General features: G+C 42.9%; 1 protein-coding gene across 3 annotated transcripts; it reads right to left on the bottom strand.

The window, feature by feature from the left end:
- Positions 1-35,971: 35,971 nt before the first annotated feature.
- FUBP3 (far upstream element binding protein 3) lies at positions 35,972-142,251 on the bottom strand. Of its 3 annotated transcripts, XM_040324654.1 has the most exons (19): positions 142,055-142,250; positions 125,708-125,813; positions 108,602-108,643; positions 101,772-101,805; positions 100,481-100,530; positions 100,149-100,220; positions 97,236-97,293; positions 93,243-93,405; positions 89,457-89,555; positions 86,549-86,653; positions 83,460-83,562; positions 81,363-81,463; positions 78,177-78,315; positions 61,499-61,659; positions 60,091-60,164; positions 53,837-53,913; positions 38,690-38,761; positions 38,392-38,519; positions 35,972-37,259 (listed from the first exon to the last, which is right to left on the bottom strand). In XM_040324654.1, exons 1-19 carry the CDS (start codon positions 142,142-142,144, stop codon positions 37,251-37,253), a joined length of 1,683 nt encoding a protein of 560 aa, XP_040180588.1. In that variant the 5' UTR covers positions 142,145-142,250; the 3' UTR covers positions 35,972-37,250. The 3 variants fall into 3 exon arrangements, with proteins under 3 accessions (XP_040180588.1, XP_040180590.1, XP_040180589.1); XM_040324656.1 differs by lacking the exon at positions 100,149-100,220 and having other exon boundaries at positions 142,055-142,251; XM_040324655.1 differs by lacking the exon at positions 108,602-108,643.
- Positions 142,252-144,179: the final 1,928 nt, after the last annotated feature.

Raw genomic sequence — 144,179 nt, 5'->3', positions numbered from 1 at the left:
CGATACTGAAGGTGCTAAGGTTCTATATTTACACAGGAGCCATACAATAGCCGATAGATCAGTTTCTGACATAGTGGGGCAGATCCACAGAGATCTGCATGGGCGCAGCGTATTGGGAGATACGCTACGCCGCTGTAACTTACATTTTTGAACTTCGAATCCTCAAAGAATTTGCGCCGTAAGTTACGGCGGCGTAGTGTATCTCAAGCGGCGTAATGGCGCGGAATTCAAATCGGCGATTAGGGGGCGTGTTTCATTTAAATGAAGTGCGCTCCGCGCGAATGAACTGCGCATGCGCCGTCCCTAAATTTCCAGCCGTGCATTGCGCTAAATGACGTCGCAAGGACGTAATTTTTTTTAACATAGACGTGACTTACGTACATTCCGATTCACGGACGACTTACGCAAAAAAAAAAAAAATTCAAATTAAACGCGGGAACGACGGCCATACTTAACATGGCAAGTCTAACTATACGCGACGAAATAGCAGCTTTAACTATACGCCGGAAAAAGCCGACTACAGACGCCGTAAAGAAATGTGCCGGCCACTCGTACGTTCGTGGATCGTCGGAAATAGCTAATTTGCATACCCGTGAACGCCACCCAGCGGAAGCCGAAGAATTGCATCTTAGATCCGAAGGCGTACGAAGACGTACACCTGTCGGATCTAACCCAGAAGCCGTCGTATCTTGTTTTGAGGATTCAAAACAACGATACGACGTGGGAAATTTGAAAGTACGCCGGCGTATCAGTAGATACACCGGCGTACTGGCTCTGTGGATCTACCCCAATATGTTCAATTTGTATCCACAACCTGGAATCCCCTGCATATTTCCAATCTGATATTCGGGTTAAGACTATTGCTTGGTAATATATCTTATATATTTATAAATGCTTATAAATGCTGCACGTTTGAGTCATGCAGCGTTTCAAGCTTGGCGATTTTTTTGGAGCATCTTTGCCTTTACACAATATTAGATTGGATTGCAGTGTCGTGGAGTGGTGAGAACCCCTGGCTGATCGTAGGTCCGCCGTGACCATCTTTCATACCAGTTGAGGAAATTTAAAGAAGTACTTGTGTTGCTGTGATTCAATGCTGGAATTTCAAGTTTGTTTGTGAGTGCAACCATTGTAGTTTGTGCATGGTGTTTTTATTAAAACTGGTTATACAGTATCACACTATTGTGCACTTTTTTTCCTTTTTTTCTTATCGCTTATATTGAACCATTTGGATCGCACTACCTGATATTGAATCCTATCCAACACTTTGGAGTGATTTTGATTTAAGCTTGTTTGCCAAAGCACGCGAGTGTGAGGCATATAGTTGTGGTGAGTGTCCATTTTGATGGGTGAAGGGATCACTGAACACTTGTGGTGTGGTGGAAGACTCTGAAGACCATTGGATTGCTTATTTATGAACTAATTTTTTTCTCACATTACTTAGTTTGCACGGGTTCGACTAGGAATTTAGGGCCAGATTCATAGAGCAGATACGACGGCGTATCTCCTGATACGCCATCGTATCTGTTGTTCTATCTATGCGACTGATTCATAGAATCAGTTACGCATAGATAGCCATAAGATCCGACAGGTGTAATTGTTTTACACTGTCGGATCTTAAGATGCAATACCGCGGCCGCCGCTGGGGGGAGTTCGCGTCGTAAACCAGCGTCGGGTATGCAAATTAGGAGTTACGGCGATCCACGGCGGTTTTTCGCGTTCGCTACGTCGCCGCTAGTCTAGTTTCCCGTCGCAAAGTTAGTCGTTTTTTTGATGCCTTAACTTTACACAGCAATCGTATTGCTGTATAAAGTATGGCCGTCGTTCCCGCGTCGAAATTTAAAAAATAACGTTGTTTGCGTAAGCCGCCTGGGAATACGGAATTACGCTACGCGCGTCGTCGTTCGAAAAAATGACGTCACTTTGCGCAAAGCACGGCGGGAGTTCGGAAACAGAGCATGCATGGTAGGTCAGGCGCGGGAACGCGCCTAATTTAAATGGCACACGCCCATTTGAATTGGCCCGCCTTGCGCCGGAGGCCGCCGGCGTAGGTTTTCATCGCAAGTGCTTGGTGAATCAGGCACTTGCGATGAAAAATTGCTGCGGTGTAACGTATCTACGATACATTACGCAGCCGCTCATCTACGTGAATCTGGCCCTTAGTCATCAATTTGTATTTTTGTGATCATTTATTTTTATTTCACTTATATTTATTGATTCACATTTAGAAGAATATTCACTTATTCTTTAAGCGCTGTTAATATTGCTTTGACACACTTTAGAGGGTGGTGTCATCATATTTATTTGTTCACAATATATCTTAAAATTTGGAAGAGCTAAGCCTCTAGCTCTTTTAGAACGGTACAGTACACCCTGGGAGATTCTAGAACGTTGTCCTTTCCATATAAAATGTGAAACCAAGGATTGAAGGGTGGGGAAAAAAAACAAAGCTGACTCCAAAGGGAATCATTTGAAACATGAATAAAATACGTGGTAGGATATTCATTTTAACTACCGTATGTTTCTTTTCCCCAACCAAGCATGAAAAATATAAGTCCATTTACGTAAATCAGATTTAATTTCATTCAGTAGAGGAAGATAATTATATTGAAACAAATATAATATAATATGTCTGACAAATGGGCTGTTAATTTAACTCCTAAATATTTTAAGGTTCTAGGCTGCCAAGTAAATGCGAATAATGGACATAACTTCCTGGCTTCACTTGAAGGAATAGAGATATTAAGTACCTCAGATTTTAACATATTAATTTTAAAATTAGAAAAGGATTGAAGTATTCGTAAGGAAGCCATTATGTTTGGAAGAGTAATCCTAGGTTGCTGGATGTAAAACAAAATATCATCTGCATACACGGCAAATTTATGCCCTACCTCTTTAATTTTCACTCCATGAATATTATGATTATGCCTTATTGTTGAAAGAAAAGGTTCTAATGAAATGGCAAACAACAGGGGTGAAATAAGACATCCCTGTCGTGTGCCATTACTAAGTGTAAATGATTCGCTAAGTGAGCCATTTACCCTTATCCTAGCGGACGAAGTTGCATAAAGAGCAAAAATGTGATAAAGCATCATTGGGCCAAAACTCATAAACTTCAGAGTTGTCCTTAAGTAATCCCAGTCAACCCTATCGAATGCTTTTTCAGCATCGGTAGAGAGTAAGAGGGTGGGCTAGGAACACCTCCTGACATAAGAAATAATGGACATATAGGTAGATTCAGTAAGAGTTAGGCCGACTTATCAGTAGATAAGTCGACCTAACTCAGAATCTACGCCGACTTATGTTTAATGAATGAATGAATGAATGAAAAACTTATAAAGCGCGGCGCATGCGAACTGAATCGCTTCTGGGCGCTAGTTGTTCGTGTCTCATGTCATCAAAAGAGCAGAGTTTTGATTCGTCTTCTGAAAGTCAGGTGGTTTTCCTCCAACCGAATGCTGGTTGGTAAAGCGTTCCATAGTCTAGGACCCTGAAAAGCAAACCTTCTTTCTCCTTTGGACTTGTATTTGGTTTTTGGTACCCTGACCAGATTTTGGTCGGTGGATCGCAGAACGCGATTCGAATTGTGAGGTTCTATCTTGTCGCAAAGATATTGCGGAGCCTTCCCATGGATGCACTTATGTGTCAGGCAGAGTGCTTTAAATGCAATTCTGTCTTTTACTGGCAGCCAGTGAAGGGTTCTCAACGAAGGTGAGATTGATTCCCATTTTTTTTTCCCAGTCACAAGTCTGGCGGCCGTATTCTGTACGACTTGCAGACGAGAGATTTGGTACTTTGGGAGTCCGAGGTAAAGGGCATTTGCATAGTCCAGTCTGGAATTCACGATTGTTCCCACCACGACTGCTACGTCTTCTTTGGGGATAAATGGAATAAGTCTGCGTAGTAGGCGCAACAGATGGTGCGCTCCGCTGACTACTGACCCTATTTGTGCGTCCATTGTCATGAAGGTGTCGAAGATGACCCCGAGACTTTTGACTTTGGAGCTAGGGGTGATGATTTGGCCCAGAATGGGCGGGGGTGTCCAGGTTGTTGCCAGTTGACTCTTTCGGCTGGCGTGAAACATAAGGAGTTCTGTTTTTGAACTGTTGAGTTTAAGATAACTCTTAGTCATCCAGTTTTCTATCAAAGAGAGACATTTCTCTAAACTGAGATGATGATCCTTTTTGTTGCAGATGCGAAAATACAGTTGCGTATCGTCTGCATAAGAGTGATAGAGTAGTTCTTGGCTACTGATAATATCAAAGAGAGGGCGAAGATAGATGTTGAAAAGCACCGGTGACAGGGGGGATCCTTGGGGGACTCCACATGACACCGTGCGCTTTTCCGACGTGAAACAACCCAATTTAACTGTTTGTGATCGGTTTTCAAGAAAGGAAGAAAACCATGGTAAATCACCTTCTGCGACTTCTGCTACCTTGGCTAGTCGCATCAGTAACAGTTTGTGGTCTACCGTGTCAAAGGCTGCGCTTAGGTCCAGCAGAACCAGGAGACAAGATTCTCCTTCGTCTGCGGCCTCGAGGGCATCGTCCCATATTTTGAGTAAGGCCGTTTCTGTCCCGTGTCCGGGACGGAAGCCTGATTGTAATGGATCCAGTAGATTGTGGGTATCTAGATGCTGTTGCAGCTGTTGTACCACTACTTTCTCCATTATCTTGGAGAGAACATTAAGGCCTGTTATGGGACGGCGGTGAGTTGGGTCCTTGGGATCCAGGTTAGGTTTTTTCAAGATGGGCTGGATTGTGCCCTCTTTCAACAGGGATGGCACTGTGCCTTCCTTAAATGACTGGTTTATAAGCTGTGTGATGGGTGGTGCCAGGATGTCGGCACATTCCTTCAGCAGTTTGGTGGGGATGATATCATTGGGCGATGTGCTGTTCCGCAAAGCACCAATGATATTTTTTGTGGTATCGATGGAGATCGGTTCCAGAGTGAACTTTGTTGATTGTAGAGCGTTTCTGTGGGTGTTTTGTGGTTGATTGACGGTGGGGTTGAGGGGGGTATTGTTTTGCATGATGCTTTCCCGGATTCTTTCAATTTTGTTGATGAAGAAATCCGATAGTTCATTGCAGAACTCTTGGGTGTCTGAGTTGGGGACTTCAAGACATCCTGGGTTCATGGTCTGGGTGACCATCTTGAAGAGTTCGCGGGGGCGGTTTAGGGCGCTGTTAATCGCCAAAGAAAAATGATGTTTCTTGGCTTTGAAGATTTCTTTATGATATCGTGTTGTTATTGCCTTGTAGATGATGAGGTTATCCTCTGCAGGACTTCTTTTCCAGGCGGCTTCCGCCCTTCTGCGCTCTTGCTTCAGAAGCGACAGCTGGTTGTTGAACCAGCCGGACTTTCTTTTTCGAATGCAGGCTTTGCGTTTCGGTGCTACTAAATCGGCTGACTGTAGCAGGGCTGCGTTTATGGCGTCCAGTGTATCTGCGGCTGTTTGATGTGGATGGATTGTTTTGATTCTGTTTCCCAAGGTAGATTTGAAGAGTTCCGAATGGAGCTTCTTCTGAGATCTAGCCCAGTGTATTGTCACCGGCTTGGGTGCTTTTATCACTGGGGGAATTTTGGAGATTATGAAATTAATTGCATGGTGGTCTGTCCATGGCAATGGTTCATTTTCTAAAATGCTTATTTTCAGATTTTGTCTGAAAATTAGGTCGAGTGTGTGACCTGAAGCATGTGTTGGCCCGCATATAAGTTGCTGTAGCCCTAATCCCTCCAGGTGATCAATGCAGGCGTCCGCAATGGGATCCTGTGCGGAGTTGGCCCACAGATTAAAGTCCCCGAGCAGCAAAAGGTGTTTGCTGTTAAGGGTATAAGTGGATATAAACTCCGTTAATGATGGCAAAAACTGCGATTTTGGCCCAGGTGGCCTATAGCAAAGGAGAATGTGAACAGTCTCCTGGGGGGAAGTTTGAAGTTGAAGAGTAAGGGTTTCCATGAATGGAAGAGGATTTTGAAGGGCTGGCTTAGTGATTGTAATGCGATTCTTGTGGATCACCGCCAGGCCTCCTCCTCTTTGCCCTATTCTGTTTTCCGTTATAATGCGATAGTTTTCTGGCACCAATTCTCCGAGAATGGTGTTGCAGTCGTCTGAGAGCCAGCTTTCTGTAATAAAGAGGCAGTCTAGATCGTTTTGTAGTAAGAAATCGTGGATTTCTAATCGGTGTTTTACTGCCGATCTTGTGTTGATCAAAGCAAGTATATTGAGAATCATTACTAGCCTAGCTAATTTACGGCGGCGTAGCCTAAACACGCTAAGCTACGCCGCCGTAACTTTAATCCAATGTACCTGAATCTACCTAAAAGTCCGTAACAAATTATCTTTTGCTTCTCGTCGGGGGATAAAACCTGTTGGATCTGGGTGAATCTAACGCGGGAGCAGCAGAAGTAGTCTATTAGACAATATCTTAGAATAAAGTTTTATATCTACATTGAGTAAAGAAATAGGTTGATAACTCCCGCAACATGTCCTTGTTTTATTGCACATACACACCACGGTCCTATTCATTCCTATTCTGCTAGACCACTGGCGGTCACCATAAGAACATCTCATTATAGGCATAAATAAGATTGCAGTGTGCATGCACAGGATAAAGCTGAACCTGTGGGGGCACTTCTGGAAGAAAGTCTATGTGGCTCATGGCAGGGCCATACAGGATATTTTTCTTAAATGGAGACGTAGGTAAGTATTGGACCATGTAGGCTGCACTCAGGGTGGTGGAGTGATATTGTGTATGGTATGTCATATTCTCATCTTCTGTATGTTCTGTGAGCAATAAAAACCTTTTTGATAAAAAAAAAAAGCCTATAGTTCTACTTTAAGCACAAATTTCTGATCATTTTATGGAGAGGAAAAAGAAGATATAACCATGCCAGTGGTGCAGCAGAAAACATATAGAACAGTAATGAAGGTTTGTGGTCCAGAACGCCCCCCCACAGTTGTGGAATGCCGGCCGCCTGCATTCCGGAAGCAGTGCGACCTCTTTATGGGGGCGCTAGACTAATTTGCCTCTCAGCCTGGTTTGCTCCATAAGACTGGCACTACACTAACAGTGTAGCGCAAGCCGGCAGGGACTCTTTTCGTGCTGCCCCCCTGCAAAGTGCTGCCCTAGGCCTTGGCCAGGATACAGCATTGAGTATCATGCATGAGATTTCTGGGGATTGGACACAATCAGACTCCAAATGTTTATTGTCCCATTCTGCAGTACATGGAGCGTCTGGTTCTTACTACATTAGAAATTACTAGTTACCTGTTCAACTGAAACTGATGCCCATCGGTCATCATTAGTCTGCTGGGAGATTTATGTTCACAAATGCTCAGATTGTTTCTGGTCTTCTTCAAAATAATTTTCACTTTGCCACAATTCAAATCAATGACCAGGAACCTTAAAGTCTAACCCAAGCCAAAGTTTGGTTGTGGTTTTAGATAGGGTAGAGAACGGTTAGAGAGTCATTTTTATTGTGTCTTTGTTCCCATTTGGGAAATTCCCTCCTTATGTTCTGCCTATGTTACAGAACGGGAACAGCTTTTAAAACCTGACAGAGAACGTAATCCCTAGCCGCTCTATCCAAGGCTGAAAAAGAAACCTTTTTGTCTAGAGTTGGGTAACCCTAATGCTGTAGTCAATGACCCATGACTGCTTCATGATAAATGTGGCCTGATTGCTGTTCCTCCCTTTTGAAACCTGAAGTATTGGCCAAGGATCATCTAATATCTCTGGCAACCTTTAAATTGACAAACAAATCAAAAGCAGCCTTAATAAATGGCATATGATCCCAACTTGATGGGTTTTGCAGCTGCTTGGCTTATAATGAGCACCTAAATGTGGAGCCCCTCAGGATCCCCTCCTCACTTCTGTTCAAATACAATGGAGACAGGCTCAGCAAGCAGAACCCCTGCCCGTTCTCCCCATTCAGCACTGGCAGTGCACACGTGAACACACAACTAAGTAGGGACACAAGAACTCCTTTAGGTACCATTTGTGCAGATTCCCATAACCAGCCCATGGCCTGTTGTCAGCCTCCCACCCCAAACATCTCCTTAATGGCTCCTGTTTGCTTTGTAGCCTGAAGATTGTCTTCTCTTAAGCCTCTTCATGCTTTGTCTCTGGGCTGCTTTAAAGAGGTAAGACCTGAGGAAAACTCCATTTGTTTCCATTCTCTTTCAATTGCGCCTTGTGCCAAAAAAACAAAAAAGGAAAAAAGGGGGCCCCTTGTTTTTTACGCGTGCCAGTCACCTGCAAACCCCAGAGTCCCTTTTTAAGCCTTCCCTTTCTCTTTTGACTTCTGCTAAAGCCCCGCTTCGGAAACGAGATTTAGATTGGCTACAGATTGAGACGCCTTTGTCTCTGAAGGGTTGTACTAAGCTAATTAAATTTGATTCCCAACAAATAAATTCACAAGTCCCCCATTAAATTCAGTTCTGCTTTTCAACCAAATACTTCACATTCACTCCATTTTTTCTCTGTCTCTTTTTAAACTTTGGGAAATGTACTCCTTATTGAGTAAATCTATTGAAAACATTTGCAGATCTCTTTTGTCTGGGGGGACTCTAAGCCCTTTCTTTCCATCATAAAAGCACCCCCCCCCCCCACACCCCATCCAACATCACCTTCCCTCTTTTGTGCTAGTGAACCAATGCTTGAGCTCCAAGTGACACATTTAGGCAGTTGTCGGGTAAACATTTTTTATTTCAAGATGTTTGCCTTTACCATTCTCTTCTGATTGAAAGTGATCTAGGAAAAGTGTATCCTAAACACTATTATTATTATATTTTATAGACTATATTATACTAATATTGTTCATAATAATACTAAGATTAAAAAAAAATTAAAACATTATTCGACTTTGTAATAAAATCCTTCATTCAAAATGTCCCATTCAAGCCTTGAAGAAAACAAATGAATAAACCTTTTGTAGGAAAACTATTCAGGTTTTAGTTTTGTTCTGAAAGTTTATAAGGCTAAAAAAAATAAAGTTTTATTTATATTTTAGTTATTTGTAATCAGGGCTGGACTGGGACAAAAATGTGACCCTGGACTTCGTCCAGACCGGCCCAGAGCACAACACATCAGGGTACAGTACAGAGCTCAGCACATCAGGGCACAGCACATTAGGGTACAGGGCACAACACATCAGGGCACGGGGCACATCAGGGCACATGGCACATCAGGACACGGGGCACAGGGCACATCAGGTAGCGCAAGAAGCGTGTGTAATATGTTTTCTCTCCTGTCACGGCACTCACTCGGCTCCCCGGCGGCCCCTCCTCTCTTCTCGTCCATCCCAGATGATGTCACAAGCAAATGGGAATGGACGAGAAGAGAGGAGCGGCCGCCGGGGAGCAGTGTGAGTGCCGTGACAGGAGAGAGAACATATTACACATGCTTCCTGCTCTACTCTGCATGCTCGTTAAATCTCGATCTACCCGCTGTCGGCAATTGACGGGTAGATCGCCGCGGACCCCCGACCGGCCCACTGAGCCATCGGCCCACTAGAAATTTCCCGGTAGTGCCGATGGCCAGTCCATCACTGTTTGTAATAAGTATTAGCTTTTACAGATTGCAAATTTTTATATCAAACATTAAAATTTATTACAGAGTGCTTCCATGACACTGTGGGGTCAATTTAGTAAAATTACAGAGTGCAAAATCTGGTGCAACTCTGCATGATAACAATCAGCTTCGAAACTTCAGCTTGTTCAATCAAAGTGATTATAAACGACCACCTTGTAAAACCTCCCATTAAGTTGCAAATAGAAATGAAAGGCAAACAATTTGTGTATAGGTATAAAAAAACACTATAAATACCTTTTTAATCCCTTTTTTTTTATAAGTGAGTACCTTTCTTCTGTTCTCAGCTGCTTAAGAGCCAGGGGGAGGGTCTAGACCCCCCCTCCTAATTTGTTGGATAAGACGGCTTTGCTAGCTAATGCTTTATTATATTATAATTTTACAACTCTATGTAGATTTCTGCTATACGTTGTGTTGAAATTTCTACTCTTGGCAGTTAGCCTCTAGTAGGGTTAATAATATTAATAAGAATTGTTGATGTTATAACATTGCATTTTCCAACAATTTTTTTTTTTTCTAATGAAATATGCCTAATGAAATATTTGGTTTTGGGTTTATTACCACTTTAAAGCAGAAGTAAACCCATCGATTTAACAGTTACATTCCCAGTTACATTCCCGGTTGTGCTCTCAACCAAGCTGTCAAACCATCCAATGGCTGTGGTCATAACTGATCACATGTGCAGCTCCATGGCAGTTGAAGATTAAACAGAGGCCAAGATGGCGGCTTTCTTGGCTGAAAACGAAATGAGGGTTTACTTCCACTCTCAGGAGACACTTACAGCATCTGCCAGTGAGGCTGTTTTCCCTAATATTCAGCCTAGACTTTGTTTTGTCACAGAAAAGCAGAGGATCTTGGGACACATAGTCAAATCTGCAACAGTGTCCCTTCCAGTTTATCTCCAGTAGCAGAAATTGCAGATTTCGACGACTTGGCTGTTTTCACAGAACACCTGCAGCTTATACACTACGATACACGATATAATGAGTGGATAATGTTAGTCCGTCCACTAGTAACAAACATCATGGCCGCCTCCAAGGCGGCGACAACTTTTTTTACTCCTCAGCCGGTGTTCTGTAAAAACAGCCAAGTCCTGAAAATCTATTATTGCTGCTGCTGGAGAGTAACTGAAAGTGACGTAATTGGAGATTTTGACTAGTGGGCTCTTTTGACAGAAAACCGGTCTCTTGGGACCACGGTCTTCATCTGGAAGCAGTGACCCAGACGGTCAGAGGAGAGCGAGACAATGCTGTGGCCTAGGCAGCAAAAGAAAAGCCTCCAGCAGGCGAGTGTGGACGCATCCATCATCGGCAGTTTTGGACAGTCTGGTGACAATCAGGAAGTCATCCTCACCCACAGCATCCGCAGGAGTCTGCTTCAGGACCTTCCTCTGAGCCTAGTATCACCCAGATTGGTGAGCGGGGGGAAGCCCACCCTCTTGACACCCAAAGAGAAACTGCACGCCGACACCTTTACTCTGCCTTTCTCTTTAAAGCCATATGAGTAGACACTTACATCCACTATTGCAATATTTGGGTATTATTATGCAGAAATTATATTGGGCCCCTTTGCTTGAGCTAGCTAAAGACCCAGGACTTCTGCAACACAACCCAGATAGCAAGCAATTGTGCTGCAAGTTTGAAAGTGACTTATTAAACTATTGCTAGACTTGCCAGGCTTCAAAAGTTTGTTGCACAATTGCAACAAATCCACATTGCATGACTCCAGATGAACTTTCTTTGCAAACATTCTGCAAGTCTGCTTCAAGTGTGGGTTCCGTTACATTGTACAATAGTCATCCCACCACAGGGGCCACTGTGGCTGATTTTTCATGCTGTAGACTTGCAGAGCTTTTGCTGTAGACTCACCACTGCAACTTTGCTCTTGCTAAAGACTTGCCACGCAAATTTTCTACAAATTGGAAAAGTGTCAACTAGAACTTGTGCTTCCAGTGCTCTGCAAGTGTACAACTTGCAAGTAAAAATGTGCAGTAAGTTAACAGACTTAGACACCTTTCATACTGAAGGCGTTTTATAGGTGCTTTAGCACTAAAAATATCGCATGTAAAGTGCCTGAAAAATTCCTCCTCTCCAGTATGAAAACCAGAATGCTTTCACACTGGGGCGGTGCGCTTGCAGGACGTTAGAAAAAGTCCTGCAAGCAGCATCTTTGTGGCGGTTTGTGAGCCATGTGTACACTGCTCCTCCACCGCCCCGGCCCATTGAAATGCGTGGGCAGCGCTGCCAAAGCTACACAGGCACTTTTAACTCTTTTTAAACACCCTGCTCCTGCCCGAATAGCGGTGCCAAAGTGCCGCCATAACAGCAGTAAAGCACCACTAAAACTAGTGGCGCTTTACCGCTACCGCCCCCTGCCCCAGTGTGAAAGGGCTCTAGTGTCTCGTACACACGACCGGGTTTCCTATTGGAAAAACTGCAATGCGAGCTTTTGGCTGGAAATTTCAACCGTGTGTATGCTCCATCGCAGTTTTTCCGACCGAAAAACTGGCAGAAAAAAAAGAGAGCTTGATCTCTTTTTTCCCGTCAGGAAAAATCCTAGCAGGAAAACTGTTTATCTGTATGCTTTTTCCGACGGAAAAGGTATGAGACAGGAGCGCTCATTCTGGTAAAACTAGCTTTCGTAATGGAGATAGCACATTCGTCATGCTGTAACGGACTGAAAAGCACAAGGCTGAAAAGCGCGAATCGTCTCTCACCAAACCTTTACTAACACGGGGATCAGCAAAAGCAGCCCCCAAGGGTGGCGCCATTGGAATTAAACTTCCCCTTTTTAGTGCCGTCATACGTGTTGTACGTCATCACGCTTTGGACTTGTGGAATTTGGTCTGACCGTGTGTACGCAAGACAAGCTTGGCCGGAATTCCGTCGGGAAAACTATCGTTTTTTTTTATCCGACAAGAAAACCGGTTGTGTGTACATGGCATTACAATTCAACACTGTCACAAATTTGTATCCTTGCTATCTGGGAAGAACTCTTCTGTCCCCCCCCCCCACTAGAAGAAATGTTGGGTACCTTACCGGCCTATATTACCAAAGAACTCTCTTCCTAGAGACCAGGGCCCTATATAGTGTGTACAACCTGTTGAATATTATTGAGTATCTGTGTTTATGGGGGTTGTGGCGGCAGGAGGCAAAAAAGAGTATAGTCTGACATAAAACTGGCCATTCTCCTTTTCTGACCTGTGGCCATAGGTCTTAATCAGGTTAATGGTTGCTGTTCTGTATTCTACTAAAGTTTTATATCCTCAATCTTCTTGTTTATTTGTGCCAAGCGTCTGACAAAAGAATTATATTTGCTTAAGTCACATTCTGTTGCGAACTGCCAAACTCTAAGTAAAGACTTATTTGATTACTATGTCCTAATTTGGTGTCTGTGTATTGCATTTACTATTGTTGAAATGTCCGAACCCAAGGTGTCAGAGGTGTCGAGGGATTTGCAAGGTCAGGGCAATCATTGGGGTCAAGTATCATTAAGCGGCCCTCACAGGGGGAAGTGCCACATATATTATAATGATAATTATAATTAATATAATGAGCAGACCCCAGCAGTCAGTACTCGGAGTAAAATAATTGATTTGTAAAGGGCTGATTTCTAATGTCCCCAGTCTCTGACAATCTCCTGCAGCACACCTCCAGACTCCAACCGCATCTGTAGCATGTCTGCAGTTATAAACCATCATACAATGGCAGGCTAAAAGCCACTTGAGACACTCGTATTGTACAGTGACAGCAATCCAAGGACTGAACAGGTTGGGCCTACAATAACTGATATGTTCTCCAAGGGCTGTCAGCTTACTGAACAGAGCATCTCAGTATTGGCTAGCTTGTATAGCCTGGAATGTAGGCTTACTGGCTTCATGAGCGGGGTTACCTTTGTTGATGTGATGGAGCAGATGCACGGCAAGCTGCTGTTTGTGCCACTCCCTACAGATCATGTGTATTGTGCAGAGTAGGGCACTGCAGTCTACTCCTCAGCATGTAACAAGGTTTGTGTAAAGAAGCTTACTATCCCCACGTCAAAGGCTGAGACAAGGAACCCTGTAGATCTCGGTGTGTCCGGTGGGGCCTATGACAGGTGACTGACGCTCCACACAATGGAAAGGGACAAGATCATCTTTCTAATAGGAGACACCTGCAAAAGATTAAATGTTCCTAATTAAAATTCCATTACTTCTCTATTGGGCTTATTTCAAAAGGTGAAAAGTTATCTTTGGCTGGTTGACATGCAGTCACTAACCAACCGCCAAAAGCCTTCTGATGGATATTGGTATTTTACATACATGAACCATCAAACTGGCTGAGTAAGATTCGTCCTATGGAAGGGGGGGGGGGGGCATGTATACATGGAGAAAAGGGGTCATGGTGACACTCCTGATGCTGGCATCACTCAATACCAACTGACCAAAATAATTCAGCTCCACCAGTTAATGTGACTTGTCAGCCAGGGGATTTCTGGAGAGGTTGGGGTGTGCAAACAGATATGTCATCATTATCCAAGTCCTAATGCAATGTGAAAAGTGCTGCAACCTACGGCAGCCAATCAGAAATCACCTTTTATTGTTTACATTGTCTTTGATAGACTAATGGCCCAAAACAGGTTTTTCTTTTAATTTCCTAATCAACAGCAGAAAAAATAGGACTGAGGCCTGGTACACACGACCGAACATGTCTGCTGAAACTGGTCCGCGGACATGTTCGGTCGTCTGTACGTCCGACCGGACAATTTTCCGGCGGATCGGACAGGTTTCCAGCGGACAAATGTTTCTTAGCATGCTAAGAAACATGTCCGCCGGACATGTCCGATGGTCAGTATGACTCATCGGACATGTCCGCTCGCCCGAGAACCCGCGCATGACGTCGAAGTGATTCGACGCATGCGCGGAAGCATTGAACTTCCGCGTCAGAGAACGTCGGTGTCGTATACGTCACCGCGTTCTCTGTCCGCGGGGATTTTGGTTTGATGGTGTGTACAACCATCAGACCAAAATCTGCTAGCGGACATGTCCGATGAAAACGGTCCGCGGACCTTTTTCATCGGACAGATCCGCTCGTGTGTACAAGGCCTTAAAGCATCTTCTGCATATACACTATGGCCCAGATTCTCGTAGCACTTACGCCGACGTATCTACAGATACGCCGCGTAAGTGTAAATGTGCGCCGTCGTATCTATGCGCCGTGCCCATAGAACTAGATACGCCTGAAAATAGGCTTCCTCCGACCGACGTAACCTTCCTACGCTGGCGTATCTTGGGAGCATATTTACGCTGGCCGCAAGGGGCGCTCCCATTGATTTAGGCGTCGAATGTGCAAATGACTGAGATACGCCGATTCACGAACGTACTTGCGCCCCTCGCAGTATTCTACGCCATTTACGTAAGGCGTACGTCCGGCGAAAAGTTATTCCACATATTGGAGGCGCATCCCATGCAAAGGTATGGACGACGGAACAGCAGTCTTTATTTTACGTTGTTTATGTAGTACTACATGAATAGGGCTGGGCGTAGGTTACGTTCAGTGATTCGACGTATCTTCGGTGTTCGTTCCGACGTGATTTTGAGCATGCGCACTGGGAAGTGTCCACGGGACGGCGCATGCCGTTCGTTCGGCCCATCATTTGCATGGGGTCACGGTTCATTTAAATGGATCACGCCCACCTTCCACCTACTTTGAATTAGGCGGGCTTACGCCAACGATTTTACGTTACGCCGGCGCAACGTTAGGAGCATTTGCATTGTGAATTGGGTGCTTACCTCTCTGCTTTACGTCAGCGTAGCGCATATGAGATGCCTAAAAATGCACCGATCTACCTGAATCCGGCCCATAATCTCTATGTGTCCTGTTTACCATTATAATTGAAGTAAAAGTAAAAGAAAATCCCAAATTTTGGGGTGTCCACTGAAAAATAATAGAGGGGAGATCTTCCAATGGGGATGCTAATTCTGATGGTTGGGGGGTTGCGCTATACACTATTTGTCACCTAATATCACTTCTTTTATTGCTGTTTATTCCAGCAATATTTAGTTTGCAGCACCTACTCAGAGTTTTCCTCTGTCCCAATACTTACCAAGTTTTCTTTATACACACACACTTATGTTTTTATACATAAATTCACGTCCTCTGTACTGAATAAGTTGAAGCTAATTAGCAGGTGTTGCCCTGCCCAACCCAATTATATTCATTTATTATCACCATTTCTTGTTCTTTGTTTTATCATAGCACATTTTTCTAGGGAAGCGCAAATTCACCATTGCTTTAATTTTGATGGCCTGGTGGTCCCAAAGGAACTCCATTCATTTTCAGGAATTTCCCCTCACTTCCTGTTTGGCTATGGGAACGGAAGTGAAATCTCTGCAATAGGGCACAGATGGCATTAAAAAAAAAAGACAGGGGTTATAACCTTCCCTTACTCTATCCAAAATGAAAAAAAAAAGTTTTGCCTATAGTTTTACTTTAAGGTTCAGTTCAAGGTTTTCTGCCCTCCAAGGAGCCCTCCACCACCTTGATCTTTTACAACATGAGTGTATACGTAAATTTTTTGCATTGGTCCTTGCTTCCTAAACATGTTGCCATGGGTTCGCCATGGTTTCTCTTTGTAATCTTCTTCATCTGATGGTGTAGTGCCCTGAATGCTGCAGAGAGCACCACCAAATAATGATGTGGTGCTGTTTTCTGTAGAATCCTCCTGTAAGCCTGGTTTGATGACATACTTTACTCGGAGGGGGCATGTCCGTGATGCCCCGAGCAGGAAGTGGGCTGAGTGACTTTGGGTAGTATTGTGGAAAGAGCTGTTTTTTTTTATTTTAACAATGCCTGGGTGACATATTTCTCCATTTTCATTTAACGTTGAGATGGGCTTCAACCTGTTTACCCTGTTTCTAAGTATAAGGCAGCTCACTCACCCAATTACAATCTTTATGAAAGAACAATATTGTCTTCATAGGCAATGATATGACAATGATATTGTTGAGGAGAAACGAAGTACAGAGGGATCTAGAAGACATTTCCAGACCTTTCTGCTCTAAGCTGCTTCTGCCCGCTGCCACTTAAACACTGGGTAATGGACATGAGCCATCTATGCTCCTAGTTTTTTTAGTTACCCGGCGCATTCCCACATTCTGCCTCGCTGCACCTTTTGGGTCCAATTTATGCATCATATCAGGCAACCAGGACTGCACTATATGGAGTGGGCAGCTCTATAAACACGTTTAAAGCAGGATCAAAATATTTTGGTGAGCGTTTCACATTATAATGTTTATGGTTTGACTTTGTTTAAAATCAAACTAATGTTGTTGTATCCGTTAATTTAACTGAAACTTGTTTTTTTCTCTATATAATTTAGAGTCTCCTGATGAAGCGATAATATATCGCGAAACATGTAGAGCACAAGTCTTCCATTGTGGATCCTGTGGACCTCCTATCGAGGAGACATTTATACTCAATATAGACAATTACTATATAGACATCTCTGTAGCCAATTACTTACATTATTATTGAGTTACTCCTGTTAGAGGGTCACCTGTTGTTCCCAATACTGTATTGTATTGTTTTTATCAATAATTTTCTTTTTCTATTTTATATGTATTTAGATGTTATTTCTTTGTGTAACATTACATTTTGTATTTTTATATGAAGGTGCCTAGAAAGTCCATTTGTCCATCAATTCCTCTTGAATTGTTTTCTATTCACATCTATGTTCATAAACCTGATCCAGGAATGACAGACTGCTGCACACCGGTATAGGTCACTGAATTCTGCATTTATTGTATAAAAAGATCCCAAAAGGCAGTGCAATGATAGTCCCCTCTAACGTGTTTTACCCAATAGTCAAACTTTGAGGAGAATATATGGACAGCCGCACACCAAAGAAACCCTAAAAAAATGGCCTTTAATGGTAAAAGGAAAACAGGCACTACAAAGCACAGCAAGCAGTGGGGTATATAGCTGTTCAGTGCTTAGTCATAGCTAAGTCGTAGAGATCTCCATATGAGGGACAGTGGCGAGCTATGTCTTTCCATGTAATTATATACTGAGAAAGGAACAGTTCCCAACTGTCCTTTATTTTGAGGGACTGTCCATCTTTTGGAACGTAATCCCTCTGTATTTCGTACCTCCTCAGTTTTCCCTATTTTTTGTGTGATGTATAGCTCTACAAAAATGTACTCTTTGACTACCAAAAGTGTCAAGCCCAGTACACACGGTCGGACTTTCGTCTGACCAAAATCACATCGGAATTCCGACAGAATTCCATCAGAGTAAAAGAGAACATGTTCTCCATCTAAACTCCGACGGAATTCCTCGGAATTCCGGATGGAAATAATTCGATGGGGGAAACACGCGGTCGGAATTTACGATGGAAAAAGTCCGTCTGACTTTTTCATCGGAAATTTCCGATGGTGTGTACAGGGCATTAGACTACACTATAGGTTATATTCAACCTTTACATTTTTGCATTCGTTTTTTTTTTAAACCAGGATAAAGAAAAACATAGTGGTAAAACAAAAATACTTTAAGGTTTAACAAATCATTTTTAAATAAATTCTCCATGGTCCACATAAGAGATGTGTCCTTTGCCTACATATTTTGTGTTGAAAAGGTGTCCCTTATTCCATCTCAACAATTTTTAAGTAATGAGAAAGCTAACATGGTCTAACCAAGATAATATATCACTATCCCATTATGGGATGGGGTGTCCCATACCAAACGTAAAGAGAAGTGTGGTCAAAACAACAGAGATCTCCCTTTGGTGTCTATGTTTAAAAACAGATCAAAGTCTTTAACATGTAATTACAGACTAGTTAGTTTGGGAAGATACTGGAGAGTTTAATAAAAGACCACATAGAGTTATTGCTAGAAGATAAGTTAGACAGCATGGATTTATTTTATGAGGAGGTACACAAAAACTTAGACAAAGGAGTGGCTGTGGATATAGTATACTTGGATTTTGCCAAAGCATTAGATCCAGTTCCCCACACACGGCTAATATGTCAATTAAAATCTGCAGGCTAAGAAAATTACGTTTTTAAATTGATAGAAAACTGGCTAAAAAGACAGAATTCAGAGAGTAGCGATTAATGATTCTTACTCTAAATGGTCTAAGGTTATCAGTGGTGTACCCCAAGGTTCAGTGTTGGGACCCTTATTTTTTAATATATGTATAAAATTATATTGGGTCTGGGATTAAAAGTACCATTTCAGTGTTTGCAGATGACAATAAGCTATGCAGTGGAATAACTTCCTTACAGGATGTCCCAACTTACAAGCCGACCTCAATGCTCTGTTTAATTGGGCTTCTAATGAGGTTTAATGTTGATAAATGTAAAGTTATGCACTTGGGGGCTAAGAATATGCATGCATCATACATACTAGGGGGAGTACAACTGGGGAAAAAAATGATGGAGAAGAATCTGGGTGTTCTGGTAGATCATAAGCTTAATAATAGCATGCAATGCCAAGCTGCGGTTTCCAAAGTGAGAAAGGTTCTTTCTTGTATTAAGAGAGGTATGGACTCTAGGGAGAGAGATATCAATTTGCCCCTGTTCAAATCATTAGTAAAATCTCATCTGAAATATGCTGTTCAGTTTTGGGCACCTGTTCTCAAAAAGGATATTAGGGAACTGGAGAAAGTGCAGAGAAGGGCAACCAAACTGATAAGAGGCATGGAGAAGCTCAGCTATGAGGAAAGTATAGAGGAACTTAATTTATTCACTTTTGAGAAGAGGAAATTAAGGGGGGATATGATCAACATGTATAATACATAAGGGGGCAAGTGAACCTGGTGTTGAGTTATGTGGAAATGTGAAAATGTGGAATATACTCCCTCAAAAGCTGGTTCTGGCCAGCTCAGTAGATTGCTTTACAAAAAGAACTGGATGTATTCCTAGTTGCTTTCCTCTGAGGCCCCGTACACACGACCGAGTTTCTCGTCAGAATTCAGCCAGAAACTCGATCGGAGCTGAATTCTGCCGAGAAACCCGGCCGTGTGTACACTTTCGGCCGAGGAAGCCGACGAGTTCCTCGTCGAGCCAAATAGAGAACATGTTCTCTATTTCCTCGTTGTTCAATGAGGAAAGTTGGCTCGCCGAGATCCTCGGCGGCTTCACACAGAACTCGACGAGCAAAACGATGAGTTTTGCCCGTCGAGTTCCTCGGAGGTGTGTACAGGGCCTGAAAGAGCTGTAGGTTCTGTGGAGGTTTTATATTGGCATGTGTGTGTTTTTTCTTTTTTTTTATAAGTGGAACTAAATGGACTAGTGTCTTTTTTCAACCGGACTAACATCTACCCACAGCCCCGTCTCTACCACATTCGAGAAACAGAGAGAGCAGTTCCAATAGCTCTCTATTTATGAGTGATAAATCCTATTTACTATGTGTTCTCTCCAGCCATAGTACACAACCCACCTAAAATCAGGAATGATCTCATCAGTGAATGGGGTGGGGTGTCCCTGACCAAGCTTTATTGCTTAGCTGCCATAAAGAATATTGTGGTCAGGGACCCAGCTATGCTTTCTAACAGAGGTGCCTGGATCACAAGGCTTTCTAAATGGAATTATATATTGTTTGGCAGGCAAATGAGTTCACCCATATGTACTCCAAATGTCAATTCAGTTGCTTGCCTACACATCTGATCTTTAGCTTTTAGATTTGACATACAGACTGATTTAACGTGCCCCAGAAATATAGCCATTCCTCCCTCTCTCTTTATAGACAATACTTTACAAGCAAGACCAATCTATCATTTTGCATTAACGAAGAACACAAGGCCGCAAGGGTGATTTAAAAGAAAAAAAAAACCTCTTTGCTGCTAAAAGGATAAGCGACACTTTGCAGAAACGATAGTGTGAGCCTTTTTTCGATTGGCCACCTCCCCTCCTCGACTATAAAAATGGCAACGGATAGCAGGTAATGGACGCGCCACTACGGCGCCCAAGTGCCATCCTAATGGCTGCATGCATATGGAAGTCAGCCATAGTGGGTCGTAGTAATATCTGGCCCCCTGCCCCACCCTTGATAAAAGCTTAAGAGTCCTAATGATGGATTTCTATAATTCATTACAGTATGGGTATACCACAGGGGAACATTGCTAAGCTGTACTTACAGATAGAGTTAAGAGATTGCATCCGCCCGCAAATTCTTAGGCATTTATGGTTTTGGCACAGCTCACAATGCTCAGTCCTCAATTATAGGACACCTCAGAGTTCATTATTGCTCAATTACTCCCTCTCAACCATGCCAAATGTGATTCTGGCACAGAGCTCCAAAGATAAATTAGAAGGAAATGTTTGCTGTAATTCTCCACTCTCAATTCCCATCCCAGTACTCAGCGTTAAAGCCTGTCTCAGCATCTCGCGGGCTGTCACTCTGACTATAGGCTGCTCTTCCCATCTTCCACCTGTGCATCTCGTCTGTGGCCGGAGGGCCCATGTGTGTGTATCATTATCCCCACCAGATAGGGAACAGATGGGCGCATTTTGGCTTCATCTGTATAGGGAATTTGTCCCAAAAACTGCAATTTAACATGCAAAAGTTAACTCATTAAATAAAAGAACCTGTTACTGTAGACTTGGGATCATGTTAGTCTCAATTTATAGGGGGTGTAGAAAATTGGAAGAGATATCTCTGGTGTCCATGTCTCTGACTCAATGTAGTCCTCTGAGTTAAAAAATAGAGACAAGTCCAAAAAGAAAAGTTGACTCCATCCAGCCTCTAAATCAAGGATGATCTCCCTGGATCTGCTTGTTAAAAAAGGAGCCAAAACGTGCTTCTTCTGCTGTTGAACACTTAGTAAGGCTTCTTTTACATTAGAGGTACTACCATACGCCCTCTGAGAAGTGATGCGTAGCGATGATTGGCATTCAGGAGGCATATTGCTATCTTCTGATCACCTGTTTTTTTTTACTTTTATTTTTTAACTGCGTAAAAGTCAATTGTACATTGCAGGACTTTGCCACAACTTCAAGCTTAGCATTCGGCTTGTGGATGCCATGCAGCCACATTAAACTCAATGGGCAAGTTGGACAGGTGGCCAAATTCTGTACCTTGAGTTAAAAATGCTGTGGTCAAGAAGCAAAGCATAGAAGCGCTAACATGTGTACAACACTGTCTGGATGTAATATTACAATGTGGGTGGGTGGCTGGGGAAGCAGGCAGTAAAACTGCAGCTTGGCAACCTGTTTTTATATCTTTTTTTCTCATCGAATAGGTGCAAGAAAAAAACCACATCCCCCACCGAACCACATTGAATGATGGGTGTGGCCAAATTGTACTAACAGTGGGAGGATCTTAAGGGGGCAAAAAATATTGGGAGTGTGATGTGTGTGGAGTTCAGGGGTGTGCTACATACAGAGTGCAGAGTTCAGTGGGGTGCTACGTACGGAATGCAGAGTTCAGAGGTGCTCTATATACAGAGTGCAAAGTTCAGGGGTGCTTTACGTACAGAATGCAGAGTTTAGGAGTGAGCTACATACAGAGTGCAGAGTTCATTGGAGCGCTACTTACAGAGTTCAGGGGTGCGCCACATAGACAGTGCACTGTTCATAGGTGCACTACCTACAGAGTGCAGAGTTCAGGAGTGCGCTACCTACAGAATCCAGAGTTCAGGAGTGCACTACCTACAGAGTGCAAGGTTTAGGGGGTTTGCTTTGCATAATGTGCAGCAATCATATTTCACAGGCTGATCACATCTCACTTCCATTCCTCCGCCTGGGTGCGAGGGCCACATGAAATTTGGCACGTGGGCCTTGTGTTTGACACATGTGCCCTACGGCATGCTGAATACAAAAAGTAATTTAACCGATTCACAAACTTATATAGCACATACACATTATGCAGAACACTGGCATTGTCCCCTGTCCCTGTACGAACATAGGCCAGCCATAGACGATTCAAACCTCAGCTGGTTCAGCCGGGAATGGTCGAGATTTGAACAATGTATGGGCAGGCTGAATGTGCCCAAGTTGATCGATCACTCTATCAACTTGGGTACAACCAGCCTGCCAGATATTACATCCGATTATCGCTACAGGCTGGTAAAGCTGCTAGCAATAACCACTGGCGGGATGGCTTCCTTCGTCAGGAGAATACAATGGCTCAGCAGGAGGGGATCCCCTGTCAACACTGACTGTGTTGATGGGGAATTCGAGCTAATTTCTTTCCTGCAACTCCATGTATGGCCTGCATTAAGCCTAGTACACACGGGCCGAATGCCAGGCGACATTGCCCGGTTCAATAAAAATCGTCTGATATTAGCCCTGTGTGTATGGCAGCCAGTCTGACAGGACTTGGCCATATGGTTGGCTTCTGTCAGATAAGCATGCTGGAAAACCAGCAGCCGACTCGCTCCCGATCAGCGCTCTCAGCCAATGGCAGAGAGCACTGCCCGGAGTGTTCTGGCGGGGGAGCTCCTGGGTTGAACAAAAAAAACAGTGTGTACTAGGCTCTACACGCCATTATCCTCACCCACTGTACTCTTAATTTTGTCCCATTAACCTACCTAATCTAATCAGTGATGACTACTGATATTTTTGCATCCATTCAATGCACAGGAAGAACATTTAACGTTGCTAACCCAAATACTAAAATCTCATATCATCTTTAATATGATAAAGCGCTATTAACTGCTTGCCGACCAGCATTTATACGGCGGCAGATCGGCTCTGCTGGGCGAGATCACGTAGCTATACGTCATCACCGCCGGGCACCCGCGATCGCTCGTTACAGAGCGAGGACCGGGAGCTGTGTGTGTAAACACACAGCTACCGGTCCTGTCAGGGGAGAAATGCCTTATCTTCTGTTCATACAATGTATGAACAGCAATCAGACATTTCCCCTAGTGAGTCCACCCCCCCTACAGTTAAAACACACCCAGGGAACATACTTAACCCCTTCCCCGCCCCCTAATGTTAACCCCTTTCCTGACAGTGGCATTTTTATAGTAATCAATGCATTTTTATAGCACTGATCGCTATAAAAATGCCAATGGTCCCAAAAATGTCTCAAAAGTGTCCGAAGTGTCCGCCATAATGTCGCAGTACCGAAAAAAATCGCTAATCGCCGCTTTTACTAGTAAAACAAGTATATTTATAAAAATGCCATAAAACTATGCCCTATTTTGTAGACGCTACAACTTTTGCGCAAACCAATCAATAAACGCTTATTGCGATTTTTGTTTATGAAAAATATGTCAAAGAATACGTATTAGCCTAAACTGAGGAAAACATTTTTTTTTATATATTTTTGGGTATATTTATTATAGCAAAAAGTAAAAAATATTCATTTTTTTTTCCAAAATTTCGTTCTATTTTTGTATATAGCGCAAAAAATAAAAACCGCAGAAGTGATCAAATACCACCAAAAGAAAGCTCTATTTGTGGGAAAAAAAGGACGCCAATTGACCGCGCAATTGTCAGTTAAAGCGACGCAGTGCCGAATCGCAAAAAGGGGCCCGGTCATTGAGTAGCAATATGGTTCGGGGCTGAAGTGGTTAAATAATGTATTATAATAATAAAAATTCTTTAACCACTTAAGACCCGGACCATTATGCAGGTAAAGGACCTGGCCCCTTTTTGCGATTCGGCACTGTGTCGCTTTAACTGACAATTGCGCAGTTGTGGCTCCCAAACAATTTTTTTTCCCACAAATAGAGCTTTCTTTTGGTGGTATTTGATCACCTCTACGGTTTTCATTTTTTGCGCTATAAACAAAAATAGAGCGACAATTTGGAAAAAAATTCAATATTTTTAACTTTTTTCTATAATAAATATCCCCCAAAAATATATAAAAAAACGTTTTTTTCCCTCAGTTTAGGCCGATACGTGATCTTCTACATATTTATGGTAAAAGAAATCGCAATAAGCGTTTATTGATTGGTTTGCGCAAAAGTTATAGCGTTTACAACATAGGGGATAGTTTTATGGCATTTTTATTAATAATTTTTTTTTTACTAGTAATGGCGGCGATCAGTGATTTTTTTCGTGACTGCGACATTATGGCGGACACATCGGACACTTTTGACACATTTTTGGGACCATTGACATTTTCACAGCGAAAAGTGCTATAAAAATGCACTGATTACTGTAAAAATGATACTGGCAGTGAAGGGGTTAACCAGGAGGGGGCGCTGAAGGGGTTAAGTGTGCCCTAAGGGAGTGTTCTTATTGTGGGGGGCATGGCTGTGCGCGTGACGTCACTGATCGTCGTTCCCTAACACAGGCGATCAGGTCCGCAGGCGGCGCGCTCACGACCCACGGCTGGGCTCTTAAAGGCGACGTACAGGTACGTGCCTGTGCCTAGCCGTGCCCTTCTGCCGAAGTATATCAGGGTGAAGGGGTCCTTAAGTGGTTAAAAGAAAAATGCACTGTGTGGCCTTAACTACGGCCAGATGGCTTAGAAGGGGTAATAAAGGGAGCTTTTGCGTACTCTTTTTTTTTTAAAGACTTCCCCTAAGAAAGGAGCAGGCTTTTGTTTCAGTGTGGTATTTAGGGGTTTTTATTTCTTTTGCTTTTTTTTTTTTTATATTGATAAGGATTTTTGGGGTGCTCAAAGAGTGGCATTCACTTGGTACTGACCATCTGCTCCTAAAGCTACATTTTGTTTGCAGGAAGCTACTGCATTGTTTGAAAGAAAAAAATGTGCAAGAATAATGTGCTCCAAAATCCCCTCCCATTTTATCACATTAACTGCATTTTCCTCAGCGAAAACGAGAGGGAATGCAGTTCTAAAACCTCTGGCGCTGAATGTGTGCAATGTCAAGGGGTGCACTGGAGGGCTCCTAGCTGCTGGGGCTATCTATTATCTCTAGAGAAAATCTATTGTTGCAGAGGGACTATTGTTGCTGGGAGGGATCTACTATTGAGGGAGGAGTCTATTGATGCTGGCTGCTAGGAGATCTATTGTTGCTGAGGTGGGTCTATTTGGTAGGGGAGGTATTGTTTTTTGGGGGGTCTATTGTTTCTGGGAGATCTATTTTTGCTGGGGGATCTATTACTGCTGGCTACAGGTAATCTACTATTTTACTGCTTTCCCTTATTATCATTAAGAAATTCCATACAAATTATGTAGCACCACAAAATTATACTTGGTTCTGTATTTTCCCAAAGGGGGTTTTACTAAAAGGTGGGTAGGATTGGAACTAAGGGATGATACTGAAAGGTGGGTAGGGGGCAGGTAAAAGGGGGGAGTACCTGCATCTATTCTCTGAGGAAAAAAGCCCTGCCTATTCCCATAGATTAATTAAAAGGTAGACCTATTAATCATAAAGAAAACTGTTCCGCTGGTGGCCAATTTAAAACTGTTGAATATCCTGCAGTATCTTAATTCGTATAGTAAAACCCCAGACTGTGTTTTGTTTCTTGTAAATTTAGGCCTAGTCTTGCTCAGTAAATTTATCCTGCTGCTGTCTAAATTTATACTAATGTAGCAAATCATCTGTCTGCTGTCTTTGTCAAATATTTTGGCCTATTATTCCTGATAAAACCTGTGCCGTTTATGTCCAGTTTTGCACGGTTGTATGCTCTGCAGTATTTCTTGTTATAAAACAAACCCCAGCCTGTGCTCTTTGGGCCAGATTCACAGACAAATACGTTGCGCAGCGGCGGCGTAACGTATCCCATTTACGTTACACTGCCGCAAGTTTACAGCGTAAGTGCCTGATTCACAAAGCACTTACCTGTAAACTTGTGGCGGTGTAACGTAAATCCGCTCGCCTAATTCAAATGGGGCGGGCACCATTTAAATTAGGCGCGTTCCCGTGCCGGACGTACTGCACATGCTCGGTCCGTCAAATTACCCGACGTGCATTGCGCTAAATGACGTCGCAAGGACGTCATTGGTTTTGACGTTAACGTAAATGGCGTCCAGCGCCATTCACGGACGACTTACGCAAACGACGTGAAATTTAAAATTTCGACGCGGGAACGACGCCCATACTTAACATTGCTTAGACCACCTAGAGGGCATGCTTAGTTTTACGCGACGCATCTCTACGGAAACTACGTAAATTTAGATCGACGGGCAAAGCAGACGTTTGTGAATCGCCGTAACTAGTCATTTGCATATTCTACGCCGGCCGCAATGGAATCGCCACCTAGCGGCCGGCCTAGAAATGCAGCCTAAGATCCGACGGTGTAACATAGTTACACCTGTCGGATCTTAGGGCTATCTATGCGTAACCTGATTCTATGAATCAGGCGCATAGATACGACAATCGTATCTCAGAGATACGACGGCGTATCAGGAGATACGCCGTCGTATCTCTTTTGTGAATCTGGCCCTTTGTCTCTAGTAAATTTGGGCCTAGATTTACTAATTTAAATTGTCCAGTTTCTGGCTAATTTTACACTGTGAAGTGTATTGCGCTAACTTATATAAACATTTTACCACCACTGATCCTGTGAACTTGAATTAATGTGCAAACAATCAATAAATAGTGTGAAATAAATACCAATACAGTGCCCTGTGCCAAACTATAACATATGAATTTCTCAATCCATCAAAAAAATGTGAAATAAATCCAAAAAGATTTCAAATATGCTACTGTTACAATCCACAGGCTAAATGTGCCCCAAGAAAGCAAAAAAAAATGTATTTTATACAAAAAAATATAAAAATAAAAAATAAAATAAAAAAATATATATGTATATGTGCTAAGAAAGTCCTTAATAGATAATTTCTTGCAGTGATGCCCAGCTATGTTTCCACCTTCACCGCAAATAGTGCCTACACCGTCACCGGATAAAATGGCAACTCACCAGATGGACCCAGAAATCTGCCTTTGGTTCATATGGATAACCACTCCCTCTCTCAGGTTTATCAGCAATCACTCCCAATGCTTTGGCTGTAGTCTCGTTCTATATCCACTCATGTAACATATAAAAGACTATCATGGTGTAGTATATCAAAGAATTTATTATGATTAAAACATATAGAGTTATTCCACTCACATGTAAAAGTGCCTGGGAGCCGTCACTGAGCTAATCCAGCCGTAAATAGGAGTATACAAGTGTACGAGTATGTCCTGGTCCACACGTGTGATGCCTCACTTTGTCGCCTGCGTTCCCAGCCTCGTTATACTCAGGCTGGACATGACAAGCTGGCAATGGTCCCGCAGCCTCTATGCATTTCGCAACTTAATGCGTCGCCAGGAAGCAATACATGCTTTAAATTCTGCAGGGTGCACAAACTTATGCAGACGCCATTTTTTTGTTTTCTGTAATTTTGAAAGTCTAAATGATGGAAAATAAAATCTAACTTTTTTTTTTACATATTATAAGAATGTCTAATCTGTAATTTGATGCCTTTTGGAGATTTTTCCATCTTTCCTTGGCTTCGTTATGCACATTAATACAAATTTTTACCTGGGGTGCCCAAACTTTCGATCCCCACTGTACGTAAGCAACCAATATCAAACAGCTTTGTATGTACTGTAACCTGTAATATTGATCGCTTACGTATATCTGTAGGTTTTATTTTTAGACGTGATTGTGTTCTACTATCATGCACCCCTGAAGAAAGAAACCAATTCTGAAACACAGTCACAATGTATTGGTCGTGACATCAACAAAAAATGTAGAACATTGTGGATTTTGTTGTAATCCTCTTTGGCATCAAACTATTACACTAGCCTAAAATAGATTTTTTTTTAATGAATGTTTTCCTAATAGAAATTGTATTTGTGATTTTACTTTTTAGCACTTTCTATGATCTGTGAATAAGTAGTTATCTGGGCCTTTAAAATCCTGCTAGGGGTTCCGTTCTTGTCTATTTCAATATTTGGGGACGGGGGCCTAAATTTTCTCCCTTTCCAACTATACCTTTTTCCCTTTTTTGTAAAGAACAGAAAGAACGACTATTGATAGATTGCACAATTCTGAAAATGGTTCACAGATCTGACCGGATGTGCTATTGATATGGTACAGTGCATCCAGAAAGTATTCACAGCGCTTCACCTTTTCCACATTTTGTTATGTTGGGTACAGCCTTATTCCAAAATGGATTAAATTCTTAATTTTCCTCCAATTTCTACAAACAATACCCCATAATGACAACACAAAAGAAGTTTGGCTGAAAACTTTGTAAATATATAATAAAAAGGAAAAAATCCCATGTACACAAGTATTTACAGCCTTTGCCATGACGCTCAAAATTGCGCTCAGGTGCATCCTGTTTCCACTGATCATACTTGAGATGTTTATACTTGATTGGTGTCCATCTGTGGTTAATTCAGTTGATTGGACATGATTTGGAAAGGCACACACCTGTCTATAGATGGTACCACAGTTAACAGTGCATGTCAAAGCAAAAACCAAGCCATGACGTCCAAGAAATTGTCTGTAGACCCCCTGAGACCGGATTGTATTGAGGCACAAATCTGGGGTAGGATACAGAAACATTTCAGCAGCATTGAAGGTTCCAATAAGCACAGTGGCCTCCATCTTCCATAAATGTTAGAGGTTTGGAACCACCAAGCCTCTTCCTAGAGCAGGCCGGCTGGCGAAAAAGAACAATCAGGGAAAAAGGGCATTAGTCAGGACCCGATGGTCACTCTGACGGAGCTCCAGCATTTCTCTGTGGAGAGAGGAGAACCTTCCAGAAGAACAACCATCTCTGCAGCACTCCACCAATCGGGCCTGTATGGTAGAGTAGCCAGACAGAAGCCACTTCTCAGTAAAAGGCACATGACAGCCCACCTGGAGTTTGCCAATAGACACCTGAAGGACTCTCAAACCATGAGAAACAAAATTCTCTGGTCTGATGAAACAAATATTCAACTCTTTGGCCTTAATGACAAGCGTCATGTCTGGAGAAAACCAGGCCCCGCTCATCACCTGGCCAATACCATCCCTACAGTGAAGCATGGTGCTGGCATCATCATGCCAATGTTTCCCAGTGGCAGGAACTGAGAGACTAGTCAGAATTGAGTGAAAGATGAATGCAGCAATGTACAGAGACATCCTTTATGAAAACCTGCTCTAGAGCACTCTGGACCTCAGATTGGGGCAAAGGTTCATCTTCCAACAGGACAATGACCCTAAACACACAGCCCAAAAAAAAGGAGCGGCTACGAGACAACTCTGTGAATGTCCTTGAGTGGCCCAGCCAGAGCCCAGACTTGAACCGACACTCCCCATCCAATCTGATGGCGCTTGAGAGGTCCTGCAAAGAAGAATGGGAGACACTGCCCAAAAATAGGGGTGTCAAGCTTGTAGCATCATACTCAAAAATACTTCAGGCTGTAATTGGTGCTTCAACAAAGTATTGAGCAAAGGTTGTGAATACTTATTTACATGTAATTTTTGATTTTAAATTTGCAAAGAATTCAAACTTCTTTAATGGTGTCATTATTGGGTATGGTTTGTAGAATTTTGAGGAAAATAATGAATTTAATCCATTTTAAAATAAGACTAACATAACAAAATGTTGAAAAAGTGAAACACTGTAAATATTTTCCGGATGCACTGTATAGGATTCAACTGATGTCTCAGTGTTACTCCAGTTCAAAATTATTGCTCATTTCTTTCTCATTAATGTTTATAATCTATGATACTTTTGCTTCACAGATTGAACCAATTATGTAACAATTTAATTAAAGCATCTCCAGACTGGAAGACAGATTGCCCCCTCTAAAGCTTGGCATTGAGCTAGAGCTTTGTAAATAGTTGCCGGGATTGGAATTCAAGGTAGACTAGGAAAACAAGAGCTAAAATCTGATTGGATGCTACAGGGAACACAGACACTTTCCCCTTCCCAAGTGTTTATCCATGATGCCCATTACTGGTTGACAGAAAGCTGACGAACACTGACAACCTGCATTAGAAGCTGGGTAAGTGCAGAACAGGGGAGTCTTTAGATCTCCTGTAATATTGATAAGAACTGTAAATGGCTGGAATGGCCCCCCACCACCACCTAATGCTCTTATAATGGAAGTTATTATAGGCAGCAGACCAGACTCATGCTCTCTCCCCATAGCCCATTTATTAGTGACAGCTAGCATCATGTCAAGTTGCAAAGAGAGATATACAGAATGTAAGTAAGGTTTTAAAAGGTAGCATATAGCTGAGCTGGCCTCTTGTGGTCTATGATGTCACCTTAGGCACACATACCCCCGCTAAAGTGTATTTCTTACAGCAAGCCAAGTTTTAGTGCCCCCCCCCCCCTATATGTTTTTCATATGGTCCTGTTCACACGGCATACCTTAAAATAATATGGTCCTGTTCACACGGCATACCTTAAAATAATAACTAAATATTCTTACTTTTCCCGTTATTTTCCTTTGGAGTAGGTTTATATAGAGGTATCAATTGTAATATTCAGAGTAAGGCCAGCCATACGAGGTTCGAATCTTGGGCGGTTCAGCAGGAATCGGCCAAAATTCAAAGTTAACAGGCAGGCTGAATGTACCAAGTTGATCAATCAACTTGGGCACAACCAGCCTGCCGGATTCTCTTACGAATATCACTAGCGATAATCAGTCATCTCCCAGCGGGGATAGCTTACACCACCAGAAGACAATTGCTGATTCCCGTTAGCATTGCCTGTGTTGAAGAGGAAAGTGTGTCAATTTCTTTGGTTGCAGGAAAAAAAACTGCAACGTGCATGGCTGCCCTAACTTACAAGGGACAGATTGCTATAAAAGTTCATCATCATACCTCAATATTCTTATCCTTCTTATTGGGACAAATCGTATGCAAATTTAGTTTACAGCTGATGAAGGTCTGCCAACACAGTACAGACAGGGTTAATTACGCTGACGACACTCAAATCTATTTCTCTGCCCCTCAACTCACTCCTTAATTTTCCTCACGTATCACTAATTTACTATCAGATATATCACTTTGGATGTCACACCACTTCCTCAAACTCAATCTATCCAAAACGGAATTTATCATTTTCCCTCCCCCACGTGCCTCTTCCCCTGATCTCTCTGTCAAAATTGATGGCACAACTATCAGCCCATCCCCACATGTCAAGGTCCTAGGAGTAGTCCTGGACTGTGAACTGGCCTCACGTTCAATCGCTGTCCAAATCTTGCCGCCTCAACATCTCCAAAATACGCCCCTTTCTAACCAATGACACCACAAAGCTCTTAATTCACTCCCTGGTCATCTCTCGCCTTGATTACTGCAACTCCCTCCTCATTGGCTTACCTCTGCATACTCTAACCCCCCTTCAGTCCATCATGAATGCTGCTGCCAGACTCATCCACCTTACCAACCGTTCTGTCTCTGCTACTCCTCTCTGTCAATCCCTCCACTGGCTTCCGCTAACCCAACAAATTAAATTCAAATTACTAACAATTACCTACAAAGCCATCCACAACTCTGCCCCCAGCTACATCACTGACCTAGTCTCTAAATACCAACCTAATCGTTCTTCTCAAGACCTCCTACTCTCTAGCTCTCTCATCACCTGCTCCCAAGCTCATCTCCAGGACTTTTCCAGCGCCTCTCCAAGCCTATGAAACTCCTTACCCCAATCTATCCGCCTATCTCCTTCTCTATTAGCTTTTAGAGAAGCCTACCCTTCCCACACCCAACAACTGTATTTTCATTTGAGTCCATCTGATCATCCCCCACAGCTAACTACCCTTTGTTCCACTTGACCCTCCCTTCTAGATTGTAAGCTCTAACGAGCAGGGCCCTCTGATCCCTCCTGTATTGATTTGTATAGTGACTGTACGGTCTTCCCTGATGTAAAGCGCTGCGCAAACTGTTGGCGCTATATAAATCCTGTATAATAATAATGGTAAACAATTCCCCAGACCCCTTTATATTACATAGGGAAAAGGTAAGCAGATTTTTTTTTTTTAATCTATACAAGTTTTGCTGCGTGAATGGGAAGCTGTAACAAGTATAAAACATAGGGCCTTGAAAAAGTGTTCATACCTCTTGAAATGTTGCCATGTTACAACCAAAAACAAATGTATTATATTGGGATTTTATGTGATAGACCAACACAAAGTGGCACATAATTGTGAAGTGAAAAGAAAATGATAAATGGTTTTCCAAATAAAGTGTGGCATGCATTTATATTCAGCTCCCTTTACTCCGATACCCCTAACCAAAGTCTAGTGCATGGGTCTTCAAACTACGGCCCTCCAGTTGTTCAGGAACCATAATTCCAATCATGCCTAGTCATGTCTGTGAATGTCAGAGTTTTACAATGCCTCATGGGATGTGTAGTTCTGCAACAGCTGAAGGGCCGTAGTTTGAGGATCCCTGATCTAGTGCAACCAATTGCCTTCAGAAGTCACCTAATGATTAGAAGAAGAAAAAAGTCCACCTGTGTGTAATTTAATCTCAGTATAAATACAGCTGTTCTGGGAGGCCCTCAGACGTTTGTTAGAGAGCCTTCATGAACAAACCGCATCATGAAGGCCAATGGCAAGCTGAATGCACCAAGTTGATCAATCAACTTGAGTATAACCAGCCTGCCGGACTTGCTTCAGATTTTCGCTAGCGGCTATAGCAGCCGCTTTTGTTAATCACGGTCTTCTCTGCAGGAGGAATTCACCTGTCTATGGCCTGCCTAATACAACCTGAAATCACTGAAATATAAGCACTTTTTTAGTACATCAAAATTATAATTACAGCTTGCCTTTTCCCAAATGTGGTGGCTTTGTTTACTTTGTAAGGCATTCCCTTCATTCTCACCTGGTGACCCATCACCACACCACTTTCCTAGGTTGACAATGTTCCCTCTCTATTGTGTGGTGGAGAAGCGTCATTACCCTGGTCTGCTCTCATTTGAATAAACAAACATCACCCGTTCTAATCAGCACTGCATAAGGGTTTTGTTCATAGAAGACTATTTGGGAAAGTCGATAACATTGTTTGATTGAATTTCAGTACGCTAAAATTTACAAGGGTGCTGGATTTCTATCAGGATCAACAGGTATTGTTTGTGTAAAAAATGTACTCGATATCAAAAAACACAACAATAATGCAGGTCTAGTAAGCTGCAATTTTACATTTTTGTAATTCGGTTCAGATGTACTTTGAGAAAAAAAAAATTTGTTTATTTTTTAATAAATGTCGTAGCAATAGCAAAGATGTGCACTTCAAGAGCCAGCTAGGTCCAGGACAAGCCCACCAATGAGTATATATTCATTTAATATGCCCCTTCTTCCTAAACCACTTTAAGCTCCGGAAGGTTAACCCCCTTTCATGACCTGCCCATTTTTTGTTATACAGCACTGCATTAACAAATAATTGCGCCACTGTACCCAAATAAAGTGGATGTGGTATTTGATCACCTCTGCGGTTTTTATTTTTTTGCATTATAAACAAAAATAGCTGACAATTTTGAAAATATATATATATATATATATATATATATATATATATATATATATATATATATATATATCCTAAATTTATGAAGACATTTGTTATATAATTTTTTTCCCCCCATTTCTTTATTAGATATGTTTTATAGCAGAAAGTAAACATAAAATACGTGTGTGTGTATATATATATATATATATATTAGTATTTTTTTTTTTACTTTCTGCTATGAAACATAATACACACACACACACATTATATATGTTTCATAGCAGAAAGTAAAAAAAAAAAAAAATACATACATATGTATGTATTCTATTTTTACTTTCTGCTATAAAACATATCTAATAGAAGGAAATGGGGGAATATATATATATATATATATATATATATATATATAAAAAAATAATGTCTTCATCAATTTAGGCCAATATAAATTCCGCTTCATATTTTTGGTAAAAACAAAAACCTAATAAGTGTAAATTAATTGGTTTGTGCAAAAGTTGTAGCATCTACAAACTATGGAAATAAATGTATCGATTTTTTTTTTACTAGTAATGACAGTGATTTATAGCAGGACTACGACATTGCGTTGGACAAATCAGACAATAAGTTTAACGTTTTGGGGGCCCGTGACACCAATACAGTAATCAGTGCTAAAAAATAAAAATATGCACCATCACTGTACTAATGACCATGTTAGGGAAGGTTTTATCAGGAGCGATCAAAGGGTTTAATGTGTGCCTACAGCGTGGGAGGTGCTTGTACTATGGGTAAACAGATCAGTGTCCTTGCTTTGTAAGAATGTAGGATCACAACCTTCCTATCTCACAGAACGACAATCTGCCTTGTTTACATAGGCAGACCGTTGTTCTACCCATGTCCTGAATGATTGGTGGGTCCAGGCAGACATCATGCCCGCGCTGATCGGCTCCCGCTGTGACTGATCACAGTGAGAGTGGGTCGCCGGCGGTGTGCCCCAGACCCATCCCATGAGGCATTGTAACACTGACATTCACAGACATGACTAGGCATGATGGGAATTGTAGTTCCATAACAACTGGAGGGCCGTAGTTTGAAGACCCATGGTTTAGGATAATGAATTAGTGTAGTTGATTAAGGCCGGGTTCTTGCCGGTACGACACAACTGACATTCTACTTTGCCTTGTGACATCGGTCATCCGACTTTGAGATAGCCTGACTTGTCCTTTGACCAATCAAAACAATCCCAGTGTGACAAATTCCTTTTACTGCTGCTGTAATCACCATGTCGGATGTCACAAGTCAGATGTTTAGGACAGAGATCCGACTTCAATGATATTCTATGGGCTAAAGTAGGACCAAAGTAGTGCAGGAACCATTTTTAAAGTCGGACCAGTTAAGACGGCACTTACAGGGAACCATTTATACACATCATGGCACATGTGCTCCCAAAGCCAGAGCATTTGTCGTACCAGTGTGAACTTGGCCTTACTAATAGTAACATGTGCAAAATCTGGTGCAGTCGTGCATGGTTGCCAATCCGTTTCTAAATTAAGCCCATTCAAAAACCTGGAAGCCGATTGGTTACTATGTAGAGCCGCACCCGATTGCACCCTTCTTTAGGAGTAAAATGAACTCCATTGTGTTACTTTTCTAAGGTCCTGCAGAATTTACTAGCGCTGCGTGTTAAATACTTTTATTTGTGTTCAAATATTTGGAGAAGTGTCTGATGTACAATAAAAATGTTAGCAACGGTCAAAATTAAGAGAGACAAAAACATTTTATTCCACAAGCAGACCTGTGGCATTTTTATTATATAGAGTGTAAAATGCAGTTGTCAGGTAAGACATTTCTCTGTAACATACTCAATATTATCCAATTGTGATTTTTTTTTTAATAGTTAAACAATTTTTAGGCATAAAAGAACAAAAAGTAAAAGTCAACCCCCTTTTTTTTCCAAAAAACGGAATGTTCCCATGGATTAAATTTTTAAATTCACACACAAAAAAAAATTAGCTTGTATTCCGTTTAAAAACAAACAAAAAAAAAAAAAATACAGTCGTCATCTGTACAAGAAAAAAAATAAAAACTACAAACATTCAAAATCATATCCCTTTTATTAAATCAAAAAGTATTTTTTAGCACATACTGTGGTTAATACTAGAATTTATTTTCTATGATAAATTTGACAATTAGATATGAAAATATTTAAAACAAAGAAAAAACACAAAAAAAACCCCTGGAGTTAAAAAATAGTTATAATGATTCTTTTTTAAACGTCTCCATACTGGTAAATGTTCCACAGTGTTTACATTAAAGATTTTAACAGCTGAATTCTTTCATATTAAAAATAATAGCATTTATTTTTCTGACAGCACAAAAAAAGGTAAATTTTCCTGTTATCGCTTGGAAGCCTGATATACAGAGGCAACTGAATAATTGATAAACATTGCTTTATAAAATACACCCCTCCTCTGCCAGAGGGACTTGGGTTACATTGCACTGCGATGTATAGCAATTCCCTCTGGAAGAAGAGGAGTTAACAATCATTTTTTTTATATTAACGCTTCAAAACCCTGGTTATTATACAAACAAAGCCTACAAAATATGGCCCTGCTCCCCCCTCCCTTTATAACCCCAACACACAATACTTGTCTCAAGAAATAGATTCATATATTCACTTTTCAGAATGAACAATCATTTCCAAGTAACAGATTGATAATTCTCTTTAAAAAATATAACAAAAAAACAATGCAATAAAATCAAATACAGTCTTAATACCAGAGAAAAATTAGACGTAAAACATTTAAAGAATTTACAGTTAAGAATATTTAAATACACATTTAAAAATTTCTTTTTATAGAGGTGGTGTACATTTTTGTATCAATAATTTTTTGTTTAAACTTTCATGATAAGACCTCCAAGCTGCACTGTCCAATAGACAAAATGCTACACAAAAAAAAAAATTGAGACAAATATCTTGTAATATCAGCACCAAGGGGGGGCAGGGGTACACAGTGGAGGAATATAAATTTACATACATGTCATTTTTTTTTGGTTCATTTTTTTTTTCTTCAATGTAATCGGTTCCAAAAAGAATTCATGTTAACACTTTTTTTTTTCAAGGGTAGCAAACAAAAATGCAAAGAAAAAACAAAAAAAAAAAATATAAACCCAGCACATTTAAATCTTTAGTTTTATTATATAATCCTGATTCTTAGCAAAGTTCAGTATAGATTTAACTCTAGGACTAGTGTTGTAAAAACAAAAAAGTCTTCCTCAAACGCTGTCAAATCTATGAACGTGTTACAAATTAAGGTTCTTCTCCTGCCTTGATTCCGAAGGGAGAAAAAAAAATCATCAACTGGACAATTGTTCTACTGCTCCTGCAAGGGGAAACAAACAAAACAAGAATTTGTATGAAAACGAGGAGCAAAGTCTCATGTCTTATTAAGTAAAATGCGTCTTTCAAAATGTTTTATTTTGATACATTATATTAATTATATTCTGGAGGATTAAGGAGCAAATGATAAAATGATTGCACCTAACAAACACTTAATTCTAAACAGGAAAAGGTCATATAAAAACAGGGCCATACTAAATAAACAACTTAAAAAAAAATTAGATTGCAATGTACAAGAAGAAAAATGTCAAGTCTGCTAATTTTATTTTATTTCAGTCTTTTACTGAAATAAAATTAAATGAAAAAAATTGAGGAAATATTGACAGTACATTTTGTTCTTGAGATCTTGGTTTTTAATTAACTCTCATGTTTTATATTTAGGTCTCGTTTACACCAGAAGGCGGTGTTAAAATGCATTGTCGTACAGAACAATATAAAATCAATATAAACCATGCCAACACACGAACTATGGTGGGAAACAAGCCTTTGACATGGAGTTAAAAATACAAATTTCTGATAAAGTAGATAAAAATAAACTTGCAGCAGGATGCAAATTTTAAAACCGAAACATATAAAGAAATGTAGAAGATATTTTCACAGTTGTCAAATAGTCTGGCATTGCAAGAGACGGTCCTGGGTTTAGGAATTCGATTTTTATTGGACATTTTACAATATTATTATATTTATTATTAGTATAATATAATATTGCAAGGTCTTATTGGAAATATTACTATTGAACACTAGACAAATTTTACAATAAAAACTAGCTTTACTATATAAAAGAATACAATAAAAAAAATAATAACTGGCCTTCAGGCTTGTCAAATTATTTAGTGGACAGCCAACTGTTAAAACTGAACTTTTAAAAAATGAAAGTCCTGCTAGGCAGTGCATAGTTTAGTCTCAACCCAAGTTACTCTTGCTAGACAGCTTGGCCTGCAAGTAAATGTAGAGAAAAACAGATCAATACTTTCATTTTAAGTATATAATAGTTTCCCAACAGTAGTAACGGGAAAACCCAGAAAATGACAGCTAAATCTTGGTCTATTAGGGCTACAGACTCATGCTCTATTTGGTCTTCAGAAATCCCCCCTACTACACAAGACATTACTCACCTGGCTATGGGCTTGCCCCTGGCCCAATGACTGTCCGTAGTACGCAGCCTGTTGTCTGTAATACTCTGCCCATGCCAATGTGTAATCTGGTTGGGAGCTTGGCTGTGAGGTGGCGCTGGCAGCCTGGGCTGAAAAGACATAAAAAGGAAAAGTATTGACTATGGACAGCAGCAGAAGAATCATGAAGGAGCACAGCGTCATTAGATTGTGGGTCAATCTCCACACAGCTCCCAGATGAACATATTTCGTCTAAGTTAAAGAGCAGCATATGACAATAGCGGGTTATGGAAACACTTACTCTGCTTCTTGTAATACTCCTCCCATGCCTTGCTGTAGTCTGGCTGCGCGTTCTGCTGCTGGCTCTGTTGACCTAAGGACAGAATGGGAAACAAAATATAATAAAAAAGGAATATGCTGATGGTTCAAGTAATGGATTTATCTGAAGTGCTTTTAGCCATGTACCACTTGTACAAATTGTACGATAAGGACACTCGTCACCTCACCCCCCCACCCCCCAGCTTAAAGGGTCAGTCCACCAAAAATTCCTATTGCAGTTCTGGAGACTAACACTCATTTTTATTTGTTGTGATTTTTTTTTTCCCCTTCTGTAGTTTATGCAGATTCCTCTTGGATCCTGAAGAAAATGTCTCAAGTCTGGGAAGAATCTCCTCACCACTGGAGCCTCTAAGGCCAACCATAGACGTAACAAATTACTTTCCTTCAAACAGTGTTGGTGTGGGAATCGCTCCCACAAAGCCACAGTGTTCTAGTGGCAATAAAGCTGCCCCCGCCAGGAGAATACAGCGATTAGTGCCAACATCTGTAACAGACAATTGCAATAATCACATGTAAAATCTGCCAGGCTAGTTATACCCAAGTTGATTGGTCGAGCCTTGCATTTCACAAATCACTATTATTGGGCTATCTGGTGGTCAGGAAACTGTCTGCTATTGATGTACACCAAGGTGTCAGCTGTTCAGCACACTCTAGAGGTCTTGGTGTGCAAATCACAAGGTCGCTTCAGGATTCTCAGTGCAGTGGGGCCCAGTGATTGGCCACTTTAATAAACACGCAGCGCATGGAGGAGAGATAACGTAGCTAGCCAGTATAATGCAACGATAAAGGTAATGAGCATTGGCAAGCTAGATCACATCACTGCACTACATTTGGGTGGCTATCAAGAGAGAACAAAAACCTCAGCCACTAGGGAAAACGAAAGGCCCATTAACACCGTTAGATGCAGTACTCAGGTTTCTTCCCATACCCAAAGACATGCTGGTAGGTTAATTGGCCTTATGTGTATGCATGCGAGTTAGGGACCTTAGACTGTAAGCTCGTAGAGGGCAGGGACTAATGTGAATGTATAATTACAGACATTTTGTTATATATATATGTATGTATATGTAAAGTGCTACGTAAATTGATGGCGCTATAAAAAATACTTGTAGTAAACGATTGAACTCCCCATGCCGATTGTAAATTTTTATAAGATTTGTGCATGTGTTTACGATTATCCTTTAAATGTGGATGATTGGCATTTTCAAATATATTGGAACCTGTGGATGACATTTGAAGCTTGAGGTCACCACTTATAGGAGTCATACATGACCAAGCCCAAATGATTTAAATACACCCAACCGATGTCAATGGCTAGCCCATCATCAAACTTGCTAGAGGTGAAGTTAAACCTGAATGACATAACTACAGAAGGGCTAGGTTTAGACAGAGTTGCACTAACAGACCCTCCACATTGCATTGACACATACATGCCTATTTGATGACATGAAGAGCAAGGGCAATTTAAAGGGCAATCAAGGATTATTTCTGATAGGCTACTGTAATCTGCCTTTAATACACCAATCATATTAATTAAAACCGGAAATTAACCACACTTCATCTTCCTATGCTCTTGCCTGCACCATTTGTTGCCTTGTACCAAGAACTCAATATAATATAGAAAAAGAGCATAATAATTATACTGATCTATCATGGATCTGTTCAAACTGAAAGTTTTCCAAGGAACAACCCTTTCCAAAAGCAGTTGGAGAGTTCCATCCTTTTAAATTTTGACCGATGCCACAAGTCAGGCCCTGTCCATGTGTGAATGGCTTAGGGTCACAAAGTGCCCACCTGCTAATTCACACAATAGGGCGCTCCATCAATGGCTTTTCTTTGGGAAAGTCATTGAGGGACACGCCAATTAATTGACTGCAGGCCAGCATGTTTTACCTCATTGGATGCTTTATGTAGGAGGTGAAAGGGGGGATGTTGGAAGCAATAAAACTCTAAATGATTAGATCACTTATTAGGATGGCTGTGGGAGGTGAATGGACTCGCTCAATTTGTTCACCATTTGGGATGTGAATGGTTACAGACGCTCTCTGCTTGCATACAATATGGGCAAGGGAACAATAGCAGCTGCAATAAAGCTTGTTCTCACATAACAGAAAGGAGAAAAGGATTGCATCAAAACAGGTCACATCTTCCAGCCTGGACCACTTGAGTCCACTTAAGGCGTACGCCTTGCCTAAACATGGGCAAGACTGCCATTTTGTGGAATGACTCATGGATTGCGTCGATCTGGTCTGGACACACCAGGCTTTAGTGTAAAGTTTGATTCAAGCACATGAAAATGCAAAAGCATAAATTGTTCAGAAGTTAAAGATTTGGTCAGCCATACAGATGGCAAAAACAAGTCCTTATATTAATATCTAGCAAACATAACCAAATTTGAAAGGTCAATTACCTTTCTCTAAATAAAACAGACTTTGGGGAGTGATAGCGAGGGACAAACCTTATCAGTAGACTGAGCTTGAATGCAAGGATCCTTTTAACAGACTAAATTGAGGGGCTGCTGGAAGGAACCCAAATTCCTGTTTTTCAACAAAAGCAAACATTTGTAGCATGTAGGCCTCCTTCACTTGGGCAATTACGTGCACCATATTTTAGGGGCAAATGTCCGGACTCTTGTGGCTGGGATGGCATGTGTACACAGACAGCTATGGATGCTCAGCCTGTACAAAGCAATGACAGGCAGAGGTACCAACACAGTTTGCATGCATCCACACCCCCAGCTTCTACCTGTGGTTACGAAAGGTTAAAATTACCTCTGCACAGCCACAAAAAAAATCATCAGTTCCTAACTGCTGGTAGTGCAGATACACGAGAAGAGCGATGGCTCTCCTCAGGCCTGTCTTTGCTCTGTACAGGCCACTGTTTACATACACCTGTATACCGAACCCATTGATTCTTGCTGTATGCCCAGAATTGTCCATGTGAGGGAGCCCCCAAAGTAGTTGTAAAGGCTCAAGGTTTTTTACCTTCATAAATTCTATGCATAAATGTAAAAACCTGTATGCAGCAGCCCCCCCCCCCCAAATACATGAGCCCCATCTTGAGCTAGCGACTTGCATGTGAGCAGCGTCTCTCCCTCCTTATTGGCTCCTGCTAATCACAGCCAGTGAGCCAATGAGGAGAGTGGAGGCAGGGCCGAGCCACACTCCATGAATGAATTGACACATTGAGCAGCAGGGAGGGGCCAGAAGCACCAGCAGGGGACCTGAGAATAGGAGGATTGGGGGGTTACTTTGTGCAAAACCATAAACAGAGCAGGTATGCGTTTTTGTTTCTGTCTTTAATATAACCCAAAGTGTACTCAAGCTTATTTTTAAATTTTGGATATTATAGGCAACAAAACAATGATCTTCCCCAGGATAGAAAGCGTGAAAAAATACACACACACACACACGATCGGATAAAGTGACAGCACACATTTGTACTCAGGTAATCTTGCTAAGGAAAGATCTGAGGGGAAAACAGACAGTGACATGAGGTGTGCCGGGGTCACGTGGTCAGTATACCTAAAATGGGGCATAACCAAGTAGAAGTAAAAGAAAAGAAATGCATAGGAAAAAAAAAAATGGGGGATGGGGTGGGACACAAGAAAACCGTCGCCCAGAAAGGAGGATGGAGGGCGGGTTTAAATACCTTCCTACTCCTCCTACAAATTCAGGCTGACTTCCACTTGTCAGAAAATCCGACAATTGTCGGATGAAGCATACAAACTGTCGGATTATCCGACAACATACTGCCATCACACAATCTCCGTCGGAAAGTCTGATCGGGTTTACAGGTCTCAAGTCTGTTGAAGGGAGACTCGACCCAAATGACCTCACTTGTCTGCCATAATGAAGCATTACCACAATGTTGGGGCTGTCAGTCTGACTATACTTTTCAGGGTGTCTCTGACCATAACGGCTGAATGGAACATTTTGGGAAGATAAAGGGGGGGGGGGGGGGGGGGGAAATCAGAAACAATGTTAGGGCTTGGTCCAGAATTCACACAAATTCAGGTGTGTGAGCGTGTTTCAAAGATGGGCGGTGCAATGTCAACTAGCACAGATGTCAAGGCCGTATAGAGTGAAATCATGACGTGTGACGTCATTGTGCACTGGGGCCATCTTGTTGGTTTAAAACAATACTTTGATATGCTGGTTTTACATTCATGAATGTGACTGGAATACTTTAAATAAATGGTGGTTTGTGGTTTTACTATCAGATTTGTACTTTCTTTTTAGGGAGAGATGCTGCTCATCTGGTTGAACAGATATGGAAGTTTGTTAGGGTGGTGCAAACAAGGCATACTGGCTGATGATTCACCCCTGGAGTTCGGATCACTATCTTTGGGTCCATAACTGCGCCATTTGACCATTCCTTAGGGTAGCAAAACACTTATGTTAAGAGTCTGATTGGTTCGATGGTGGAGGACTTCCTTATTCTGTGTCTCATCTTTCAAGCATCGTCACCCACGGGCCACCATATGAGTACTGTGACTGGACTCATTTAATTCTTATGTTTTGCACTATTCCATACATACCTACTTTAGTGTGGTTATACGTTTAGAATCTTGTCACCATTGAATATCAGCGTTGCACTCACTACCGTTTAATGCCATATAAAATGTGATGCCAAGAAAAATTTGCTAGCTGCTTTTTCTAGAATTTTGTCCTTTAACTCAGGTATTATTTATGGTTACATATACCTGTAGCCACCACATACAGTTTCAAAGGTCTGCCTTTTTTTTTTTAGGGATAGGTGTATCACAAGAGTATGTGCAATCCTTTTACAAATCCTTTGCAATCTAAAACAGCATGTGTCTCTTTAGCTGGAGTTGCCCTTTAACCTATCAGCTGACAACACGCCAAAAGATGCCTTGCATGGAAAAGCCTCCTATTGTGCAAGCAGCCATTTAACCTTAGAAAAAAAGTACAAATGTTTTAATACCGTCTCATAAATGACACCAACACCTCATGTAAATTCTTTCCATTAGAGTGCAAGCAATGCGAGGGAAAGAATCATTTCACCTTGGAAACTGAATAGCGGCAGAGGAAAATAGAGATGTATGACCACTAATGTATTGGTTTAGGATATTCCCTTATGCTCTGGCATGTGGTCATTAACATTCACAAGTACTATCATATAGTTCGAGTCTTCAGCATCTGCAGCAACAACAATAAACAGAATAGGAGAGTCGGGTGCCTCTAGTGGTTCACATTCACTACTTAATGGATACAGGCCAACTGACATCTGGGGTGGATTCACAGGCCCCCCTACATGCGTATCATGGCTTATTCAAAACACACAAAAGGGCATTTTTCCAATAGCATTGGAAACCCATCAGAAATAATTGCTGAGAGACCCGACTGGTTGCTGTGGCGCTTGCATATCACTAGTGGAACATGACTGTCTCCTGACCTACCCTGCACAGCAGCACCTGGACTGGGAAGGGATGGGTAGTACTAGCAGCTAATAAGGCTTTGCTGCATGCACATTATGCCGACAGTAAACATGGTGTCAGGGCAGAGTTGATAACTGTGCTGCTGCTCCCTCATACGCCACTAGAACAGCCTGGGATTAAGTAGGTGACACCACTATACACCTTAACTCTCAGAGAAAGTGGTGTCACACTCTTTGCTGTGCCATCTGCCAGGTGTTTGGATAATAAATTGTATATAGTAGCAAGAAAAATAAAAAGTATGTGAACCCCCTTGGTTTTCTGCAGTAATTTAACAAGGAGATCTGCTCCTCATTTAAGTCGCACCAAATAAATGTGCTTAAGCTGATGATACACAAACATTCAAATTCCTTGAGTCTTTATTGAATATTCAGTGATGGAGGAAAAGGTAAGTGCACCTTTGGAGTTAATAGCTGGTTGTACCTCTTTTGGCAGCAGTGACTTCAAGCACATTTTTGGCAGCTCTGGATCCTATTTTTGCACAACATTCAGGAGGAATTTATAACCATTCCTCTATGGGGTTAAGGTCTGGGCTCCGACTGGGCCACTCCAAAAGGCATATTTTATTTTTCTGAAGCCAGCCTATGGTAGCTTTACTTAGGGTCATTGTCCTGCTGTATCACCCAACTTCTAGTAACTTCAGCTGGCCGACAGCCCCCCTGACATTATCCTGAAGGATCTTTTGGCAAACTTGTGAAATCTTTCCCCTTAATAAAGAGATTTTTAATACAGCTTACCTGTAAAATCTTTTTCTTGGAGTACATCACGGGACACAGAGCGGCATTCATTACTATATGGGTTATATGGAGTACCTTCAGGTGATAGACACTGGCAATCTCAAACAGGAAATGCCCCTCCCTATATAACCCCCTCCCATAGGAGGAGTACCTCAGTTTTGTAGCAAGCAGTATGCCTCCCAAAATGGTCCTCAAAAAGAGGGGTGGGAGCTCTGTGTCCCGTGATGTACTCCAAGAAAAAGATTTTACAGGTAAGCTGTATTAAAAATCTCTTTTTCTTTATCGTTACATCACGGGACACAGAGCGGCATTCATTACTATATGGGATGTCCCAAAGCAATGCTTACAATGAGGGGAGGGAGAACATCTCCAAGACAAAAGGATTTAATTTAGAGATATACTCAAATCATAATAAATCCAACTTAGTTGAGAAAAATAATCTTAAATTTTAAATTTAACTCAAAAAAGAGGAGCCCCCGGAATCCGAGGGTCTCAAACTGCAGCCTGCAGCACTGCCTGCCCGAAGGCAGTATCAGTATTCCTTCTTAGGTCCAACTTGTAGAATTTTGTAAATGTGTGGACAGAAGACCAGGTTGCCGCCTTGCAAACTTGAGCCATAGAGATCTGGTGGTGTGCTGCCCAGGAGGCGCCCATGGCCCTAGTAGAATGAGCCTTTAATGATACTGGAGGAGGCAACCCTTTCAAGCCGTAGGCCTGAGTGATTAATTGCTTAATCCACCTAGAAATGGTGGACTTTGCAGCTGCCTGCCCCTTCTTGGGCCCATCCGGTAGAATGAACAGCACAACTGTTTTCCGGATCTTCTTTGTAGCTTTAAGATAGGCCTTCATGGCCCTGACAATATCCAAGGTATGCAGCAACCCTTCCTTTCTGGAAGTAGGTTTAGGGAAGAAGGATGGTAATACCAAATCCTGGTTCAAATGAAAACTGGATATGACCTTCGGTAGGAAGGAAGGATGAGGGCGGAGAACGACCCTGTCCTTATGAAAAATAAGATATGGTTCCTTACAGGATAAGGCCGCTAGCTCCGAAACTCTTCTTGCGGAAACTATGGCAACCAAAAATACTAACTTCCTTGTCAGTAGAACCAAAGGAATTTCAGCCAACGGCTCAAACGGTTGTTTCTGTAAACTTGACAGAACAAGATTTAAATCCCACGGACAAAGCGGGGATTTAACTGGAGGTTTAATACGTAAGACCCCTTGAAGGAAGGTCTTAACCAGCGAGTGGGTGGCCAGCGGCCGCTGAAACCACACTGACAGGGCAGAAATCTGTCCTTTGATTGTGCTTAATGCCAATCCTTTATCCAATCCTTTATCCACTCCTTTAAGAAAACTTAAAACTCTATCGATGGTGAACTTGCGAGGAAGCCATAGCTTGGACTCACACCAGCCTACATAGGCCTTCCAGACCCTGTGATAAATCACCCTAGAGACCGGTTTCCTGGCTCTGATTAGGGTAGAGATTACTTTCTGAGACAGACCTCTACCCCTGAGAATCAAGGATTCAGCTTCCAGGCCGTCAAATTTAGATGCCGTAAGGCAGGGTGGAGGATCGGACCTTGCGATAGCAGGTCTGGCCTTAGAGGCAGAGTCCAAGGGTCTCCCACTACCATCCTTAGGATTAGTGAGTACCATGCCCTTCTGGGCCATGCTGGAGCTACCAGGATAACTGGTATGTGCTCCACCCGGATCCTGCGCAGCAGGCGGGGTAGTAACTGGAGCGGGGGAAACGCATAAAGAAGTTTGAACTGATGCCAAGGGCAAACCAGCGCATCGGTTCCGCAGGCCATCGGATCCCTTGAGCGGGACATGAACCTGTCTAGCTTCTTGTTGAGTCTCGATGCCATGATATCCACGTCCGGCACTCCCCATCTTTGGCAGAGTGCTTGAAAGACTTGTGGATGCAGAGACCATTCCCCCGGCCATAGAGTCTGGCGGCTTAAGAAGTCCGCCTGAAAGTTGTCCACTCCTGGAATGAATATTGCCGATATGCAGGGCACATGAGCCTCTGCCCATAGGAGAATCAAGCTCACCTCTCTCTGAGCGGCTTGACTCCTGGTTCCCCCTTGGTGATTTATGTATGCCACGGCCGTGGCATTGTCTGATTGAATTCTCACCGGGAACCCCTGCAATTTTGACGTCCAAGCCCTGAGGGCTAGTCGAGCAGCTCTGAGCTCCAAGATGTTGATGGGCAACTGCTTCTCTGGCTTTGCCCAAGTACCTTGGCGAGTGCAACCATCCAAAATTGCTCCCCAGCCCGTCAGGCTGGCGTCTGTGGTCACTATCTTCCAAGCCACTGGGCTGAAAGACTTCCCCTTCAGTAGATTCTGAGGGTCTAACCACCAACACAGACTTTGTCGGACTCTTGATGAGAGCGGCAACGGGATATCCAAGGCCTGTGGCCTTCTGCTCCATGCTGACAGGATGGCTGCCTGTAGGATGCGAGTGTGGCTCTGGGCGTATGGTACCGCCTCGAATGTGGCCACCATCTTGCCTAGTAACCTCATACATAGGCGAATAGTCGGTTCTTTCTTGCCTAGAACCAGTAGGATTAATTCCTTGATGGCTTTGACCTTCCTCAGAGGTAGGAACACTCTTTGTTGTTCTGTGTCTAATCTCATGCCGAGATATTCCAACTGCCTTGTGGGCTGGAAAGCTGACTTTTCTCGATTTAGGACCCAGCCGAACCTCTCGAGGTATTGGACCGTGAGGGCCACTGCTCGCTCCAAGCCGGGAGACGAGTGATCTATGACTAGGAGGTCGTCCAGGTATGCTAGGATCGTGACCCCTTGGATCCTTAGTTTGGCTAGGATTGGAGCTAGGACCTTCGTGAACACCCGGGGGGCCGTAGCCAACCCGAAGGGAAGCGCCACGAATTGGAAATGACGCGAAGCCACCATAAAGCGTAGGTATCTTTGATGTGGCTGATAAATTGGAACATGAAGGTAGGCATCCTTTATGTCTATGGACGCCATGAAGTCGTCCTTTTGGAGTGTGGCAGCTGCTGACCGCACGGATTCCATCCGAAATGAGCGGACCTTTAGGTATGCATTTACCATCTTTAGGTCCAAAATTGGCCTGACATCTCCATTGGACTTTGGGATGATGAATAGGTTGGAGTAGAAACCCAGCCCCTGTTCCAGGACTGGTACCTCTACTATTACCTCCTGGGAAAGTAGATGATCTAATGCCGATCTTAATGCGGCTCCCTTCTCCGGATCGTTTGGAATCCTCGACTCCTGGAAATGAGGAGGAGGAAACCTTAGGAAATCTAATTTGTAGCCTGTGGCCACGGAAGACCGTACCCACTCGTCGGGAATGCTGGCTTCCCAAATCTCTGAAAAGAGTCGCAGCCTTCCCCCCACCTTCGTGGGTGGGGGCGCCCCTTCATAAGGTTGGCTTGGGGGCTGGTTTTGCTGGTTTGCGAAACCACTGCCTTTTGCCTCTAACAGCCTGTCCTTGTGATTTGCTGTTGAAGCCGAAGTTTGCTTTTGCAGGAGGCCGTCGATACTGCTTGGCATTAGAGGGCCCCTGCCCAGGGGAATACTGTCGTTTAAACGCAGGCCCCTGAAACTTCTTCTTAGTTGGCAAGAGAGTACTCTTGCCGTTTGAAATGGTCTGAATGTATTTATCTAGGTCTTCTCCGAAGAGTCGTCCTCCATGGAAGGGGAACCCTACCAGGCGCTTCTTGCATGGGGGCTCAGCCTCCCAGCTTTTTAACCATAAGAGTCTTCTCATATGGATAAGGGATAACGATAAACGTGACGCTTGCTGGATAGAATCCTTGATTGCGTCTACCGTAAAACATATGGCCTTAGGGACATCCGAAAATTCTTCTGCCTGCTGGGCAGGAATAAGTTTAAGCATCTGCTTAAATTGATCCGATAATGCTTGAGCGACCCCAATCGCAGCCACAGCTGGCTGTACTACTGCCCCTGCAGTAGTGAAGGAGTTCTTAAGTAGTGCTTCCAAGCGCTTATCAACTGGATCCTTGAACACCTGTATGTTTTCTACAGGGCATGTTAACGATTTGTTAACACATGAGATGGCTGCGTCCACTGCAGGAGTAGCCCATTTTTTGGAAAATTTATCTTCCATAGGATATAGGACAGAGAATCTTTTAGGTGGTAAGAAGATCTTATCTGGCTTGTTCCAATCTTGGAACAAAACTCCCTCTAATAGAGGATGGATCGGAAACACAGCATTGCTTTGAGGCGCCCTCAGTGAGCCCAAAGCTGAAACCGTCGATACCTGGAGATCTGGTACTGGCAAGTTGAATGCCTTATGGACCAAGTCCGACAATCCTTGAATCCACCAGCTCTCCCTCAGGGAGACTGCCCCAGACTCCTCTGTATCCGGATCTTCGATCCCTGAACCTACTTGGTCCTTGTCCAAGAGGTCGTCCAATTCCCCTGAGGAAAGGACCTCCTCTTCTGAGGGTCCGCGCTCGGGCGACGGAGATCTATTCCGCTTACTGCCCCGCATAGCTGCGGCTATCATTTTTCCCATGCTTTTCTGCATCTCTTTTAAAGAGGTGAGTAATACCTCCTCCGTGACCATCTTAGGGTTGGACTGACCCGCGTCAGCTCCAGCCCCAGATCCCGATGGCCCCAAGGCTCCCTGTGGGGAAAGCAGCGGCATAGCTTTGTCCGAGACCTCAGACTCTCTGGGGGAATCCCCACCTCTTGTACCCTCTGACCCGGATGCCATGGTACAATACCGAGGTACACCTGCTAGCTTATTGGTACCTGGGACTATAAATAGTTAAATGCCCAAACACCTGTTTGGGGGATAAAAAATGCTTCCTCTCCCCTAGATGACACTTTTTTTTTTTTCAAATCTAGGAAAGAAAAAACATTCTGTCCCCCTGAGTAGTATTGCAAGAAAAACTATGAGATGGAAAAGAAACAGCCTATTCCTAGGCTTGAAAACAGTCTTCTGAAGACTGTAATATTCTTTCTGGCCACTGTGTGTCCTCGGCGCCCGTGCTGCCGCTCTGGTCTTTCCTCCCCAGTTCCAAAGTAATGAATGAGCTGTCTGGAACACATAAGGAAGGGCCGCCCCTTCCTTAAGCCACTGACCCGCCCTTCCCCCCCAGCTAAACGGCGCCAATTGCGCCTATAATACGTGAACGCGCGCCGCGCGCGCGCCCGCCGTCAGGGGGGGGGGGTTGGGAGGAAGGGACCTCTCTGCTCCAGCAAACTGCAGCCTGCAGCCTGGAACCACGAGGAGGTCAGCGTTTTGCCTGCTTTGCAGGCTCTGAGGAGGAAGACTGAATGGAGCATCGCCTGGAGGCTTGCAGGTAAGCACAGCTCTCTGACACACACATACACTTTATACACAGGCCCCACTCAATGCTTTTCCAACACTACAAGGGAGGTCACATCTTATGGGGAATAATACATATAGAGCCATCCTATCTTTATGATATGTGACTAGTTTGCCAGATGCAGTGCATAACTTTAGGCATGTCCCCTGTGACCCCCCAGAAAAAACCTGCTAAGAACCAAGTTCCGCAAGTTTTCCCCTCACTTACCTGCTCCATGCCGCAGGACTTTGCCAAGCAAGAGGCCCAATCTTCCCCCATCTCGGTGGGGATGTCTAGACCTTCAGGCCCTGGGTTCCTATGAAGGATCCACTGTCCTGGGCCCATATAGCACCCTGGCAACAGAAAACATTAGGCACCCAAAGGTTTTCTAAGTTCTGGGCCCAGGGTCCAGCTCTCTAAAAAGAAAAGCATTATGGGCTATACCCCAAGGGTTTGGGGTCCGGTTACTGACCACTTTAGCGCTGAGGCTTTTTTGGACAGAACCGGTTAGCTCACCTAATCCCAAGGATGCGGAGGCAAGCTAAACCATGACTAACACCTAAGACACTGGCGTAAAAACTGAGGTACTCCTCCTATGGGAGGGGGTTATATAGGGAGGGGCATTTCCTGTTTGAGATTGCCAGTGTCTATCACCTGAAGGTACTCCATATAACCCATATAGTAATGAATGCCGCTCTGTGTCCCGTGATGCAACGATAAAGAAAAGTGGTTTAGGCCCAAGGTGGTGAAGAAAGCCCAAATCATGATGTTCTCTCCACCATATGGAATGATGGTGGTAAGCGGTTATTTAATTTTCACCATAGTGCCGTGTATTCTTACCAAACGATTCAATGTTTATTTCCTTATTTTACAAAACATTTTTGCAGTAGCGCTGCAGTTTGCCAAGGTGCTCTTCGTCAAATTTCAAGTTTGCGTCAATTTTTAGAGAGCAGAGGCTTCCTTCGTGGTATTCTACAGAGGACACCCTTGCCCGTTCAAAGGCTCACAAACAGGGCAGACATCCCTGTTTGTGAGCCTTTAAAACGGACAAGGGTGTCCGTTTTAAGCCTCTGCTCTCAATTTTTTTTTTTTAAATAAAAAAAATTAAGGCAATCTTGAAATTTGACGAAGAGCACTTTTAACAAACTGCAGCGCTAGTACAAAAATGTTTTGTGAAATTAGGAAATAAAAGTTGAATCGCTCGGGAAGAATATAGTTCCAGTGAAGTATTCAAGACTAGCCGTTATCTGTGGGATCTTTCCCCTATTGAGGATTCAGCGTTGGGTCACGAGTGTCATCCTATACCAGTGATGGCAAACCTTGGCACCCCAGATGTTTTGGAACTACATTTCCCATGATGTTTGTTGAGCATTAGTTGAGCATCATGGGAAATGTAGTTCCAAAACATCCAGAGTGCCAAGGTTCGCCACCACTGTCCTATACTGTCTCCATTTATAGACCATTTGTTTGTCATCTGATGGATGACTAAACACTTTTAGATTGCTTTGTATCACCTTACAGCTCTAGGTAGATCAACTACTATTGATCGTATGTCTTCAGAGAGTTCCTTTTTGCGGGGCATGGTTCACATAAGCTGATGCTTCGTATAAGCCACATGTTTTAGCATTTTACCAATCAAAACAGCTTTAAATCACACCACCAAAATTATTTCATTATTTTTACTCCAGGTGTGCAAACTACTGACTCCAATTCGCTTTCATTTAAATTAGTCTATGGGTTCACTTACCTTTTTTCTTTCAGCACTGTGAAAGTTTAATGGGTGCGTGCAATAAAGACACAAGTCAATTTGAATGGTTTGTGTGTCATCAGTTTAAGCACATTGCGTTTATCAATGTGACTTAGATGAGGATCAGATCACAATTTATGGCAAATTCTAAGAGGGTCACATACTTTTTTTTGTCAGCATACTTCTCTCATTTCCATTTGATAACGGTACACTAATAAGTCCTTGCCACTGTAAACAAGTACAGGGGACAACCATACATGCTAGGTCTGTCTACTGAAAACAAAATCTCTACAGTTTCTCTTGATTTCAAAGACCGACAATGCACTTGGTAGCCAGAGCCATGACCTCTTTGCCCAAGCGGTAAGCTAAAAAAGCCAGGACATTATTATTTGGGAGCTCTGACAAGCAATACATGCAAAATTTCTTCACTCAAAATGTTTGGACTATTGAATATACACTTTCTATAGAATTTATGCCATCATGCAGTTTCTTATTTTAGGGCTATGCCTATATTTTATTGTACTGTAACGTCTCCATTTATATTGTAAAGAACTACAAACTAAGCACTATATAAATACTGTATAATATTGCCAATGTTTGGGTAAAGATACCGCTATTGTTGGACCACCTATTGGAAATACAACTAAAGCCTCGTACACATGATCGGATTTTCTGACGGGAATTGCGTTCCATCGGACAATTGTTGTCGGATTTTCCGTGGACAAATGTTGGATGGAAGGCTTTAAAATTGTGTCGGATTTTCCAATCGTGTGTACGCAGGTGCGTCGGACAAAAGTCCAAAGCACAAACACGCATGCAAGGAAGCAATGCTCACCAAGGCCCTATGACTAAGGTCTTATAGGCTGAAACGCATCATCCTTTCCTATTTGCATTTGTCTACTGTGGCTTGTCAATAAATACGTCAATTGTTTAAGAGCAACGACCGGAGTGCGGATCATCTTTTACTCATTCTACGCAGCCAGCGACTGGATCGAGCACCGGGAAACTCTGCTTTCCATGTGATGTATGGGTAGTAGCATTGACTTTTTTGCTTCTAAAATGCTCACCAAACACATTAGCAGAAGGTGCCCAAAGGGTGGCGCTCAAAAGCTGAAAAACCACATAGTACGTAACTACGTTAATGTATGTTGGCTGACAATTGTGTGCAGTTTGTATTCAAGACAAGTTCCTGGCCAACGCTCTGCGGACAAAAGTCAGACGCTTTGTCTGCGGAAAATCCGATCATGTGTACGGAGGCTTTACTTGCCTATAAACCCAAATGCCTATGGCTTCACTCCCTACATGCCACATTTTCGGATCAGCCAATCAAAGGTTGAAAACATTGCATAAATATAAAATAGTGATACTTAAAAATATTACAAAGGATAAAGGTTATAGATTTGAAATCATCTACAAGTCTTCAATGACTTGTGCAGTCTTTTCAAATCTGCACTCTTTTAAACCTTGCTGTTCCTAGTCTTAAACTGGCCAATCCACAATAAAAATAAAAAAGGACCCCAAATGCACTGAAATCGTAAATATCCCTACAATTTCTATACAAAGAGCAATGTGCTCTGATCATTTTTTGTATTTTAAACAAGTGGAATACTGGGAGTACCTATATTCTTTAACCACTAATAAATGCAGGAATACGTGAAACAATGGTAAAGGAAGGGCAGAAGTGTGTGACCTGATATTGACAGCCTGACATCACCAAACCCAAGCTGTGAAAAGCAAGAAAACACTCAACAGGGAAAACGGCACAGAGCTTGACCTTTTGTGAATTATACCGACAGGTCCACTTTAATAAATGTGGGGTGTCCAAAACAGCCACTCACCTGGAAGTTGCTGCGCAGGCTGCTGCCATGCTTGGTAAGTGCTACCCCAACCCTGCGTTAAAAACGCCTGAGGACCACTGGAAAGAGAGGAAGATGACCATCAGAATCTGCATTGGACTAAACTAACCCTCACACAGACATGCTCTAAATCCAGTATTTCATTTCTAAACTAATGGTAAATTAGTGTTCATATACCAGACTGTACAAAATGCCTGGAAAGAGATAAATATATACATATACACACACAAACTAATCAGACAGAACTTTCCACCTAATATTTAGGCCTGGCTTTTGCCACAATAAAAAAAAAAAAAAAAATCCCGATCCATTGAGGTATGGATGGAACTAGACCTTGGAAGTACAGTGCATCCGGAAATATTCACAGCGCTTCGTTTTGTTATGTTACAACTTAATTCCCAAATAGAATTTATTATTTTACTCAAAATTCTACAAATCCCCCATGACGATAATATGAAAGAAGTTTGTTTAAAATTAAAAATGAAGGAAAAAAAAATAAATATATCACATGTACAGTATTCACAGCCTTTGCTCAATACTATATTGAAGCACCTTTGGCACCAATTACAGCCTCAGGTCTTTGTGAGTATGATGCTACAAGCTTGGCACATTTTTGGGCAGTTTCTCCCATTCTTCTTTGCAGGACCTCTCAAGCTCCATCAGGTTGGATGGGGAGCGTCGGTTCACAGCCATTTTCAGATCTCTCCAGAGATGTTCAATCAGGTTCAAGTCTGGGCTCTGGCTGGGCCACTCGAGGACATTCACAGAGTTGTTCCATAGCCACTTCTTTGTTATCTTGGCTGTGTGCTTAGGGTGGTTGTTCTGTTGGAAGATGAAACTTTGCCCTAGCGGAATCTGGAGCAGGTTTTCATCAAGGATGTCTCTTGTACATTGCTGCATTCATCTTTCATTCAACCCAGACTAGTCTCCCAGTTCCTGCCGCTGAAAAAATCCCCACAGCATGATGCTGCCACCACCATGCTTCACTGTAGGGATAGTATTGGCTAGGTGATGAACGATGCCTGGTTTCCTCCAGACATGCTTGTCATAAAGGCCAAAGAGTTCAAACTTTGTTTAATCAGACTAGAGAATTTTGTTTTGTCATGGTCTGAGAGTCCTTCAGGTGTCTTTTGGCAAACTACAGACGGGCCGTCATGTGCCTTTTACTTAGAAGTGTCTTCCATCTGGCAACTACCATACAAGCCTGATTGGTGGAGTGCTGTAGAGATGGCGGTTCACCTTTCTCCACACACAAATGTTGGAGCTCTGCCAGAGTGGCCATCAGGTTCTTGGTCACCTCCCTGACTAAGGCCCTTCTCAATTGTTCAGTTTGGCCAGGAGGCCTGCTCTAGGAAGAGTTCTGGTGGTTCCAAATTTCTTCCATTTACAGGTGGTGGAGGCCACTGTGCTCATTGGAACCATCAATGCTCCAGACAGTTTCCTGTACCCTTCCCCAGATCTGTGCCTCAATACAATCCTGTCTCAGAGGTCTACAGACAATTCCTTGGACGTCATGGCTTGGTTTGTGCTCTGACATGCATTTTTACCCAAATCATGTCCAATCAACTGAATTTACCACAGGTGAATTCCAATCAAGTTTTAGAAACATCTCAAGGATGATCAGTGGAAATGGGATGCAACCAAGCTCAAGTTAGAGTGTCATGGCAAAGGCTGTAAATATTCTGTACATTTTTTTTTTTTTTTATAAATTTACAAAGATTAAAAAAAAAAAAAACGTATTTCACATTGCCATTACAGGGTATTGTTTGTAGAATTTTAAGGGAAAATAATGAATTTAAAACCATTTTGGAATAAGGCTCCATAATGCACAATGTGGAGAAATTAAAGCACTCAGAGTACTTTCTGGCTGGATGCACCGTATGCTGTGGTATGTGGCACCAAGCAGTCAGTAGCAGATTCTTTAACCACTTGAGCTCTGGAAGGTTTTGCCCCCCTTCATGACCAGACCTTTTTTTGCCATTTAGCACTGTGAAACTGGCAATTGCATGATTATGCAACACTTTACCTTAATTTCAACATACATATATATATATATATATATATATATATATATATATACACACACACATTATATATATAGATATATATGTGTGTATGTGTGTGTATATATGTGTATATATATATATATATATATATATATATATATATATATATATATATAGATATATATATATATATATAGATATATATATATATATATATAGATATATAGATCATTTTATTAAATATATTTACACAAATAGAGCTTTCTTTTGGTGGTAAGCGTCTGAGGTTCTTATTTTTTATTATATAAAAACAAATTGAAAAGAAAAAAAAAATTGCCATAAAACCTATCCAATAAAAGAATAATATTTAGGCCAAAATGTATTCTGCTTTGGTTAAAAAAATCCCAATAAGTGTATATTAATTGGTTTGTGTGAAAGGTATAGCATCTACAAACTATGGTATATATACACTGGAATTTGTAATTTTTTTATTGTGATGGTGATCAACAGCTTACAATTGGGACAGACAGAGAGAGAGAGAGAGAGAGAGAGTGAGTGTGTGAGTGTGTGTGTATGTACACCGACACGAATAGTGCGATACTATACACGTTCGTTGTACCAATGACACCAGCTGGGAAGGGGTTAACATCTCTGGATAATCAAGGTATTAAGTGCGTGCCTAACAAGTGTTAATGTGTGTAATATGTGCTGCTTTTTACTAAAACATTTGTTTTTTTCCCCCACAGGGGGAAAAAAAAGATTGTCAACACAGAGGTCTGGGCTCTGATTGGACATAGACAATCAGCAGAGCTCATCCATAAATCACTGGCCAGAAACTGCTGAAAAAATACCACTGTGTCCAGTCCAGGGGGAGGGGTGATTGGACACAGCGAGACTAAGGGGGGGTCTACATGGATCAAACTTGTTTTTCCAGCACATCCCACAGTTTCCGGAAAGGGGTGGAGTTTGACATGCAACACCTACCTAAACAGTTTCTGACCAAGTAACATCCACATGAGTGGCAGGACCCAAGGTTTTACAGCAGAATATTGCCCCAAAGCATCACACTGCCTCCAACTGGCTTGCCTTCCTCCCATACTGCATCATGGTGCCATGTATTCCCCAGGTAAGCAAAGCACACATACTTGGCCATCCACAAAACGTTAAAGAAAACATAATTCATCAGACTAGGCTACCAACTTCCATTGCTCTGTGGTCCAGTGTTGATGCTCAAATGCCCATTGCAGGCTCTTTTGGCTGTGGAAATGTGCCAGCGCGGGCACCCTGACTGCTCGGCGGGTATGCATACACAAACTGATGCCCATTTTTTCTGCTTTCAAGACATTAATTTTATGGACACCATGTTTACCTGCTGCCAAATTAGAAAGATCTTCTAAATCCGTTGCAATTAATTAAATCAATGTTTTTCGCTTAACCCATCAGTAGTCATAATGTTATGGCTGATCAGTGTATAATGTAAAATATAAAAAAAACGGCAACACTGATTAGTGTATTCTGATGGTGGGGGGAGGCTCCCCCACTGTCTGAACACAAAAGCACAGCAAGAGCGATTCCCCGTCTACCTCAAATTAGATGGCAGATTCAGCTTTTTTTTAACCCATGATTAATGTAAAGCCAGCTTTAGGGACAGTTCAAGAGGCAGTAAACCCCCTCTCAAAAAACAAACACACACCCTGCAAGACAAAAGGCATAATGAGTCAGTATGCATAACATACTAGCTCATTATGATTTACTTACCCGAAATCGAAGCCCCCGCAGCGGTCCTCGCTCCCTTTTCTCCGTCACCGCCTTCTCTCCCGGAGTGACTTCCAGATATCGCGGCTGCCAGTCACGGTCGCCGTTCAAAATTGCACGCTCAGTGCACCTGCGCTGTTGACGTCAGCGCATACGCCGTAGACATTGATGCCTGCATTTTCTGCAAATATCTCCTAAACCTTTTAGGTTTGGGAGATATTTCTTGCACCTACAGGTAAGCCTTAATTTAGGCTTACCTGTAGGTTGAACCACTTTAACACTAGTGCAATGCCAGACATTGCATGCGATTTGCACCGCACTGCTGTGCAGATCCCAAACGATGTCTGTGTTATGCCAATTCAGCCATACAAACTGTGTGGTAATGAAAAATTGCGCTAGTTGAAAAGTCTGATGATATGTTGAACACAATCTTGCACAGAAATACGGTTATATAATCCAACACCCAGTGAGTGGATCGTAGGCAGGTGCACCACCACCAAATGGATAACCTGCTTACCAGATAGACCGCTTAAACTCAGCCAAGGCCTTTATCTTAATGGGCAATCACGTGGATGGCGATGAACTCACGGGCTGAATATTGTTTACCCTCCACGGAACATACGGATTTATGGTAACTTGCCTGGGAGTGCCATCGGTTTAAATACAGCAGTTGCGATATTCCTGTTAAAGTTAAAGGCCCTTGGCTGGGTTTCGCCATCTGCATTTCTTGGATTGATATCTGGTAAGCAGGATATACATGTGGTGGTGGTGCACTTGTCCAAAGATTTTTTCACTAGGTGTTTTTGTGCATATATTGGTTTATTTGTGCTTTAAAAACATAAGTACCTATAAAACATCTCAGTGAGACTGTCACGCTATGATCTTCCTTTTTTGTTTTGATTGGTATACAAACACACAGAGTCTGTGTATATCGGAATGTGGAGTTCATCGCCATCCACAAAGGATCTCAGTGATTGCCCATTAGAATAAAGGCCTGGGCTGGGTTTAAGTCATCTGCTTACTTAGCCTGCTATCTGGTAAGCAGGTTATCCATTTGGTGGTGGTGCACCTGCCTACAATCCACTCACTGGGTGTTGCATTAAATAACCGCAAGTCTGTGCAAGATTGTGTTAAACATATCATCGGACTTTTCAATTAGCGCAATTTTTCTCTCCCATTGTTTTTGTGCTATATCTCACATCTAATTGCTGCTCCTGGACTGGTCCATCCATATTTTTTGCTTATTAGTGCAGATTTTTTTTTCCTTTTATACAAACTGTGTGGCTGAATGTGCATTGCATTTGTACCAAACTCATGCAGGACCCCTTTTTTGTCCTCACCAGAATTGGATCGCATGGGTGTTCAGACCCATGTAAACTGACTGTAGATCGCACAGCGTTTTGCAAACCGATTGCTGGGTGTTTTCATTAACAGGCTGCAATTCTGATGCAGAGCAAATTTTCTGCGAATTCTCACCACTGTTGACGTGAACCAGCCCTTAGACCTACTGCAGCCTTAACCCCTAAAACGACTGCCTAGAGCAGTGATGGCAAACCTCTGCACTCCAGATGTTTTGGAACTACACTTCTCATGATGCGCAACTACACTGCAGTGCATGAGCATCATGGGAAATGTAGTTCCAAAACATCTGGAGTGCCAAGATTGCCATCACTGGCCTAGGGTCTCACTCAACACCTAACTTTAGTTTTTACACACAACCCCATCTATTAACTTCTGCTTTAAAGAGTGTTTATAGCCAAAGTTAAAAGTATTTAAACAGGAAAGTGTAAAAAAAACTACCCCTGCCAGGTTAGTGTTTCCATCTTATCTGTCCCTGAAATAGGCGTCTCCATTGGAAGATTTCCCCTTAACTCTTATTCTAAAGAAACTCTAAAATGTTTGAACCCCCTTCTTGTATCAGTGGTCACCAGTACAAAAAGGAGGGAAATCTCCACAATGGGAACACAGACAGCAATATAAATTGTCAGAGGGTCTAACCCTTCCCCACTCTAACCAAAAATGCAAATATTTGTATTATTTGGATGGAGCGAGCAAGGGTTAGACTGAGGCCAGACAGACACTGCGCGCTCTCATAAAATGAGGCCAGGCACTGCCCACGGTGTGCCATTACTGTGACATGCTGAACATGTAGCGGTCACAGCCTATGACAGGCCATCTCCAGAGTCGGACTGCAATTTGTAAACTAAAGCCAACACTGGCACAAAGCACAGTGGCAGACTGTAAATGTGGCCTGGCCCGCTACAGTTCATGGCTATGAGTATTTGCATCTGAGGTTGTGTATTTGTTCTAATGAATTACATTTTTTGAGGCGCTTGAGAGGGGATACCCCAGGGACTGCACCCTGAATTTACTAATTAGATACATTGTTAGCAGTGTAGGATATGTATAATGATACTGCACAAATATGAATAAACGCAGGCTCCCCAAGGCTGGGATCATGCAAAACCCACTCACTTTTGATGAGGTGTCGCATGCGGTTGGCTGAATGGACTCTGCCCGTAGCTGCCTGGACCACTGATTGCCGTGCCCTGGAGGATGAACACAGACAGTTTAGCGATAATAACAGCAAAGGAAATGCTTGAGCAAAATATCCTTTATGAACTAGAAGCAATTGTAGTCGGCTGAGCGCAGCTAAGTAGCAACACAAAGGATGGATAATTTTGTCTTTCAGCATCATTAGCTCTCTTCAGACAGAAGACCTGAAAAGCACATCAAAAGGGCCTCCACCAAGGTGTAAAGTACCTGGGTGTGAATCAGCAGATGCAAGCTGCCCTCGGATTTAAGTAGGGTATGTTAGAGAAGGGGCACTGATACTAAAAACGTGAGAAAGCCCAGAAACCAGTATGCAGCCTGGGAATCATGGAAAGGTTTCTCGCACTCTAAAAAAAATAAAAACCCTGCCACACTGTAAAGCATTAACTAAAAGTCCCAAGTCCTTTTCTGCATATTTTCTCTAAGGTGGCTGACAAACTCTGCTAAAGAAGAAGTGTCAGTTTGACAACCATGCAGATCTGAAATGCCCCCCTTTTAGATCCCAAGAAGGAGCAATGCTGATAGCAGGCAGCGCTATAGATCTGAATCAGTGGAGGGTGTATTGGATCTCTGTAGTGATCACTTAAAAAGGTCCTCTACACCATGCTGGCAGGGGACAGGTGTTTTTACTTTGAATGCAGCTTTCTAAACAAGTGCAAGGATGCACACCTTTTTTGTTTTCATGCAACTTGATTGCATTTAGTTGATTACATTTTCTTTAGATTTACCTTCAACTATGTAGTGCAAGGGCCGGTCTGATTGCATACAAATTGAAAGTGTTTAGGTTTGATATTATATGGTTTTGAATGAATGAAAGTTGTACAAAAAAAATTGTATAATGTATGGCCAGTCTTAGACTGGAAATTCAGTTGGGATTTAAAGGCTGCTTTAGCCTGGGTTCAACACTAGCGAGGCGGGAACCACTGCCAGTTCCCGTATCGCATCTCTCCTGCAGGCAGTTCACACTGCCTTCTGTGAACCGCTGCGGGGGTCAATACAATGTTAATGACACCCGCAGATAGGATCACAGTGCGAACCATGGATTCGGAGAAGAATTCGATTGCATAGGTGTGATTTCCTATGCAATCAGATTCCAGTGCAAAAAAAAAAAAAAAAGTCCCTGCACCTTTTTTGTGCAAAACCAATGAGAGTTTAGCCATACAAATTGTATGGCAGAACATGCATTGCACAGACATCGCATGTGATGTGCACCGCAGTGCAGGTTCACATCACATGTGATGTCTGTTTGCTACAGTATGAACCCTAGGCTTAAGGATGCATAGCTTAATCATCTGAACCTGTCCAACCCCTCATCTGTTTGTAGACTTACCCCTACTTTCTCATCAATGAGATGCCTGGCCATCTCAATCTGCTGTGGGATGCCTCGGATGGTGAATATCCGGATGCTTGGGTCTGTGTTGGGTGGGGGATTCCTCTGAAGCTCCACATGGGCCCCCGATTGCTGGTTGATGCTTTTGATATTTTCACCACCTGTGAGAAAAGATAAAATAAAGTGGATTAGTCAACCTTGCATAAAAACTGGACCTTACATCAACCATAGGTTTTATTCCCATTTTATTTAACAAACACAATTAACTTCTTGCCGACCAGCCGCCGTCATACAGGGGTAGGTCAGCTCTCCTGCGCAAACCGCCGTAGGTGTACGTCCACCGGTGACCCACAATCACTGTGTACAGAGGCAAAACAGGGAACTGCCTATGTAAACAAGGAAATTCCCTGTTCTGCCTAATGACATGTCAGATCTTTTGTTCCCAGTGAGCCAAACCGCCCTACAGTTAGAACACACAAAGGGAACACAGTTCATCTCTTAATCGCCCCCTGGAGTAAACCCCGTCCCTGTCAGTTACATTTTTTCATTGATCGGTGCATTTTTATAGCACTGATCAATGCAATAATGTCACTGGTCCCCAAAAAGTGTAATTTGGGGTCAGATTTGTCCACCACAATCCCGAAAAAAAATGCAGATCGCCACCATTACAAGTAAAAACAAAATAAATATAAAGTCCCTAAATCTATCCTGTAGTTTGTAGACGTGATAACTTTTGTGCAAACCAATATACGCCTATTGTGATTTTAACCAAAAACATGAATAATATCTATCAGCCTAAACTGATGAATAAATCCTTTAATATAAATTTTTGGGATATTCATTATAGCAGATAAAAAAAAATAATGTTATCCCCCAAAATTGTCATTTTTTTTTGTTTATAGCACAAAAAATAAGAACCAAAGACGTGATCAAATACCACCAAAAGAAAGCTGGGTAAAAGAGGACGTCAATTTTATTAGGGTTCAGCGTCGCCCGACCGCACAATTGACAGTTAAAGCGACGCAGTGTCGTATTGCAAAAAATGGGCTGGCCATTAAGGGGGCCAAATCCTTCCAAGGGCTGGAGTGGTTAATACATCAATCAGAAAAAAATAACTGAATGTGGACAACAAAAAACAAAGTTTTCCTCTGTAGTTTGAGGGCACAGATTAACCCACACACAACTAAAATGGCAGAACAGCATTGCAAGCAATGCAACACGTGCTCTCCTTTGTTTTCAGATGTTCGAGCAAGATTGCAAATATTTAATTTTTTTTGGTTGAAGAGCTCTAAAAAAAAAAAAAAAAAAAATAGAAATCTAATCGATCCTATGGGCTCACATTTCCTTCTGGAGGACAAAAGCATCTGCAGAACTCTTCACAAAGGTTTTGTTACAGCACAGAAAGCATTCTTCTTCATGGAGGTCTACCCTCAGTGTTGAAAATCCTTTGGGAATGAACGCCAACTTGTTTTGGGGATGATGTGCTTTACACAGGAGAAAGCCAAAAAGTTTGCCTCTACTCCAACCCTTCCGATTTTCTTACCAACAACTTCATGGTGTTGTGCTTTCACCCGATGTATCCGTCTCAGACAGGAACATGAATCTGTGCCTCTCTGTACTAAGGCAGAAGTGTCCACATTAGACATCTTCCCCAGTGCACTCATACTCTGCCCCCCTCCCTGGCCTTTACGCCCGTCATACAGATATGCATGCCAGGGTGTTTTGTACTGGGGTTGGTGGAGTTTGATGGGCAACACGGATTCGTTTCCCATCCGGTCTGCTTAACTTTGACAGCACATGGTAGTGAACTACCAAAAGTAAAGCTGAACTGACGGGTAACTAGTCTCAGTTCCCCATCAGGCACTGCCCCCTCAGTGACAAGTCATTTTCCAATTCTGGGCATTGCCATATCTGGTAATGACATCACCTGCATCTCCATTTAGGTTTAGCTTTTGGCCAGGGAATCACCCAGCTCACAGCCGAATGTGGCTAAGGGGGAACAGCTTTACATGCAACTGTCACATTCATGACAGCTTCCAGGCAAAGGCACAGCCTGATCTGAGTACTGGTGTACGTCATGTATGGTAGCTCAGAGTTGGTCTTAAATTAACACCAGTTTCCCAATCTGAGAACTGTACTAATGTAACTGTCTATATGTTCATTTGCAAAGTTCAAACGCTGTACTAATGTAATTCCGCAAGAAGTGGCCACCATAGACAGGTTACTAAAGTGGTGGTAGTAGTACAAACTACCTGAATTTGCCGCACAAGTTGGTACAGTTACTGACACTGGCACAAACGCTTGCTTGAATTAGACACAGGTATATCTTATTGGAACTACCGCCAGAAAGAAAAGTGTTATTAGGACCGTTTTGAATTCCCCTGGCTATGGTTACACTATGTGTAGGGCAAGACTAGGCTGAAGTCATCACGCTGCACATGGACAACTGCTGCTCTGCTAGGAGGTAACACCACGCATTGATGGTAACTCCGTGTATGCACATGCTTTGCATGTCTAGTTTACATGAGTTTCAATTTTGGCACTTCCTTTTAGTGATATAATACAGGCAATACTAACACATGAGAATTGTATATCTTTGACCTCTTCCCACAAATGCTATATAGTCAAAAAACTGCTACAGCACAGGCTCACATTGCCAGGAGGGAGTCCATGGATGTCCTCCCATGACCGTGCTGCCCGCATTGGCAAGGATCTGTAAATCGATGTGTCCTTAGGAGACAGCTGATCACAGATCAGGACAAAGAGCAAATTCGTCTGTTTACCATTTGACCAGCAGTGTCCAATCACAGCCGACCACAGTGTATACAGGATTCGCCTGTGAGCAGCAATCCTCTCCTCACGCTAGAGCTGCACAATTAATCGAATGGAGATCGTGATTCTACCCCCTTGCGATCTTAACACATTTTCCTTAATTCACTACAGAGTTTTCTGCTTACAGCTGACAAAAACAAAAACAAAAACAAACAGCCGGCCTGCCAAAGAGAAACATTGTAACAATTTAGTTCTTGAGATCAAAGGAATGAACTACGATCTGTAAATGAAGCCAGTTTAACGATTTAAAGGCTAAACCTTTTTCTGATATTTGTTGTTTACAAGTAAATCAGTATTTTTTGCTGGAAAATTACTTAGAATTCCCCAAATTCATTTTTATTTTTTTAAGCGGAAACCAGAGAATAAAATGGCAGTTGTTGCAATAGTTTGAAAGACCGCTGCGCAAGTACAGTGTGACAAACGCAATTTGGGGGGGGGGGGGGCGAACACTAATAAAAAATCTTTTTGTATGTGAAAGATGGTGTTGCGCCGGGAGAATTGTGACCTTTATTCTAAGCAAGATAAATCGTGATTCTCATTTTGGCCAGAAATATGCAGCTCTACCTCATGCCGCCAGCAAGTGAATAGAGCCAATAAATCGGCAAATCCATACAGGGGACATACACACAGATCTTCAGGGTACCGATGATCGGTGCAGCCCCAAAAGTGCCCACCAGTGCCTTCCGTATCAGTGGAGAAACATTTCTTATTTAGAAAATGTAATAAAAAGAAAGAAAAAAAAAAGTCCCCCCCCCCCCTTCAAAATTTTTATTTTTTTCAGCAATGAAAGTGATTAATACCACCAAAAGAAAGCTCGGTCTCAAAAAAGGATTTTGTTTTGTTGCATGACCAGGCAATGGTCAAAGTATGACAGTGCTGAAAGCTTAAAAAATTGGCCTGGGCAGGAAGGGAGTGAATGTGCTCAGTAGGCATGTGGTTAAGCAACATTGTGGAGGAGGAAGCAATTCTCTGTCTGAGAGGCTCTGTATATTGCCCAATTTGGAGGTCATACGGTCTAGAAAGGATGCTTCCACAAGGTGCTATGTGCTTTGTACTGATTTGGTATAAGACATCTCTCACTTCACATGGGGGGGGGGGGGGGGGGGGGGTTTACAACTTTTCTCATGTGCATTTTGTGGCCATCGATCTCCCGGGATTTATAGTAAATCACAATTCTGCTAAGCATTGCCTTCATTTAAAAGATTATTTTCTCAATCTAGAACTTGTCAGATGCAGCAGAAATCCACACTTCCAGCCTTTGATTTGAGAGAAAAAAAAAAAACAAAAAAAAACACACAAAATGTAAGCTTTACAGTTACATTTTCGGAGGCACTACCAATTAAAAGAAAATTGGTTGCCTTTGGAAATATGGTTTTCCTTCCTATGCTCATAGCACATGAATGGAACCATGTGAATGAATACTCTAGGCTACGTGGGCAGTTCTATCAGATACTTTTACATTAAAGCTAGATTTGGCTACCTCTACGGGGTGCGGCTCACAGACACAATGTATGACCTCTAAACTTTCAGAAAAGCATCTGTACACCACAAAGCCAAACAGACTGCAAGACATAACATATGGTTGAAGTAAACTATAGACGTGTGAATGGGGTACGGATAATCGATTAAAGCATAACCTTTCAATCCTATCCTCTCCTGAAACTGGTGGAACATGAAGTACATCAGTAAAATGTGATACGGTATAAGAAACAGCAGGGGGCACACTGTACGCAGTCTATGAAGCCTCCATATCCACAGTGGCAAAGTGTTCCACTGCGCTGACCATTGAGTGAAGCAGAACATGTTTGTACCAAGTTACTTAAAACTTTAAACCAAAATTTGTGCCATTTTTTCGAAGCCTTATACGAAGTAGTGTTTTAGCTTCTGTGTTATACTTGGCTGTGACCCCATTGGGAGATTTCCACCCACCTTTTGTCACTGCGATACCAGAGCTAAAAAATGATGGGCACAGACAGCAAGACAGACAAACACCTTACAGAGTTTCTAGCCATTCTCCACTCTAAAAAGGGTACCAAATTATCCAAAAGAAAAACGGCGCTGCCATTGTACCAATATAGCCTGAGTATGGAAATGGTGTTTACCAGCTGCCCCTTTAAGGTGTACCACCACCCTTTAGTAAACAGAAAAGGAAGGTGCTTGGTATATAATAATATGTATGATACCCAATATGGAAGCACTCCACCTCTCAAGCGGTGAAATAACATTTCTGAAGTTTCTGGATTGTCTTATTGCATGCATCATGGCATAAGCAACAGCTCCCATAGGACCCATAGTGGGAAAAGCAGGGGAGGATAGTGAGGAGTTCATAACACCACAGAGGGATTGATATCAAACTGCATGAAGGCTGCTTTGTCAGTTGCCTCCATCTAGTAAGGGCATACTACACCGGGGGTGTGGTGCTGGCACTTAGAGCCCTTTCACACTGAGGCGCTGCAAGAACGCCTTTAGCGCTATTACCGCGTTTTTAGGGCGCTAGCGGTAAAATTAAAGCAACGCTGCAGGCGTTTTAATAGCGTTTTTCCAGCGTTATTGAAGCATGGGCAATTTCAGTCCTGCCGTTGTAGTTGCTCTTTTTTGCTTGCATGTTTACATTTTTGGGAGATGTGACTTTTCTACAGCTCAGAGTGGATTATAGGCGCTATTCAGGCGTTTTTACAGCGCTTTCAATTCATTTCAATGAAGAGCGTTTTTTTCAGCACCCAAAAGCTGCTCCAAAGATGCTGCTTGCAGGACTTCTCAACGCCCCACCAGCGCAACGCCTCAGTGTGAAAGAGTCCATTGAGGTGCATGGAGAGCGTTTTAAGAGCGCTATCTTTAACGCTAAAACGCTGTAAAAACGCTCCAGTGTGAAAGGCAGAATTCACCGCTCATTTTGCACAGTGAACTCAGAGGTGATTGGGAATCTAGTCTAGAAACACCTTCCAGCAATTCTTTCCTCCATCGTATAGGGACTATTTATATTTTTAACTGTCTAGCCATTATATTGCCCATCTCTTTTCATTGTTCATATTGTTTGATTTAGATACGGTAAAGATATACTAATAGTAGTGAAATCAACCACGTGAAAGTATTGCAAAGCCGATCAAGCACGTTGTTTGCATTTCATTTCACCCCATTGAGGGGTGGAGTGCTTCCATATTGGTCATCATACATATTCTATACCAAGCGCCTTCTTTTGGTAGTCACCGTTTTATCTATTTATTTATTTCCCTTCACAACCTTTGCCTGTGACACCATGCAAGATAAAATCTTCCCAACACACAAATGATTTTAATAATTTCCCATTTAATCCAAAGCATAACAAACTGGTCTGGAGTTGGTCGTTGAGTTAATCGCAATGTTGCCTATACAATAACCATTCCTTGCATTAAGGCAAAAAATGTTTAGGCACCATTATCTGCTTACTGAACACAGGAGGTCCTTGGCACATGTACCATTCAGGGAAAGCTTTGCATTTCCTGAATGAATGCAGAGTTCTCAGATTGGATGAAGTAGAGGGGCTTGGCAATGACAAAATACTCTCCACCTTGTCCAATCAAGGAATGGTTTGCATTCATTCAGAAAATGCAACACATTCTCTGACTGACGTCCGTGCCGAGCAGCTGACCACCTGTGTTCACAATGCAGGAGCGCGGTCCCTAAGCTCTGTACCAACGATCAGATTATCGTACGATTCTTTCTTTAGACTACAGTTTTCATACGATATTCAGATCGTGTGTACAGGCCAATTAGCACAGGACCCAGAAACAAGTGGAGATTACTGGAGTAACGATGCCTAGGTCAGCGATTTCAGCTTTCATGAGATAATAGATTTTTGCTTCGCAACTCCTCAGTCCACTATAAAATACCTCTTCCTAACCCATCCTGTAGTGTAAAGGATCAAGGTCACAGTTGCCTCTGAGCCAAGCATATATCTTGCCCCCTTTTCCTGGCTCATCTTCTTGGGCACTGGTCCTCTTGACCACCCCCCATGAGTTCTTCTGCCACTGGATCCTATGAGAGAGGATCCAGCTGCTGGAAGTGTTACCCCCACCAAGAGGAGATGTCCACATCATGCAGGCAGTGATGAAGGATCTCAGGATATAAAACAGAACTTAAGACTGTCACATGACCAAGGATTCAGGTAAGTAAAATAGACCAGCAGACAGAGGAGACGGCCAACATTCTGGAAATTTGACTTTTAATCTTGGCAAACAACTTCAGATTCTATCTGGACAATTTAAACAAAATAAGAATCTAAGAAAAAAAAAAAAAATCCACATTTTACAATACTCTATTTCTATCGCAGTTTATCAGTATCAAACTAAGCACAGCCTCCGATTTTTACCAAATTAGCCCATAAATGGCAGCTCCATCAGCTCAACAGGAGAATAAAAAATTGATTATCACTTGTTGAGCAAGTGTGTTAATTGCTGCAGCAATTTGCTTTTTTTTATTATTATTATTATTATTATTATTATTATTATAGGAGGAAAGGCTGGTCTGGCACCAGAACTTTTCATGCTAGTCATAAAGAAAGCTTAATATATTGTATATAGTATATTGAATTCAATTTGCTGGGCTATTGGGTGCCAGTGTAGGGATTGGAGGAGAGGGTTGGCAGACACTGAGCGGTTGGTAAGGTGGATAAGTCTGGCAGCAGCATTCATGATAGACTGAAGAGGGGATAGTCTATGGAGAGGTAGGCCAGTGAGAAGGGAGTAGCAATAGTCAAGGCGAGAGATAACAAGGGAGTGAATGAGGAGCTTGGTGGTTTCATTAGTTAAAAAGGGGTGAATTTTAGAGACGTTACGGAGATGAATTCTACAAATCTCCATACCTCGTGTCTCCATTATTTTGTTATACATTCAACTGTAGCTCACATTGCCAGCTTCTAGTAGAAGGGGAGGATAATCATTTTGATGCTGCCAGCAGGTTAGGATGACAAGACAATTGCACCAAGTGGCTCCTGTATACAAATGGAGAACACATACAGGATCCACCTCTATGATGGAGATCTGTAAAAGAAAACCCCCCTCCGGTACCATGTGCTATAGACAAAAGCAGGTTCCAACCGAGCTATGCATATATTAGAAATACACATAGGAAGCCATATATTGTTAATCGCATAAACTGGCAACAATTGGAATTTTCTACCAAGTAGTCCTGTTCTTAAAAAGAAAAAAAAAAAAATCGACTTTCACACAAGACCAGAGAAGAGAGGCTGAAGAATGAATGGAGTGGTTACTGGTATATAGATAAAATGACAAAGGATTCCCACGGATGCAGAGAAACAGAGCATTTCCACATTTTCTATGAACGCCTGTGAGGTACAATATCCCAACCATTAGATAGTAATGATTAGCTGCAGGATAAATGTAGCGGAGAGGGGATCTCCCAATCAATTACAGAAGAACACTGCACAGCAGGGACACCCATGTAATCACCTCTAACCTCCAATCTGTCGTCTCATTCAGTGCATGAGGCCGTATAGTCATGAGACTGAATGGACATTTAACAGACTAGAGATAGAGTAGAGTGAGAACGGGGGAGTGAATTGAACTGCTGGCTGCCTAAAAAGAATTATTCTGTTTTTACATACAGCATTCTTGTTTCCTAAAGAACCAAGATGGGTCTCCTCTTCAATGATGTCAGAGTTTATATACATTACAGGCCCAAGTAGTTTTCTTCTCTGGTTTCCAGCCAGGCAGATTTCATAGCCTTCTGTCTGAATGTATGTGCATCTTGCTTTGAGCTTTATGGGAGCATGGACTATCCGCATAGGGCTCTGGTTTATAAAGCAGGCAGCAGCCCACCTACCCTCTCTACTAATCTGAGAAGCCTTTTGGCATACCGGTTAAAGCAGAGCTCCACCCAAAGGGGTAAGCTCCACTTGTTTAATTCCTCCCCCCTCCGCTGCCACATTTGCCTCATTTCGGGGTGGAGCGTATACTTGTCAAAACCAGGTACAAGCTCTCCCTTCCGGGTAAGATTTCCACAATCGTTGTGCAGCTCTCTATGAAAATTATTTTGGGAGACACACAGTCTCAAAGTCTCAGAAGGCGGAACCATTCAGAAGGCACAGGATTCCTGGACAGGCAAGTCTTCTTATATTAAGTCAGCAGCTACAGTGTTTTTAGCTGCTGACTTTTCAATTTGAATTTTGTGTACAGGCTGAAACACCACTTTAGGCAAAAAAAACACACTGCTTGCCTTCAAACTATTCTGTCACGAAAATGCCATCATAAATTGAATCTGATAGTTAAAAGCAGAGAGGTGGGAGGAAGGGTTACCCCTGGTGCTGCATTTTTGGAAAGAGTCGAACTTTTAAAAAAGTAAAATTTGAGCTTTTTTGGGTCCATGGGATTCAATAGAAAAGCATGGCCATGATTTTACCATTTCACGTTAAATTATTTATTTTTTATTTTTTTTTATTATCTATACAAAAATGTTTTGCCTTTTTATTTCTATTTTAAAACTGAACGTGTTTCACAGGGTGATCATTTACAATCAGTTAAAGTATGGTGATTTCATATCAGGAGGAAGGGGCCCGAACCCAGTGATTTCATATCAGGAGGAAGGGGCCCGAACCCAGTGATTTCATATCAGGAGGAAGGGGCCCGAACCCAGTGATTTCATATCAGGAGGAAGGGGCCCGAACCCAGTGATTTCATATCAGGAGGAAGGGGCCCGAACCCAGTGATTTCATCAGGAGGAAGGGGCCCGAACCCAGTGATTTCATCAGGAGGAAGGGGCCCGAACCCAGTGATTTCATCAGGAGGAAGGGGCCCGAACCCAGTGATTTCATCAGGAGGAAGGGGCCCGAACCCAGTGATATCAGGAGGAAGGGGCCAGAACCCCGTGATTTCATCAGGAGGAAGGGGCCAGAACCCCGTGATTACAACAGGAGGGAGGGGGCCCGAACCCCGTGATTACAACAGGAGGAAGGGGGCCCGGACCTAATATGTTTTTCTTGTAAATATAGAAAATATACACTGAACAAATGTAATAACCAGTTGAGAAACAAAAACTTTAAAGCGCAATTCCACACCCCTTCTCCACTGATTTTTTTTGTATATATACCCTTTTTTCACCCAGACATCTACCGATTGGTCACGTGATGTTCATGGTCCCCCTTGTACAGTGTTGGGGAGCTCTCAATGACATTCCCTACATCATTGTACTGCAAGACTCTGGGATGACAACACTCCAAGGGATGTGTCCATGAGGTCCTGAATTTACATAAAGTGAGTTGAATGATGCAGGAAGACCAGTGTTGGATCACAAAATGGGTGAATCTTTAGGGAAGTGACAGAGGCGAATATTGGGAAAAAATATCCAGCAATATAAATTATATATATAATATATATATATAATATATATATATATATATATATATATATATATATATATATATATATATATATATATATATATATATATATATATATATATATATATATATATATATATATATACATATACATATACATACACACACACACACACACACATACACATAAAATGCTGGGCTTAAGAAAAAAATCAATTAAAAAAAGTTGACCCCAAAAGATTTGTTATTAGGGAGTTGATTTACTAAAACTAGAGAGTGCAAAATCTGGTGCAGCTCTGCATTGTAGCCAATCTGCTTCAAACTTCAGCTTGTTCAATTAAGCCATGACAACAAACCTGGAAGCTAAATTGGTTTCTATGAAGAGCTGCACCAGATTTTGCACTCTCCAGTTTTAGTAAATCAATCCCATAAGGTCATTCATTTCCAACCTATAGCAATGTTTAAAGAAGCAAGGGACATCTTTAACAATAGAAAAGCCTCTAAGAAAGGAAAAGCAAGCTGGTTATGCTTCTATTTGCACAACACCAGAGATCCTTCTTGTCCTATCCCTGGTACCTTCCTTAGAAAACAAATTCACTAATTTTGGACACACCTGGTAAACAAGTTGTTAAAAAAACACCGGGTTAACACGCACTATAAAGAATTTGGCAGAAGCCTGTTTTTTCTCTATAGCGGTCACATCATTGGATTATTTAGCCATGTAACCAACTGCTGTTTTTCTATGCCAATTTTAATATGGGCTATTGCACCAATCTCCTGGTATTCAGTGGTGTCCCAATTTGTCCCTGCAGTCTGGGAGCCTTTGAATGGAGCCCCCCTCCTCCCTGGCTGCTCCTATTTACAGGAACAGTAAGGAGAGGAGGTAAGAGAGGGGCCCCCCAGCTGGGTGGCAAATTGTAAAGCAATTAATCAAGGCAGTTAAAAGGCAGAGTGGACAGGCTGAGGCTGTGAGCCCCTGCCTGTCACTGACACACACTGTTTATCATGGAAATGTGACTGGGTTGGGGGGGGGGGGGGGGGGCGTGAAGGCTTTTCTCAAATGCCGGCCGAGCATCTTTACAGAGAGTACTTCCGCTGGGCATGTCCTGGCAGCCTGGAATAAGTCCGTAGTTAGAAGTTACCCCTTTCTTAACCAAGTGTCTTTTCTTATCCTAGTGTCTCCCAAACAAAGATGTCAGCACAGGCTTTACAGCCAATCTGATATACAGTATGAAATCATTATTGCAATTAAAGGGAACATACAGTGCCTTGCAAAAGTATTCACCCCCTTGGCTTTTTACCTATTGTGTTACATTACAGCCTTCAGTTCAATTTTTTTTTATTTTATCAGAATTATATGTGATGGATCAGAACACAATAGTCTAAGTTGGTGAAGTAAAATTAAAAACAACATATACATACATTTTTCAGAAATAAAAAACTGATAAGTGACATGTGCGTATGTATTCACCCCCTTTGTTATGAAGCCCTGTAACCAATTACCTTCAGTAGTCACATAAGTGAAATGATGTCCACCTGTGTGCCATCTCAAGGCCCATGCACACCATCAGACTGACAACGGTCCGATGGACTTGTTTGATCGGACAATCCGACCGTGTGTATGCGCCATCGGACAATTGTTTTAGTTTTGTCATCGGACAAACGTTAGCTGTGAATGCTCTCAAAAAAATATAAAAATCGGGCCAATTTTAGTTTAAAAAATTCCTGCGCATATTCCGTGTGACGACAAAAAAAAAAAAAAACAACATGTTTGGGGTTTGCAAGTAATTTTCTAGGAAATAAAAAAAAAAAAAAATGGTGATTAAACATAGGAACGAAGCGCCAGAAATGGCCTGTATGGGAAGTGGTTAAATGATCACATTTCACACACACTAAGCTTTCCTCTCATACTGCAAGTTTATGGATTGGCCGACTCTTGCCACAACATGAGTTCATAAACGCACAACATGAGTTCATAAACGGAGGTTCTACTTTTACCCTCATTTAGTGAATACAATGTAATGATAAGCAAACATGTAAAAAAGTAAATATCACATGAAAATCTCGTTGGAGCCGGTTCACACACGGGCGGTCCGCTCTATTCAAAGGAACCGTTCTAATAGGAGCGACGCAAGTCACTCCGCCTTAGAAAAAGGTTCTTGTACAACTTTGGGGCGACTTGCATTGACTTCAATACAGAAGTAATTTTGCCTCTCAAGTCGTCTTGAAATCGTCTGGCCGTGTCACCCCCAAAGTCGTGCCGCCTGTGTGTGAACCGGCTCTTAATGTGAACCGGTGGGAGCTAGCATGGGAAAAGCACAACTGCTTATACTTGGCCTTTCTTCACCCATACATGGGTCCCTTTTCTCAGGAAAGCCCTAAAAGCATGCGATTACAGGGGTCTCTTCTCCTCACTCCCAGCAGCCACAGTATAAGCAGCTTTGGGAACCAACAATGAGGTGAACCTATTGCCTTTTCCGGCATGGTCAAAGCACAGGTTTGCTTTAAAAAGTCAAACATGATGTCAGTGATGGCCTCCAAGGAAGGCATATATTGAAGATTTTACTTACTTAAAAGGGACTGTAAAGGTAATTTTTTTCCCCTTTAAATAGCTTCCTTTACCTTAGTGCAGTCCTCCTTCACTTACCTCATCCTTCCATTTTGCTTTTAAATGTCCTTATTTCTTCTTATTCCTCACTTCCTGTTCTTCTGTCTGTAACTACACACCGTAATGCGAGGCTCTCCCTCGTGTGGAGAAAGCCTCTTGAGGGGGAGGGGGTGAGCAGGAGTGTCAGGACGCCCTCTAACACACAGCTCCTTTATCTGCAAAGTAGAGAGTGCCCTGACCCTCCTGCTCGCCCCCTCAAGAGGCGTTCTCCACACCAGGAAAAAAGCCTTGCATTACTGTGTGGAGTTACAGAAAGAAGAACAGGAAGTAAGGATTTCTCAGAAGAAATGAGGACATTTAACAGCAAAATGGAAGGATGAGGTAAGTGAAGGAGGACTGCACTGAGGTAAAGGAAGCTATTTAGGGGGAAACAAAAAAAAAAAAATTACATTTACAACCCCTTTAAGCCTACGGTACTGGCCGTTCTTCATAACGCCCGCACATTAACAGTGCACTAAAAGGGAACCAGGAGCAGCAACCCAGCAGAGACTGGTGTGTTACAGCAGGTACAAAGGGCAGGCTGGGTAAACAAATTGTTCTAAATATACTTAAGTGCCCAAGCTGCTAATCGTTCTGTGATTATAATCTAATTACACAGCCATGCTTCACCAAGCAGAGGCTGCAAGCGAGATTTATGGATGCTGGAAGGTAACAAAGCCCTGATGTTGTACATTAAAGACTAGCAGAATGCCACAAGAAACCAAATCATCAGAATGGGACAGTAAACAGAGAGAACAGAAAAAGCAATGCAAACAAACTGTAAATCAGTAAAAATATAGACATGCAGAAACAAACAAAAAAAATAATAATAATGGCAATAGTGCCACTTGTTTGGAACCATGTCATTTTCTGAGACTCTTTAGGCCATGCACCCCTCTTCCTCTGCACCCCTCACATCACAACCTGCCTCCTATACTGCATGCCTACTCTAGGTCAGTGACTAGGTATTGAAGGTACACACTTGAATCTGGTTCTTTCTTACTCCCAGGAAAAGTCCTTTGTACATCTGACTGTTCCTGGGAGTAAGAAAGAACCAGATTCAAGTGTGTACCTTCAATTTTGACAACCAAAACACACACACACACACACACACACACGAAAATTCCTGGATTTCTAAGCACTGTTTCATGCACTGTTCTACACGCAGAAGGAGCTAAAGGGCCAGATTCTTAGAGGAGATACGACGGCGTATCTCCAGATACGCCGTTGTATCTCTGCGTCCGGCCGGTCGTATCTATGCGCCTGATTCTTAGAATCAGTTACGCATAGATATCTGTTAGATCCGACAGGCGCAAGTCTTACGTCGTCGGATCGTAACTGCATTTTTAAGCTGACCGCTAGGGGCGTGTACGCTGATTTACGCATCGAAATATGTAAACCAGCAAGATACGCAAATTTCCGAACGTACGCCCGGCTGACGCAGTACATTTACGTTGTTTACGTTAGGCTTTTCCCGGCGTATAGTTACCCCTGCTATATGGTGGCATAAGTGCGGCGTACCAATGTTAAGTATGGCCGCCGTTCCCGCGACGAAATTTGAACATTTTGCGTCGTTTGCTTAACTCGTCCGTGAATGGGGCTGGATGTAATTTACGTCCACGTCAAAACCAATACGTCCTTGCGGTGTATTAGAAGCAATGCACACTGGGAGATTTCCACGGACGGCGCATGTGCTGTTCATGAAAAACGTCAATCACGTCGGGTCACAGAAGATTAACATAAAACACGCCCCCCCCGTCCCACATTTGAATTAGGCGGGCTTACGCCGGCCGATTTACGCTACGCCACCGCAACTTACGGAGCAAGTGCTTTGAGAATACAGCACTTGTCCGTCTAAGTTGCGGCGGCGCTACGTAAATCGGATACGTTACGCCGCAAAGATACGCGCTCCTACGAGAATCTGGCCCTTCGTCTACAATCCTGTGTTAAACTAGAAGTGTGAATGTACAATGTATATGTAAAGCGCTGCGTAAATGGACGTCTCTATATTAGTACATTAATAATAATAAGTGTGCCCCTGTGTTTGGAGACCAACAGTCACTAATCTCATACTGAGGATTGGGCACCAATCAGCATAATACCCCTGGCTATGTGATCACCATGACAGACAATCATGGTTAAACACATGAGCTTTTTCACCCCCTTACAAACAAATGCAGACTTCAGCTGTTGCTCATGAAACGGTGACTGTTGAAGCGAGCAGACAGAAGCCGTCACAGTGAATTAAAATGTGTAAAATAAAATCATGGTTTTAAAAACAAAAACATTTTAGTGCATTCATTTGTAAGCCAATGAAAAACAAACAGGAAGGAATCAAAGCCAAGATGCTTCGTGAAATAAAAAAAAAACAACAACTCAGAATTTTCTTCTATTTGCTCCCTTTAGGTCTAAAAAGGGGGAGTTTATATGTCATATTATACTATGTCTTTGGCATTCTGATTAATTTTTTTTTCATTCTTATACGTTACAATAGCCTTTCTTAAAATGTACCAGTATTTATTTTTCTTTGCATGTGGATTATTCTGACCTGATGCATGCCTCCCCTTAGTCCGTTTATGGGGATTTGTTGCTTTTTTTTAAGCTGTACCTACTGTGCATATTTATATTCCATGCATTTTCTGAATCATTTTTTTTATTAAACTATAAACATAACTACTTTAAGACAAGGCTATTTCAGGCACTTTGTTGACCAAGTTTAAAATCAGTGTTTTTACTCGAAAATTACCTCTAACCCCCAATTATAAATTTTTAGCAGAGACCGTGAGGAATAAAATGGCAATCGTTGGCAAATTTCTGTCACACAGTATTTGTGCAGCCGATTTGCAAAGGCATTTTTTTGGGGGGAAAAATAAACTTTAACCACTTCACCCTCCGAAGATTAGGCTGCCCAATGACTGGCCATATTTTGCGATTAAGCACTGCGTCGTTTTAACTGACAATTGTGTGGTCGTGCGACGCCGTACCCAAACAAAATTAACGTATTTTTCCCCTCCCACAAATGGAGCTTTCTTTTGGTGGAATTTGATCAACTCTGCAACTAAAATTGTTTGCGCTATAAAAAAATAAAAAAAATAAATAATATTTTGTACCTTTTGCTATAATAAATACACCCCCACCTTTTTTTTTTAAGTTAATTTTTCTCAGTTTAGGCCGATTTGTATACTACATATTTTTGGTATATTTTTTTTTTTGGTGCAAAAAGCGTATATTGATTGGTTTGCGCTAATAGTTATAGCATTTACAAAATAGGGGATAGATTTATAGCATATTTTTTACTAGTAATGGCAGTGATCTGCTACATTATGGCGGACACAGATACTTGACACAATTTTTGGACCATTGGCATTTATACAGCGATCAGTGCTATAAAATGAACCGATTACTGTAAATAGGTCACTGGCGGGGAAGGGATTAACACTAGGGGGCGATCAAGGGGTTGTGTTCCCCAACGTGTGTTCTAACTGAAGGGGGATGGGACTGACCTAGATAAAATTACAGATCATGGTTCCTAGCTTTTAGGAACTCACGATCTGTCTTTCCTCAGCTCAAAAAACAGTGTGTGTGTTTACAAACAAGTCCCTGTTCTGCCTCTTGTGCCGGAGAGCGCTTGTGACCGCCAGACACGAGCATCGGCACTCCCGCGATGCAGGAAGACACACAGTATATTCTTTTTATTCCTGACATACAATTTAAAAAGTGTGTACTGCATCAATGGACATCAAATGAATGATTTAGATCTGCAGCTCCTTGCTGGGAATACATCAAGCTTGTCCAGACTGAAGAAAGTTGAACAGCTGCCTGATCGCCAGTGGGATTTTAGTGTGGAGGTTTGTGGTAAGGCTTACCTTTACCGATGACAAGTCCACATTTGTCTGCAGGCACAGTGTAGGTGATCTCTTGCATTCCTCCTGACGTACCAATATTCCACTCACGACTGCGCCCCCGACCCCTAGCGATTGCCAGGCCGCCAAAACCATCCCTTTCCTGCAGGAGACAGCACATAAATTTAGACTGCAAAACAAACAACGTATAAAGCTTTTTTTCAAGCACGTGTTAAAAGCGGATATAAAAAATATTTTCAATGTTTAAAAAAAAAAAAAACACATGAAAAATAAACTGTTTAAATCCTACCAATATATCCTAATACAGGGAGTGCAGAATTATTAGGCAAATGAGTATTTTGACCACATCATCCTCTTTATGCATGTTGTCTTACTCCAAGCTGTATAGGCTCGAAAGCCTACTACCAATTAAGCATATTAGGTGATGTGCATCTCTGTAATGAGAAGGGGTGTGGTCTAATGACATCAACACCCTATATCAGGTGTGCATAATTATTAGTCAACTTCCTTTTCTTTGGCAAAATGGGTCAAAAGAAGGACTTGACAGGCTCAGAAAAGTCAAAAATAGTGAGATATCTTGCAGAGGGATGCAGCACTCTTAAAATTGCAAAGCTTCTGAAGCGTGATCATCGAACAATCAAGCGTTTCATTCAAAATAGTCAACAGGGTCGCAAGAAGCGTGTGGAAAAGCCAAGGTGCAAAATAACTGCCCATGAACTGAGAAAAGTCAAGCATGCAGCTGCCAAGATGCCACTTGCCACCAGTTTGGCCATATTTCAGAGCTGCAACATCACTGGAGTGCCCAAAAGCACAAGGTGTGCAATACTCAGAGACATGGCCAAGGTAAGAAAGGCTGAAAGACGACCACCACTGAACAAGACACACAAGCTGCAACGTCAAGACTGGGCCAAGAAATATCTCAAGACTGATTTTTCTAAGGTTTTATGGACTGATGAAATGAGAGAGAGTCTTGATGGGCCAGATGGATGGGACCGTGGCTGGATTGGTAAAGGGCAGAGAGCTCCAGTCCGACTCAGACGCCAGCAAGGTGGAGGTGGAGTACTGGTTTGGGCTGGTATCATCAAAGATGAGCTTGTGGGGCCTTTTCGGGTTGAGGATGGAGTCAAGCTCAACTCCCAGTCCTACTGCCAGTTTCTGGAAGACACCTTCTTCAAACAGTGGTACAGGAAGAAGTTTGAATCCTTCAAGAAAAACATGATTTTCATGCAGGACAATGCCCCATCACACGCGTCCAAGTACTCCATAGCGTGGCTGGCAAGAAAGGGTATAAAAGAAGAAAAACTAATGACATGGCCTCCTTGTTCACCTGATCTGAACCCCATTGAGAACCTGTGGTCCATCATCAAATGTGAGATTTACAAGGAGGGAAAACGGTACATCTCTCTGAACAGTGTCTGGGAGGCTGCAGTTGCTGCTGCACGCAATGTTGATGGTGAACCGATCAAAACACTGACAGAATCCATGCATGGCAGGCTTTTGAGTGTCCTTGCAAAGAAAGGTGGCTATATTGGTCACTGATTTGTTTTTGTTTTGTTTTTGAATGTCAGAAATGTATATTTGTGAATGTTGAGATGTTATATTGGTTTCACTGGTAAAAATAAATAATTGAAATGGGTATATATATTTTTTTTGTTAAGTTGCCTAATAATTATGCACAGTAATAGTCACCTGCACACACAGATATCCCCCTAAAATAGCTAAAACTAAAAACAAACTAAAAACTACTTCCAAAAATATTCAGCTTTGATATTAATGAGTTTTTTGGGTTCATTGAGAACATGGTTGTTGTTCAATAATAAAATTAATCCTCAAAAATACAACTTGCCTAATAATTCTGCACTCCCTGTATTTTCAAATGTTTTCTGTGAATACTATGTGCAGCCACATTTTCTCATGACACGTATTGTGCTTTCCTAGTTGTGATGTACTGCTCCTGCTTGAAATGCATTTTTAAGTTGGCCAACAATAAAAAACTGTGTGCTTCCTGTGCAGCATTTTTTTTAAAAAGGAGACTGAGTAATTGCACCAAGTTACCAACAGGGCTGTGGAGTCGGAGGAAATTTTGGATAGAGTAAGAGGTGGTTCTAAAGGTTTTTTTTGTTTTTGCCATCTGTGTCCCATAGGGGAGATTTCTCTTTACTTCTTGTCTGTTCCATGGCCAAAGTGAGAAGATATCCCTCCAAAGTGAGGGGTAAGAGATTATCCTTTGGTTACATTTACAGCAGGTTTGTGTTAAAAAAACAAAAAAAAGAGAGAAGGATAACATGCTCTCGCTCTAGTGCTAATCTCACAGGTTCACTTTATAGGGCTGGCACACATGCTGTAGCTTGTTGGGGAAGCCCCAAGTTCACGGGTGGAAGGAAAGAAAATTATTCAATTCCCCCAACAAAACAGTCAATTTTAATGAGGGAATCACTTCTGCAGCACTATTGTGTTCTGCCGGCAGGGAGCCTTCCCTGCTGCCAGAACACAATGATCACTGCTAGCAGCTATAGCTGCCAGCAGCATGCAAACAAATATGACAGGCTGGATCGAATCTCAGCTGGACCATGCCAAGATTCGATTCATCTATGGCTGGCTTAAGTATTCTCAGAACAAGGAAAGTGTGCCTCAAAAACTGTGGAAGCCAAAACCTGACTATATGCTGGATGATGGTCTGCCTGAGGTACCTAGAATGAGAAGCAAAGAATGCAAAGACAGCCAAAGCGCCTAAAGTTCCAAGATGTTGACTGGGAGACAAGACTTCAACTACAATGCCTACTGCCCTGACCAAGTGCCCAGGGCTCCTTCTGAGGCTGGAATCCATCATGAGGATCCTCCAGCATCAGAGCCAGTATCCTGTGCCATCAAGCCAGGGACAACATGGTCCTTTTGGTTAGTCTTAACAGCATCGTTGACACCAACAATTGAAACATGCTGGTATTAGGATGAGCTTATCCGGGCTGGCATTAATTTTGCCAGTGTCCAATCCGCTCGTGTTATTTCTTCAAAGTGCTAGGGACAGCATTCTTGCAATCATTTTCTACTTTCACAGGAAAACAAATATATACAAAACTATTAAACTATTCACATGGGGTTTTTCTGATATTGCCTTTTGCACAGAGGAGTGTGTGGATCAGGTGCAGGTATAAAATGTCAGTACAAGTCCATAGAGTTTTAGTCTCTCACCTGTGCAGTCACAATGAGCTCATTGATGATATGCGCAGCGTGCTGACACCGGTCAGGGAGGCCCATTACTTGCGCCACTCTTTCAGGGCTGATTCCATCATCTGCAGGAGGCAAACACAAGCAAAGCAAACCGTTTAGCACCATGTGCAGTAAACCCAGCTGTTATGTAGCGCTGCTTCGTATATATGAAAACAGGCCAGCACATGCCACATCAACTAAAGCATAACAGCAGCGACTCTGCTTGAAAGCTGCAGATTACACAAAATGACAGGCTTCTAGAAAAATATATCTATGCGCAAATAACAAAAAAAAAAAAAAAAAAAAAAAAACAAACAACCACACAAATCAAAAAGAAAACAAGGGGGAAAAAAACGCACAGCACCCAGTGGCAAACAGTTATGTGATGTAGCAGTTGGTGAAAACAGAACTGGGATGGTTGAAGTGGAACTGTAGCCAGACAGATGCATAAAATGTATAGAGGTGGGTCGATCCGATGGAAAATTCAGTTTTTGCCACAAAATCAATGGCTGGCCCACCCACTACAACAACTCCCTTTTCATCTTCTAATGTGAAAAGCAGCATTAATGAGCAATAAAAAAAAAACACATCACTAAAGCTATTGCTGACAGGGTCTCTCTCTCTCTCTCTCAAACCTAGGCAACTAATCATGAAAAAAAATATTTTTTTATGAAAAAAAAGTATTTGATCTGGATATATGGGCAGTTACGTTTGTGAAAATTTTACTTTTTTTTTTTAAAGAAAATAAAGTCCCAATTAGAATTTTACAAAATGTTCTAGCCCCTCCTTATGTATCCTGTATCAAAAGATGTGTGTGCTTAAGTATTTCTAATCCTTTCCAGTCAAATGATCCCTCAAGTCTGGCTCCTGTGCCAGTGAGCAACAACGGCTGGGTCATAGCCTATGGGTGACATCACAGCTCGCAGAATTCAAAGCCATTGTTAAATGCTCCCTGATGTAGTAATATTAATATAGATATGTGGGTATTGTAAAATATTGTGGTATATGAAAGGCACAGTATATATAGGTTTACACATCAAAGGGGTTAGTGGTCAAACGACACGTATCAAAAGATACAGAGGACTCTGATGTGTTATTCTTATCTAAGACGACCTAGGTGTGTGGCCTGGTACTTCCTTACATAAGGAAGTGTTTATTGATGGTAATTAGACTTGTGGGATATTCATTCAATGGGAACATTTGGTTGACCCCCCCCCCCCCCCCCCCCCCCCCCACTTCCAGTGTGAGTCCAATATTTGAAGCAGTCAAGCTGGCATTCAAGTAGTCTTGTCTTGTCTCTCTACGATGAATATAGCACAGGTCTAGGAAAAGATGGGATTCTGAATTATACTCTGTTGGACCTTTGTATTGTCTGTGGACTTTGAACTTTGTATGTTATTGGAAGTTAATTAAATTTTGTGTTCTCTGGAGAACCTGGTGTGAGTTGCTGCGGAACAACGTAATTTATGGTCATCATACTAACATCTAAGATATTAATTATCTGACCGGAGTACTGGGCACACTATACATATATCTGATCACTACACCTGACACACAGCTGTAGGATCACTTGACTGACCTGGTGCCGAAAATAGGAACACAGATCTTTTTTTTACACAGGTTAGGCAAAATAGGTAGGGAAGGAGTTTATAGTTAAGGTTTTCTTCCATTTTTGGCTTGGACCCAGCGCCTCACCCCCTTGCAAGCCACCCTTTTCTTATTGAGGCCAACGATTGAAGGATAAATAGAGAGGCAGGGCCTTTGCTAGTTTTACAGGGAAATTGAGACAAGCATACAAACACATTTGGGTCTACTTATAAAAATCAAGTGTTATTCAATAGAAGTAATCTGTTTGTGAATTTTATGAATGGAGTTTTGATATTTCAGGTTTGTGACAAGTTTATGTTAATCTCAATTGTAAAGCGCTGTATATTGCACTGTGAAGGACTGTCTTTTGGTGTTAGATTAAACAAATGCAGCAATATTCCAGCAATGAAGACATGAGATGCCCTCTGACCCCTGATCGGTTCCACACAGAGCCATGTACCACATACAAGTATTAGATAATACTGCACAAACCTGGTTTAAACTGAATTCTTACGCCGGCATCATTCTGAATTTTCTTAATCATTTCCCCATTTCTTCCTATTACGATTCCCACAGCAAACCTAGGTACAGACACCTGGGCATTGTAAAACAAAACAGGTAGGAGTGAGACAAAGCAGCAACCAGCCGTCAGAGCAGTACAATTTCAAAGTATTGGTCAAACCTCAAACAATGCATTACTGCCACAATTTTATATTGGACGTAAAACCTTACTGGAGGACATTCGGTTTTCTAAAGCAATGTGTATGCTAAACTAATCACCAGGTTTCTTTTCCACAAAATATTCTTTCGACTTTTTTTTTTTAATCTCTGTATCTCAGTGCTGCTGATCTCCTTCAGTCAGTTTCTGTGTACATGGACACTTTCCAGCAGTAGCTGCACATCATTGCTCTGGACTGATTTCCTGATCTAAACGGTCTATCAGGCCTATGTATTGGTACGGCCAATTGAAGTCTCCACCAGGGGCACATATGAACGTGTGACAAGAGAACAATGGAATACAGCCTTTCAAAAAGACAATATTTTTTGTCTAGGGCTGTATGTTTGATTTTACATAAATGTTTTATTATTTTAACAAAAGCTGCAAAAGTTAAAAACCCTGAGAATTCATCTCGATATTGCACAAAGATGTTTAAACATGACAAATACATGCTGTATCAACATACATTACGTGTTAACAAGCTCTTAATGAATTCCAAGAAAAGGAGGATTTTAAAGCCTCATAACCACCCCTCATTGGCTGCCATAAATATTACAATGGGCACCACACAGTGCTGTTACACACAGGAACCACTTTCATGAGGTACCGCCACCAATATCAATAGTAATGCTCTGTAACCGCACCTTAAATGGTTGTACAGTTAGTGATGACAATTACTGGCAATTATAGCAAGCAATAGTGTTTTTTTTAATGCAGCTAAATATTTTATTTCTTAGCATCGCTGTTCTGTCACGTGACATCCTGACGATTTCCTTCCCCAATCTAAAGACTGCAGTGGGAGGGTTCAGCTGACCTCTCACATGACTGCACAGAGGGTACTGAGAAATTAGATATTTTGCTGCATATGTAAAAAAAAAAAAACAAAAAAAAAACACATCAATATTTCATGTTTGTTTTGTTGTATGTAAACAAAACCTAAAAAAAAAAAAAAAATTACTTTCAGTAATGGTCATCACTAACTTTACAGCCACATAAAAAAGCAGCAGGAGGGGAGAGGTGGTTTGGAGATCCCGAGAAGATGAGGGTCAGGGCTGCTCTGTGCAAAGACACTGCACAGGGCAGGCAAGCCGTGGGGATGGGGATTTATCAAGCAATCTTGTGTTTTTGACGTGAAAAATAAATACATCTTAAAAGGGTGCTTTAATGAGCATTGCTTCATTCTTCATCATCAACACATGTGAATGAGCCCTAAATCTTACGGGCTGAATGTCGGCTGGCAACGGCCAGTTCAATAGAATCCGGCCGACATTCATCCCGGGTGTATGGCATCCAGTCTGACAGAAGGTTCATGACCAAAAAAGGTCTACCGACTGGCTCCTGGTCAGCCAATGGCTGAGTGCTGACCGGAGTGTTCTGGCAGGCCGTCCTCCTGTCAGAACACAATAGAACAACGAGGGAAATCGTTGTACCAACATCCGATTGTTGGTATAGCAGTTCTGACCGGAGCCGTCTTTTCTAGTGGTGTGTACAAGGCTTAGCCCAGGTTCACACTGGGCTGCGGGAGTGAAGCCGTGCAAGTTCAGCTGAACTCGCACGATTTCACTCCCGCTGGCAGACCGTGATTTCAGAGACATCTGTGCAGGTCAATGTAAATCGGGGCCCGAAATCACAAAGTAGTACAGGAACTACTTTTTGAAATCAGTGCAGCGCCGCAGGAAGTGAAGCACTACCCGCAGGTCCCCACAGAGTGGACTCTTAGAAGTGGGTGCAAATACCTATCTTAGACAGGTATCTGCACCTCCCCCCTGAAAGGTGCCAAATGCAACACCGGAGAGGGGGGGGGTCCGATGAGCGGAAGTTCCACTTTAGGGTGGAGCTCAGCTTTAAGGGACACAGGATTGAGACAACTGGGTTTAACTGCTGCCTACGGAAGAACTGGACACTGGCAAACATAAAAAGCACCTAGCACAGTATAACCTCCAACTCTGCACGCTACTCCAAAAACGCTTAAAGAGGAAGTAAACTTGAATCTTTAAGGCTTACCTATAGGTAGTACAAATATTGCCTAAACATGCACCATTTAGGAGATATTTACTGTATAAGCAGCCAGTGAAATCATTGGCACATGTGCTCTCCAAGGAATGACCAGAGGCTCCCGCACGCATATGAGGTCATCACGGCTCTGGCCAGTCACAGAGCCGGAGTCCACGAACCCGGAAGAAAGACAGATGAAGAAGGAGGCTGCCTCCAGTGATGACATGGAAGGTTTCGTTTTGAGGAAAGTTTCACATAATGTGCTAGTATGCGATGCTGATTAGATTTTCTCAAAATCAGGAATGGCCACAGAGGAATTGAAATTAGTCCAGTGCCCACATGACCAGCTGAATTATGATTCATCGAAGGCCAGCTTTAATGAACTTTAAGAAAGGTTTTTTTTTGGCAAGTCAAAATTCCTGTTTTCTTAATTGTTCATTTAGGGACATAGGGTCAGAAGGAAATCTGAGATAATTTAATGCCCAAAAGAAGTAAAACACCAAAGCAAAGCGCTAAGAAGTCCTGAAAATAACCGTGCAAAACTGGGGCTGCGTGCAGCTCAAAGAGCCATTTAAAGGGACCTTATGCGAACAGATAAGATGGCAGCCTTAAAACTTTGGGAAAAGACACTGGATGACGAAAAGCCCAAGAAGCACTTGCTGATCGAGTGGCATGTGCCTTGACAAAAAAAGGTGGAACCAAAAGGTCTATTTCAGCGTTTGGTAGATGATGGAAGGTGTATTAATTAGGTTCTGTAGTCACATTAAACATACCGGGTTAGGTACAATATCAGAATTTGCAAAGTGACAAGAAAAAGGTCAAATAGTAGCATAAGAGATAAAAGTAGTGTATGTGCACTTGTACTTACCTCTACGCTGCCACCTCCCATTCTGCTGCTGAAATCGTTGCGTAAACCTCTGAAATCAGCCTGGTCCTTTTCTCTGATGATCTCTAGTACCAACTCTCTTGCTTGCTAAAAAAAAATAAAGTCAGTAACTTACATTTAAAAATTAAAGAGGTTCACTGGGGAGCTAGTCATTTTATGTACACAAAGCCATGAAAGGTAAAGAGTCAGTCACTCTAAACCTTCTATTTTGTTTTTTGGTAGAAGATGCAGGGCCAAGTCACCTGATGGTTTTCTTTATCTCTCAGGGATGCCATTAGTGAGATCTCTGCGGAGTTTCCGGCTTTGTACATGCGCTATGGCCATTAGGGCATTTATTTGCCATCAGTTTGAGACCCTTCTGGGATTATTCAGAATTCATTAACAAGAGTAACTGAACTCCTCCTGAGCTGTGTGGACAAAAGCCCATTGGCACATGTCCTTATTAGGGCTCTTTCACACTGTTATGGTAGTGCGCCATGAATGTTTGCAATGCAATACCATTTATTTTGAATGGCATCCCAACACACATGAAAAAGCACGAGCTGTAATGCACTGGCATTCTGGTATGCATCTTTGCATATGTGTCCTTATGGGTTTCCCACTCCCCTTTGTGTCTTTAGATTATAATAAAAGTAAAAAATACAAAGGAGGTGGAACGACCAGCGATGAGTGGAAATGCTCAAAAGTTCAAGAGAAACAAAAACCATAATTAAGAGCAAGGAGATATCACTATTTAAGCACCCAAGACAAAAAAATAAAAATAACCAGGGACTGACTTGGCTAGCTCCACCTATAACCAAAACGTCACTTTTGGATGGTCTTATTTAAACCGTCAATTAAAACAGAGCATGGCCTTTAAACAAAAACCCACCACAAGCAAAAAAGCTGATGATTTAAAAGCAGAGGGACAGTGAAGGTCTATGTGCAGGGCCATTTATGAAATGATTATGTATATGGACCATCTATGAAACATTCCCTTGATGTTACATGCAAAAAACATGCACTGCTGCATTACTTGAAACATATGAAGCATTCATAGTTACATAGTCAGGTTTAAAAAAAAAAAAAAACACGACACTAGTCTAGTCTAGTGCAAGGGTCTTAAAGTGACAGTCCACAAGCCGTTTTGCGAGACTACAAGTCCCATCATGCCTCTGCGAGTCATGCTTGTAACTGTCAGCCTTCCAATGCTTCATGGGACTTGTAGTTTCACATCAGCTGGAGGGCCGCCAGTTTGAGACCCCTAGTCTAAAAGCAGCACTGCAAGTGTTGCTGATGTATGTTCTCACTTGTAATTTCTCACTGGAGTATGGGGGAAGGAAAGGGACAAATCTTCCTGTTGTGGGTAACAAGAACAGTTTTCCTGTTTTTTTAGATGCATCTAAGATCTGATCACTGTTGCATCTCTGAGGATTCCCATATTGGGAGGGATTGCAGCACTGTACAAAGTTAGAGCAAGCCCGAGAGTGGAAACCAAGGAAAACGCCAAGGGGGCAGATGCCGTGTACAACGTTGTCATGATGGTGTGACCCCCAGATGCAGCAGCACACACGTGGTAGATGGGGGCACTGCCTGCTTTTACATATGGAGTAGGCATTAGATTTACTGGCAGGTGGGGTGACACTAAATGTATGCTCAGATGGGGGGGGGGTGTGGGTATGTGGGCTGTTTCTTATACATTTTTTCTTTAAAGGTTGGGTAGGAGGTGTCAATCCAAAGCATTGCCTTTTTTGTGAGTGCAGAATTCTGGATCTTAATTGTGCTACTGCTAAAAAGGCATCCTGATATAGTAGTAACATCCTTTTAAGCCAGCCTGATTGCATCCCCCTAATAAAATATTACGTTTTACAATGCCTCATGGGACGTGTAGTTTCGTAACAGCTGGAGGGCCATAGTCTGGGAATCCCTGCAATACAGTAACACTGTAGTATGGAGTACACTGCAGTAACACTGTAGAATAGTACTTGCTGTTTTATGACCAGAAAACAGTAGTTTTTCTGGCAATGGTTGTGGATTTTAAGCTTAATTCCAGCTAAAACTACTTTAAGCTGAACTACACAGAATCTGAGCACCAAAAGCATTAACATTTAAAGCATGGGTCTTCAAACTATGGCCCTCCAGTTGTTCAGGAACTACAATTCCCATCATGCCTAGTCATGTCTGTGAATGTCAGTGTGTTGCAATGCCTCATGGGATGTGTAGTTCTACAACAGCTGGAGGGCCGTAGTTTGAGGATCCCTGTTTTAGACACTGAGTGAGTGATCACATAATTTTGTTTAGGACGGAATAGCCATCTTGCCTACATATTAGCTTCCTGTCATCGCCAAAGCAGCATCAGACAGAAGAGGGAGGAACAGCACTAAAGGCCAATCAGTTCCCTTAAATTCCCACTAAAGTTTTAGAAAAAATAAAATAAAAAATGGTATTGGAAAAAGTGACATCATTGACTTAGCCATCACTTTTGGATGCACCTTATCTTAGCATGTATAGCGATTTTTATCTTTTAGTCAGTCTGTTTGCACAATTATCAATTATACTATTTTGGTTATTTATACATTTTACAACTTACACCATTCTATGCTATTGGAGCGCAACACCACCTCTTGATTTTTTCCATGTCTCACTGTGGGTAGTGGTTGGCCCATACGGTAGTTGCCGCACCTTTACCCTCTGCACACTTAGTTTCCACTGTAGCGCAGGAATAACTACTTTACCCACTGACTTGGCTATGCTGTTTGGCAAGGCTGCCTGGATCAGGAGACTGGTTGAACAGAATTACAAATTCTTTTTTGCAGACAAGACCATACACATATATAAAGTCGCTTGTCTAAGAGTTCAGCTTTCAGTAATCAAAGCTCTGCTATTGGTCAGGCTCACAAAGCTCACACACCTGCACTTTGAAAGGGTCTCCTGTGATCCGAAGGGGTTTGTCTGCACCTGTTGGTAATGGGCCGTCTTGGATCATGATCATTTTAACACCAGTCCTCTCCTGCAACATGAGAGCAAGTGTCATGAAATGAGATGTTTAAGAAGTGACAGACAGACAGCCATCAGACAGACAAATGTCACCTAAGTAATGGTGTTAGCTACAGAGTCACCATACAGCTTACTCAAATAACCCCCACAAAAGGTTCCATGCCAACCACTTAAAAATGAACCTAATCTCTAATGACACAAAGCTATGTTTAAACAGTACATAGAGAAACTAATAAAAAGCTGAAGCACTTTCCTTTCCTGATCGGCAGTCTTCAAAAATGTTTGAAACAAAACAATCAAAAGCCAAGACATTTGACCACGTGATCTCTGCTCAACTCGAAGATCAGCCAAGTCTGACCTCCAACTCTTCCCTTCACCAGAGATCATGTGACCAAATGCCTAGGCCATGAGTTTTACATGTAAGTAGTTACCAGGAAAGGTAAGCATTCAATTTTTCTAATTACTTTGTATGAATAATAGCAAGACATTACCTAAAAATGTAAATACAGATCTACTTTAAAATAATCGTGTTTTGCCAACGAAAGGCAAAGCAACAGGTCCCCGTGAATGCCTTCCTCCCCAGCTACATACTCACCTTTCCTTTGCTCCCCCCTCCACTCTGTTCAGCCATCGAAGCCCACAAGGACACTCCCATGGGTCAGTGCTGGGCCAAGTACCAGTGTTGTCACATGGAGAGGGAAATCTAATCATGAGCCCCTAGAGGCCCACAAATAATGTTAATCCTAGCAGATTACCAAAGTAGTGGGGGACTAAAGGAGAGTGTATTGCCAGATTACCTATTGCTGTACCCTGTATGCTGCAGCTGACGTTTCTTAATCCACAAATTAGGGCAAATGCCCTTCAAAACAGTTGTCATCTAACATCAATTTCTTCTTTATCCCTGTTTTGTGACATTTCCCATTCCATAAAAAAAAAAAGAAAAGAAAATCTGACAAGGGTTCTCGGCTTTTTTTACCCCATCAAAAAAAAAAAAAAAAAAAGTTTTAAAGTGTACACTATACATACACTAAAACATCACAAAAAAATAAAATAAAAAAATGTAACTTTAAGGCCCCTTTCACACGGGGCACGGTGGCGGTATAGCGGTGCGATTTTTTGCACCGCTATACCGTCGTATTTACCGCGATAGTCGGCCGCTAGTGGTGCAGTTTTAACCCCCGCTGGCAGCCGAAAAGGGATGAATACCGCCGGCAATGCGTCTCTGCAGAGGCGTATTACTGCAGTTTCCCATTGATTTCAATGGGAAGGAGCGGTAAACACCCCGCTCCTATACCGCTCTAGGACTTTTGGAGCTGTCCTGCTAGCGCACCGCTTCAGTGTTTTCACGCTTTCGCCTTTGGAATGCAGGGCACGATTTTTTCAGGCAGTACAGCAGCGCTTTTTTTTAGCGCTAAACCGCCTGAAAAACGCCTCAGCCAGTGGATCCTCCTGCTCAGGTGGAGGATCTGTCCGCCGATTCCCACTGAGCAGGTGGACAATGGGTCTGTCTCTGCTCCACTAATGCAGAGCAGTCACACACATATTTCGCTTACCTCTATGGGTGTTCAGATGAAAACTAACCCCTTGTCCGTTTAACATCCAATGGTCAGCCATCTGACTTGCCAGATTGATGGGAAAAAAAATCCCTCATCTGTGTTTTTAGCAGACAGGATTGGATGTTGGTGGGTGTAAACATGTCCGATTACATCCGTTGCTCCATAGAGGGCAATGGATGGTCTGCCTGAAAAATTGACAGGCAGACCCAATCGATCCACTGGTGTAAAAAACGGGGCCTAAGGCTTAATTTACATAAGTGTACGGATCTGTACACCCATGCAAAGAGGCTGTGTTCTGTGCAGACCCATGCAGGTAGTGTTCAAATCAATGACATGCAGCCAGCTGCATAGACCTGTAGGATTCTTCACATGCATCCCAGAGTGTACTTTCATGTGGGTCCGATACACAGATGAAGATTGCGTTCTTATCTGTGAATCAGGCCAGCACAAATAAGCTTGAGGTAAATATGTGCCAAGATTTAAAAAAAACTTGATTTTAGGTGAAATATGCAATTTTATGTGTACATATAGGCAGCCATGTTTGCTGAATACAGGTTCTGCTTCCAGCCCTACTTTTTAGCCCGTACAGCGAATTCGTGTTTACAAGCTGCAGGGCCTGTGCATGAACTACAAGTGTGCTCACAGTTTGATAACTACAAGCAGTCAGCCACAATGGCCGACGGTACATGTAGTTCTCTCATTCACAGATCACTGTGAATGAACAACTGGGCATTGGGGGGGGGGGGGGGGGGGTGTTGTCAGCAGGTCTGCAGCATTTTATATGCATGTTATGATCTGAGAGGCGAACTTATGCTTTGAGCTGCCCATAGATGAATCAAAAAATCAGCCAGTTCACAGGGACTAGCTGATCTTCGATTCATCTATAGCCTTTCCCATTCGAGAGGAGTTGCTCTAATGAGCGACTGTTCTTGAACAGGACTACTAGTAAATATTTGTTCCTACAGCACACGCAGCCAATGGGCTGCAGAGTTGAACAGTGAGCTGATCAGTGTATTTTGACAGTGAAGGAGACCTCACTGTCCTAATATAATAGTCCAGCAGGGAGCATTCCAGCCTCTACTGCCTATGCGTGGATGAGGGAATCCGTTCAGTTTTTTTTCTGATCAGCCTATTGGCTGATCTAAAAAAAAATAAAAAAGTGAGTACATACCACCTGAAAAATACATATTGGGCTCTGTTCACATATATGCAAATCAAATGAGGACAGGCGCGGTGCAGTTATTAAAAAAAAAAAAAAAGCACCAATGAGTTTTTCCTTCCAGTTCAGGTAAAAATCTGAATGGCACCGGACTCCTTTGGCCACACATACTGTATGTGAATCCAGCCTTACTGCCCTTTTTTAAAGCTATTCTAAAGTTCCAAAAGGTCCAGCTTCTGTGCCAAAAGGAAGCAGCACCAACATGCTGGCACCAAAACCAACAAATTCCTCATTTAAAAACCTGAAGCCAATTAATTTTCTACAATTCCAAGTGCTATTTCCACTGTAGAGAATTTGTTTTCTTACAAGGAATGGGTAAAATGTAAAATACCTTATATTTAATGTTTTCACCATAGTAACCCAAGTGTGCGAGGGCTTACCTGTCCATCAGCTTCAAGAAAGAAATACATTGTAGCCATTAATCAAATCAGTGACATTTTGAGTACCTGTCTAATGTGCGTTAAGAGTGAATTCTTACGCTTATTTTGCAGATTGCTTATTGCATAACTGGAACTGGCGATTAATATCAGTCACTCGCCTGCTTGAAGCTGCATTTATACTATGCATTATAAATGACAATTATATATTTTTTTTTACCTAAAACAGAAGAGGAACTAAAATAGAAATTTAAGAAAATCAAAAGCACTTTTAAAAAGGTACTGAGGTACCGGGAATTAAGTGCCAATTAGCAGCAGTCTGCACTCTTCTGAATATTAACATCCCACAAAGAAATGCTCCACACTGAGTATAATTACACACACTTATACCTGCTGCAGAGCTAAACTATTAGCAAAATGGTATGGATAGGGAAAAGGGCAATTGGGGGGGGGGGGGGGGGGGTGCTGATAATGGACCCAAGGATAAAGTCACATTAACCCATGCTGTGCTGGAGTTTTTTGGCAAAACATGGGGCAGGACCTTTTACCTGCAGCTGTTTGATGGTCTCTCCCCCCTTGCCAATAACTAAGCCAACTTTAGATGCTGGGATGAGGATCTCTTGGACAGTGCTGTTGCCATCCATTTCACTGTGAAAACCAGGCCCATTTCGACAGCGGTCCACGATTTGACCTAAGAGACGCTTTGCATGCCTGTAAGGATAAGAGATAAATGCATTTAGCCGAGTACAGTAAACATTGAAAAAAAAAAAAAACAGCCTTGAAGCCTTCTTTCAGATCTGGTCCATACACTGTTCAAAAAAAAAAAAAAAAATTCCCCAAGCCAGAAATCTAATATAGGCACATTTTTCATTGACACCTAAGGCCTTGTGCATGCTGGCCATTAAGCCCTGATGCATTAGAACGGCCAGAAGGTAAAGACATAGGCCCAGATTCTCAAAGGGCTTACGACGGCGTACATTGTACGCCGTCGTAAGTCCTAATCTGGGCCGTCATATCTATGCTACTAATTCTTAGAATCAGTTACGCATAGATATCCATTAGATCCGACAAGCGTAAGGCTCTTACGCTGTCGGATCTGAAATGCAATTTTTTTTTTTTTGCCGCTAGGTGTCGCCTCCGTCGTTTTCCCCGTTGTGTATGCAAATTAGCAAAATACACGAATTCCCGAACGTACGTTAGATTTGCGTGGCGTAAAGTTGCCCCTGCTATATGAGGGGCAACCAATGTTAAGTATGGCCGTCGTTCCCTCGTCGAAATTTACGTCGTTTGCGCTAGTCGTCCGTGAATGGGGCTTTACGCCATTTACGTTCACGTCGAAACCAATGATGTCCTTGCGACGTCATTTAGCGCAATGCACGTCGGGAAATTTTAGGGACGGCGCATGCGCATTACGTTCGGCGCGGGAACGCGCCTAATTTAATTGCTCCACGCCCCCTACCCGGCTCATTTAAATTGGGTGGGCTTGCGCCGGGGGATTTACGCTACGCCGGTGCAACTTTGCAGGCAAGTTCTTTGTGAATAAAGCACTTGCCTGTAAAACTTGCGGTGGCGCAACGTAAACCAGATACGTTACGCCCGCACAGTTTTATGCCCATGTACGAGAATCTGGGCCATACAGTCCAGCCCCACTGTCAGCAGCATGGTAAATGCATTGAGAAACTGACAGCTACAGTGGCTGGACGGTAAAGCGAGCGCTACCAATATTTAGGGCGGTGCATGCCCAGGGACGAATTGAAACACAGACCAGAGCCTCCATGAAGAGCCTGAACAGGGAAAGACATGTACACCCCCCATAAGCCACCTACAAGACAAAGCATGGTGGCCAAACAGCCTACTGCAAAGCCAGGACATTGCAACTGGGGGTGAGGGGGCTCTGCCCAAGAAAATTTCAGCATTTATTTGCATAGGGATTTGCACTGTATTTGCAAAGGAACTCCAAAGACTAACTTGAAGGAAATACAGGTTTACTGTATGTGTAAAGGGGTCAAAAACATACAACTTATCACTAAAACCTTTAATATCTCACCAGTCTCCTTTTGAAAGCTACAATTTCCTCGGGACACAACTGTCACTCATCTCAGAACACCAATACAAGTGACATTACATTCTTCTACAGCCCTAGCTCTATACAGCTACATAAAACAAAGGGAACTTCAAACCACTCATCCAAAATAAAACTAAACCTTCCATAAAAGGGCAGCGCTCCATCTGATCCCTACTTTGTAGTACATCACTTGCTTTAAAACAGTAGTTTTACGGTACTTTCAATTTTATTTTTGTTCCTATGTATATCACACGCAACATACCACAGTCTGTTTAGAGGTGCTTTCAATCAAAGGTAGCCCCCCTCTCAAACTTTGAACAAAGGGAATCTTGGAATACATTTTCAGATCTTGGTAATCTCTGCTTAAATTATATCATAGGGTCAGTGGGAAAATGCCCTTATTTTGAAAGATCACTGGTGTCATGCCACAGGCTTGGTCAAGTGGAGCTGGACTAAAACTAAGGTGGCACCTTCACATGGGTAATAAAATCAGCCACAGCTTCAAATGATATTTAGAGCATTCCTTTTCCTTACTTCCTTTGTCTGTCCCCCCCGAGGTCCAGTGCACTGGAGTGTTCCTGATGTCATCACGTTCATCAAGCTCTGAACATGAGATCATCAGGAACAGGCCACCACTGGACATGGGGAGCATAGTTTTCTGGAGAATCGGAGGATCAGCCAAGTATAGGCACGGTGTTCAGATAACACATGCAGTGCAGGCAAAGCCCCAGAGCATGGGGGAGAAAAAAATAAAAAAAATAAAATAAAAAAACTTTGCCTGGAGTTGAGCCTTAACCCACTTCCCCACCGCTCCATAGACAAAAGACGTCTACAGAGCGGTGGAGTTATTCCGGGACGACGTCCCTGGGACGTCCTCCCAGAATGCTTCACTTGCGCGCCCCCTGCGGCGCGCTCCCAGAAGCATCTGTGAGCGCCGGGTCTAGAAGACCCGGCGCATCACAGATCGCGGTAAATCGCCGCTGATAGCGGCGGTTTACCACGTGATCGCTCCGTCAAATGACGGAGCGATCACTTGTAAACAAACCGGCGTCATGTAATGACGCCGGTTTCTCCCTCTCCTCTCTGTACCGATCGGTACAGTGTGAGAGGAGAGGGGGGAGAGCGGCAGCAGCAGCAGCTGCTGTGGGATGGATCTGTGACAAATGCAGTCACAGATCCATCCCTCCCTCCCTGTGCAATACTCTGCAATAAATACCCCCCACACTCTGCAATACCCCCCACACTCTGCAATACCCCCCACACTCTGCAATACCCCCCACACTCTGCAATACCTGCTAATATGACAGAAACGAGAATTTTATTTTTTATTTTTACAGAATTTTCAGTGTTTTTTCTTTTATAGCGCAAAAAATAAAAACCGCAGAGGTGATCAAATACCACCAAAAGAAAGCTCTATTTGTGGGAAAAAAAGGACAAAAATTTCAGATGGGCACAATGTTGTATGACTGAGTTATTGTCATTCAAATTGTGAGAGCACCGAAAGCTGAAAATTGGTCCGGTGAGGAAGGGGGTTTAAGTGCCCAGTGGTCAAGAGGTTAAGAAACCTATAGTATCCTCTGGATAAACCCTGGTTGACGATGGCTGATCTATTATCATGCACACACAATCTCAGGCCAAGCTAGGTGAAAGCCAACTTACCACTATATCTGTTGCCTGTTCCCAGGGCTACCCTTACTTTGGGCACATATATGAACTTCACACAGGGAATGACTGATGAGAATTGTACCCAGCATTAACTGCTTAGCCACCATGCTGCCCATTCTTTTTATTCTAGAATAACGTCAAGTATCAATTTTCTAATATATTCAGGCACAACAAGGTTAAACTGGGGTTTCCTATGAAAAGGAGAAAACCCCTCTCTCTACACAGCACTTTCACTGCACAGAGAAAGTGCAAAGAGTAATGGGTATATAAAAAAAATATCAAAACAAAGCAACTCTAGCACTTGCTGTGTAATATGCAGTTGCCAATAACACTTATTCCAGATCAGCGGTCACAGCAGCCTGGCACGAATGAGTGGGCTTATGAAACGCCCTGAAAAGTCCTGAGACTTAGTGGGATGCAGCAAAACCAGCTATCTTTTCCAGACACTGGGAACGTGAAAGATAGCTGTCTAATGCCAGTTCTGAGCCAAGTGCTTGCGATGCGGCGCAGGATTTGGGAAGGGGGTGGTGTACAACATCACCTCTACCTGCTGTGATACTTTAAGGACTTTTGTATTCGCTCACCAAGCGAAAAAACGCACAGCAATTGTGGAACAGACACTGTAGCTTTTGGGGGATGAAAAAAGGAGAGAAGGACTGGGGGCTGATGGATAAAGATTTGAGGGAGATTATGCTTTGCTACATGGCAATTTGTCTAAAACCTCTAACAAAACACAAAAGCAGAGGATTACTTGTAGCAGTTACTAGTGCAGACGAGGCACCCAGACTCTGGAGTAACAGGAGGCACTTACTCTATGCTTTCCGGTGTTCCCGTGAGGACACAGGGCCTGTCTGGCATTCCACCGCTATCTGAAAAACAAAGAATTCACGGGACAACATTTAATTTAATGCAATAATTTACACTCAATTTCTTGTAAATATCTTGCAATATCTAGAAAACGGCATGCAAAATGTCACGGAAAAGATAGCTCTGCCTATATTTCAGTATGAGCCCCAAGAAAGCCACAGTTCCATTTGTACAGTCATTGGCATGTTTCTTCTTTTCTAGTTACTTGAGAACATTAATAAAAGTGGGAGGGACTCCAGCCAAAAGAACATGTTCCTTCTTCAGGACAGAGTGGAACCAGAAAACAGACGGTGCACAGACCTAGAGCATGATCCTAAAAACTTAGCTTTTATTATTGTAAAAAGTATCACTCACACAAGATGACCATTGTATCAAAGCTCATCAAAAAGGAACGCCGCCATCCAGTCCTCAATAAAAGATCATGGACTGGATGGTGCTACTCTTTGTGATGAGCTTCGAAACAATTATCTTGTGAGTAGAATACTTTTTACAATAATAAAAGCCATGTTTTTAGGAGAATTCACTGGGTCGGTGTGCCCCCCTATTTTTTGTGGTTTCAGACTTCCCCAGTCTAAATGAGAGAAGCAAGGCTTATCTATGAAAAGCAGGATGGAAATATAGCCTACTAAATATCTCTGGGGCCACTCTCCAGCACAGGAGATTTTGCGTTTGTCATTATCTGGATAGAGTGGGTAGGGGTTACACCCTCTGACAAGTTTTCTCCTCACTTCCTTGACGTATCACAGAGGCAAGAAGGGGAAACAATTCCCGCAGGATCATGGACAGTATAATATCTTTTGGGGAAATGGAATCCCTCCATAAAACCGTTTCATTTCCGGCACGTGACCGAAAATGCAACACTCCCATTGGTTGTGCTCTGAATCAAACTGTCAAACATACCAATGGCTGTTGTCATAACTGATCACATGTTCAGCATCATGGCAGTTGTAGATTAAACCGAGGCAAAGATGGCAGCTTCCATGGCTGAAAATAATAGGGGGGTTTACTTTGCACAAAAAAAAAAAAAGACAAACTCACCGAGGTGGATGCAGCTTCGTGACCAATGCTGCATCCTGTCCCTACGCCTCTAAGACTGAGAACCAAGCTATTCAAATACTGCAGATCGCTCAGTCTTCAGGCTGTCAGTCGGGGCTCTCGGGCAGCATTCACTGGAGCAACGGGGCTCAGGCTCTCAGTGGTGCGCAGCGAGGATGGGTCAGATGGCGCACAGGAAATCTAGTTGGATCACGACTTTAAAAATCAGGATCTATCCAGAGCCTGAACCTGCTCAGTGATGTCAGCAGACAGCAGGCTTTAGCCCGCCGTCGGCTGAAAACTGGATCCCTAGGAAAAGTAGGGTCACAGTAGCTTTGGCTCTACTTCTCCTTTAAGTACTGCAAGTTTGTCCATAGGGAAATTTCTCCACCCTTTTTAAAATGTTAAAGCAGGGTGGGTCAAGTTATTTTTTTTTTTATAACTGTTAAGAGTATTAGAGGAGTGGTGCTTAATACAACATTAAAACAGTCTTGATTCTAATTTTATACATCACAAAATTACAGCTGAAGGTTATATACTGTAAGCAGATGGGGTTTTACTGTATAGTACATCACTGGCATTCATATTTCAGGCACTAGAAGCTGAAATTAGGTTATTCATGCAGCTTAGGGGTGGAGGAAAGCAAAGGAAGGCTCTAGATTGTATGAAGATTATTGTCCAAGGAGCACACAGGTGATACAGCAAGTTGCAGAACAGGCAATGGATTAATCCCGCTAGCTATGGAATATAGCAGAACTGGGTGGTGAACAAGAGCAGCTAAAGAAAATAACAGATTTTGTGCATTTATAAATTTAGGCATTTCTGCTGGTAAATTGGAGCGTTACTTGCAAAACTCTTGGCGGTAAAAGCTAGCGGTTAAGTGGTGGCCATAAGCAACATTTCAATTACAATAGTGGAGCTAGAGTAGCGGTTCATACTTTGTGCGCCTTCTTTGTACAGCAAGCTTTTTGGGATAGAACCACCAATAACCCAGACTAAGCACCAGAGGGCCCAACAATGTTTTTCCTTGAGATACTCTGTTGGCCCTCGGGTATGCAAGCATACAGGATAGAGCCGGCTCTGTTAACTTTTCTTATTTGCCCAGCTACAGGCAAAAATCACTATGCTTAAGCAATTTTCATAAAATAAGTCCTTCTTTATGAAGAAAAAAAAAAAAACGCTCCACTAGCTGTCCCCCTCTGCTCAATCACTAACCACTTGGCAGACTCCTCTTACCTATCCAGCCCTGCCCAGGCTGCAGCACCGCTCGCCTCTCTTCCAGGTCTCACAGGGGCAGCAGAAGCCATAGGCTCCTACTGCTGTCAGTCAAACTGAGCAAGGGTGTGTGACTTACTGGGGCTGTGTGTGTGTGTGTGTGTGTGTTTATGGAAGTGGTAAGGGACTGCTCTGTGCAATATCTTTGCAAAGAGCAGGCAAGTAGAAGATATTTTTTTTATTTTAGGCCCCAAAAAAGTTACCTTTATTATCACTTTAAGGGCCCAATTCATGCTCTTCCATTGCGTTAAGCCACATTACACATGTTGATTGGAACTCCAATGTACCTTGCTGATGGACATGCTCTGTAATGCACTGTTTCATAATGCAACATGCACCTTTTTGGTAGGTTAGGCAGCCTATACAAATGAATTGGCTTCTATACTGTACATTAAAACGCATGAGTGCCAATGCAGCACAATATTGTGTACGGGTCATCAGAGTTTTGCAGTGCTTCAATGAACACAGACTGTACAGCATCAGACAAACAGCAACATATATAAATGCCGACAGGAAGAATAGGCGCAAAAACATAATAGGGATTTACCTGGCGCAATCTGAATTTTACAGCCAGCCTCCGTTTGGATTCGTGAAATTTGTTCCCCACCCCGTCCAATTACTGGGGAAAAATTGCTAAAGTTAATTGCAACACAAAAACAGAAAAAAAAACAACAATCTGTAGGATTATGCGTTTATATTCTGTCAACACAGACATCAAAGCTTTGTAAAGGCTTCATCTCCACCAAAGAACACAGCATGTCAAACATTGTCATGTAACTTATTTTGAAAGGGCTTTATGAAACCATCAAGAACAGACAGACATCTGCAGGAGTACGCAAAAACAATTCCTATGGGAAGCTTAGAACACCAAATACTTACTGAATCCCACCATTTTATCAGGCACTTTAAATTCTTCTGTCATCACAGTCCTGGAAGATATAAAAACACAAAATGAATTCACAGGGGGGATTACTAAGAACACTGGCAGAGAGCATCCTGGCTCTAAATAATCTTGAATGGCAGTGATACAGGACCATAGCTAGAGTCTATGAGAGGAGAACAGACCCTATTGTATGTCTATTGTGCCTCTTAAAAGAGACTAGATCAGTGGTCTCCAAACTGTGACCCAGGGGACAGATGTGGTCCTTTACTTCGCTGTCCAGCACTTGGAGCACCATTCTTCCCCACTGACACCAATGAAGGGGCACCGCTCCCCCACTGACACCAATGAAGGGGCACCGTTCCTCCCCACTGACACCAATGATGGGGCACCATTCCTCCCCACTGACACCAGTGATGGGGCACCATTCCTACCACAGATACAATGGGCCACTATTTCTCATATCATAACCAATGATGGCACATGGTTTACTCTCAGTCTGACACTTCAAAATGAATACTTGCTCAAATGTTGGCCATGTAAGTTATAATCAGATTGTAAAATCTCCTACAGATTTAGATCGAGACTCTACCTGACTGGATATGAGCATTGTGGGTAGTTGAAAAAAATCCTCACCTTACATAGTAATAGTAGGCTCAGGAGGAGACCGGGTTGCATGGCTGTTAAGTTGAGCCATTGGATTTTTTTTTTACAGAATCGCTGACCTGTAACAAAGTGAAATTGGAAGTTCTGAGGGTACCAACTTTCTAACCTGCATGCTTGCTCTAGGTCAGGGTCTCAAAAGTACTGAGGCGAAACAGCCAGGCGACTAGCATTTAGAGAAGGTATTCCATAAAAAAGGAGCCCCTGCCTTTCCCTCAGTACAATCTTCCATTCATAACTATAGCAGGTACAGGAAAAGAAGTCAAGAGCAGAGCTCCCAAATATAAAAGAAATCAAACCAGTTCTGGCCAAACCGTTAGCATTTGCTGAACAAAGGCCAACATTTAAACATTTATTCAGTCTCGCCTTTTACAACAGATTACGACAAAGGTCCATTACATCACCACGTATGGAACCCTTGCCCTCCTGGTCTGTGTCGCCGAGCTAAAACACTGGCTCCTATAAATCATGGTATTATTGACTGTTCCCCATTTCGGCGAGTGCTCGAGTGTATGAAATCTGTCTATTTCCCCTCCCGTGCTACAATCTCATGCTAGAGTACAGATGGTGGATCAATAAACAATTAGATAGAGATCAATAAGTAATAAAATAGAGTCCGGTGCTTACCTTTGATGTACTAGAGCCCCTAGCTGGTTGCCAACTGTGGGAGAGAAAAAGGGAAAAGAAGAGAAATAATAAAAAAAAAAATTGTTATTTAAGATGAGCCAACTTCATCTTGCTATAAAATAACACACAGACTGCCGGGAGGGTGAGGGTGGCTGGGGCAGACATTTAGGCCCGATATGGATGCATTATGGATTGTGTCACTGGAATAAACATTCTATAAATTGCACAGACCAGCTGGGCAGTCGCTGTGACATTGATCGCTTGCTCTCATGCGAGGGGGGGGGCAGGAAAACATACTGTTAGCCCCCCTCCTCATGTCCCTCACTACATGGGAACATAAAAAAAAACACACATTGAAGAAAAAAAAAAATCTTTAAATCCTCCCCACTGGCCAGCAAATTAAAGATGATGTAAAGATTAGGCAGATTGGTGTACACATTAATACAGGCCAACAGAGGATCTCAAAGACATATGTCTGTTCTCATAAATGCCGATCAATAGCCCAAATAACAGGCAGGGATTTTGCTCTCTATACATAAATGTGTCCGCTGGGAATTTGTTTGGTTAGAGAATTCCTTCTTGTGCGGGAGCCCTATTTATAGTGTGGAATAGTTACAAGGTAATTTACAGCCTTGGCTTAACCAGAAAAAGCCAACAGGTGTGCCTGGTAGAACCAAGTTCGGGTAAGTACACAGGGGTGGTTCTCCTGTATGCATCTCTTGGAGTCAAGTATCATTCAAGGAGCTACAGAACACCCTCAGGCATCCCTATTGAGGACGACGACAGGTTTGGTTGCACAGTAAACTTGACCCTGCTCCTTCCGAGCTTTCCTATTGCTCCTTTAATGTGATGAATGGCCAGATTGACCAACAGCTCTGGAGCAGACCTCGATTTTTAAAGAAAATGTTTAAAGCCCAAATGAACTGTTGTACATCTATTCAGGGAGCACAAAAACAGTGTGCAAAATCAGAGTGTTGGATTTTCTTGTAAAGGAGCTTGTGGTCCCTTAAAGGGGTTGTAAAGGTTTGTTTTTTATTTCCTAAAAGGGTTCCTTTAAGCTAGTGCATTGTTGGTTCACTTACCTTTTCCTTCCCTTTCTAAAAGTTTTTTTTTCTTTGTCTGAATTTCTCACCTCCTCTTCCTTCTCAGTAAGCTGTGCTGACTAACCCCCAGTCAGAACAGCTCAGATTATGGGGGCAAGCTTACTGAGGAACAGGAATTGAGAAATTCAGACAAAGAAAAAAAAAACACATTTAGAAGGGAAAATAAACAAACCTTTACAACCCCTTTAAAGCAGCCTGTTCTGGCTTGTAACTTATAGCCAAGCATTACTGCAATTTGCAAGAGAGCAGTGGTCCCTCTGCAGCAATCCAGCATACCCTCCACTCATGCTGCCAGTCAATTGTTTATCTTTAGTTCTGATTCAGCAGGGAATGAAGCGGGTGGGCATGGCAGACTACTGCAGAGGGAGACTAAGGCTCTCACCCAGATAACAGCCGTTCTCATCTGCAGGCCGATTGTAGGGGAGCTGAGCTTGTTTACAAGCAAGAACTAAATAGTTTAACATTTAATAGGAAGGTTCAATTGGACTTTAAATTTACACTTCCAATAAGCTTGTGTTTTGTGGGCTGCCACATGCATTTTTATACAACGTGTTATTTATTAAAGTGGAATCCCTGCCTTAGTTTACAGCAGCACACAATGAACCCCGTTTTGTGTGCCTGAGGGTCCATTCACACCAAACGCAGTGGGATGCATTTTTAACTACACTCCAAAAAGAAAGAAAGCGAAGAAAGAAAAAAAAAAAGGGAGAAAGCGAAGAAAGAAAAAAAAAAAGGGAGAAAGCGAAGAAAGAAAAAAAAAAAAGGGAGAAAGCGAAGAAAGAAAAAAAAAAAGGGAGAAAGCGAAGAAAGAAAAAAAAAAAGGGAGAAAGCGAAGAAAGAAAAAAAAAAGGGAGAAAGCGAAGAAAGAAAAAAAAAAAGGGAGAAAGCGAAGAAAGAAAAAAAAAAAGGGAGAAAGCGAAGAAAGAAAAAAAAAAAAAGGGAGAAAGCGAAGAAAGAAAAAAAAAAAAAGGAGAAAGCGAAGAAAGAAAAAAAAAAAAGGGAGAAAGCGAAGAAAGAAAAAAAAAAAAAGGGAGAAAGCGAAGAAAGAAAAAAAAAAAAAAGGGAGAAAGCGAAGAAAGAAAAAAAAAAAAGGGAGAAAGCGAAGAAAGAAAAAAAAAAGGGAGAAAGCGAAGAAAGAAAAAAAAAGGGAGAAAGCGAAGAAAGAAAGAAAAAAAGGGAGAAAGCGAAGAAAGAAAGAAAAAAAGGGAGAAAGCGAAGAAAGAAAAAAAAAAGGGAGAAAGCGAAGAAAGAAAAAAAAAAGGGAGAAAGCGAAGAAAGAAAAAAAAAAAGGGAGAAAGCGAAGAAAGAAAGAAAAAAAGGGAGAAAGCGAAGAAAGAAAAAAAAAAAGGGAGAAAGCGAAGAAAGAAAAAAAAAAGGGAGAAAGCGAAGAAAGAAAAAAAAGGGAGAAAGCGAAGAAAGAAAAAAAAGGGAGAAAGCGAAGAAAGGAAAAAAAAGGGAGAAAGCGAAGAAAGAAAAAAAAGGGAGAAAGCGAAGAAAGAAAAAAAAGGGAGAAAGCGAAGAAAGAAAAAAAAGGGAGAAAGCGAAGAAAGAAAAAAAAGGGAGAAAGCGAAGAAAGAAAAAAAAGGGAGAAAGCGAAGAAAGAAAAAAAGGGAGAAAGCAAAGAAAGATTGACGTTTTTGGTCAAAACGTCAATCACAGACATGTTAGGAACACCCACTCTCGCGGGACTCGCAACCCGGAAGCCACGGGTGAATAGCTGTACGAAGGTATGTACAGCATCAAAAAAAACATAATAGGCTTAATCGTATTGTAATGTGGGGGGCCAGTGTAATAAGAAAAAAGTAGTTTTTAGGGTGAACCACCCCTTTAAGCAAGTCTTCGCCATGCCCCACTCGCTGCCTACTGGCTGATTGACAGCAGCAGGAGAGTCAAGGGCTTCCACGGCTGTCTCTGAATCTATGAGGGAGAGAGCCGCTGCCCTTATGCACATCACTGGATAGAGATTGAGCTCAGGCAAGTATAAGGAGGGCTAGAGCTGCACACAGAAGTTTTTTTTACCTAAATACAGAGAAAGCAAAACCTTCAGCTTTTAGAATCGGTCTGAAAAGATGAGGATCAAAGCCTTCATCCAGAAACTAAACACCTGCATGTTGAACATCTACTGTAAGGCTGGGTTCACACTACGGTTTTCCCGTCCGTCAGCCGCATACGATTTATATGGAAAACCGTATGCGGCTGAAACGGACGGGAACGTATGGAACCGCACATATGTGCGTTTTCCATTGACATTAATGTTAAAGGAAAACGTATGCGGTTGCCATACTGTTTTAAAAACGACCGCAAAACCGTGGTTGAACACGGTTTTGCGTACGTTTAAAAAACGTTTTGCCAGCAAATCGTACGCACCCGGATGCATCTGAGTGCATACGATTTGCAATGCATTGTCTATCTATACGTTTTCCCGTCCGTGCCCGTACGTTTTCAATACTGAAATTCTATGCGGCTGACGGACGGGAAAACCGTAGTGTGAACCCAGCCTAACAGATATTGTTGGGAAGGCACACCAAGGTTTACAAATCATAAAATTCTGTTTTAAAAATCTGTGTGTATACAGAGGACATAAAACTATATAGTGTAATACAGTCCTTGCAAAACACCACCATGATGACCTAGAAGACCTTCTTCTCGATCAATTATGAAACTAAATGGCCAATGGAGATTCAGCAGGAATAAACGTATAACAATTCACATATTAGCCAACAAGTGCAAACATACAACCCAGAATTAGAAAAAAAGCCAACTGATTTTGGAGAAATTATCAAGTCAAATCTGTAAATCTAGCAGACAGTGACAGGTCTAGTGGGTTTACAGACTTGACACTACTATACCTACGCCGAAAACAACAACGGTGTGGGGTCCCCCCAAAAGCCATACCAGAACCTTATCCGAGCATGCAGCCCTGCCTGTCAGGAAAGGGGGTGGGGCAAGCGAGCCCCCCCTCCTGAACCGTACCAGGCCGCATGCCCTCAACATAAAGGGGGGGTGGGTGCTTTAGGGCAGGGGGGGCCCTGTGGCCCCCTCCACCCCAAAGCACCCTGTCCCCATGTTGATGAGGACAAAGGCCTCTTCCCCGACAACCCTGAACGTTGGTTGTTGGGGTCTGCAAGGGGGCTTATCGGAATTCGGGAGCCCCTTTAACCTGATTCCCTACGGAGTCATATTAAAATGACATCGGCGGGAACCCTCCGTCCGTCAGACTGGACGTCATATGACGTCCTAGCCTTCTTGGGCAGCTAGGGTGCGCGGCGGCCGCGATGTCCGCCGTGCACCCGCGATTGCCCACAATCACGGCAGTACCATGGATGTGTGTGTAAACACATAGATCCATGTCCTGTCAGCGGTGAGGAGACCGATGTGTGTTCCCAGTACAGAGGAACACACATCGATCTCCTCTTCTTGTGAGTCCCCCTACACCTACAGTTAGAACACACTTTAGGGAACATATTTAACCCCTTCAGTGCCCCCTAGTGTTAACCCCTCCCCTGCCAGTCACATTTACCCAGTAATCAGTGCAGTTTTATAGCACCAATCACTGTGTAAATGTGAACGTGTCAAAGTGTCCGATGTGTCCGCCACAATGTCACGGTCAATAAAAAAAGAAGTAATTCTATTCCCTTATTTGTAGATGCTAGAACTTTTGCGCAAACCGATCAAATACACTTTTTGCATTTTTTTGGCCAAAATTTTTTTTTCGAAGAATACGTATCGGCCTTAAACTAAGGGAAAAAAAAAAAATGTTTAAAAAAAATCTATGATATTTATTAAATCAAAAAAAGTAAAAGATAGTGTTTTTTTCAAAATTGTCGCTCTTTTGTTTATAGCGCAAAAAAAAAAAAAAAACCACGCAGAGGTGATCAAATACCACCAAAAGAAAGATCAATTTGTGGGGGAAAAAGGGCGTCAATTTTGTTTGGGAGCCACGTCGCACGACCGCACAATTGTCATTCAAAGTGCGACAGTGCAGAAATTTAAAAATTGGTCTGGGCAGGAAGGGGGTCAAAATTCCCTGTATGGAAGTGGTTAATAAGGGGGCCCCCATATCCTGGCCACCCACCCCATGTGAATGAGTATGGGGGTACACACACACTACACAGGTTTATAAAGTAATTTATTATGCAGCTCCAGGGGTCTCTTTCTCTCCGGTTCTTCTCCCACTCTCCGGTGCCTTCTTCCTTCTGCCGGGCTTCTCCACTATATTCTTTTAGCTCTTTTACTAGCGGCGGGTTGGACTTCTCCGCAATCTTCCCACTTATCTTCGATATTGACAACGCTTCCTCCAGCTGTAATGCCGGGTGCGCAACGATTTATATAGGCATGGGGCGTGATCACCGGGTGATATTACCCTGCGACACCGCCCCTTATGTCGTCACCACCTGGAGCATAATGGGACTATGACGTCATAAGAGGCCTATATAAATCGTTGCACACACGGCATTACAGCGGGAGAGATCGTCAAATCAACATCAGAAGAAGAGAAGAGGGAAGAAGACGGCGCCTAAGACCGGGCCGCCGCTAGTAAAAGAGCTGGAAGAAGATAGCGGAGGAGCCCGGGAGAAGGCAGAAAGAACCAGAGAGCGGAGAAGAAGTTTTTTTTTTTTTTATTGACCCACCCCCCCCCCAGTGACTGGGTAGGTGTACAATGTACACCATGATCACATAGGGTGGGGGGGCCAGGATCTGGGGGCCCCCTTATTAAAGGGGGCTCCTGTATTCTGATAAGCCCCCTGCCCACGACAACCAACGGCCAGGGTTGTCGGGAAGAGACCCTTATCAACATGGAGACAGGGGCCGCAGTGCGCATCCCTACCCCAAAGTACACCACCACCACAAAGTACCCCATGTTGAGGGCATGTGGGAGGGGGGGGGGCGCGCTCATCCCCAGCCCCTTTCCTGACCGGCCAGGCTGCGTGCTTGGATAAGGGTCTGGTATGGCTTTTGGGGGGACCACATGCCCTTTTTTTGGCGTAGGGGTTCCCCTTTAAATCCATACAAGATCCAAGGGCCTGGTATACTCTTAGAAAGAGAACCAATGCCCGTTTTTTATTTAAAATTTGGTGTCGAATTCCCCCTCATGATTCATACCAAAACGCAGCGGACACAGAGCACTGCGATTACCTGCGGTTATATGCAGATAGTTGCGCCAAATCGTTCCTGGACGCAGTCAATTTTTTCTATCTACACCAAACCGCATGCAACGAAACCGCAGCTAAGCGCAGTGTGTGAATGGGGCCATAGGAAAGCAACGAAACCGCAGCTAAAAGCACCATTCTATCAGTCCGTGTGAAAGGGGCCTTACACAGGTCCTCCTAAAAAATTGTGGTGAGTGTCCCGTGCCTAAAGCCTAATCAATGTATACCTGCAGTGGGCGATCCTATACCTGCTAGTCTCAAGATTTGGAGAGGTCACTCTTATGCTGATCACCATTCTATGTACATGAGAGTCTTTCACTGACAAGACTGCAGCAATCACTGTAGAATGGCCGACTATCAGTGATTCTTTGCTTCCACAGCACTCCTTCAGATAAGGAATACACACACACTGGTACAAGCTGGACCAATATGTAACCATACAATAATAAAAAAATAAATCATACCACAGTTTACCATACCAACTTTAAGTGGCTACTAAGGAGTATATAAAAACAGCAGAAATTTTAGAAGGCATGAGGATTAAGCCATTGCTTAAAGTTACTGTGTGTGAACATACCCCAATTCCATGAAGGACAGCTGTGCTCGGCTCCTGAATTGGCTGAAAGTAGAGATTGGCATAAATCAGGCATGTAAAAGATCCACTGGCTATGTGCAGGTACTTTTGAGGCCGATCATGACTTGGCAGAAATGCAAACCTGATAATGCCAATGGGCTTACTTTTCTACTTTTAGCTAACAAAGCAGACCCACAGTGACATGTTAAGTATGTTAATAGACTTAATGAAAAATAAAAGGCGAATAAGAGTAAAAAATAATAAAAAAAATATATATATAAAAGATAAAATAAGAGGTAAGCTATGTATGTATTGAACAAACTCCTTGTTCTAGCCTCAGGCCAGTTGCATGCCCAGATGTTGCATCTCAGCTGAAGGGGATTGTGGGTGCCACACTGCCACCTAAGTCAATGACTATCTGAAACATCACTTCCCAATTGCCTTCAGCTGTGGTCATTTGACCAAACGCAGCAACCATGTGAGCCACCGTTCTTTCAGTATAGGCAAGCGTTTGGCATTTTGCCCAGCAAAGCTGCCAACGTACATTTAGCCCAGGTTCACACTGATGCGGCGAGGGACACCGCATGCAATTCGCACAGAAATCATAGCACGTTCCTGTGCACATTACATGTAGTGTCTCTGGAGTGCGATTTGAGCCATGGCCTTGTAAATCACACCGCATTTGCACCAAACTCATGTAGGACCCTTTTTTTGTCCGCACCAGAATCAGATCATATAGGTTTCTTGCAAATCGATTTTAGGGCGTCGTTAACATACACTCCACAATTGGTTTGCATGAACGGGTTGCGATTTTGATTTGGTGCGGAATCTCCAGTGAATTCGCACCACATTTAGTGTGAACCAAGGCTAAGGCCTCATGCACACGGGACATTTTTACAGCTGCTCTTAGGGGCGTCCGACAAATAATTCTGCCCGTTGCTTAGCTTCAGCGCTTGAGAGGTAATTTATTCTTTTTTTTTCCTGCCCAAATGCTGCTGCTGTCGGGACACTGTCAATGTTTCCCCCCCCCCCCCCCGACTCTAAACTCCCTTGCATGTTATTCTATATGTCCATGCACTCAGATTTAGCAGCATTTAATGACAGGAGAGTTTAGAGGCAGGAAAAAAACAAAATGACGGTGTATCCAGGAGCAGCAGAATTGGGCAGAAGAGAGAAAAAAAAAAGCTTGGTTTCTAAATGTGTTAACGATGGGCACATTTAGCGCTCGAGGGATGGTTCGTTGCGACAGCTATAATAAATGATAAATATTCTGGTCAATAAAATATCCAAAAACATATAAAAGTGTTATGACACTTTTACAAGCATCAGGCATTTTTTTTTTTGGCCAAAACGCTGCTGCCAGGAGGAAGGCTTGTAGGAGAGTTTAGAACAAGACCTTGAGGTGTAAATGTGGTGAGCAGAAAGGAATAGCGTGCCTCACCATGTTCCTCATGTGATCAGCTGTTGTCAAACAACTGCAGGGCTGCCAAACAATGCCGAGTCACTGCGCGTTCTACAGCTGTGTAGAGAGGTGACACAGGGGATCAGCGACGTCAACTGCAGCCTATTCTCTAGCTGTGTCTCAACAATTGCATGCAGGTAGATTCACTTGCTTCAAAATCGCTCCTGTGCATCATGACAGATGTATGTGCTATTTAATTGTCGACTCCGTCAGCACACATGCACTTATGGTTCAACTACATGGGTGCTCAACCTGTGACCCTCCAGCTGTTGCAGAACTACAAGTCCCAGTGTGTGCATGTCAACAGAAGCACACAGTGCATCTAGGGATTGAGCCCACAGGAGTGCCTTCATAGCAAGCAGCTTGCTATGGGGCACCCCAAGACCCCTTTCACACTGGAGCGGGAGGTGCCTCGGGGGGTAAAGCGCCACTATTTTTTAGCAGCGCTTTAACGCCAATTTCGCAGCGATATTCGGTCGCTAGTGGGGCAGTTGTGTGCAGCAGCCCCCCCCCCCTCTATCCAGTGACGTCAACAAATGAACCAGCCATCTGGGACTCTCCCTCCTGATTGGCTGAGACACAGCAGCAGCACCATTGGCTCCCACTGCTGTCAAACTAAGTTAGCCAATCAGAAGAGAGGGGGTGGGGCCAAACAGCAGCTCTGTGTCTGAATGGACACAGAGCCATTGCCAGCTGCTTGCTAAGGGGGCACTCACCAAAAGGGAGGGGCCAGGAGCTCCAGCCAGGGACCTGAGAAAAGGAGGATCTGGGCTGCTCTGTGCAAATCAATTACACAGAGCAGGCAAGTATAACATGTTTGTTATTTTTTTCTATTAAAAAGGACTTAATCGCTTTAACTGCTTGCCGACCAGCCGTCGCAGTTAGACGGTGGCAGGTTGGCTCTGCTGGGCGAGATCACGTAGATCTATGTCATCTCGCCGATCAGCCAATAGGGGTGCACGCGCGCCCCCAGCTCTCCCCTGACGCCGACGCGTGTGCCTGCCGGGCAACCGCAATCGCTCGTTACAGAGCGAGAACCCGGGTGCTGTGTGTGTGTAAAGACAAAGCTCTAGGTCCTGTCAGGGCGAGAAATGCCTGTCTGTTCATACAATGTATGAACAGCGATCAGTCATTTGCCCAAGTCAGTCGACCCCCCCCCCTTCATTTAGAACCACACCCAGGGAACATACTTAACCCCTTCCCCGCCCCCTAGTGTTAACCCCTTCCCTGCCAGTGGCATTTTTATAGTAATCAATGAATTTTTATAGCACTGATCGCTATAAAAATGGCAATGGTCCCAAAAATGTGTCAAAAGTGTCCGCCATAATGTCGCAGCACCGAAAAAAAGAAAAAAAAGCTGATCGCTGCCATTACTAGTAACAAAAAAAATAAAAAACGCCATAAAACTATCCCCTATTTTGTAAACGCTATAACTTTTGCTTGCGCAAACCAATCAAATGCTTATTGCGATTTTTTTTTTTTTTAATGAAAAATATGTATCGGCCTAAACTGAGGAAAAAAAATAGTTTATATATATATTTTTGGGGGATATTTGTTACAGCAAAAATGAAAAAATATAATCCCCCCCCCCCCCCCCCCCATTATATACAGCCATCACATCTAGTCCCGATACTGGTCACATGTTCAAAATGAAACAAAAAACAACCTTCAGAATACAGAGTAAAAATAAAATATAAAACGGTATGAAATTGTCATATACTGTATTTATTGGTGTATAACACTCACTTTTTTTACCCTGAAAATAGAGGGTAAATTGTGCCTGCGTGTTATACGCAGGGGGCTGTGGAAAGTTTTTTCCTGAGACTTCCCTCTTAAAGTTAGAGTGCGTGTTATATGCCGATAAATAGGGTATATAAATATCTGAAGGCAACTCATTATTATTCTTTTGGTAATAACATGGTGTGGGCATATTTCTGCCAGTCACAGGCTGTGTCACACCCCTCCAACATGTGCGTCTTAGAATAAGAGGGAGGTAAAGCCTCTGTTAATCTGCATGCAATACCCCACCCCATTGTGTCTAGCTGGTTTGTGGGCTGTTATTTACCACTGTGTATATACCCACGTGTGTGACTTTATAGTCACATGGGCTGCTCAGATGTTGTAGGGAAGAAATGCTCAACATAGAAACTCACTGAACACTGAGCATGTGCAGAGTTGCTACAACAGCTACAAAATCCTTAGCTGAACTGGGGACATGAACAGAAAAAGGCACCAACGACCTGTAGGGAAGCATCGACCTATATTCATAGGGTAGTGATGTTTTTTGCCGTTTCACGGGCACACGCAATTTTTAAGGTTTGACATGTTGGGTATTTATTGGGCATAACCTCATCTGAACTATGTAGTTTGCAGCTAATGTGGAGCAATTCATCCATACCATAGTGCAGGGATATGCAATTAGCGGACCTCCAGAACTACAAGTCCCATGAGCCATTGCAGGACTCTGACAGCTACAAGCATGATACCTAGAGACAGAGGCATGATGGGACTTGTAGTTTTGCAACAGCTGGAGGTCCGCTAATTGCTTATCCCTGCCATAGTGCTTCTATAGAAGTAGTGAAGTTGTCTAAAGCTGGGCTCATATTTGTGCATTGTGGAAATGTGCACAAAAATCACACGTGTTCTCACAACTTGCAGTTTACTTAAATCTTAAGCGAGTTGTAAACGCAGACTTTTTTTATCTTAATGCATCAAGATACGTGTGTAGCAGCCCCCCCCCCCCACATTACTTACCTGAGCCCTCCCTCTCTCCCCCCCAGTGATGTCCACAAATGTCCAAGTCATCCAGGACACTCCTGTTCAGCTAAGACACCGCAGTGGTGCCAATGGCTCTCGCGGGTGTCAAAGTCAGCTAACCAGGGAAGCGAGAGGGGGCGGAGCCAGAGTGGGGCTTAGTGTCTGAATGAACACACCGAGCTGTGACTCAACTCAGATGCCTTCATAGGGAAGCTGCCGACTGTGGGGGCACTAGAAAGGAGGGAGGGGCAGGAGCAGCCATGAGGTATCCGAGAAGAGGAGGATCCGGGTTGCTCTGTGAAAACCCAATTGCACAGAGGTGGCAAGTATAACATGTTCGTTATTCTTATTTATATATTAAAACAAACCTTTACAAACACTTTAATTACATCCCCAAAACATCTTGCCAACACATGATTTTGCATGCGCCAAACTGCAAGAAAAAAAAAAAGTGTTATGCACTTCCTTCATGTGCATAGGGCAGCCCATTCAAATGAATAGGCTGGCAGTCCTAAATGCGACGAGTATACTAATGCAAAACTGCACAAAAACATGCACGATCACACCTGCATAGGTAAGAATGGAGCCTAAGTGGGCACGCTGCTCAAATCCCACCCCCTATGAATAAGCTCTGAAGCACTCGACTTTGAGGAAGAATTAGGGCTCATTTACACATTGAAGTGCCAACCACTTAAACATGCTTTTATGATGTGTTTTTGATGCTTCTGTGGTGCTTCAATGAAGCTTTGTTGAAGCGTGGCAGATGAGGACGCGTGCGGGTCTCCTGCAATTTCTAAGGCAAAATGAATGCCTCCCATAAGCTGAAGGTGTTTCAAGCGAGCTGTACGCCAACCAGGACTGTAAGCCAACCATTTTATTTAGGGACAGGGGTTTTGACATTCCCAGAGCTTTAACAAAGCACGTCTAAAGCCTTGTTTTGAAGCAATTTTAAACCAACCCTTATTCTGCAGTGAGCTTGTTAAAATGGAACTTTACCCAAAGAGAGGACATTGCGCCTTTTCTTTCTCCTCCTTCCCCTCTACCGTATTTGTGATTTTTATTTATTTTTTAAATAATTAATTCCACCTCTAGGTGAAACTTTAGATTTAACCCTCTATTAAAACAAACAGGGCTCAAATGTAATTTATAGTTGATAGCAAGATCTGCCAGCACAGTACAGATAGTCAGCCCTCAAAATTACACTCTCCTGCTCGCATTTTGCGAGTAAATTTTGAGGGCTGGCGAGTGTGGGCTGCCTGGGAGCAGGGGGGGGGGGGGCGAGCAAGGAGAGGAGAGTCGAGTCCTAGCTGATGTCGCCGCCGCCTGTTTGTTAATAGCGCTGAGAACATTACAGCTTTCAATTCAATAGCGGTGTTGCCCGCCGCGCGCGTCATATACAGCCCCTCCCCCTTGTCCGGGCACTTTGAGACAGATCACCCAGGATTGGACGAGTGATCTGTCCATCAAAGTTTCCCGGACAAGGGGGAGGGGCTGTATACGACGCTCATGGCGGGGAAAACAGCTATTGAATTGAAAGCTGTTCCCCGCGTTTTGAACAAACAGGTGGTGGCTCCGGCTCCTCTATCTTACCAAGCACAGGTAGGCTGTGATATGGGGACATTTGGCTATGATATGGGGACACCTGGCTGCAATGGTAGACATGGGCAGGCTGCATTTTTGGGCACGGATAAAGTTGTTAATTTATGAGGGCGTGTCTGGGGGCGGGACATGGTAGGAGTTGGGCGGGGCAACTGGTGGCGAGTACGCCTTGAGGCCTGGCTAGTAGCTTAGGACTTTAAATTTTGAGCCCTGGGGTTAGTTATGGAAAAAATTAAAGCTGGCCATGCACCCAAAGATATTTTAGCTTTTAGCTAAAATCTTTAGCTTTCATGTTCAGCCTGCAGACTGAACTAAAATCGAACAGATTCCTGCATCCACACTAAAGAGATGGACAAATTTCCAAGTCTATGGACAAGTCTATTGTACTGTGCCAGCGATACTCAAACAGTGCCCACATTGGATAGGATACCTGTACAATTTGGCTGACAATTTTTCCAAAGGATGTTGGGTGGAGTGGTGCCGGCAGAACCACCCACCAATTTAATTCTAGCCTGTTCATTGCTCAGTGTACTGCCAGCTCCATTACCTGGCTGAGGAAAATTTCAGTTTTGTGGTTTGCAGAACACAGCAAGTAAAATGGTAACACACACAGCTATTTTTTTTTTTTTTTAATTATAGTATTAAAAAAAAAAAAAAAAAAAAAAACGTAACAAAATATGAAGTAGGTGTTATTCCAATTTGGCTGCAAAAGTGGAAATCTACTTTAAGCCTGCCCACGGGCACAGCATGGTATTGTCTACATTGCAGTCACGGGCTCTGCTCACTTGCTGAAGCTATTTTGGAGGAGAAGGTGTCATTCTCTCTGCTGGATTTTTCCACATTTATTGTAATCTATTAGCAGATCTTGCCATTTGTTTTTTCCCCATGCAGACAAAGCTGTAGTGGCGCCACTCCATCCAAACCCTTGTTGTTGTTAATGTGGATACCTGACCAACATTGCAGGAGAGGTATTAGTTTCCTATTCTTTCAATCTCCCCTGGGATCTAATAAGAAGCCACACAACAGGTACAGAAGCATTCACCACTCAGGTGTTGAGCTCTATGAAACTCTACTGCAACCAGTGCTCAGTAAGGGAAACTATGGCTGGGGTTTTTTACATGCGGCAAAATTGTCACACATCTGATAATAAATTCTCAATTAGATCACTTTTTAGAGGTGCGTGACTGGCAGAGGCAATAGAATCCCTGCTGGTTGTAAATGCCCCACCAACACACCGCAACCACCTGCATTGGAGTTTGCAGCATGTCACCACTTCGAGTTTGGGGATCAGCACGAGGAAGCATAATCATTTTTGCCATGGACGTGACACCAGCCGTCCCACTATAATGGGACGGCTGGTGATGCAGCAGTGACACAACAAGGTGAGGGATGTGGAGTTAGCTGGCGAGTGGATGCCTGCTAACATGCATTGGCAGGATGGATGTAAAAGGACAGGCGCTCTTTAAAATGTAAGGACTTATTCTTGCTGGTAGTTGGAATCTTTAATATTTCCAAACAAAATGAAAGTTTCCTATTTAGAATAATAAGCGGTCAGGTTGGTAAAACAGCAATATCAGAACCAATTCACTCCTACAATTTGTAGTATACATAGATTTGCAAAACAATGGGATAAAGGAATATTCCTGAACTTTGTTTTATCTCATGGTTACTGGGCAATTGTGTGATGCATCAATACAGGTTATCTCAGCTTGGATTCATTGAATGAGATTACCAAAAATTTTAATATTGCAGAATATACAGCCTCATGCTACATAACCAAGCTCCATTCCATGCTGAATAATCTAAATTATTAATGTATCTTAAATAGAAAACATTAGATAAAAACAATAAAATAAAAAAATGCTGTAAATCATTGATTTATATCCACCCCATTTGTGTTTGACCATTCAGATATTAGATGAACCGTCGCGATCAGCTCTAGAAAGCTGAGCACAAGCCATCAGATCGTATGATCACTTCAAACGCGTTTTTTGGGACATTTTCTGATTGTGTTTACAGACCTCGCAACTGTATGCTGGCCCTTTGTTTAGAAAGTTTGGAGACCCCATTATAGACTAATCTCCATGTTCCAGTAAGTGTCGCTCCTACTGGTACTGCATAATAATTCTATATTCTGGGAACAGTCACTTATATTCTTGTATTATGTACTTGATACTGTACTTTATCGAAAAAACTCAAAATGTTACCTATAATAAAAAATAAAAATAAAAACTAGGTTCTAACCCTTTATCATTATTCAAACCAAAAGGGTTTTGGCTGGACAGATATTGACTATTAGAATGGCATCATACAATTCTTTAAAATGGTGAGCTGCAATGATCGAATAGATGGGGATGGGACCAATGTGTGTGCTTTAAAACTAATATTTACAACTATCTTCTAGGTCAGTGATGGGGAACCTTGGCACCCCAGATGTTTTGGAACTACATTTCCCATGATGCTCAACTACACTGCAGAGTGCATGAGCATGATGGGAAAGGTAGTTACAAAACATCTGGGGTGCCAAGGTTCGTCATCACTGTCCTAGTTGTTAAAGTTCAGTGCCACCTGTCTTTGTTAAAGACTAGAATCATGCCGCATACACACAATCATTTTTCGGCATGAAAAAAAAACGTTTTTAAAAAATGTCATTTAAAATGATCGTGTGTGTGTGCTTCACATCATTTTTCGGGTTCTGAAAAACTACATTTTTTTCCGAGCATGCTGCATTTTTTAACAACGTTTTAAACGATGTTGTTTTTCGGGTTGTAAAAAATGATCGTGTGTGGGCTAAAACGACGTTAAAAACCCGCGCATGCTCAGAAGCAAGTTCTGAGGCAGGAGCGCGCGTTCTGGTAAAACTACCGTTCATAATGGAGTAAGCACATTCATCACGCTGTAACAGACAGAAAAGCGCAAAACTTATTTTACTAACAAGGAAACAGCTAAAGCAGCCCCAAGGGTGGCGTCATCCGCATGGAACTTCCCCTTTATAGTGCCGTCGTACGTGTTTTGTACGTCACCACGCTTTGCTAGAGCATTTATTTTTATTTTTTAACAGTGTGTGGGCAACGTCGTTTTAATGATGAAGTTGGAAAAACTTTGTTTTTTCTACATGCCGAAAAACGTATTTTTTCATGCCGAAAAATGATTGTGTGCACGTAGCATTAGAGTTCAGAATAACCAAAGCATAAAAATGTACCTAGAAATCACGACCATATATCCAAAGGCATTTGATCACATGACCAGCCTATGGGAATTTTAGAGAAGCAGCTTCTGCAGGGAAGGCATTTAAAATCTTCTGCTACCTTTTATTATTTTTATATACAATTAGTTAAAAATGCTGGAACAAAAGTGCAAAAAGTTATATTCATGAATACTCAAAGGATGAAGTCAAAGCAGGCATACAAAGAATCAGAGTAGATGAAAAGAAACTGTAGATAATATGAACAAGGTCAGTGCAAATGAGATACACCAACCTTGTGGGAGACGGAGTATGGGGTTACTACCTTTTAGGACACAGGGAAAGTAAGTTCATATTTGAAAGCAGGTCCATTTTAATGGACTTATACGTTTTATTTTTCTTCAGAGCATTATTTCTAAGGATATGTAGGACACAATATTTATACCAAACCACCATTATATTTATAATCACACAAAAAAAAAAAAAAAAAAGTCTTCAAATGGAGAAAATTTGAAAACACAATCCCAAAGGACATAAAAAAAAAATAAAAATAAAAAACACAGGTCATTAAACCACACAATAGTGTACAACAATGCCCATTAAAACAAAGATTCAAGGGCATACACATGTACAAGATACCACTTTAAACCCCGATCTGGACCAACAAGAACGCCTTCTTTTAAAGTGTCGGTTCACTGAACAAATGTTTCATACTTTTGGTAGACTTCGTCAGGTCAGTCAGGTTGGTCTGCCTCTTTACCAAAGCAATAGGATGCTTTGTGTTGTGTCAACAAAAAAAAAATAAAAAGTATACTTGTACCAACAATAAAACCAATTTAAGAGTTCGAGGGACACAGGAAAAGACTGCTGGGCTATACAGCTACCTACATGAGGACTGGACACTGGCAAACAAAAAACAGCCCAATATAGCCCTTTCCATTCCCAACATGCCTAATTTGGTGTAAAAGTAATACAAGGAGCATGATTACAGTCCGAGGAATCAGACCTCAATGAACGCCAAGAAATCAATTTAAAGCCAGCACAAAAATAAAAAATAAATGGTCTTGGATGTTCATTGAGGGAAAGAATTCAGAGACGGTCAGAAAGTCCAAAACCGACTTGAGGGCTGGGCAACAGCAACAAAAAAAATACGTTTACAAAACGGAATAGATCTGGTTGATTTCTAGGGGAAATTTCTAGACCAAAACGAAAACACTCACAGCCTTGAAGTTTTGGATGGGGAAAATTACCCCTTTTTTGGTTAGGAAACTGTAAAACAGGTTGGAATAGAAGCCCTAGAATTGTTTAGCCACAGGTACTATAGAAGACTTGCAAGAGCTGCATGGAGATCGGTTCAGTGACCCCCCATCATAGCGACCTTTTGGTCTGCGGCGTTTAGTGAAATATACACAAGACTCCAGTTGTCACTTACGACACTTCCAGAGCTGGCCCTGCTAGGGGTTCACGAGGATGCACATCGCTCTCACCACTTGAAATTGCTCCTCTCCCATCTTTTATTTTATGCCAAGAAGGAAATTCTCCTAAAAGGGATCGCCCCTTCCCCTCCGTCCCTTTCCTCCTGGGAGGTGCAGATTGAGGCTGCCCTACCTATGTATAGGATCACGTACATTAAAGGGGTTGTAAAGTTACAATTTTCTTTCCCTAAATAGCTTCCTTTACCTTAGTGCAGTCCTCCTTCCATTTTGCTTTTAAATGTCCTCACTTCCTGTTTTGTCTAACTACACACAGTAATGTGAGGCTTTCTCCCTGGAGTGTCGTGCTCGCCCCCTCCCTTGGACTACAGGAGAGTCAGGAAGCCCACTAACACACAGCTCCTTTCTCCATCTGCAACGTAGAGAGCGTCCTAAATCTCCTGTAGTCCAAGGGAGGGGGCGAGCACGACACTCCACAGCAGGGAGAAAGCCTTGCATTACGGTGTGTAGTTACAGACAGAAGAACAGGAAGTGAGGATTTCTCAGAAGAAATAAGGAAATTTAAAAGCAAAATGAAGGATGAAGTAAGTGAAGGAGCACTGCACTAAGGTAAAGGAAGCCATTTAGGAAAAATAAAAAAATTGTACCTTTACAACCCCTTTAATTGGGGTTGTCAGTGGAAATATGAAAAGGTATGGGCTCCCTGGACCCTCACCTAGTATCCCCCCCCCCCAGATACCTACTTTTCTGTTGATCGCTGGGGTGGTGTGTTTTACTGTTGGTTTGACTCCTGTAAGGATCGTTTACTGTGTATTACCCGTCTCATGAATACTGTACAATTACTGTATATGCTGCCTGGCCTAAGCTGCATTTCGGTATGTGACTGTTCTACTCTGCATGTATTGTACCGTGTCAATTGGTATGCTGTTATCAATCCTTTTTACACAAAAAAATCTGAAGAACTTGCAGGTCGCAAGGTAGGGCTTGCCAGATAGAACAGGATCTTGGAAAGAATCTAAGGGGATCCTTAAACACAGGCACTTTTCCCACAGGGATCATCAGTGGTTTGTCGAGACTGGTTTTGTTGGATCCACACTCATGGCTCTAAACCTGAAAAGCGCTTTGCAGTTGGCACCATAATGCAAGGCCCATGGCCCCTGAAGGTCACAATCCAAGAAAGCCTCACAATTGTCTGTCCAGTGAAGGTCTGGGTACAGCCCCCAAAGCTACTGCAGAGGAACCAGGTAGCTGCATACAGAGACAGAGATAAAAACATAACTTTTCCCAACAGAAAGGAAGTGTCCATCCTCCTAAAATACTGGCATACGGAGTAGAGGGGGGGGGGGGTATATAAATCACGCTGGTCACTTTTTTGTTTTCCACTGTCCAAGCCCTCTATAGGCTGCTGAATAATTCAGTATCTGAATTCCGGTGTACCTCGGTGAACAAGAAAGTGTGCATTGCCCAGTATTATATACACGCATACATTCTCGTGCATGGAGAGCCAACAGCTGCTCTCCAAACATCTGCAGTCACCAAGCATGGGCCTCTTGCTGCAGGAGACTCCGTGCAGGGCCGTGTAACTAGACAACTTGGAACAGCATTAAAAATATAATAGGATCAAATGACATGGCACATGTTATTTATACACTCCACACGCAGTTGGCTCAGGGCTAAAGGTGAGTAAACAAAGCAGTGACAAATGGCAGAAGAAAGAACAGTTCCAAATCCCTGCAATCTTTACATTACACAAGCTGAGGCTTTGCAGTGGTGAAAGAGTTGCAAGGGCTGGAAGAGAAGACAAAATTCCCAACAGAAACTAGCAAGCCACGGGCTACCAGACTGCTCAGACTAAATAGCCTGCAGTGCAGAAACCAGGCATGGTGGCTTGTTCACTCTGGTATTTGTGGGTGTTCTGCAAAAGCATAATTGTCCAGCCCCCCCCTCATTGGCTCACTGACTGATCGACAGCAGCGGGGGCCAATGGTGCCCGCTGCTTTATCTTAGACGAACAGGAGGGAAAGTCTCAGGCGACCAAGGCGCTGTAACGAGATGGGGCTCAGGTGAGTATTAGGTGGACTGATGGACACTGAAGGTTTTTTGTTGTACTGTATAGAATGCATTAAGAAAAACACCTTCCGCCTTTAGAATCACTTTAATAGGAACCTGAATGGCAATAACCAATGCCAGTTAGCGTTTGTTTTTGTCATATCCTGTCCCTTTAGACACAGGACAAACGTTCACAGATTCCCCCCTCGCTAGTCATTGGTGGAATTCTGTCTCAAGGATGCAAAGTGGGGGCAAACTTCCCCACCCAGCACATAATATCTGGAACAAGTTCCAAACCCATCTCTAAACTAGTTCAGTGCCTTGGCTGGAGCTCCACATTAAAGTCTGTCAGGAAGGAAATGTTTAGTGCCACACAGTTATGAGCCTTGGCACAAACATTTATGACCTCTGCCACCACCCTGCTTCTGTGTACTGTGGACACCAGCCAGTGCTGTAACAAGCACATTGGCAATCACATTATACATTATTACACAACACATTTTAGCGTATCGTTTTATGGCGCACACACAGAAGGCTGTGCGTTTCATAGCTTTAGGGGAGGCGAGTGTAAGCAGCAAGTTACACTTCTGTCTGTGTGGTCCTTCAAATAGGCATCAAGTACAAATGTACTTTAAATTATAATAATAAAAAAACAAATAATTACTTTTTCTTCTTTAAAGTGGTATTCGGAAACACAATTTCTAGTATTAACCACCGTGGATAAATAAAATGTTGAAAATAAAAGTTTTTATTTCAAATCAGATTTTTGTGAATTTTTAGCAAATTTTAAATAAATGCTTTTGGCGTAAAAAATCTAAAAGATGGTTTTCTATTTAAGACGCATAAATAATTTAGTTTATTGAGCATGAAATGGAGCCAAGTTATGTAGCATAAGGCTGTAAATTCTGCAATATTAACATTTTTGGTAAACTCATTCAATAAACCCAAGCTCTGCAAGCTGAGATGACATGCACTGCATTGATGCATTCACACAATTTCACAGTAACTATGAGGTAAAACAGAGTTCAGGAATATTCCATTATCCCATTGTTTTGCAAATCTATGTACACTACAAACTGTATGATTGAATCGGTTCTGATAATCGCTGTTTTACCAACCTGACAGCTTATCATTCTAAATAGGAAACCTTCATTGTGTTTGGAAATATAAAAAAATTCCAATTACCAGCAAGAATAAGTCCTTGCATTTAAAGAGCAGCTGTCATTTAAAATCCATCATGGCAATGCCTGTTAGCGGGCATCCACTCTTACCTGCTGCCACCACGTTCCCTTTACCTTGTTGCATCACCAGCCATCCCATTAAAGCAGAGGTCTCCAAACTGCGGCCCGGGGGCCAGATATGGCCCTTTGCTTGCTTTTTCTCGGCTCTTGGGGCACCGGTTCATCCACTGAAACCAACAATGGGACATTTCCCCTGCTAACAACAATGGGACGTAATTCCTCCCAATGACACCAACAACTGGGCCCACCAACACCAGTCAAGGGGCACAATTCCTCACAAGGACACCAACAAATAGGTCCAATGACACCAATGATGGAGCACAATTCCTCCCACTGACAGCAATGGGGTACACTTTTTCCCCACTTGCACAAATAATGGGACACTGACAACAATGGACCACAATTTCTCCCAATGACACCAACAGTTGGGCCCACTAACACCAACGATGGGACACAATTCCTCCCAATCACCCTGATAATTGGACCCAATGACACCAACAATTTGGCCCAATGATGGGGGCATGAATCCTCCCAATGACACCAATGATTGGGCACAATTTCTCACACAAAAGATGGGGCATTGTCTCCCCCCCACCCTGGTTTCGGGATCTTTTCTATTTACAATGGCCACAGTGCGGCCCCCCTAAAGACCGAAGAACAGTAAGCTGGCCCCCTGTTTAGTATGTTTGGAGACCCCTACATTAAAGTGAATGGGACTGTCGGTGAGTCAACAGCGGGTGAGAGGATCCGCCACTGCGGGACAGAGGACAGTTGCTCTTTAAAAATGATTTAAAATCCAGTTGATTTCAAGCAAGCTTTTTTACTAGTGATTTAAATCATGATTTTAATCCAGCCTGATATTAAAGTGGTTGTAAAGGTACAATTATTTTTCCTAAATAGCTTCCTTTACCTTAGTGCAGTCCTCCTTCACTTACCTCATCCTTCCATTTTGCCTTTAAATGTCCTTATTTCTTCTGAGAAATCCTCACTTCCTGTTCTTCTGTCTGTAACTACACGCAGTAATGCAAGGCTTTCTCCCTGGTGTGGAGTGTCATGCTCGCCCCCTTCCTTGGACTACAAGAGAGTCAGGACGCCCTCTAACACACAGCTCCTTTATCTGCAACGCAGAGAGCGTCCCGACTCTCCTGCAGTCCAAGGGAGGGGGCGAGCACAACACTCCACACCAGGGAGAAAGCCTCACATTACTGTGTGGAGTTACAGACAGAAGAACAGGAAGTGAGAATTTCTCGGCAAAATAGAAGGAAGAGGTAAGTGAAGGAGGACTGGAAGAAAGCTATTAAGAAAAAAAAAAAAAAGTGTAACTTTGCATCCCCTTTAACACCAAAGAACTGGAAAAAGGATTCTTGTAAAGGCCACCATGTTCATACTAGAAGTGCAACAACCGCCTGTACCTCATTTTATGGTCGGGGGCTACAGCTTACTACCGGAGATGAGCGCCCCTCTCCAAACTTTGTAGCACACCCCTCTAGGGAACCCTGCACATCCAACGACACCCTCTAATCTGTATTTATACAGCCTTAGATTACCCTACGGACTGAAACACATGCAAACAAGGGATGCTCACTTCCTTATCCATTACCCCAGGTTGCAAAAAAAGGATATACAGTTTATGGCAAAAACCATAATCCCTCCAGCACTATAGCGTACAGCTCAAAAGTAAATTCACCCGCTTACCATGGCTAAGCTGATGTCCTCTTCCAAAAAAATGCAGCCTGCATCTCGATCATGACTGCATCTTATGAGAGAGGTGCTGATAGCAGCCAAAATGTGCCACTAGAGCGCCCTAAGGTTTCATGTACACACTGCCTACATTTATGAGGCTGCGATTTTGCATTTTCCCACGGCTGGAGGTAAAAACTTTCCTATCCTGAATGCGATTCTTCCGCATTCAGGAGAGGGCAGTTGAAGCTCACCCAACAGTAGCAGCTCCTAAAGTCTGCTAAAAGCCTATGTGTACATGGACACAGGCTTTTACGGAGTTGTGTTTAGGAGCTTTGGCAAACGATAAAAATGTCGAAAGCTCCTAAACTCAAGTTTAGGAGCTGCTAGTGTACATGAAGCCTTACAGGTTACTGAATAAAAGGGAGGAAGATTGTAGCGCTGTATGACCCATCACCTGACAACCTCCCCATGCCCCTCCGCCTTCAGAACCACTGGCCCGCTGACTGATGTTGGCAAGCATACGACTCCATACTGTATTAAAGAGAAGCGAGTCACCCGAGTTCCTCGCCTTCATTTGGACCACTTTCCTCCCACCCCAAAGCAGATTTACTGCTACAGGGCGCACGTGCTGCTTCTGTTGCGATTCCTCACAGCAGAAGCCGATCAGCAGGAGTCTGTGAATGGATGTCTGCTGGCACACAGAGCGCATCTCTACCTATCTTAAAACAAGGCAGAGCTCCGTTCTTACAAGGGATGAATTTTCTTTCCCTGCAACACACCCAACTGGCTAGTCACACATTTAACCCTTAGATCACCCAGATGTTTAACCCTGTCTCTGCCAGTGCATATTTTTAGCACTGATCACTGTATTAGTGTTAATGGTTCCCGCAAACACTCAAAGGTTTCAGTGTACGATTGTCCACCGCACTCCCACTATAAGACGCTGATCACCGCCATTACTAGTATAAAAATAATTAAAAAGTCCAGTACATATCTCATAGTTTGTAGACGCTATAACTTTTGCACAAACCGATCAATATATGAAGATTGAGATTTTTTTCTACCAAAGACATAGCAGAATACATATTGACTGAGCCCTTTCACACTGCCAGTGCCCGAAAAACGCTGATAAAGCACTGCTAAAACTAGAGGCGCTTTACAGGCATTATTCGAGCGCTAGCGGGGCTCTTTTAACCCCCGCTAGTGGCCAAATAAAGGCTTAAAAGCGCCAACAGGAGTGCCGCTGCCAAGGCGCTTCCCATTGACTTCAATGGGAAGGGGCGCTTTAGGAGCAGTGTATTCACCGCTGCAAAGAAGCTGCTTCCAATACCAGTGCTTTTTTTTTTTTTTAGCACTAAAGCGCCTGAACGCCTCAGTGTATCAGGGGTCTAAAACATTTTACTTTGAATTTATTTTTATTTTTTTATTGGATTTGTTTGATAGCCAGGTACTTTTCTGCACTTGCTAAAAATGTAATTAGCCTAAAAGTAAACATATGCAAACCCTACATGAAAGGGCTGGTGCCAAATTGGAGCCAGCCCCTCAGCATCTATCAAAAAACAGAAATATCCATTGTAGAACGGCCCCTTTAAGAACATACAGTACAAAAAACAAACACAAAACTGAAAAAGATTTAGACAAAGGGTAGATATATAAAATAAAAATAAATAAAAAAAGGAAGACGAAAACTGAGCACGTTACCTCCGTCATCAAGCGGTCTTTTTGGGATGCCATAACCGTACACCGTTGGGTCCACAAGAGATCCTGCATTATTCAAGTGCGGGATTCCGTCAATTTTAGCAGCAATCTGTAAGACAAGAAATGGGAGAAGGCATTGGCCCCAGACTCTGCAGCATTCCGGAGTGGAGTTACATTCAGACGTTTTGGCTAAAGTGGATGAACAGGCGAAGGTAACTTCCTGTGTGTGACAGCTGGTGACACGGACAGGCGTGCACAGCCGAGATCGAACAGGTGCAACGGTTCAGCTTATCTCCAACATGGAATAGTCAATGACTCTACAACAGCTGGTCATTTTATTGCTGGGGTGAGGAGTGAATTCTGACAACAGAGAGGCGTTCTATGTACAGTTTTCTTTATGGTGCGATGCTAGAATAATAACTGCGTGCATACAGGTAGATAAAAGTCAATGTGACACTTGGGGATCTAAGCAACACTAGTCTGCTCTCGTTAATCTGTGTGACCTTCACAATAGACACGCGGTGTGCTCACCAAAAGGGAACACACACTAAGATCATAGAGAAATCTCACAGGATATACATGTTTGGAAAAGGATTTTGTCTAGAGTGAAAGATCATGTAAGAAATATAGGAGAAGGAGAATATTTATTAAAGTGTCTAAAGCAAGAGATGTCCTGGACAACAGTAAATAGATTATTCCCTTTCACTCACTTCAGTATGGGAGAGTGAAAGGGAAGTTATTATTGGCTGGTATAGGTCATTAGTTCAAAACCCACGACTAAAGGTTTTTTTGTTTTTTTAAATCCCACTTTTCCACCAGAAGAGATCTCCATTGGGAGCTTTCCCGTCTATACACACACACACACACACACACACACACACACACACGTTCAAGCATAAGATTTTGGATTGTCCCTCACTTTTTGTCCGGGTGACATTGGCACTGAGTGAAAGTGAACGGAAGGGGACATCAGCAGAAAAAAATAAAAAATCTGATCGTTTTAACTTTTTATCGCATCCAAAATTAGAAAAATGTTTTGGCTAGGTAGGAACAATCCACCAAAACGGTCTCATGCCCCGTACACACGATCGGACCTTTGTCCGACCAAAAATCACATCGGAGTAAAAGAGAACATGTTCTCCATCTAAATTCCTCAGAATTCCCAATGGGGCATACACACGGTCAGAATTCCCAATGGGGCATACACACGGTCAGAATTCCCAACGGGGCATACACACGGTCAGAATTCCCAACGGGGCACACACACGGTCAGAATTCCCAACGGGGCATACACACACACGGTCAGAATTCCCAATGGGGCATACACACACGGTCAGAATTCCCAATGGGGCATACACACACGGTCAGAATTCCCAACGGGGCATACACACGGTCAGAATTCCCAACGGGGCATACACACGCGGTCAGAATTCCCAACGGGGCATACACACGGTCAGAATTTCCAACGGGGCATACACACGGTCAGAATTTCCAACGGGGCATACACACGGTCAGAATTCCCAACGGGGCATACACACGGTCAGAATTCCCAACGGGGCATACACACGGTCAGAATTCCCAACGGGGCATACACACGGTCAGAATTCCCAACGGGGCATACACACGGTCAGAATTTCCAACGGGGCATACACACGGTCAGAATTTCCAACGGGGCATACACACGGTCAGAATTTCCAACGGGGCATACACACGGTCAGAATTTCCAATGGAAAAAGTCAGTTGGACTCGGAATTTCCGATCGTGTGTACAGGGGAATTAGATGCTTCCACCTTCAGTGGCGAGACAACCCCACCAGAAGCAGCAACTTCCATAAGGCCCGATTCAGACCTATGAAGTTTTAGAGCTTTTTGCAGATTTGCACTACAGAACGTGTTACATAGGAAACCATGGTGAATGGACTGTAGTGCAAATCTGCAAAATGCACGAATCCATCCTAACTGAAGAATGAAGACGAGCGCTCGCACAATGGCTTATTGTAAACGCTGTTTCTCCTGACAGGAGGAAATCAGCGTTAAGAACGCACCCAAGCCCTGATTTTTCAAACACGTTTAGGCGAGTTTTTAATTGGCCAGAATTTTACATTTATTCTGACCATTTTAATGAATAAATGATCAAGCTAGCGCTTTGGCCCATTAAGAAAAATCTCCCTAAAGGTGCACAGATAATACTAAAAACATGACAGCAATGGCAATCCCTTACAAATCCAAACTAGAAAGCCAGAAAACTTTGAGACGAGGCCACCAAGGGCAGGGCCACCATTTTTAACCTAAAGCCAGGTGTCCACAGATCAAAACGTAGCCGTTCAACAGGAACCAGACAAGATCTGATGTGTGTGTGGTCCTCCCTGTTTGACAGAAGACATTCTAAAGGGCTGCCTATCCTGACACTTTATTCCCTAGAACACTGCAAGTGCAGCAGCCGATGAATAATGATATAGTCACTACCATTCACTTTACACACTTCAGACACAAACAGCTGTTTCTTCAGAATACCAAAAGGTAGGAATCGGCAACAAAGTTTGTTAAAAACCTTGCAGTGTAAATAGATCACCCAGAGCGGAAACAAAAGAGGAGTTACTCTTTAAAACACTCACGCCCCTCATATCTATAATAAAAGAAATGCTGGTAGCCGTTCCTATAATGTGACAGCTGTGTCATAGTGCAAGCAGATTGGACTTCAACCTCTGCAAAGACTTACAACTAACTCGCAGCTCCGAGGTACTGCACATAAAACTACAGAATATATCATACAGAGACAGGAGGAGTCTACTTTGGTTTGTCATAGCCAGCATATTCTCATCATTTAGGGAAAGGCTGGTAGATGGATAAGCCCAAGAAAGGATAAATGATACTTATATGTCCCAATTCCCCTTGTAAGCCGCTTTCACAGTCTTTCAAGCACTTTCCGGTTAAAAAGCTCAAGAAAGATGCTTCCCTTTAAAATCAATGAATGTGTTCACACTAGGGGGCAGGGCCATTTTAGTTATTAAAAAAAAAAAAAAGTAAAGCGCCTGTTCTCAGGTGATACACGGATATTTAACAAATCATCCTCCAAGTTATACCTGTTTATCTGCAGCAGTCTTCCCCTTACATGCATTCAAAGTGCAGAATTTACACAGGATCTCTCGGCTCTGAAAAGCAGGTGGTGGGGAGCTGAGGTCCGAGAGCCGATTGGAGGGAAGGGACACACCAGCCAGGAACAGAGCTGAGACTGTCAATCAGCTGGAGGTCCCTTCCCTGTCACCATTTTTCTCTTGGTGTCAGGAAAACTGTTCAGAAGTGACTTGTGCAGACAGCAGAGGAAGGATGCAGCAGACAGAAAGAACACTTTGTACAGTATTTCATATCTGAGGTTTACAACCATTAAAGTGGGAGTTCCACCCAAAAACTTCCGCATTTAGACCCCTTTCACACTGAGCCGTCCAAAGCGTCGGCGGTAAAACTCCGCTATTTTTACCCCCGACGCTATGGGCGGATTTGTGGCGCATTTCAGCCGCTAGCGGGGCAGTTTTACCCCCCACGCAAAAGCGGACAAGAAAGCTCCCACTCCCTCCTGGGGCTCCAGAAGGAAGTACACCACTCCCTCCGTGCAATCTTCTGGGACACCTCCCAGAAGATTGCCCGGCCATTAACAGTGCGACTCACGCATGCGCAGTGCATGCCCGGCGCCCACAGTAATGCCACCAGCACCGAAGAGAGGAGGGGGGAGAAAAGCAGGGCTTTGTTTGCCCACATTGTTGGACAGGGGAGTGCGATTATTAAAAAAGTCAGCAGCTACACTTTGTAGCTGCTGACTTATCTGGGTGGAACTCCACTTTAAATAAAACTTTGCCAATGCTGGTGCTACTTACCTAGATAGCTGTTATAGGCTTTCTGGTCCCAAGTACAGAGATTCACAGAGGATCACAAAAGGAGATGCCTCAATAGAATTACATTAAAGCTGCCTCTTCCCGTCACTGAATGTTTCAGAAGCTTTGGTAAAGCTTTGGTTTAAAAGAAATGTATATTTGTAATAATATTTTTTTTTTCTTTTTTTTTTAGAGCAAGGAATGGTTAAAACCCATCAGGCGGTATTTGGCCATTTGCCATGGGGGTGAAATGAGAATCCCCAAAGTGAGTAGAAAATCTTCTCTTAGACAGTTGTCACAGTGACAACAGTAACATTTTCCATTTCCCATCCAGTGGTCACCAGGATAAGTCACAAGTTTTTTCTCACTTTCATATTGGCTTATGTGTTAATGTAAAGGACTAGTACATGCCATTAATCTATATCGTCAAGAATGCCATTGCAATTAAAAAAAAAAAAAAAAAAAAAAAAAATTGTAGGCAAATATTGTATACTGAAATATTTGCTTTTTTCTACCCATTCTCCAATCTGTACCCTATTTATATGAACACACTAATATAAATGAATCAAAGCGGCAACCGAGTACCACAAACACTGCTTAATTAATTAAATTTTTAGAATTCAAAAGCAAACTCCCCCAACCATCCATGTCTCAATGCTTTATTTTGTTAAGAAATCACTTTGTAAAAACACTCCCTTTTCTGTTTGTGGCCATCTTGAGTAAGGGCAGATTGTTGCCCTAACTCAAGATAGCCACTCATCTTGAGTAAGGGCAGAAAGTTACTAATTTACTTTCTGTAATCCATCAGCCCTTCCCTCAGCATGCAGATAGGATGTTGTGCTTAGCTTAAAAAAAAAACCTTCTCCTCTCCTGAAGACCCCTGGGCTGCATGATATCATTTGCCTAGGCCTGGAAACCAGGAAGTAAATTAAGAAATTTAAAAAAAATAAAAAAAAATCTCAAATGATATACTTTCCTATTTAGTAATGCCTGAGAGTAAAGTTCCTATTTAGGTTTACTTAAATGACTATATTATGTATAATCCAAACAGTTTTAATAGATAGGGAAAGGATTAGAACTTCTGTATATTTTTTGTTGCCGTCAGGACAAGTGTGCAGAAAATGCCTACAAAACTGTCAAAGGCAGGCCTAAAAAAAATTAAAAAAAAATATTTTAGCTGGAAATCTATTGTTGCATGCTGCATTGAGAAAGTCACTAAAAATGTAACCTTAAAATATTGACATAGAGGCTCTTTCAGGGCACTTTGCAAGCACTATTTCTAGCGCTATAGCGGCTGCAAAACGCCTCCGTGTGAAAGCAGCCTTAGTAACCCTGCCAGTCAGTGAAGTCCACCTAATGCAGCTTCCTGTGATGATAGGATGACAATGCTGCTGCACTGCTCATATATTCAGTACAGCAAGTAGACAGGGTGGATAGACATCAAATGATTTTAATTAGATTTTTATCAAATTTATTTTAATAAAATGCTTTTGGAGTAAAAAAAATAAATAAATATCAAAATTATTAATGTATCTTAAAAAGAAAAGTAGTGTTTAGTTTATTCAGCATGAAATGGAGCTTAGTTATGTAGCAAAATGCTTTAAATTCTGCAATTTTTACATTTTTGGTAAACTAAGGGGGTCAGGAAGCAGAGATAACATGCACTGCATTAATTCACTCAATTTCACAGTAACCATGAGATAAAACAAAGTTCAGGAATATTCCTTTATCCCATTGGGGGTTATTTACGAAAGGCAAATGCACTTTGCACTACAAGTGCAAAGAGCACTTGAAAGTGCAGTCGCTGTAGAATCGAGGGGGGCAGGCAAGGGGTGGAAAAAAAAACGCATTTTAGCTTGAACATGATTGGATGATAAAATCAGCAGAGCTTCCCCTCATTTCAGATCTACCCCTCAGATGTACAGCGACTGCACTTCCAAGTGCACTTTCAGTGCAATTTCAAGTGCACTTTGCGCCTTGTAGTTTGCACTTGTAGTGCAAAGTTGATTTGCCTTTTGTAAATAACCCCCATAGTTTTGCAAATCTATGTACACTACAATCTGTATGACCGAATCGGTTCCGATATCGCTGCTCTACTAACCCAACTACTACCAATTCTAAATAGGAAACTTTAATATTGTTTGCAAATATTAAAAGATACCAACTACCAGCAAGTCCTTACATTTAAAGAGCACCTGTCATTTCACATCCATCATGGCAATGCCTGTTAGCGGGCATCCACTCACCAGCTGCCGCCACGTCCCTCACCTTGTGTCACTGCCGCATCACCAGCCGTCCCATTAAAGGGAATGGGACTGTCGGTGTGTCAATGGCGGGTCAAAAGGAGGAGCGTCTGCAGGACAGAAATGACAGTTGCCCTTTAAAAATTATGATTTAAATCAAGCCTTTTTTCTAGCGATTTTAAAACAAATCCACCCTTTCTAAATCCCTGAAAGTGTGAAGGTAATATGTCACATTTTATATGCGGTATGTTATAAAATAAAAGTCTTGCTTTGATGCGCTTTCATCAAATATGTTATATGGAGTTCACAACCCTAAAACGCATGCAGAGCACCCGAAAAAAAAACAATATGAACCGGTTCTTACATCTGTCACAAGACAAAGTTTTTTTTTTTTGGGGGGGGGGGCGAAGACTCCACAAGAAAACACACACGGCTGGCAGTTGAACCATATTATACACAATTCTTTAGAAGTAGTATTAGTAGTTTTGTTAGTAGGCCACTACTACCAAGATGAAATAATTTTCCTATTCTGATTCAATTTCACTACCTTTAGCAGCCCTCTATTCCAGGTGATAACTATGCCGATTTGGTCATAGGAAGCCCACTATGACAAATTAAGAGTCCTGCAAAACCTGGTCGTCAGTAAAAATAAAACCCCATTAAATGGAACTCCGCTGCCGCGTTTCCCAGAGCTTTTTGTGAAGTTTGGGTCAAGAAAAGTCAACAAATCCAGGCATTATCTGTGTTTTCCTGCTAGCAGCTCTAGTAAGGGAGTATGGGGCTGGGTAAGATTACAAACATCTGTGACATTCAGGGGCACTGAAATTACAACAAAGCCGCATGAGAAAAATAGATATGCTATCAGTTTCTGCTCAGTTGGGGGAACCCAATGCTGAATTGCTGATTTTAGCAAAGAAAACAAAGTGCATTCAGTTTGCATCCTACGACTGATAACCTAGAGGTGAACCAAGCACCCTACTGTACCCCCCAATATACTACACATCTCCCGTCATAAGGGAATGGAAATGTCTCAATTCACTGCAAGAATGTCTCTAGTTTTAGATCCCCTGTCAGGTATTTATTGATTCCTATCTTGGAGATTCATCCTGTTTCCACTAGTGACCCATTGTTATCAAACAGAAAGAGAACTTGAAATGTTACAACTGTCAGATTCCCTCGCCTAGTCTGACCAAAACTGGTTATAAATGGAGACAATGAACTGGATTATGCAGTGAAGTCACAACAAACTGCATACTTGTAAGGCTCCATTCACATCTAGGCGGACGAAATCGCGGCGTTTTGTCGCCGCAAATCGCGGTACAAATAGCGGCGTTTTGTACCGCGATTTGCGGCGACAAAACGCCGGTATTGTCCGCCTAGATGTGCCCCAGATTGACCCCCTCTATAGAGATGCTTCCCATCTCCTAGCCAAACGCCGAAAGACGCCTGAAAAAAAGGTCCGGGACCTTTTTGCAGGCGTCAGGCGTGGAGATGTGAACCATCTCCATAGAGGGAAATGTGTTTCCAGCCCTCTGGCGGCAGCGACGTAGCGCTACAGGCGTAAAAACGCCTAGATGTGAATGGGGGCTTACAGGTCAGCGGTAATGTAGGGAAGCTGCAAATATCTAAAATTCACTACAATATGAAGGAGCAACCCAGAAAAAAAAAATTTAAAACCACTTTAAAAAGGTAAACAACAATATCTAAATATAAGTATAAGTATAGCCATTATTTTATTTAGTTAAAAGGACTAAAACCCTTGCCGGGTTTTTATGGCCCGTGTTCCCTCGCTGTTTATCCCAGTGTCATTGAGACAAAGTGAGTGGGAACCCAACATTTTAAGTTTAAAATGGAATCTACAAATGGACTTGTAGATTGCAATAGAGTGTGGTGATCAGCATATACATAATTATTTTTTTTCCTTCCCATCAAGGTGGACTTTGCCTTTAATGTCACACCGCAGATATCTAGCTATGAGGCTGCAGGCACAGGAATGCCTAGGTACTCGCATCATACCAAGACACGCCCTGCCATTTTAAAGACAAAAGGTAGATTTCAGGGTACAATAAACACTTTTTATCCATAACGTATACAGCTATCAAGAAAGGCTGTGTCATGTTACAGTTGGACCTTAGGTCTGAAAGGACGATGACTTGATCTTAGGATGAAGTCCATGCACCATGTGCAGCCCAAACCTAGGATCCAAGGTCATTTATTATTGCTTTCACCTAGCGCAGATTCCCCTATGCCATTTCCCTTCCTTATACCAATTTACCAAAGACCGATTTGAAGATCGGCACTCTTAGGAAATCTTTTAAGCCAGGTCAGTTGTACGTCAAACTAATATACAAATCCAAAAGGCAGGCTAGTCTGTCCAGTTGGGCCCAAGAGCCAGTAAACAGCCATTGAACTGCCCAGTTTCTTCATAAATAGATTTCCATTACTTTTTAGAAATCTCAAGACTTTATATAACAGTTTTAAACCATGAATGTCTAAACACTACAAACAAAATACAATGATAAAGAAAGACAATCCAGCCAGTGTTTGAAGACGTAGGAATTGTCACAGGACATTGAATGCCTACAAGGGTCTAGGACATGGTTTCTCAGCCAGGGTTCTAGAGAAAACTTTTGAGGAACCCTAGGATTCCAAAGGGTTTCCTGGGCAATGAAGAGTTTTTATTTCCCAGTAACCACTGATGTCAATTATCTCTTTACCTCTCAATGTTCCAACTGTTCAATAATATAAAGCCTAGTACACACTGCTAGTTTTTTTTCCATTCAACCCAGTAGGCTGAACGAAAAAAAAAACTGACAGCTCAGGTTGGAACCGCTGTACTAACTATCCAATGTTAGTACCATGATCTCTCCTGTTCTATTGTGTTCTGACAGGGGGGGACAGCCCTCTACCAGAAAACCTTTTGGTCAGCAGACCCTTTTCAGCCATGTCCCTTCAATAGAAGTTGACCAAATGGCCAGCTGCTGTTGGACCAGCTACAGTACAGACGGCCCAAATGTCTACCAGTTTCTATTGAACTGGCCGATGGCGCCGGACATTTGGCCCATGTGTACAGGGCTTAAAGTGGCTGTAAACCCGATCGTGGTGCACCCAAATTTCGGCTGACGAAAACTGTTTTTAGGCATCGGCAGAAAGAAAAACAAATGCAGATAATGGATCGCCGATACAGGAGCGGAGTCTGCTCCAGGTGTCGCCCATTGCGGGGGTGTCATCCTGGGGCACCCCAGTCCTCCAGGGTGGCAATGTCCTGCCTCCTGTGATAGATGGCACACTGATCTAATGGCGGGACATTGAATCAGTGTGAAGTGATCACAGGAGGCAGGACATTTTTACTGCGGCCGGGAAATTCAAATCCAGCTCCGTGACACGGAGATTGCCGCTCTGATCTGGGCAACGGCGAGGCTACATCTGACAGGCACTGCTGGCAAGGCTGCATTGATCTCTTGTATAGTGTCTGCAGTCTCTGATCATCTCCTTTCTTTCTGGGCCAGTAGGAACAACACTAGGGCCGAAACAACTAATCGATTAATCGACAACTAATCGATTATGAAATTAATCGATTACAATTTTCATAATCGATTAATCGGCCAGTAACATAATGGGGTTAAAACTAAAATTAGCCCTTTATAGTACAAAAAAGCAAATCTGTTAATATTACTTTCACTGTCCCACAGTAAAAAAAATTAACCTTTTAGGCCCCATTCACACGGACGGACCATTCAGGTCCGCCTGTCAGTTTTGACGGCCGACCTGAACGCCCGCTCCATGCAGTCCTATGGAGCGTCGGATGTCAGAGGAGACATGTCCGCTGACATCTGACCCTATCCACCAAAATCAGACGTATGGCGATATATCCCCATCCATCCATGGCGGATCGGGTGAGATCTGATGACATGCTGTCCGTTTTCATCAGATCGCTCCATAGGAATCAGCGGCGCTGCACAAGCCCCTCCCCGCTCAGTGAGCAAAGAGGAGCTTGTCATCGGCCAGCTCAGCGGAGATCTGCGGACTGACCTCCCACTGAGCTGGCGGGAGCAGGCGGACTCCGCTGCGACGGAGTCCGCCTTGTGTGAATGGGGCCTTACAGTAGCGATTATTTGCTCTTTTTGTACTTATTGCTTTTTTAACCCCATTATGTTACTAAACATTTGAGGCCTGGGTCACACCTCAGCTCAGTTACATGTTTTCCTATGAGACACGTTCATGATTTATTTTCAGCTGCTGTGTATTTGGAAAGGGCAAGAAGTTCTTAACGCAAAACGGTGCCATTTTTTTTTTTTTGGTTCAATATACTTCAATGGAGAAGCTGCAGAAAAGCACGTAATGTGTAATGTAAAGTAAAAAATATTGTCATTTTTTTTTTCAAAATTGTCGCTCTATTTTTGTTTATAAGCAAAAAATAAAATTAAAAAAAACACAGGGGGTGATCCAATACCACCAAAAAAAAAAAAAGAACGCCAATTTTGTTTGGGAGCCACATCGCACGACCGCGCAATTGTCAGTTAAAGCGACGCAGTGCCGAATCGCAAAAACTGGCCAGGTCCTTTACCTGCATAATGGTCCGGGTATTAAGTGTTTAAAAATGCTTTTTTTTTTTAAAGGCTGTTATCCGATTAATCAAAACAATAATCGGCCAACTAATCGATTATGAAAATAATCGTTGGTTGCAGCCCCAAACACCCCCTAACATTATTGGTAAAAATGCCCCTTTACAGTGATAGTCAAAATGCCACTGTAGTGTCACAGTTTGCTGCCTATCGTAGAATGCTACGGAAGTCACGTGGCGGCCAACTGCGCATGCGCGATGCGTTAAAAACGCAAGTGCGATGCGTTCCAATGGATTTTCGACAGTACACACCAGCGAACCCAGCATTCAGGGCGACGTGGATTTAGAGGAAAGTGGCCAGTCGGCCTCACGTCCTAACTTCGCTCAGGCGGCTCGCTTCGCTCGCTCGGCCTCCTGGCTCTTTTTTTAACATCCTCCAATCCACGGGGATGTTAAGGAAAGAGCCTGGATGCCGACCGAGGTTTCACTGGAGTGCACTGTCGTGAATCCATTGGAACGCATCGCATTTGCTTTTAGAACGCATCGCGCATGTGCAGTTGGCCGCCACGTGACCTCCGGAGCATTCTAGGATAGGCAGCAAACTGTGACAATACACCACCTTTACAGACAACCAAATAGACCATTGGTATCATGCAGCTGGCTCTGCCAAGCGATGATGGTCCTGGGAGGTATGTGATGCGATTAAATGGGAGGAGGTAAGTTTGCTACAGCTTAAAGCGGGGTTCCACCCATGATTTTTTTTTTTTTAAAGTCAGCAGCTACAAACAATGTAGCTGCTTACTCTTAATAAGGACACTTACCTGTCCAAGGTGCCTGTGTAGTCTCCCTTAAAGTGGAACCCCACTTTAAGGAACCCCCGGAGAAAGCTCTGGGGGAACCCTGACTGATTGACTTCTAATATCTCAGGCACCAATGTATCGGTTTTGGTACAGCATATTACATAGTTAGATGGGGTGTGTTTTTTTTTTTTTTTTTTTAACATTCTAATTCAACCAAAAGAAAAAGAAATAGAAAACCTCCATATAAAAAAAATCGTATACGCACAGTTGACCCAGGGAAATGCATAAAAACCCTTGAACTAGCATGATACAAATTTCTCAAGCAGAGGAGAAAAAAAAAAGCACAGTAACAAAAAAAAAAAAAAAAAAAAAGAAGAATAAAAACCATACAAAGTACATAATTCCCTAGCCCATATTTCCTTCGGTAACTTGTGATGAGTTATTCCAGATTGCATGCTTTTGCTTAGGACACTACCTCTGTATTTACACATTATACTACAAGAAGAGTTACAAAGAAAGTAGAAGCAGGTAAGAGAAAGGGGAAAAAGACATTGACATTAAAATATAACTTTATTTGTTAATATGTGACAGCAGGGTCAGTATAACAAACACAGCAGTCCATAACACAAATTAGAAAAGTTATGGAGCCATAAATTCCAGGCAGAAGGACAGTCAGCAGGAGATGAAATGGTTAGTCTAGATCCCAGAGGCAGGCAGCCAGTGGCTTTCAAGATGCTGAGGAACTACAAGGCCCAGTATAGGTAATGGCCAGTTTTTTGGTTGTCCGTTAAGGTAGGATTTGTTGCTACATAACAATATGACATCAAAGGATTCCCTGACATAAAAGAAGAAGGGAAGTAGCGCAAGAAATCCCTTGCAAGTTAGCTTTGAAGAAGAATTGCACTCTTGAGATGTAAAGCAGGAGGGACAGAGTAAACTGTTGGCACTCAATGTCTTTCAAGATGTTGGAGAACAATAAGTCCCAAGCTCCTCAACAGGCCATTCTAGGATTTGTAGAATCCACAACATCTAGACACCACAGGTTGCTCAAACCCACTAAGAAAAAGGATCAGTCCACAAAAAGGCTAGTTCAGAGATGAGGAAGCGGAGATCTTCAGGCAAGTAAGAAGGTAATAGTGGTGATGCTGAAAAAATGTAAGCTCTGCGGGTCAGGCCATAGTCTATTCTACAGCTGGGGAGCCTAAAGTTCCAGCAATGCTGTGATTAGTAGCTCCACATCACAGGCTGCTCAAACCTACTGAACATGTTACTATACATAGAAAGCTCAGCATTCAGGAACAGCAACAACTAAAACATATGGAGGGGAAATCTGGCCAGACACCTGCATGTGTGAACTGTGTACAAGGTTTTCCATTATCATGTCTGAGTGACTACAAAACTATGGAAGAACTCTGCTGAGAAGATGCTGGTTCAGCAAGACAGACACTGTGCGGGAGGAAATGTAAGCTCTGTGGATCAGACACTGTGCGGGAGGAAATGTAAGCTCTGTGGATCAGACACTGTGCGGGAGGAAATGTAAGCTCTGTGGATCAGACACTGTGCGGGAGGAAATGTAAGCTCTGTGGATCAGACACTGTGCGGGAGGAAGTGTAAGCTCTGTGGATCAGACACTGTGCGGGAGGAAATGTAAGCTCTGTGGATCAGACACTGTGCGGGAGGAAATGTAAGCTCTGTGGATCAGACACTGTGCGGGAGGAAATGTAAGCTCTGTGGATCAGACACTGTGCGGGAGGAAATGTAAGCTCTGTGGATCAGACACTGTGCGGAAGGAAGTGTAAGCTCTGTGGATCAGACACTGTGCGGGAGGAAATGTAAGCTCTGTGGATCAGACACTGTGCGGGAGGAAATGTAAGCTCTGTGGATCAGACACTGTGCGGGAGGAAGTGTAAGCTCTGTGGATCAGACACTGTGCGGAAGGAAGTGTAAGCTCTGTGGATCAGACACTGTGCGGGAGGAAATGTAAGCTCTGTGGATCAGACACTGTGCGGGAGGAAATGTAAGCTCTGTGGATCAGACACTGTGCGGAAGGAAGTGTAAGCTCTGTGGATCAGACACTGTGCGGAAGGAAATGTAAGCTCTGTGGATCAGACACTGTGCGGGAGGAAATGTAAGCTCTGTGGATCAGACACTGTGCGGGAGGAAATGTAAGCTCTGTGGATCAGACACTGTGCGGGAGGAAATGTAAGCTCTGTGGATCAGACACTGTGCGGAAGGAAATGTAAGCTCTGTGGATCAGACACTGTGCGGGAGGAAATGTAAGCTCTGTGGATCAGACACTGTGCGGGAGGAAATGTAAGCTCTGTGGATCAGACACTGTGCGGGAGGAAGTGTAAGCTCTGTGGATCAGACACTGTGCGGGAGGAAATGTAAGCTCTGTGGATCAGACACTGTGCGGGAGGAAATGTAAGCTCTGTGGATCAGACACTGTGCGGGAGGAAATGTAAGCTCTGTGGATCAGACACTGTGCGGGAGGAAATGTAAGCTCTGTGGATCAGACACTGTGCGGGAGGAAATGTAAGCTCTGTGGATCAGACACTGTGCGGGAGGAAATGTAAGCTCTGTGGATCAGACACTGTGCGGGAGGAAATGTAAGCTCTGTGGATCAGACACTGTGCGGGAGGAAGTGTAAGCTCTGTGGATCAGACACTGTGCGGAAGGAAATGTAAGCTCTGTGGATCAGACACTGTGCGGGAGGAAATGTAAGCTCTGTGGATCAGACACTGTGCGGGAGGAAATGTAAGCTCTGTGGATCAGACACTGTGCGGAAGGAAGTGTAAGCTCTGTGGATCAGACACTGTGCGGAAGGAAGTGTAAGCTCTGTGGATCAGACACTGTGCGGAAGGAAATGTAAGCTCTGTGGATCAGACAATGGTTATGTGGTAGGAAGGATAAGCTTTTGGGGGTCAGATATAGGTTGAAGAAGATAAAACGTTAAGCTCAGTGGGAAAGAGATACCTACAGGGCAGACACTGGTTGTGGAAACTGAGTGTTAGCTCTGGGGTTCACACGCAAGTTGCGTGAGGTAGTGTGATAGTTTTGTGGCTCCATCACTTACTGGCTGAGATAGAAAGGAAGTGTTGGGTTTCAATGACAGGCAGAGTGAGAGAATGTTGTTGTGAGGTTCAGACACCGAGTGAGTAAGATGAGGTTCTAGCTCTGCAGGCGACATCATTGTAGGGGGTGGGGAGAGTTCTGACATCAGATGGATGAAGGAGAAAACTCTGTACACCTCACACTGCTTGTGAGTAGATAACATGAGTTGTGGGGGAATAAGGGGGGGGGGGGTGTAAAAAAATGTTAGCTCTCTGGGTCAGGCATTGGCTGGAGTGGATGAAGTGTTATCTGTGTGGGTCAGACATGTGCTGATGGAGATGAATTGTTAGCTGTGGGTCAGATATTGGTTGGAGAGGATGAAGTGTTAGCTCTGTGGGTCAGATATTGGTTGGAAAGGATGAAGTGTTAGCTCTGTGGGTCAGACATGTGCCGATGAAGTGTTAGCTCTGTGGGTCAGACATGTGCCGGTGAAGTGTTAGCTCTGTGGGTCAGACATGTGCCGGTGAAGTGTTAGCTCTGTGGGTCAGACATGTGCCGGTGAAGTGTTAGCTCTGTGGGTCAGACATGTGCCGGTGAAGTGTTAGCTCTGTGGGTCAGACATGTGCCGGTGAAGTGTTAGCTCTGTGGGTCAGACATGTGCCGGTGAAGTGTTAGCCCTGTGGGTCAGACATGTGCCGGTGAAGTGTTAGCTCTGTGGGTCAGACATGTGCCGGTGAAGTGTTAGCCCTGTGGGTCAGACATGTGCCGGTGAAGTGTTAGCCATGTGGGTCAGACATGTGCCGGTGAAGTGTTAGCCATGTGGGTCAGACATGTGCCGGTGAAGTGTTAGCCATGTGGGTCAGACATGTGCCGGTGAAGTGTTAGCCATGTGGGTCAGACATGTGCCGATGAAATGTTAGCTCTGTGGGTCAGACATGTGCTGATGAAATGTTAGCTCTGTGGGTCAGACATGTGCTGATGAAATGTTAGCTCTGTGGGTCAGACATGTGCTGATGAAATGTTAGCTCTGTGGGTCAGACATGTGCTGATGAAATGTTAGCTCTGTGGGTCAGACATGTGCTGGTGAAATGTTAGCTCTGTGGGTCAGACATGTGCTGGTGAAATGTTAGCTCTGTGGGTCAGACATGTGCTGATGGAATGTTAGCTCTGTGGGTCAGACATGTGCTGATGAAATGTTAGCTCTGTGGGTCAGACATGTGCTGATGAAATGTTAGCTCTGTGGGTCAGACATGTGCTGATGAAATGTTAGCTCTGTGGGTCAGACATGTGCTGGTGAAATGTTAGCTCTGTGGGTCAGACATGTGCTGGTGAAATGTTAGCTCTGTGGGTCAGACATGTGCTGATGAAATGTTAGCTCTGTGGGTCAGACATGTGCCGGTGAAGTGTTAGCTCTGTGGGTCAGACATGTGCTGATGAAATGTTAGCTCTGTGGGTCAGACATGTGCCGGTGAAGTGTTAGCTCTGTGGGTCAGACATGTGCTGATGGAATGTTAGCTCTGTGGGTCAGACATGTGCTGGTGAAATGTTAGCTCTGTGGGTCAGACATGTGCTGGTGAAATGTTAGCTCTGTGGGTCAGACATGTGCTGGTGAAATGTTAGCTCTGTGGGTCAGAGGAGGTGCTGAGTGTGGAAAGGCGTGGGTCAGGGCCTAGGACGAGGCCTCCGGCCTATTAGTCCTCCAGCATCCCCGGGCTGTCTCTATTTCCCCTCCCCGCCGTGTGGCCCAGGAATCCCTCCCCTCCTCCCACTCTCTCAGGCTGAGCTGCGGCCTGCTCCCCTCCCGGACACGGCCGGCCTCACCTGCCGGACCCGGTGGTGCAGCGCGTCCGCGAATCCCTCTGACTTGATCCCCACGGGAGCCGCGCTCTGTCCCGGCACCAGCTCCGCCATGGCACCCGCCACCCACAGGAGGAGGCCGCCGCTTTCACCACCGACCTCACTCACTGCGCCCGGGGACCCAGAACCGGAAGCTCAGGCCGATACAGCGACAATTACTTCCGCCGGAAGAGGGGTGACCCAAATCTAGCAAGGCATAGAGCGGTCCTAGGATGACGTCTGTCCGAGTCAGAGCGAGGCTGCAGCGGAAGTCCCTGATCCAGACATGTGTTATGTGTGAGTCTGAGCCGCGCTCTGAGTATTCTAGAGGAGGGGGCGAATAACCTCCCTCCCTGGGATTGGGGGAGGGGTCCTCCTCCTCAGTACTGGTGTGTGCAGCACCTCATACTGTGTACACATCACATGATCACCTCCCACCCCAGGGAGACAGGCCTGCCACGTGGACCACCCTGCCCCCTCACTGACCTACTACTATATATTTATATATATACTTCCCTGATATCACAACTCCTGTACTAATGACCCAGTCAGGGACATGGAAGCCCTGGTTTACACCTACAGGTGGGACCAAGCACAAGTGCGTTTCCACACATTTTATGCGTATTTCTGCGCTTAAAGCGGGAGTTCACTCGAAAAAAAATGTTTTACATTCGATTGATGCTCATTTTGTGAAGGGGAATCGGGTTTTTTTTTTTTTAAATCGAAGCAGTACTTACCGTTTTAGAGATGGATCTTCTCCGCCGCTTCCAGGTATGGTCTTCGGGACTGGGCGTTCCTATTTGATTGACAGGCTTCCGACGGTCGCATACATCGCGTCACGAGTAGCCGAACGTCGGTGCGGCTCTATACGGTGCCTGCGCACCGACGTTCGGCTACTTTCGGAATATCGTGACGCGATGTATGCGACCGTCGGAAGCCTGTCAATCAAATAGGAAAGCCCAGTCCCGCAGCCCATACCCGGAAGCGGCGGAGAAGATCGCTCTCTAAAACGGTAAGTACGGCTTCAATTTAAAAAAAAACTACCCGATTCCCCTTCACAAAATGAGCCTCAATCTAAGGTTAAAAATTAAGTTTTCGGGTGAACCTCCACTTTAACATTTTAACAGGCTGTCCTATGTGCAGGAAATGCCGTCCCTCACTCTCTTCCAAAGACACGCTGCAGAAAACCCTATACTGCTGCGGCACCATGCAGCTTGGCCACCTGAAAACACGCATGTTTGCAAGTGCATGAGGGGTGTAGGGTGACCACATTTCCAAACTACCATTCAGGGACACCCTCCTTCCCAAAAATAAGCTTGTGCTGTAACGAATCACAGCACAGTGATTGCACGCAAGAGGCGGGATTTATGATTTCTCCAATCACGAGCTTCTGAAGACATTCCCAGTCAGGACAAGTACTGCCAGTGAGTAAAGTGGTGATGTGGGGGCCTTTTTTGGGGCCATCAGATCGGCCCGGGGAATGGTTGTGTCAGTTTAATTCTGGGACACTGTATTTTCCTGGAATAAAGGTACACGGGACAGACCTGCAGAATGCGGGACAATCCAGGTCACGTGGTCACCCTAGTGGGGTGGCAGGAACAATTTATGTCGCCAATGCATGTTTGATAAAAGGCAGCGCATTTCTCCACCTGTCAGGAAAGCGTGTGATCTTGCTTGGCGTTCCCAACACACAAAGGTCTGAACCTACTCTAAGGGGCACAAAAAGACGAAAGTGCACTCCAAAGGGAAATAAATATAGACGAGCAAAGGTTAAACCGTAACGGAAAAAGTCTTATTAAAGCGGAGCTCCGCTGAAAAAAAATATAAAATAAAAATTAAAAGCCAGCAGCTCGTCACTCTGCCATCCTCGGTGAGGGAACCAGAAAGTGAAGCACTCCGGCTTCACTGCCCGGTTCCCTATGCCGCATGCGCGAGTCGTGCTGCGCCTGCTGACTGCCTCCCGCTGTGCTCTGGGAGCCGAGTGTTCCCAGAACACAAGGGGGGGGGGGATGGGAGGTGACGTTCTGCCCGCAGACTGTGGCCGGAAGTGGGTGCAAATACCTGTAGACGGTTAGTATGCAAAAGCATCGGTTAAAAACCTGTGCATGCT

The sequence above is a fragment of the Rana temporaria genome, chromosome 9 (genome assembly GCF_905171775.1).
Source record: "Rana temporaria chromosome 9, aRanTem1.1, whole genome shotgun sequence".
Classification (NCBI taxonomy): Eukaryota; Metazoa; Chordata; class Amphibia; order Anura; family Ranidae; genus Rana; species Rana temporaria.
Note: the sequence above shows the minus strand (reverse complement) of the source record. Positions and strands in the feature narration are given on the sequence as shown.

Excerpts from the sequence above, each read along its gene's own strand:
- FUBP3 (XM_040324654.1), bottom strand. The coding sequence starts at position 142,144 with ATGGCGGAGCTGGTGCCGGGACAGAGCGCGGCTCCCGTGGGGATCAAG. Across the intron at positions 100,221-100,480 it reads TGATAAAATGGTGGGATTCA|TAATTGGACGGGGTGGGGAA; the intron begins GTAAGTATTTGG and ends ATTTTTCCCCAG. Across the intron at positions 86,654-89,456 it reads GAGACCCTTTCAAAGTGCAG|CAAGCAAGAGAGTTGGTACT; the intron begins GTGTGTGAGCTT and ends ATTTTTTTTTAG.